Below are 109,737 nucleotides of genomic sequence, written 5' to 3' on the forward strand. Positions count from 1 at the left end.
GTGGCATCTCAACACTCACACCGACCCTGGAAACAGAAACCAGGAGCTGCAGGACGAGGGACCGGGACAGGGCGTCGAAACGTCCTGATTGTCCTAAAAGAGACCAAACAAAATGAAGGCAACAAAATCCAACTGATTTAACCACACTGCAAAAACACACAGCTTTACCAAGTAGCATCAGATTGTGGCTGTGGTAACAAAACAATCGAACTGTGAGTATTGTTCTCGAACTTTTACAAAGCAAACTAGCCAAGTCCTTAAAATATTACAATTAAATGTTAAACAATTTAAAATCTTTTAATTTATGTATGCTGAAACCATTAAATCAAATTTAGCAGCATTGATAATTCCAATAAACAAATGTTACATTTATGTATCTGTATTAAAATAGTGGCATTTATTGGCCCCTGAAGCCCTGGGGGCCCTTATGGAGCTGCTGACTTAATTTGGATTAAACAGAAGTGCAAATAACTGATATTCATTCTAATTGTATTCTTGGTTAGTTGTTTCTAAGACTAGTTGTGGGTTTAAATAGTGTTTCACTGGCAATGTTTTCCTGCAACATAAAATAACCCAGTAATATTTTTACATTTCCTGTCAACTTAACACAGGGGTGTGAAACTCCAGTCCTCCAGTCGCTGTCCTGCAGTTTTTAAATGTGCCACAGGTACAAAACACTGGAATGAAATGATTTAATTACCTCCTCCTTGTGTAGATCAGTTCTCCGAGCCTTAATGACCTAATTATTCTATTCAGGTGGTGCAGCAGAGGCACATCTAAAAGTTGCAGGGCAGCGGCCCTGGAGGGCTGGAGTTTGATACCCCTGACTTAACATCTTTTAATACAAAAACACGGTGGGCCGCTGCTGGACCGCCTCGGCGCCCCGACCACCGGGCTTAGAGACCCTGTACTAAAATATTTCCACTGAATACTTGGAAAGATTTTATGTTTTTGCAGTATTGTTGTTCAGTTTTGAAATTAAAATACTGTATTTTCAGAAATATTTTTTTGTGCTACTTGAAAACTAAAGTGACTCTTGGATGAAATGACGGCAGATCTCGGCCCATTCGAGTTTGACACGTTTGAGCGTTGCGTACCTGCTCCCTGCTCCGAAGCTGATTTAGCTTTAATTCTCTGTGGAAACGCACTTCCACCTCCTGACTCCTCCTCCTCCCCTCTGCGATAAAGAACTGCCTGTCCTGGCCTCGTGAATCTGTTCAGTGTGTGAATGATAGACTAACCCTTTTTTGAATGATAGACTCCCAGGGGTCACACTGCAGCCCTGAGGGCCCATTGTTGCTGCCCCTCTGCAGCCCCTCTCAGCTGCACTTGACGGCGCTTTGCTGCGATGTGTGTTTGCTCTCAGGTAGAAAAGCAGCCGATCGCTCGTTGCCCTCCACTTCGCCTCACTGCTTCTTTTATAGCGGCTCAAATTGGGCCTCAAAAGAGGCTGGATACTCAAACCCAACGGCAACAAACTCCCACTAGATGTGGGATGAGAGCAAAAATATTTGCAAATTCAAGCAGAAACTTTACCGCTTGAAATAAAAGCACCTGAAGAAAAAACGTCAATTTATTTGTAGAGAGAACATTTTTAGATCAAGAAAAAAAACTAAACCAGAAAAATTTTAAATAAAAAAAATGGGGAAATCTAAATGCATTTAAAATAAGTTAAAAAAAAAAAAAAAAAGCTTAAGAATAAATAAATGTTTCAGAAAACATGTTGCTAAAAAGAAAAAAATAAAATCTCAAGAGCATTTCTAGCACATAAACAGCAACAAAAATGCAAAAAAGTAACATTTTGTCACGTCAAACAAATTAAAAATAACATTTCAAAACACAAATAAGTGAAAAAGACGGAAAACCTCAATATTTTACAAAAATACACAAAAAGCACAATAAAAAACTGAGCCATGCAGATCAAATAAAATCAAGAGACAATATTTAGAAATATATATTTTAGAAGAGAAATAAAAAATGAATGTGAAAAACTATAAAACAGAACAACTACTAAAGATAATTTTAAAACGGTTAGAAAATAAAAACAGAAAAAATATTGTTGAAAATCGAAACCATAAAATAAGGGATAGAAAAAAAACTATAAACAAAATGAAATGGAAAAATATTTTTGCTTCGTTCTTTTAGAAATTAATACCAAAATAACAACAAACAAAAGAAAAACAGGAATAAAACATTTTAATGCAACCAAAAAACAAACAAACCCAACAGCAACTATTAAATGTAATTTTATTTAACATTTTGGCTGTAATATTTAATTTCTGCTGCCCAGCTACTGAATGTAATTCTCTGCATTCATTAATGACATTTCCTCTTTTTTCTCTGTTTTCTTCCTTAAGAGGCAAAAATTAAGACAAATTCAATCTGAACTTGTTCATATCATCATTTACTCTTTTTTTTTGTCAAAATATTTTTATTAGAGCCAATCAAACAAATTACTATATAAAATTCTTATTTTACATATACATTTATTGATACACTTAATATAATACCGACACAATAGCGCATAAAATACAGTTTCAGCCTTTTTCTGTTGCTTTTACTCTTAAATCATTTTATTTTACTTTCTCATAGGTCATTTTGTGTACATCTTTTAAAATCTTTCCTATCTATATCAGTTATTTTCTCCCTAACAGTCCTGCACAGACAAAATGCAAAATAAAACCTATTTTTTTTTAGCACCGTTGTCTTGTCAAGCCAATCTAATTTTCTAAAGAAGGACATTAAGTTCCTGCAGCAAAGCAACAGTTTGAAAAAGGCTGACCCCTCTCAGCGGAGCTTTAACCAGGAGTTAATTATCCTTTTTATTCTCCATGAATGAGTTAATTGATTAATGAGGACTGTTAATGGATTTATCTGTAAACAGCCTCTCTGCGGCTCCGCGGTTTTCCAGCTCTGCGCTGCGACTCGGAGACGAGAGCCTCGTTCAGATCCTTCTGTTCGCTTTAATTAAAAACTCAAGATTCGGCCTCTCAGAGGGATCGGCCTTCGCAGCTCCTCTGTGCTTCGGGTCTCCCACAGTAACACCCATTAAATACGACGAGGAAGAAAGACGGCGCAGTAATTTAAATCCCCTCCTCTGCCACTTTACATCATCGGGTTTGAGCTGCGAGCGGGACGCAGACGCCGATGGAGGAGAAAGAGGCGGATGAATGCGGAGCTTCAAAGCGCGGCGGCCCTTCAGGGAATAATCAGCCGGCTCAGGGCGGCTTAGCGCGGCTAACAACGCTTTCTACAAAAACCTTCATCAAACCAGAGGCGAGAGCAGAAAGTACAGAGATGGAGACGTGGGTTTGAATCTTCCGCCTTCATTCAGCTTTGAAAGAAGCGGCTTCGCCGTCTGAGGCTTATGTTCAGTTTACCACAGAGTTGCACAAATTGAAATTATGAAGATATTATATATTTGTTTAATGAAAAGACAGCAAAAAAACTAATGTTCTAAGATTAAAAAATGGTTTTTCAGCCATAGTATCACAGGAGTCACATGATCAACAGCTGGATGTTACTACTGGTGAAAACAACAAAGAAACAGGAAGTGGTAGTGGGATGGGTTTTGTGCAGTTGTGTGTAATGTTGAACATGTTGAATAAATTGGTTTTCTGTAAAATGGCCGTCTACAGCTTCCCCAAAATGCTCAATACAAGGCATGGCTCCTTCCCTGATTGGCTGATAGATAATTAGCATTAGCTAATGGCTAATTGGCTGAATTATGAAGGATCTCATATAACTGTTTACATCCTTTGTTGCTGTGGTTTTTAATGAGTGATAGTGTGAGCTAGCTTATTGAAGTGTGATTTTAATAAAATTTCTTATTTTACGGGAACACCACAGTTGCATAAATGTTTTTTTTATTAACGTTATCAGAGATTTGCACACATTTGTAATTGAAAAACACAATTTTGCAATTGCATTGTTTAAATAAATGCAATTAAAGTCACACATGAATAAGTTTGTTTACATTAGAAGTCATTAAAAACACAATCATCTTACCACTTCCTGTCATGTTCTTCGTCTTTTCTGACAGTAGTAACATCCGGTTGTTGATCACGTGACTCATGTGATGCGGACAAAGCGTTTCCATTGCAGTTTCGCAAAATACACAAATTTTGATTCAGCCAGAAAACCGCCTCATCCTAGCACAATACTGTTTAGCTAAAAACGCTAAATAAATACCCCCATCGAAGGGGCAGTATTATGTATTTTGAAGGCAGAAAGTGCCATTTTATTGGGCAACCAAGTAACTGTTACTTTCTGTTGTTATAAAAATGTATATGACTTAAAAGAAATTTGACTTCATAACTCAACACCTTGAAATTGGGCCGCTGTTTCTTTAAGAAGCTCCTGCTCTCTCTAAAACTCTGCCTTCATGAAGTCATCACAACACGGCTCCTCTATTAACCCGTCAACATTTTATCAGTGTTGCTTTGAGAAGTAGCTCCTATAATGAGCTCAGCTGATGTGCAGTTCCACCAGGTGCTTGCTAATTCCTGCTGGCTAGTCTGAAGGAGCTGAGTGGGGGAGGGTGGAAACATTTATCTATCATTTTAAAGATATTAATAAAGGGTCATCGGAGGTCAACCAACCAGCCCACAACGAAAACTGGTGTCAATCAGTTGCTCTTCATTTGTGCCGCTTTAATTTGTAAGATTTAAAAAAGAAAATCTGAGCTTAACTTAATCTTAAATGTTCTCTAATTTTTTTAAAATAAAATGTTTTACTGCCAATAAACTGAAGGGATGAGATGCATCACACCTGTTCTGGTATTTTTATTTTTACATTTACCAAAAACTTCATACTTTGAATAAAAAGTCACATGACCAGTCTAAACATGAAATTCTAAGTAAAAGAAGTTTTCCCAGCACTTCTGTGCTACATGTTGATTCCAGTTTTAGGTTCCAGAGAGGAAAACCTTTGCCGAAGGAACACCAACAGATGGCCTTTCTTGATTAACAGCTCACAATGTGGCTAATGAAACTTTTAACATGACGTTTAATGTTTAACAAAACTCACTTGACATCGCTGGGTTTAGGCTCTCCGGGGAAAATGGGGATAAGGATGTTAAAGACGCTGCTGGTCACGTACGATTGCTTTCCCTCGTTTTCTGTTGTTTTCATGAGAAAAGCAGCAATTACAAGAACACAAAAAGAACCTGAATGAAGGGAGAAACGGCGCTTAAAGAAACGATGTGAGTGATAATCTGGGGAGAAAGCAGCTCTATCGGACATATGGCCGAGTGCCGCAGGATGGAGGGTTTTTCATGGTCTTCACTCTATTTCGAGGATTAGAGATGCAGGGAGGCCGACGCACACACACACACACACACACACACACACACACACACACATCGAGGTGGATAGAACATTTTTTCATTTTACTTTAAAGACGAACCTGAAATATGTATGTGACGATGAAAACGTTGAGTCCGATTAAAGTTTAGTTCATTTTAATTTATTTAAATAGCACTAATTAAAGTTGCAGCATGTAAATTTTGTAAACGAATATTATTTAAAACGTATTTGTTAAACTATCACTATGCCGAAATAGTTTAACATGAGATAATCTGTGGGGAAAAAATCAAGCTTCTCTGCATCTGTCTGCAGAAATGCACTGCTTCATTTCTGAAACAACCAAACAGAGCCAGGGGGAGGGTCTTAACGCTGTCAATCAGGCTCGTGTTCGCATCTATACAGATGTCTGAGCAACACAAACTTGAAGTTGAGATCATCAGCAAACACAAGATGAAGTTGAACAAAACTAAACCTGCAACTAAAAGAAATACTGCAAAAGCTGAAAATGGACCCAAATCATGGATTTACGTCCGTCTCACCGAGGACGCTGACCTACTGCAGCAGAAATGATAAAAGCATCTCCGCCTGGCTACAGAAATGTTCCGCATCCTTCAAAATTTTAAATTCCACAGTGTTGATGAACTCCTGAAGATCTCATCTAGACCCTCCAAAGACTTTTCACACTCCCAAGTTCTTGAAAAAAACCTAATCAAACAGTTTTTTGGCAGCAAGTAAATGTTTTTTTTTTTGGTGTTTGGAAAATGAGCATTTTAAAAAGCCTCCAGATTGTAACGTCAAAATTCAGCAGGCACTTCCCGTTACCTAGCAACCCCAGCAGCATTCTATCGTTACCTAGCAACCTAAACGGAGCTCCAGTATGTTTGATCAGGTGGTTGTACCGCTGTATGCACTGTACAATGGCTGTTGGAAAAGACAAGTGTTGTTGTTGACTTACCATCCAGAAACCACTTGCTGCACTCTTGTTGGTTGCGCAGGAGGCTCCTCTTCTGCTTTTCAAAGGTACGCGTTTGTATCATTGCGCGTCTGTTTGCAGCCATTTTCACATGCAAGTGTAAATGTTGAGTTGGGTGGCGCAGCCAGAAGCAGCTTATTTGGATTTAAAGTGACAAGACGCTCTAACACAGCTCAAAGATTGGCAGAACTAACCAGAGTAAAATCTGATTATCTAAGAATGATTTTGTGCAAAAAAAATGTAATAAATATCCAACCTGTTCAATGAAGCATAATAGGTCACCTTTAATAATGACCCATCATCTGGCAGCAGTAGATGATTAAAAAATGTATTCTGAAGAGCGAGTTTGTGGGATATCATGTCATTATGCGATTAATAATGTCTAACCTGTAACAAACAGGTTGGACATTATTGTCTGCAGTGTGGGCAGAGCGCTGGCTGCTAATCCACAGCATCTAAACAAGTAAATGTTTGAAATGAAACTTGAAGAATCTGCAGATTTATTTGCTTCTGTTCGTCTGTCGGCGGAGAGACGTTTCTGGAATCGGTGTGATAACAACAAACAGGTGGAAGGTCAGAAATAAAAACCCTGAGGTTGGACTTTGATGAGCGGTGGAGCGAAGAAGCACCTGGACCTGGGAGGGAGGCAGGGATTTCCACATTAGCTTCCCCTCTTTCTCCGGACGGACCCCCATGAAATCACCCCTTAAGTAAAGGATCACTCACCATGAGCGTGCGGCCATGCTGGTAAAGCCCATGGTAAATCGAAACCATTACTGTCTGGTGCTGAAAAGGCAGAACTAAAGACCGTCCTGTGTCCCACCACTCGCTGTTGGCTTTCTAATACGACAGCTGTGTGTGTGTGTGTGTGCGTGTCCAAGTGTGTGTTCACACTGCGACAGTGTGGACCTCCTTCCATTAAAAATGTAACACTTTAAAGTGAAGAAAAGGAATCAGATAAAGTAAAATAAATGCAACCTTCGAGGAAAATCTTTGAGAAAACACATTTCCTTGCAGGTTAAGGTCAAATATTAGACTTTTATCTTGAAGGGAAGAAATTGTATCAGTGACAAACACTTTAAACTCTGTAGTTGATTTAAAAATGAATGAAACATGTTTAGGAACTACATAATGAATGGAAAATACTTTATTAATTCCTAAGTGGAAATTTGTTATATGCTGTCAGCTACTCCATTCAAAGTGTCAAATATTGGTAAATACAAATATAACCATGAGAAATATAAAGTTTATGAATATATATATATAAATATATATTCATATATATATATACAGTATATACATATATATATATACTGTATATATATATATATATATATATATATATATATATATATATATATATATATATATGACGCATATATATATTCTGAGTGATTTAAATTTAAATATGTCTAAATAAAAAATAAATATTTTTTATGTATTTAAATATTATTAAATACATAAATAAATAAAATATCAGTAATGTACATTAATCCATAAATAAATCTGTAAATAAGTGAGCCCAGAGATCACTGCTTAATATGTTCTTTTGTCAAAGTTTGAGCAGAGAAACAAATAAAAAGGAAGAACTGTCCCAAACAAGTTCTCTTTTAATATACAGAATTTTAATTAAAAAAAAAACTTAATTAGGTTTTACAGTGCAGTTAAGTTACTCAAAATTATCAACTCATAATTGTGTAAAGTTAACAGCTTGCACTTAATAACATTTTAAGTTTTTAAAATTTGATTTTTTTTTTATTTCTGAGGCATTGAGTTTGCATATTTTTTTAAAGTAAAGTCTACTTATTCTGTTTTACAGTGCGGTTGCTGACCAGCGTCATACCTGCTGGGAAAGGCCATGGTAACTGGAGGAGCTGCAGAGATCCACAACTCAGGTGGGAGAATCTGCATAAAGATTTCAGAGTAAACCCAAAACCAGAACTACAATGTAATATTTTAAATCAGAGAATATGCATTTGATACAATGGCCTAATCAAAGCCCAGACCTAAATCCAGCTGAAAATCTGTGTTAGAATTGAAAATTGCTGTTCACAGTTGAACTTTGTTTAATCTGGCTGAGATTAAGGTATTTTGCAAGAGAGAATGTGCAAACAAAAAAACAATTTATGGTGATTCAGGTCAGTTTTTTAGTGAAAGATGCTTAAGTTAAAATTTATTTTTCTGGCCATTTTCAGCAACATGTTCCGGGTTAGTGTTGATTTATCCATCCATCCATCCATCCATCCATCCATCCATCCATCCATCTTCTTCCGCTTATCCGAGGTCGGGTCGCGGGGGTAGCAGCTTCAGAAGGGAGGCCCAGACTTCCCTCTCCCCAGCCACTTCTTCTAGCTCCTCCGGGGGAATCCCGAGGCGTTCCCAGGCCAGCCGAGAGACATAGTCCCTCCAGCGTGTCCTGGGTCTTCCCCGGGGCCTCCTCCCGGTGGGACGTGCCCGGAACACCTCACCAGGGAGGCGTCCAGGAGGCATCCTGACCAGATGCCCGAGCCACCTCAACTGGCTCCTCTCGATGTGAAGGAGCAGCGGCTCTACTCTGAGTCCCTCCCGGATGACTGAGCTTCTCACCCTATCTCTAAGGGAGAGCCCAGACACCCTACGGAGAAAACCCATTTCGGCCGCTTGTATCCGCGATCTCGTTCTTTCGGTCATGACCCAAAGCTCATGACCATAGATGAGGGTGGGAACGTAGATCGACCGGTAAATCGAGAGCTTCGCTTTTTGGCTCAGCTCTCTCTTCACCACGACGGACCGGTACAGCGCCCGCTTGACAGCAGACGCTGCGCCAATCCGCCTGTCGATCTCCCGCTCCCTTCTTCCCCCATTCGTGAACAAGATCCCGAGATACTTAAACTCCTCCACTTGGGGCAGGACACCCCCCCTGACCCGGAGAAGGCACTCTACCCTTTTCCGGCTCAAGACCATGGCCTCGGATTTGGAGGCACTGATCCCCATCCCGGCCGCTTCACACTCGGCTGCGAACCGCTCCAGCGAGAGCTACAGATCATGACCTGATGAAGCCAAAAGGACCACATCGTCTGCGAAAAGCAGAGATGAGATCCTAAGGCCACCAAATCGGATCCCCTCAACACCTTGGCTGCGCCTAGAAATTCTGTCCATGAAAGTGATGAACAGAATCGGTGACAAAGGGCAGCCCTGGCGGAGTCCAACTCTCACCGGAAACGAGCCCGACTTACTGCCGGCAATGCGGACCAGACTCTGACACCGGTCATACAGGGACCTGACAGCCCGTATCAAAGGGCCCGGTACCCCATACTCCCGGAGAACCCCCCACAGGGCTCCCCGAGGGACACGGTTGAACGCCTTCTCCAAGTCCACAAAACACATGTAGACTGGTTGGGCGAACTGTTGATTTATGCCACTCTTTTTCAGTGTTTTCTCTTTTTTTTGTCATATTTTTGCGCCACTGACATCAAATCCCAATAAAAACCAGAGAGCAGCGAAAAATTATAATCAAGTAAGTTTAGCACTACCTTACTCAGGAGAAAGTAAAAACATGTTTGGTAAAAAGTCAACTAAAGAACTGAGTAACTGATCAAATTATCATTTAATATTAAAAAATTACATCATCAGATGGACCAAAATATAAAGTTAAGTGGAATTTTTGGTATTTTATGGACAAAATTCATCTGAGTAACAGAAAAATAGCAAAATCAGGCTAAAAATATGTTTTAAATTCAGTTTTTTTCAAGAAAAAACTAATGAAACTTTAATAAAAGCTGCAGGTGTGTGTCTGTGTCTGGCGAACGTTTGGTTAAAACATGTTTGTTTATAATTCAGTGGGCAGAAAATCCAGACATTTTACTCAATAGTAAAAAATACTCCATAGTAAAGTACCTTTTTAGTCGTATTTTTACTGAAGTAAAAATGAAAAGAACAGCGTAGTAAAAATACTCCTAAAAGTTCTTTTTTTCAAAAAAGTTACTCAAGTAAATGTAATTGAGTAAATTACTAGCCGACTCTGATAAAAACCCATTAAAGTTTTGTGGCTTTGACCCGTTTTTAGCACCTGGCCGCGCGCTCTGTTTTATTCTCTCCTTCATGTCTTCACCAACAAACTGAGGCCTTTCTCCCGCCCTCTGCCCTCCTGTCCGGTCTCTCCGGCCCAGCCATGTATGACAGATATGGTTGATTGTGAGCAGATCATTGAGGTGAATGGATTCAGTGGAACCTCCTATTCAGTTCATAGTCGAAGCTTTCAAAGGAGCCCTGATATGGAAAAAATTGGGAAATCCTCCTGGCTGCTCCTTTATACTGCGGCTGTGTGTGAGCTGCTGACTTTAGTCCATCTGAAATGATCAAGTAAAGCTGAAGTAGGAAGTAGCATGAATGTCCCTCCTGGTGGGCACCATGACCGTAATCTGTTGGGTCCATGCACGCTCGCTGGGGGTTCAAACATCTGAAAACAGGAAATGAAAATGTCCTTTTGACTCTTTCTTCAATGATAATGAAGTTTGTAGCATCAGTGCTGATTTTCTCCAAAGACTGTCGGCCTCCTTGTAATATGAAAAGTGTTCAGTTTTCTATGAATGGAGATTTAAATGAGTCATTGGAGAGATTTGAATATCGTCTGTAAAGTTCTGCCCTCAGCTGTCAGTGTTGGAAACTGTCACAGTGGGACTCCATGTCGACTTTATGTTTGGCACTTTCAAACATGATGTCAGGAGGATCTTGACATGTTGTTGTTTACATCTGGGAATTTCTACGCTGGAGGGTAGAAAAAGACGATTCTTTTACTTGTTATCCATAGCCACGTTGAAAACCGGAGATGCAGTAATAATCCAGGTACTAATACCGCAGTATTAATACCTGGAGACCATACGTGCTGGAACTCAGCCTGGGTTACTAGGTAACGGGCAGAATTCCACTGGGGTTACTAGGTAACGGGCAGAGTTCCGCTGGGGTTGTTGCTAGGTAACAACACAGTGCCCATTGAATGCAATGGGAGGTTTTTGAAACGGCTAATTTTCCAGACACCAAAAAACATTAACTTATTGCCAAAAAACGGTTTGGTGAGCTTTCTTTAAGCGCTTTAGCTGTTTTTAGAAGCAGTAAAAACTAAAATGGAAGAATAAAAATGTGCAAACTGTGAATTTTTTATATTAAATCCCCTTTAAAATATAGAAGATAGGGCACGCCGTGGTGATGTAGTGGTTAGAGCGACCCGCATTTGGAGGCCTTGAGTCCTCGACGCTGCCGTCGCGGGTTCGACTCCCGGACCCGACGACATTTGCCGCATGTCTTCCCCCCTCTCCTTCCCCGTTTCCTGTCAGCCTACTATCATATAAGGGACACTAGAGCCCACAAAAGACCCCCTGTAGGGGTAAAAAAAAAAAATATATATATATATAGAAGATAGCCATAAAAAGTACAGATGCCTGATCTATGTCTGTGAGGTTTGAATAAAATGAGAAATATTACGTAAAAGGTTTACCAAACTGGGTATTGGCCCCAACATTAAAAACAGACATTATTACACCAGATTTAGTTGAGTTTATGTCCCGTCCACGTGAATCGGTCTCCTCTACACCGAATCACAGGAGTCAAACGGCTCTCGGACAGTTGAATTTCCCTCGTTCTCGTTTCTTCATCCTCCTGAGAACGGTGACAGAAGCAGATGCCGGCGATCTGACGGATAGATTTCTGTTTCCCACAGCGGAGCTCCTGCCTGTCAGACTATATGAGCACCAGATCCCTGGCTGGGTTGGATCTGACTGGATTAGCTGTTTCCTGCCCAGACACAATAGAGTACAGCAGGAACCCAGATCAAACCCCACACACGCAGCTACATGTGCAAGGCCGTGCATATCATAACATGTGCATGTGCGCATTGGTGTGTGCGCACATCGGGAGCAAAGAGCCGGGCTAAAGGGCCGAAAGCCAACAAAGAACAAGGAGAGGGAAGCAGCAGGAAGCTGACTAGTCACTTTATCCGCCCCGCGCTCTCCGTGCTCGTGCAGACAGCAGGATCAAGAGGCAGAGATGAAGTTAAAATCAAAGGTTGCAGCTTGGGTTTAATCCAGAGCGAGAGAGGCAAGGGGGAGAGGGCAGGAGGTCGGTTCAGGTTTAAAGAGAAGCAAAATAAGAGAAGCGATAATTTTCAATACTTAGATTAGATAGCCTGTCTCCTTCCAAGTCCTTGCATTTCAGACGGACAAAATACCATCTTAAGACTTTTTTAAAGTATCAAATTAACAAATGTATCAAGTGGAGGCACATCAATTCATCAGTTATTTTTTCAGCTAACAGATCTCTGCACACTGCAAAAACTCAAATTCTTACCAAGTATTTTGGGTCAGGTTTCTACTGCAAATACCTTATTACACTTAAAATGAGACAAAATTAAAAAGTAACCTTTTGTCAAATATATAGCAACTTGTTTTAAGTCAATAATTCCTTAATATTGATGAAAAAGTGCTAGTTCCTCTGGCAGATAACTCTTTCCACAAGTACAATAGTCTGCCAGTGAACTTTTTCATCAGTGTTAATGAATCATATACTTAAAACAAGTTTAGTTTTGTCTTGTTTTAAATAGTTACTTTAAATTGTAGAGTAACTGAAAAGTTACTTGTAAGTCAGTTAAGATATTTGCGATGGAAACTAGACCAAAAACTCTTGGCAAGATTTTTGGAACCTTCTCAAGGCCAAACTTACCAACTTTCACTGTAAATGTCGAGTTTCATTGAGATCCAGACTGTTTGCTGAAGAAAATGGGGTTGGAACAATTAATCGTGATTAATTGATTAATTGTCAGCTAATTTAGTAATCAAATAATCGTTAACATGCAGACTCTAAAACACGACATTTCTGAAAGAACACTCTCAGAGGTTTTAGCTAAACCTGATTCAAATTCTCTAAAAAAATTTAATATATATATTAATCACCTTTTATGGTCCAATTGTTAATCAGTTAATCCAAAAACTACAGTGACTTGATGTCAAGCAGAAAGGGCTGAGCTTTTCACATGTTGATGTTACAAGTTTTTATTTAACTGCAGATGCATCTTTTGCTACGAATGATCAAACATTCAATAAATGAATGCTGTTGTTGCATCTTAGTCTATAAAATTATTATTTTCTTATTTCAAACATGAATTTAGTTATTTGCATTTTCTTATGTATTTCTAATATTGTATAGAAAAGGCTTCAGTGCTTAAATGAAAAATCTGCAGAATGTGTCTGTTTTTAATCCAGTTAATCATCAAAATAATCAATAGAATCAATTACTGAAATAACTGTTAGTTGCAGCAATAGAAGAAAACCTGGATCACTCTTTGCTTCATGGATAGACTCATCTTTATCCTAATAAATAATCTTTTTTATTTTTGGTCTGGTTTTTAGTGCTAATGTCTTGGTACACTTGAAAAAAGACAAATTTAACTCACAAGTAACGTTTTCATTGAGATATTGAATCTTGTTTGAAGTCAATAATTCCTGAATATTGATGAAACAGTTCTAGTTCCTCTGGCAGATTATTCCACTTCCAACGTGGGAAAAATGTCTTTTTATAAGTGAAATAATCTGCCAGTACAACTAGCACTTTTTCATCAATATTAAGATATTATTTACTTAAAACCAGCTCCTGTCTTGCTGAAAAGTGACTTGAAAAATATCTTGTTATGAGTGAATTTATCTACAGATGGAACTAGAGCTTTTAGATTTTTCCCTCGTCTTGAATTAAATGGCTAAACTGGCTCACCACTCCCCAGGGAAAACATTTTCCAACTTCTTTATTATTTGCTATCATTTTTAACAATACTGAAAAAAAATCAAAGTAATATAAATAAAATAGTGATGGGACTTGATTAAACTTAATTAATGAAGTTAATTGCAGGGTATGTGATTAATTAATCAATTTAATCATCAAGGTAAGCAAAATGTTAAATTCAAAAACTCTGTGCTGCTAAAATATTGAATAAAAATATATTTATTGTTTTTAATCTGATATTTTGGTTCTTCAACCATCAGATTTGTGCAAAGTTCTGCTCTGTCCACTCAGGAACCTCTGATTATTTGTGGATCTTTATAAATGTGGGTTGTCAGCGTCTGTGCTGGAGCTACATGTTTAACATTGAGATGCTAATTTAGGCTTGAATATCTTCACTGATAGGCTAACTCCTTTTAGCACAGCTTGAACACAGTCCAAGCTTTTTCCAGCATCAAATCAGATCGATTTGTGAAGCAGAAATTAGTCTCAAGTGGAAGAAAAACTTATTTGTCGTCCGTCGTCGTCATTTGTGAATTGTACAATTGTGCGTCAGATTTACGGATGTACCAGAAACTCGTGAATACAAAAGTTCCGCCCATAATCCTTGTTTATACAAAAAAAATAAATGAATAAAAAATGCGATTGATTGCCTTAAAAGCTATTGTAACTAATTAATCGAAATAAACATGTTAAAGTCCTGTTGGTTTTAAGACTTACATACATTGAAGACACTTTTTTCTTGAGATTTGTCTATTTTTATGAGTTCTGTTTTTATGATACAAACCCTTTAAACTGCCTTGTTGCTGAAATCAAATGAACTTGACTGATTTATTTCACATTTATACGTTATGGTAAGAGAGCTAGAGGGACTTTAACGGGGGAACTGCTTGGCCATTTCACACACTACCAATATACAGTACAGACATTGAATTCAATGAGAAGGTGTGTCCAAACTTTTGGTCTGAACTGTATGTGCAAAATTTTATGAGTTTTTGTTTATGTTTAGGTGCCTGAAATGAAATTAATTTGACAGGAGGATAATTCAAAGTGCTTAAAATTTTGCAGGTTTGTTATGAATGCAGATTTTGAGCTTTAATCTTCAGGGTAGAACATCTGCAGGAGGACCAGTTCTCCTGGTTCTGACTCATTTGGGTCCTCACAGGTGGACAGAGAGGTGCCTGATTCTAAGGTTACATATTTTTCAGGCTTTTGTTCCTCCGTTGGGGATTTGAACCCCAGACGCCTCCCATCCTAATCTCCGTCCGGTTGGTGTCTCTGACTCACTGTTTCTCTGAAGATTATCACCTCACATTAAATGTTTTGCATCTATTTAGATGTTGTTGTTTTTTTGCTGTTTTTTTTTTTTTTTTTTTCTTTTTCTCCGAAGAGTTTTTGCGGCGCTAGTGGCTCGTATTTTTTGTACAGTAGGCAGACAGGAAGGAGGGTGAGGAGAGGGGGGAAGACATGCGGTAAAGGTCGTCAGGACCGGGAGTCGAACCCGCGACGTCCGCGTCGAGGACTAAGGCCTCCAAACGTGGGGCGTGCTAAGCCCCTGCGCCACCACAGCACGCCCCGTTTTTTTGCTGTTTTAATATAAATTTTTAGAAGGGTTGAAAGTTTATTTCAGCCGCAGGATTTTGGGGCTGTGAAAGACTTTCTGAGTCAGAGCAGGTTTTTATTTGTTCTTTGTCTAACTGCTGCGTCACGCTGTGTGGAAATGCCATCACAGAAGTGATCTAACGTGTGGAAAAACGGCTCCAGAATCCCTCAGTTGGCTGATCCGTGTGAGAACGCTTGTCCCTCAGCGTATGCATATATAAGCCTACCAAACACTTTCAATTACAACACTGTTCCTGTTCCTTCTCTCACACACAGGCGCCCTGAAAAGGCAGAGTCCCTTTTTCCCTGTTATGCAAATAACAGCAGCGTTAAAACGATTTGAGTGAGAATTAAACGTGAATTAAATGAGGCTTGGGTCTTTTCTCTCCTTTCTGTCTGAATAGGGCAAAGTCCCGTCACCATGGGAGATCCCCACGCCGCCGCAATGCCTGTTATGGGATTGACAAGACGAGAAGTGACATAAATACCATGGCCAGCGTTCAATCCAATTATGTGGCGTGGCCCGCCTCAATACCTGCTGGCCACGCAGCGCTGCGCTGGCGTCCTTGCATTCAGAAATGAGACGAGCTGCATTCATCTCCACGCCTCGCACTAACCTTGGGCTCCTAACCTCAGTGAGATCTGAGTCTGCCTCCCATCCTACACTCAGCCCATCAGCCCGGCTTAATACGGGCCTTTGGACAAGGTGCTTTAACACCCCTCCCCAGAGTAAATCACAATCCGCTCTGAAATCCCCAAAGGGCCACAAACAACTTTTTATATAATAATATGCAGGCAACTCTGCAACAGGAAGCATTCTTTTAAACAGGAATAGTTAAAAAAAACAAAACATCAATAAAGACTGTTGCAGAGTTGACACTTTAAAACAAATTACATAAAGAGGAAGAGGCCAGAAATGTTATGAAAATCCAGTTAAATTGGTCCTGACTGCTGTGGAGATATTTACCTGAGAGGTTTTATTTAAAGTTTTATTGTGAGTCATGTTTGGTTTCCTAATGAAGCTGCAGGCATCAGAAATAATTCTGTCTGAAATAAATCATTTAATGGCCAAATACAACTCAAACATTTTAGCACATAAAGATCTGAAAACTCCATGGATGGATGGATGATGGATGGATGAATGAATGAATGAATGAATGAATGAATGAATGAATGAATGAATGAATGAAGGATAGATAGATGGATGGATGGATGGTTGGTTGGTTGGTTGGTTGGTTGGTTGGATGGATGGATGGATGGATGGATGGATGGATGGATGATGGTTGGTTGGATGGATGGATGGATGGATGGTTGGTTGGTTGGTTGGTTGGTTGGTTGGTTGGTTGGTTGGTTGGTTGGTTGGTTGGTTGGATGGATGGATTGATGGATTGAAGAATGATTGGATGGATGGATGGATGGATGGATGGTTGGTTGGATGAATTTATGCATAGTTGGATGGATTGAAGGTTGGTTGGTTAATTGGTTAATTGGTTGATGGTTGGATTTCTCCAGAACCAGTTAGACGCTCTGTCACATAGATGTTGCCAAGCTAACCTCTAACCTTTGACCTCTGGTTCCTGTTTCTGCTTGCTGTTGGTTCTGGAGTCCCAGGTCTGTGAAACGACCTAGTCCGTCTTTGCTTCCCCTCTCCTCTGACAACCCAGAGATCTAAACTGGGCCTGACAACCGCATCCCCCCAGTTCCCTTGGTTCCTCCCGGCTCCCCTGGTTCTGGGCTTGGCTTGTGTTCGGACCCATTTTAACCACAGGCATTTACAAGCTTCCCTCTAACCAACCTGCCAGGTGCTTTAAGCCTCCTGCTGCAGGCCGCAGAACGTCATGAGCCTCCAATAAGATTAGCGCAGAATGGGCCATGAATGGTATAATGGAGGAGCACATAAAGGGAGAGACTGTTAGCACAGCGATGTGCCGCTCTGAGCTCCCATGACCAATCTCCAGCTAATGAGCATTCAGCGAGCGTGCTCTGTGTCACCGGAGTCCTGAGGCTGCGATGGGGACACCGAGACGAGCCATTTCTCATATTTGTCAGCGACACGGGCTAATCGCTTCGGTCAAGTTTTACTTTTATTGTATGGATTCAAAACGCCGAGGACGTTCTCACACTCTGGCTCTGCTTGATGAAAATTCATGGGGCGCCACGCTGCCGACAGAGCATTTCATCCTGAGCAGCTCATTCTGGAGGCCAGAGTGAAAATACGCTAACTTTCCATTTACACTCAATAGAATCATTCAAAAAAAATTAGCACTTAAAGATATTAAAACTCCAACTTTGTAAATGGATAAACTGACATTTATAAATTAATTCCTTCGAGGTGAATATTTACTGAGATGATTTTGATGGAAAGATTAGAGAATCAAGTTCATCAAGACAACAGAAAAATGGATGGTTGGAGGGTTGGGAGGATGGATGGATGGATGGATGGATAGATGGATGGATGGATGAGTGGATGGATGGATGGTTTGTTGGTTGGATGGATGGACGGATGGTTTGTTGGTTGGATGGATGGATGGATGGTTTGTTGGTTGGATGGATGGATGGATGGTTTGTTGGTTGGATGGATGGACGGATGGTTTGTTGGTTGGATGGATGGATGGTTTGTTGGTTGGATGGATGGATGGTTTGTTGGTTGGATGGATGGATGGATGGATGGATGGATGGTTTGTTGGTTGGATGGTTTGTTGGATGGATGGATGAATGGATGGATGGATGGTTTGTTGGTTGGATGGATGGATGGATGGTTTGTTGGATGGATGGATGGATGGATGGATGAATGGATGGACGGATGGGTGGATGGATGGATGAATGGATGGATGGAGCATATTGGTGAAACAAATCCCGATTTTCCAGAAATGGACTTCAAAAACCAAAACCAGATCAAATCGAATCATCGCTTCAGCCGTTTGCATTAAGACCCATAAAGCCCATCGACCTTCAGAAGGCGAGTGGACATGGCAGAGAACAACCTCAACGGGATAGCTAAGCAAGTACACACACACACACCCCTACACACACACACACACACATTCAGCGTAAGCTGCTTTCCGTCTGCCTGCACAGAATGAGCCGATGTTTAATAGAAAGTTAATATGACTTTAATGCTGGTCGCTGCACTGCAGCACTGAAAGGCCGCGCTAATCCGCTCCGTTCCACCGACTTTCAGACCCTCACAGACCCTCACTATTACTCACCATTACACAGATGAAAATAAGTTCAGTTATTTAAATAAAATATCACCACATGTACCTTAATTCAGGACAGGTCATGGAAAATCATGCATCTCACAATGTTAGCATCTCCTTTTAAAAAGAAGCACTGAAATTTAAATATATTTTCTGCGATTCCAGTCCTGCAGCTTTTTACTTTTTTCTTTTTCAACACACCTGAATCACACGAGTAGTTAATGACAAAATCTTTGCAGAAATGGCTGGCCATTAGATTTTTACTACAAAAACTGCAATAACTGAAGAAAACACATGCAGAAGTTGAAATATGAAGAGATTTTTTTTAGTTTGTGTTTAGTTTTATTTATTTCCAGGAGCAGACCAAGTGGTGACCTCTCTAAATTCACCTGTTAAACTGAAAAACCAAATTTCTTCTTTTAATGACTAGTCGCTAGCTGCAGGTGCAGAGTCAACCCAAAAGTGTATTTTTGGAGTAAGCAAAGGCAGGCGGCCATATTTTTACTGAAGCAACAGTCTACGCTGAAATCAAACTAAAATAAACAAAAGTAAACTAACTTAAACTAAACCAAAACACAAAATAACATTTCTTGCAATCATTGAGGTCGAAGATAATAATACGATTGTAATAATACGATTACAATTTTTTTAAAATGAATTTTAACTATTGATCTTTTAATAGAAAAAGTTAGAAAAAAATTCAAATATCACCACCATTACTTTGCACCATAATGGCAGTGAAATTAAATAAAAAGTGTTTTAATGGAAATGTATGGAGCACTTTTTGCCTCACAAGTCAGTGTTGCTGCTAACCTTTGACTATAATGTTTTAAAAACCTAAAAAAAATCATAACATTTTTGGTTCTGAGAAAGATTAAATGTTTTATTCAAGCAGAAAAACGATTCATAAATGCTCTTTTAAAAGCAGATTTTTATGTACATTTTCCCCACGATGATGCAAAATGCAAAGAGATGAAAGAGTTTCGACTCTGAATACTGAAAAAACTGAAAACAAAGAATTCCTGGTAAACTTCAGACAAAAACAATCACTGCAGTGGACAACTTTCTAAAAGCCATTTTCTTGTGTTTCTTGTGAATTTTTATGTTATAAATGCACACAGACCGTTCAAGTGGACAATAGTGCATCATACAATACACTGCCAACTACAGGCCATTCACTGCAAGTGCAAGAAAATTTTTTTGCTAAATCCAATATGGCCGACAGATGGAAAACCAACTCAGGAATATCCAGTCCCTCCTTCTTCTGTAGAGGACTCTTACAGGTAACCCCTACAGATTAAACTACTGATACATTTTACAAATAACAACTTTGTATTTGGAGAAAATTACAACTAATCACCTACAAAAAATAATCCTTTTTTAATGTCTTAAGAAAAGCAAACACACTGGATAAAAAATCCTGCCATAAAGGATCATAATTCATGCATGAAGGCGTTAATTTCTGTGAGCCAAGAAGTTTTCATTGACAGAGTGAACATGAAATGGTTAAAGACGATAAAAAGTAAAACTTTAATGCAGTGGTGTTCATAAGAAATGGAAACACTTTGCAAATAACAGCAGCAATGTAAACATTTATTGCAATTTTTAATGCAAAATTCAAGGGTAAAAGACACTGGATGCTGAAAAACTGTAAACAAAGATTCAACTAATCCCCAAATATAACAAAGAAAATAATCAGGAATAAATTTCTCCCTTCATGTCGGAGGATTTTTCTGCTCCTTTGTGACATAAATGCGTCTGTTTGTTCAGATTCAGAGAGTTAACAGGAGAATTAACTAGTTATGGCCGCAGACAGCTTGTTTGCATGTGTAATGGGCGCAGCCTCTAATAATGGAGGCGGGTCGGTGTTGTAAGACTTTGCCGGGCTAATGGCCTTAAAATGAGTCTTAACTGGTGTTAAAATCACCAACAGCTGCTATTCTGGTTAAGAATCGGAGCAGCAGGTCGGAGAGTCTGTCGGACCAGGAGGACAAATTAGTTCTGCTGATGCTCATCAACCATCTGCTCCACTTCAGCACAATGGAGGGATTTTCTGAACGAATAAAATGCTCTGAATGCAACACTTTCTTTTTTTTTTTTTTTTTGGTTAAGGTGTCAAATGTCTGAGCGGAGCAGATTTAATGATCTCTTCCTTTTTGTGGAGCAGCAGATCGTTTTGTCGTTATGCCTTTAAACGAGGCGTTCATGGGATTAAAATGCTGCGCAGATTCACACAGATTGGCTTGATAAAAGCAGCAATTTCTTTTAGAGAATCATCAAAGAAAGTTTCTAGATTTTCTTTGGTTTCGTCCCAAAACTTTTGGGTTTGTTTGAAGATTTCAGCCAGTGGTGAATATTTATGTTTCACTAATAAAAGCTAAAAGGAAACAAAACAAAGCTGGAAAATGAAGTATTCATTTCTAAAGCACAGAAGAATTTTTTTTTATTTGAGTCGGATGGATGGATGGATGGATGGATGGATGGATGGATGGATGGAAGGATGGAAGGAAGGAAGGAAGGAAGGAAGAAAGGAAGGAAGGAAGGAAGGAAGGAAGACATGAATTATGTCTCTGTGGAATCGTCCACAGAGACATAATTCATGCAGGTGAATCTGGACACAATTTGTTAATCCAGAAATGTTGAGATTAATCTCAGAAATCTTCTAGAAAAAAATACAAAATTTTGAGTATAAAAAGTAAAATAATTTTGTCTTTTGGCATTAACTTCTGGAGTTTCAAAAGTTCATTTTTTGACTTCTGACACTTAAAGATTTTTATTTTTTAGCACATTTTCGACTTTTCAAACTCAGACCTTTTTTTGTTTGTCCTTGAAAATTTCTGAGATTAATATCAAAATTACCGAGTTACTTGCCATAAAATCTGCATTTTCCCTAAAACCTGTAAGAAACCAACTGGTGAACCAGTTCCCTTATCCAGTCCTGTCACGCACCTCAGCGCTCTGAACTGGTTTAAAACTTTCAGCTCTTAATGGGAGGTGAGGGTGGACCTTCTGACGCGTACTGGTGTGTGGGAGTAACTCCAGTATAAAACCAGTTACAGCAGCTTCAGAGACCAGAGGGGCAGTTTTTTTTTTTTTAAATTTGCCCCCGTTTGGAGCACCATGATGTTCCCGTGCAGCGCGCTGCCGCCGCCTCTCTACCCGGGCTTCCTGCGCCCTCCCGCGGCTCTCTCCTCGCCCCTCGGCCGCTCGCTGCCCTCCGGCTTCCTGGTGGAGGATCTGCTGCGGCTGAGCCAGCCTGTCGGCTACATCCACCGGGCCTTCTCCTCCGGGAGCCCCGGGGAGCTTATCCAACTCGGCCCGGGGCTGGGAGCTTCTGCTCGCCCGGAACCACCGAACCGAACCGGGTCGCCGCACACGGGCTGCTCGGACTCGGGATACCTGAAGTTCGGCGTCAGTACCATCCTGGCCCCGTCCACACGGAGCGGTGAGTTCCTGTTGCTTTAGCAACTAATAATTAACATAAACTATAATAATATTATTCTTTGGTAAAATTACTAATAACATTTAGTTATTAGTAACTTAATTATTATATTTTTTCTCTGACATTTTACTTGTTTGAAAAAAAAACCCGACTTAATTTCGTTACTGTTAGTTTTAAAAATTTTAAGTAGACGTAACTGCTTTTAAATTTGAAATAAATGGTTTTAATTTTTTAAATAAAATGAATGAAAATGTATTAAAAAATTATATTTGCGTGCATATATATTACAATATTTAAACTAGGTATTAATTAAATATTAATTTAAATTAATTACAAAATCAAACTTTCTTGATTTTGGAATCAAGAAAGTTTGTTTATTTACTTATCTTTATTTATAGACTGTCTCGTTGAGATTTCAGACCTGTTGTGATGAAATAAACACAAATATTAATTTAATAAAATCTATTAAGAGATTTCAAATGTTTTGATATAAAAAGCATTAACATTTCAAATGAACTCAGTGACTTGCAAACAAAATATGGTTTTTAAATCATTTCAGGAGCAATGATATAACTACTGCTTATTAATTAATAATATCCCATTTTTGCAACAAATTAAGAGGAAAATCTTTAAAATGTCTTTAAAAGATGCAATAATAAGACGTATTTATTGTTTTTTTTCAATGTTTGGCATATATTTTATATTTAAGATGCTTATTTTATGAGTTTATATACATTTATATCAAAATCTGTTTTTAAAAATGCCAAATTGAATCAAACAGTGAGTAGAAAGGGGATCCAGATGCTGATTGGATGATTTTAATCCTTTCCATGTGACTGAGTGGGACTCCTCTTCCTCCTCTTCCTCAGTTCAGAGTCTTCAGACGAAGTCGCTGCCGTTCTTTGACGGAAACCTTCATCCTCTCATCAGAGCCTCGTACTTCTCAGGTAGGCCGCCGACATCTGGTCGGCTGAAATCAACGTTGAGTTTATTCAAGGCTTAGATCTGAGGGTCGTATTTAACTCTCCGCTAATCCACTCTAATCTGTTCACACATTTCTACACTAAATCTGAGTTTAATTATTTCTTATGAGTTTCTTCCTCAAAAACCTCAAGATTCTGGTAAACAGACAAATAAAACTATTATTATTTGACTTATCCATCACAGTTTTTGCAGAGTTGGGTAGTAACTAGTTACATTTACTCAATTACATTTACCTGAGTATCTTTTTTTTCCCCTAATGTACTTTTAGAAGTATTTTTTACTGTGTTTTGCGCTTTACTTTTACTTGAGTAATTTTGTTAAGTATTTTTACTCTTACTTGAGTATTTCTGGATTTTTTTACTCACTAAAAGAAAAGTAAACATGTTTTAACCAAAGATCCACCAGACACAGACACACACCTGCAGTCTTTGTTTAAGTTTCATAAGTTTTATATGGAAAGAAACTGATTTGGAAACATTTTTCTTTTATCTGAGTTTCTTATTTTTTGTTACTCGTATGAATTGATGTCATTTTGGTCCTTAAGATACCAAAATACACTTCTTTTTTTCTTTTACTTGAGTAATTTCTTTTTATTTGTTTTACTTTTACTGGCATAAATGTATGTTGAAGTAGTGATACTCTTTAGTATAATTTTGGATACTCTGCTCACCTCTGACATTTTATTTGACGACACAAAATATTGAAGGTTTCTTGTTTTAATTGCGAGAAAATTTTAATTATTGGATTAAACTTGGAAAGAAATGAATTATTTCTGCAAAATAATTCACTGAATATTACAGATTAAACCAATAATGTTTTGTTTCACTTATTTTATTCACCTCTGCAGTAACAAAGATTAGTACAAAACACAGAATAAATGAATGAAAAATAAGTTAGAAACCCTGTTAACTGTTACATTTAAACCCTATTCTGTTAATGATCTTTCCTCAACTTCAAACATTTCTAGGAAATATTTTAATGCATGTTGTTTATTTCAGGTAATTTCTCCCTGAAAACACAAAGCAAAATAAATCGAGAGTAGCTCCACATTCATAAGGTCGAAATGAAAATTTCTGGCACATTTGCAAAGTAAAACTTTAAAGAATATTTTTCAAGTTGAACCACTTTGGTTACTGTTACGATGCCCGAGTTATTTTTGATCAATCTTATGCTATCTGAACATTTTTGTAACCCATGTGTGCCTGAAGGCCTCATCCTGTAAAAAGACACATTTATGATGTGAAACTGCATCACCAATTTAATTTATGTTGAAACCAAATTAATAAGCTACAGTAAATTAAAAGGTGCAGCCAGAGTTTTATCAGATCTGCAGTTTTCCTGAAGTTTATTTAAAGTTTTTGGAGCATCTGGAAGCTCAAATGATGATTTAATTTTCAGCTGGAAAGTAAATTTGTTATAGTATATTAAGAAAATGTTAAAAATTTAAGCTTTGCACAGATTTTAAAGTGAAACCTCAGACAGACTAAAAAGGTTTGTGATAGAACTAATTTCTCAGTGAATCCTGCTCTCCATGGAAACACCAATATGTCTTCAGTTAATGTTTCTTTTTTAAGCAAATGTATGTTTATTTTCGTCAACTGCTGTGGAAATATTTATACATTTATGTTACATCCTGAATGAAATGGTGGTTTTGCCACCAGGAGTCAAAAAGTTTCCGAGTCGCAGATTTACCTGCAGAAAACTTTAATTTTAAATAAGTTTCTTTTTTATCTTCACCTTTTGATTATAAGAACATTCAAGGTGAATTAAAACTTTAGAGCTGGAAGATGGAAAATAAAAAAGTTTACATTCATTCATTCATTCATTAGATTTTCTCAGCCCCTCATATCTTCAGTTTCTTTCCCCAGTTCAGAATACACAAGATTTTCACCAGCTGATGGATGGATGGATGAAAGAACGGATGGATGGTTGATGGATGGATGGATGGATGGATGAAAGAATGGATGGATGGATGGATGGATGGATGGATGGATGGATGGATGAAAGAACAGATGGATGGATGGATGGATGGATGAAGGGATGAATGGATGAAAGAACAGATGGATGGATGGATGGATGGGTGGATGGATGAAAGAACAGATGGATGGATGAAAGAACGGATGAATGGATGAAAGAACTGATGGATGATTGGATGGATGGATGGATGGATGAAGGGATGGATGGATGAAAGAACAGATAGATGGATGGATGGATGGATGGATGAAAGAACGGATGAAAGAACTGATGGATGATTGGATGGATGGATGGATGGATGAAGGGATGGATGGATGAAAGAACAGATAGATGGATGGATGGATGGATGGATGGATGAAGGGATGGATGGATGAAAGAACTGATGGATGGTTGGATTGATGGATGAAGGACAAAAAAATGGATGGATGGATGGATGGATGGATGGATGGATGGATGAAGGGATGGATGGATGGATGAACAAACAGATGGATGAATCATTCACTCCTTTTCAAACCAGTTTAAAGTTACTAGCAGATCTTCTGTCCCGGTTTTCCCAGTTCTCCCAGTTCTCCCAGTCTGTTTGTGTTTCAATCTTTCATCCAATAACTAAAGTTTTCTGACTGTTTTGGTTTCATCTTGTCGCCGAAGCTCTGATTGGTTGTTCAGCGATGGCGGACATTTTCTGTCTAAGGCATTAAAACATAAAGTGTCAATATGAGGAAATGAACACTTATTTCATCAAACACAGACAACGAGTCTAAATATGATTATCATCCCATTGAGAAACATTAATCTGCCTGTTGGGAATCCATGGATCTGAATCGGCTTGTTTGGTCTGAACGCCTCTTTAGCCACAACACTGACTGCTGACATTAGCACCAGTTCTCCTAATCTACAAATTAGTCCAGTTTGTTCCGCTCTGAACATATCAGTGGCGTTTGTCATGCCTCTAAATGTGTGGCAGGTATCTTCCCAGCTCAGGATCGCCGCCGTTTTCCCACCAAACCCCCTCCGCCGGCCCACAAAGCATCCGGCTCCGTGACCAATTGGAGGCAGAGCCACACACACAGATACAGACACACACTTTTACATACAAGCACAAGAACAGCTCTGGGATTCCAGTGAATTAAGTCTAAAATCCAAGTTCAGCTATTTTTTTATCTATCAGTTCTGACTCTTTATATTTTTAGATTATTTACAATTTCTCATCTGAATAATTCCTGCCTAAATATGTACATAATCTTATTTTAGCGCTCCAAGTTAAACGTTTGCACTGCTGTCTCAGTGTCAGAAGTAAGGAATCGTGTATTTGGTTGTTTCCCTTTAAAGATTGATCCTCTCTGAACTATTGCCGTCTGAAGAAATACCTGTAAAATGTTGTCCATAATAATTTTACCTTGATTAAAAACAAAAATTTTAATGAATAAATCTGTATCATTCTTTAATTGCAGTTGGGGCCCAGAATAAATCACTCCAAGGGCCACAGATGGCCCACTGGCCACATTTTGACCACAAGTATCTCAGTTTCTCAGGCTGAATTTTCTTTCAAATATTTTTGATTCAAAATGGTCGACCCACAAATGCATTTTACCTACAATTGAAGCAACAATTATGGGGAATAAACAAGTTTTCCAACAGCGTAAGATTTAATGCCATGAAGAATTAAAAATAATAATAATCAACCAAACAAACTGCTACATTTTACCCAAGTTTTATTTGGAATATGCAAGGGTATAAAAGTTCACTTTTATTCAACTCAATTTGATTTATGACATACCAAATTAAAGCTAGTAACTTAAAGTGGAATGGGCCGTAAAATTGCTAGCATAACTTCCATTTTAGCATTTCCTATGTTTTAGCATCACGTCTCTTCTAGCATAAATTCTGTTTTAGCATCACTTCCTTTTTAGAATAATATGGAATTCATGATAAACATGCTAGCATAACTTCCATTTTGGCATATCTTTTGTTTTAGCATCACCTCTGTTTTAGAATAAATTCAGTTTTGGCATAAGTTATGTCTTAGCAACTCTTCCGTTTATATAAATTCCATTTTTAGCATAATATGGAATTTATGATGAACTTCCTAGCATAACTTCAATTTTAGCCTATCTTCTGTTTTAGCATCACTCCTGTTTTTACATAAATATGCTAGCATAACTTCCATTTTAGCATTTCTTCTGTTTTAGAACAAATTTTGTTTTAGCGTAATATGAAATTTATGATAAACGTGCTAGCATAACTTCCATTTTAGCAAATATTCTGTTTTAGCGTCACTTCCGTTTTTATATAAACGTGCTAGCATAACTTCCATTTTAGCATATATCCTGTTTTAACATACAGCGGAACAGGTCTAATTATCTTCCATTTATATCAATTTGAATCGATTCAATCAATTAATTTCTAATCCATCAATGCAGAGTGTCTGGGAAAAAATTAAAAAGAATCATTTAAAGGAATCAAAAAGTTTCTTCCGGCGTTTTCTCTGATTTATTTGCTGCTAACGTGTGATGATACGCACATGCGGGTTTGCGAAGCAGCAAAGACTCTCTGACAGCTCTGCCTTTAATGTGCCTGTAATATACCGGCCTGTCGACGGCCTTTTCCACTCAATTCATTACAACACAATCAGCTTTCTCTGTGCATTTGCAGCCTATACAAGCTGCACTCCCCCCTCTTCATGCTTCATTAGAGGCTGTGTGAGCCGCTCTTTGGAGGGCCCGTCTCATTAGCATCGGCTGTGTTTCCAGCGCCGGACAAATTGGGCTCTTCAAGCGTCAGATTTGAGGCAGAACGGGGATATTATGAGGAGCATCGGGGAGCCTGTGTGCTCATTACGGAGACAAGAAGAGGCTCACAACGCCGACAAACGTGGAGGATAATCACGCGACAAAGTTCACAAGACCTCACGCTAAATCTGCATCTCTGTTTCTCACGTACGGGCAGAATCGACTAATAATATTTACTCATTTACATTTACTTGAGTAAAGTGTTTTTACTACGCTGTGATTTTTACTTTTACTTAAGTCAATTTATGATGTATTTCTATCCTTAATTGAGTAAAAATTTCCGACTTTTCTACCCACTAAATGAGAAACAAACATGTTTTAAACTAAAATTCAACAGAATCAGACACACACCTGCACTTTTTGTTAAAGTTTCCTAAGTTTTTATTGAGAGAAACTGATTTGGAAACTTTTTTCTTTTGCCTGATTTTGATATTTTTTATGAATTATTGTCATGTTGGTCCTAAAAATACCAACATTTCTACTTAACTTTACATTTTAGTTGATCTGATGATGTAATTTTTATAGATTAAATGATTGATAATTTGATTGGTTATCAATACTTGAGTATACTTTTTAAGAAATACTTTTTCACTCTTCTTGGGTCGCTACTTTTTACTTTTACTTGAATAAAAATATGTTGAAGTAGTGCTATTGTTACTCGAGTACAATTTCTGGGCACCAAAATGAAAATAATTTATATATATTTTCACATATTTTAAATATATCCTACCATATATTGCTTTCGTCTCTCTCTCTCCCCACAATTGTACAATATATATTATAATGCATTTTTTTCAACATACATGCAACACTATATCTTTTTCTATATTACAAATATGTTTTTCCATATAAATCTGAATACATGATGGTGGATATTCATAAATATAAAATTACATATATTTTGGGATATATAAACACATACATTATATATTCATGTTTAATATATTGCAATATATGGAAAGTGTCAATTATTAGCATATATTGCAATATATTACATGAATATATAATATATTGTATAATATATAATTTTATATATTTACAACATATTGAAAAATTATTGGGAAAATAATATATTAGGACATACTTCATAGGTGAGTGCATATTCCTTTGATAAGGGATCTTGTTTTTCTTCCCTGCAGCCTCCTCCTCCTCTTCTTCTGTGGTTCCAGTCCCAGGAACGTTTTCTTGGCCCCTGGCCCCCCGGGGGAAGCCCAGGAGGGGCATGCTGCGGCGGGCCGTGTTCTCGGACCTCCAGAGGAAGGCGCTGGAGAGAACCTTCCAGAAACAGAAGTACATCAGCAAACCAGACAGGAAGAAACTGGCCAGTAAACTGGGACTGAAGGACTCGCAGGTACGACTGGGACCAGTTCAGGAAGTGATTAATAATCTGCCGCAGTCAGTGAGGGCGAAGTGCAGGTTTGCTGCCCTCTACTGGATCATCTATGTAATGCAGGGCTTTTTCTTCTTTTTTTATTTAGATTTTGACATATTTATGGGACGGAAAACCTAATAGTATAATAATAGTTTTTTCCAGGTCTAATATAAGTGGATTGTTTAAAATATCCAAATTAATCAGTTAAAGTTTGTAATTCAGTCGTTATTTAACAACGAAGAAAAATTTATCATCGTTTTCTGGTTAAAACTTTGTGATTCTAGTCAGAAGATTCTCAAAAGGAACATATCTGAAAGACAACAAATCCATCCATCTTTTCATCCATACATTCATCTTTTCATCCATTCATCCATCCTTGTAGGTTTTTGGTAATTTTTCTGATCATTGTCTCTTTGACCTCGGGGTTAATTAGCCAACCTTTTCCCTTTCTGGGAAATGTTGCGTCCACCTTAAATATTTCCCCAGATTCACGGTCAGCAAACAACCCAAAGTCTGGTTAATTAATACCTTTGATCAGAAGCACCTTTTATTAAATAATGTGTAGAATTTAAAGATGGCGTCCTTTCTAACCAACTCTGCCTCCCTGTTTGCGCTCTTCGCAGGTGAAGATCTGGTTTCAGAACCGCAGGATGAAGTGGAGGAACTCCAAGGAGCGCGAGTTGCTTTCGACGGGTGGCTGCCGCCAGCAGACCCTCCCCACCAAAACCAATCCCCACCCGGATCTGACCGACGTGGGCAGCACCTTCTGCAAGCGGCTGACCCGAAGTGCAGCCGACAGCCAGGAGTCGCATCCCCACCACCATCATCATCATCACCAGATCCCATCCTTTCCATCAGATCTGAGCAAACAGTCAGAGTCCGACGGTGAAGAAATCACGGTTTCATAAAGAGGAGTGACGCCAGAAGCTCCAAAGTGCCTGAATCTGCTGTGTATATATTTGTATTTACTCACCGTGTTCCTGTACAGAGCTGTTTATTGGCAGCTAAATAAAGTTCACTGTGCTGCTCTAGATTTAATATTTGTAGATTGGAAAGTTTCAAACTTAAGGTTGCAAAATGTTTTGCATTTTTTCATATTTTTGTTAAAATAAATTTAAAAACTCTCCTTTGTGTGTTTATTGGTGTATGCAGCTGAGGTCACATTGGCTTTAGCTAATTAGATGCAAGTTATCAATAATGAATTAATATAAAGTTGATTGATCTTATCGATCATTAATTGATAAGCATGAATTTTCTTAAAAACTCGAGTTTTCTCTTAGGACTGTCTTTACATAAAGGGTTAAATTTTTCATAATATGTTTAATAAACATTCAATTTTAACATTATTTTTGCATCAGCTGTATTAAATACAGACTGGATAAACAGAAATTGTATTACACTTAGACATACAGATACAATATAACAAAACAGAAATATGCTGATAAATAGACAAAAAGATGGCAAGAATAAAATGTTAAACACTTCCACATTAACAGAGATATTCATAAGAATCGTTTGTTGTTGCTCTTGAAGGAATGTTAAAACTTAAAACTCACCACAGACCTCAAAATCAACCTTGCTTGTTTGCGTCATGTTTTTTAAAATCGTGTTATCGTTTTTCTGTTACGCAGTTTGATTTTCTGTCATTAGCTCCTCACCTTTGTGGCACATCAATAATTTTTAAGGAGAAGTTGTCATTCCTCCATCTCGTAGCTCGGCTGAATGCGCGATATTGAAGTCAAACTTAACGAGATTGACAAGCATTTATATTTCAAAACAACTTAAGGAAATTGTCGTTAGTTTATATTTCCAAGCAGAACCACATAAAGTCCATTTCCATCCCACTAGTGATGGGATTTTAGGCTCCTTTTCGAGATGCGGCTCTAATGGCTCTTCTTACTGTGGAGAGCCGGCTCTTTCGGCTCCCCATATATATTTTTGACATTATTAATTAATTAATAGCTTAAACCTAATTTTATAATATTTTGTTTCATTATTGACATTGTTAAGCACTTATGATGAGTAAAAATGCCGCATAACAATGCTATAGCAATACCGATGCGTGTGATGTCCGCATGTGCCTGTGCAGGTTGTTTGTCAGCCTGCACGATAGGAAATGCTGACTTTGCACAGTCTGCACTCTGCCCTGGAGTTGATGTAGCATTAAAATGAGTCCAAATCTTGCTCTGTTTTCTGTCACGTATTTATTTTCACCTATTCAGTTCTCACACTGACTCCCCTTCTTTCTGTGCTTCTTGACCGCTGAGTGAGAGTCTGTACATAAACACCTGCCGACGAACGCTATACAGCTTGGCCAATTGCCTGCCGTTTCCACAAAAAAAGTGGAGATAAACTTTTTTTTCAGTGTTTTCCCGCCACATTATTAATTGAAACTGTGTGTGATTGGTCAGATGTGTGGAGCACACGCTTGACATGAGGGCAGTGGACCGACCGAGGGAAAAAAGTCTCCGCTCTAGCACTGGCAGAAGAGCAAAACGCGCAAGGAGAGGGAGAAGGGGGAGGAGAGACAGCGAGGCACCGCAGGACAAAAAAAACGATGTGGGGAAAAACTATCGGCTCTGGCACTTGCAGAGCACAAGCACAACGACAGGGAGGCGGAGAGACAGCGATATACTGTAGAAAAAACCCCGGCTCCCAAATAGGATCCTAAAACGGCTCCCATTGTGGAGCCGGTTCCAATCGTTCACTTCAAAGAGCCGGCTCTTAGAGCCGGATCGTTCGCGACCGACACATCACTACATCCCACACCGGACTGTTTGGACCGTTTCTCTCTCCCGTTATGGCTCCGCCGCCATCTTTGTTTTTGTATCAACGGTTCTGCTTACGGATGACCAGCGGCGCCCCCTGCTGGATGGCGGCCAAACTGCAACACCAAAAGAAAGTTTAATCGGTTGGAACTAATTTTAATCTAATAAACCATTAATCGACCTCCCTAGTTTCCACTAATACTTCATTCCATCTATGATGCTCTGCGATAACAGCTTGAAAACCACATCGCAGACAGATGATCCCAAAATTGAGATGTTTGGAGAAAACCAAACTTATCATGTTAGAACCAAAACCTCATCAGCATTTAGGAGGAGGAGGCCTGATGATTTGTTTATGTTTTACAGACAAGATTATCTGGGAGTCAACTGTGAATTAGCCAATGGACAATGATTGTCCATTTGCTAAACACAATAACAGACACACAGAAAACTATCAAAGTGATGCACTGGCATAGTCAAAGTTCAAATTGAAGTAGCGGAGTAGAAGAAAGTTGTGGAGAAACAAAAATGTCAAAAATGATGATGTAGGGTCAGTTTCACCCAGATGCCGAGGGTGTAATTGATGATGTTCGCCACATGAGGTCGCACAAGGACCAGAAACAACAAACTTCCTCATTGAGCTAAACCAGGGATCTGCAACCTGCAGCTCTCTGGACCTTCCTCTTAATAAGCTCTGACAAAAAAAGAAAGAATGAATAAAGTATATAGCAGTTTTCTGTTTTGTTTTTTTAAATTGCATTTCCACAACAGAATTAGACTAAAAATTACCTTTATTTTTTTGTAGATACATTTTTCTTCTTGTTAGATTAGGAAATTTGTGCTTCTTTAAAATATTTTAATTTGTATCCATCCACCTTTTGCTATTTTTTTGTTTTCCCCTCTGTTAAAAACTAAAAGTTGTACAAGTATGGTAATACGTTTCCTACATAAGATATTCATCAACAGGTACAGTATTTTTCTGAAAGGTCGTGTAACATTTGTGGCTCTAAACAAGTTTTTATTTAGCTGAACTGAAGGCAAAAAGGACTATTTGGATTTTAAAGGTTGTATATTCCTGAGCTAAGAACACACTCTGAGTGTCAACACAAAGTTTTTTGATTTAAGGAATATTTTTATCCCAACCAACTTAATCAGTTTTTCTGAATTCTTAAATATTTTTGCTTTAATGTTGAAAGAAGAAAAAATATTTACAGACTGAGTATAAATAAAATAAACTGACTAAACATCAAACATCCTTTAATAAGGTACAAATAATTATTAAAAAGTTTATTCTGTCACTGAAGTCTCTAAAAAAACAACAAATGAAATCATTTTAGTTAAGAATAAAACTTTTGATGCTCCAGTTGTGTTTAAAGTATTAGTTAATCTATATATACCACCGGTCTCTCTGTTCCAGGTGACTTTGACTCGTGTCTTTGTGTCTCACTGTGTCCCATTTTGTCCATCAGAACCTTGGATTATGTCTCGGATTATCTGAGCGTCCCTCTGCAGCGCCTCATTGTGGGGCTCGATCTTCAGAGCTGCTTCATAGTCTTGCAGTCCTGAAAACAACAGATTGATCAGCTGATCACTTGTTTTCTGCATCGCCAGTAAAAAAAGAGAAACAGCATTCTGTCCTCAAATAATATTCACAGTGCCATCAAATGTATTGATATAGCTTAAAATGTGTCTTTTATTTGGATTTCATATGATAAACCAACCCAAAGTGGTGCATAATGGATGAAAATATTGATCAATAGAATCTGCCAATGGAACTAATAGTTTCTCATTAATATTAAGGAATTATTTACTTAAAACAAGCTCCTATATCTTGATGAAAACTAATTGGTAAGTTAGTTTTGTCTTATTTCAAGAGTACTGAGATATTTGCACTGGAAACTAGGCAAAAAAGATAGTTGGTAAGATTTTGTGTTTTTTCAGTATAATGTGGATGAAATTCACAGAAAATGGGTCATGAATACTTTTGTAAGGCACTGTGAAGGTGTTTAAACCCTTACGGAAACAGCAGACCTTCAGCGTAGAGCTCCAGCTGGCAGAATGCGGATCCTCGGCGGACTCTGGCTCGGACTCTGGCTGCAGCGTTGGCAGAAACGGCCGGGGTCAACAGGTCCAGAGCCTGCAGACATAATTCAGGGTTAAATTTGGCATCAGAAGCTGTACAAGTTTACAAAAAAAAATATATATATATATATTTCTAACATAAAAATGTGAAAAGATCAACATAGGACTGGACGATAAGGCTGAAAAATGCATTACTATATAAACGGTTGATATAGAAAATTATTGATTTGTTTCTTGTTTTAACTATTGGAATTACTGTCAAAGTGGCAAAGTGACATTTCCTGTTTTATCCACAGTTTTCACTCCATGTCATTGTTTTATTTTTTATTTTTAAGCAGTTATGATGCACGGTGGGGAAACCTTAAACTGATGCGCAAGTTCTCAACAAGTTGTTGCTAGGTAACCAAAGAGTGAGTGAGTTGCTAGGTAACCAAAGAGTGAGTGAGTTAGTTGATTCCACCAACCTAGCTTAGCTGTTCATGAAAGTTTTTTTCTTTGCCTACATCAATCAGAATGCTGTGCGGTTCTGGATCAAAGTTCAGTTAAAGTATTGAATTTTCTATCACATGTATTAACTATTAATATTGATCGCGTGCCTATGGGGATAAGCACTGTTATTGATTTATTGTCCAGCCCTACGTAGAGGTCTAAAAAAACCCCGTCATGATCCTCATCAAACGAACCTTGGAGGAGTCCTCGACGGCTTTGTGCAGATTCCTGAGCTTCAGGTGACACGCCGCTCTGTTTGAGTAGAGAGCAGGCAACTTCCTGTTGAGGCGGATCCCCAGAGTGTACGCATTCACCGCTCCCACGTAGTCTCCGTTTGAGAAACACTTGCTGAAGAGGAGAGAGTTTGTTTACTAGATTTAATTTGATTTCACTAGTTGCGTTTCCATTGACCTTATGATTGTGCAAACTGAAAATGAATTTGTTTAGAGGGAACATTTCAATGTCGAAAAAAACTCATGTTTTTGCGCCAGCATGTGGTGATTTTTTTGGTCGTATCAAAATTAGCACATTTTGCAAAACTGCAATGGAAACACTTTTTCGCATCACACGAGTCATGTGGTCAACAACCGGCTGTTACTACTGCCAGAAATGATGAAAAAGACGACAGGAAGTGGTAGGAGGATGATGTTTTTTGATGACTTATCATGTGAACAAACTTATTCACGTGATTTTAATTGCGTTTCTTATTTAATGGAAACAGCGCAATGGCAAAATTGTGTTTTTTCAATGTGAGTGGAAAATTGACAAAGTTTTGCGCTCATTTGTAAGGCTTCTACTCACTCGCCCTTCTGCTTCAGCCAGTCGGGGTTCCTCTCCTCCTCCGTCAGGTCCTCCAGCTCCTCCAGCTCCGCACTCATCGCTCGCCTTGCCTCAGCCTGCTTCTTCAGCCACTGTTTAGAAGCAAAACTTAATTGCTTTTTTTGCTCCAGACAATCACAAAAGGTTAAAGCTCCTAAAAGCTGAGGCAGAGATTGAGGAAAGCTTTTTTATGATCAATATTAAGAAATTATTGACTTAAAACAAGCCTCTATGTCTTGCTGAAAAGTTACTTGCCAGTTAGTTTTGTCTTACTTCAAGTGAACTAAGATATTTGCATTAGAAACTAAACCAAAAATATTTGGTCATATGTTGTGTTTTTCCAGTGAAAGACATTTCACTGCTGGCCTGTTTTAAGTGTTGGGAGAACAAGTGGGAACATCACAAAGTGGGAAACAAACAACATTTTGTGGAAAATGTAGAAGGAATGTTTGGATTCTAACAGTTTTCCAGGGAAATGTCGAGCATCACAGACTCACCTCTTCCTCTTCGGGAACCCGTGACTCTCGGAGAGCTGTCGGGAAAACTCGAGGGGTGAACGTAACCGGAATGTTTCCGCAGGTTCTGGGAGGAGGCAGCTGGGCTCGGATCTTCTTCTTCTTCTTCTCTGAATCGCTGTGAACTACAAGCAGGAAGATTTTCATTGAATCTGACTTTATGAATCAGGAGGAGGCGTTTGATCAGCAGGAAGGGTCTCACCTTGTTTGTTCTTCCTGATATCCGTTTGTCTGCTTCCGGGTGTCTTTGTGTCTGGGTTCTGTTGGATCTGTTGGTTCTGGTTCTGTTGGGCTTTCTCTGCTTCCTGTTTCTGCCTCAGCTGCCACGCTGCCAGCTCTGCCGTCGTTTTCTCTCGCTCTGCGTCCTTCATCTGCTGGATTCTGTCTCTTTCCACCTTCTCTAGCTGATTTAAAGTCATTTTAAGTCACTAAACATTACACTGTAAAAAAGAGAATGCAGCTCAAACTTTAAAATATTAGTTCTTCCCAGAAAATCAAATCAAGGTTATCCAAGTTAATTTATTAAGTTATCAAGGTAAACAAATGTAAATAAAGTAAGTTTGATAAATTAAATTAAATTACTTGTGACCCAGTTAAGTCTTTTTTTTTAGTTTGAGCTGCATTCTCGTTTTAAGTGCAGGTTTCCAGTAAATCAACACAATTCCTGATGTTTTTGATGCCCTAAATGTGTTTGTTTACCTTCATCATCGTCTCCAGAGCATATTTCTTCTCTGCTTGCCGTTTCTCAGCTTTTTGTTTCAACTCTGCAGAAAGTTTCTGCTCCTGTGTCAGTAAAGCTCTCTCTCTGATCTCCTTCTTTGTTTCTTTATCATCTAAAACACATGATAAACTTTATTTATTACACAGCATTTACACCTCTGCCGGTGAATAAAACACATTCAATTCTGATCTTTTATTCCAGTTTAGGAATAATTTGGAAAAATCTGACCTGTGGTTATCATCAGATGCTCCCAGACTTTGTGAGTCTTTTTTGGTAAAGTGAAAACAGCGACGCCGTTTCCGACTTTCGCCGAGCTTCGGTCATCATCGATGGGTTCGAACAGGAAGGCCTCAAACAGGAAGGGAGGAAAATGGACCTGAGGAGGATGAGAACAAGGAGCCAGATGGATGAATTCGTATTTACAGGTACAAAACAGGAAACATGTTGCCATGTCTTCATTTATCAAACTGATCAAATATTTCAACAAAAAGCCAGATGAAAAATTGCAACATCGTTAAATTTGAAAAATGTTTCCTTCAACAGAACATTTCGTCTCCTCACCACTAATCTTTAATCTTTGTGTAAAATATGTCTTGAATTTCTAAACACTTTTCTAAATGCATTTTCCTGTAGATGTACTGAGTTACTATATATATTCTTAACTTCTGGAGATTTAAGAGATGATTTAAGTCAGATTTATAACTTCTGAACAGCAAGGTATAACTTAAAGTGTCTTGTGAAATAACCATGATTAGGTATTGAGAACACTGGGATTTATGGTTTTTCCCCTATACTTGGTCTAAGGTGATTTATAGAGAACGAGCCACAAAATGTTTTAAAAACTCTTTTTCTGTATAATACATAAACATTTTACATGTATTCATGTCCCATCTAAGAAATTACTCAAATAAGAGTGAAAAAGTAAACATCAGTCATTTAATATTTAAAAATTACATCATAGGACAGACCAAAAATTTAAAGTTATGTGGAAATTTTAGCGTTATAAAGGACCAAAATGAAAATAATTAATGTAACATGATTAGAAAATTACAAAATCAGGACAAGCAGAATTTTCCACATCAATTTCTTTCAATATGAAACTTCTGAAATGTTAAAAACTGCAGCTTCTGGTGAACTTTTGGTCAAAACAAGCATGTTCTTCATTCAGTGAAGTTACTCACAGTGAGTAGTGTATCATACTTGAGATATTGAAGTATAGCTCAAATACAATTAATACAGTTAATCAAGTAAAAAATCCTCAATGTCCCCTAGGGGCCTCCGTAATATCAATAAACTAAATTGAATTAAGTTTATATACACCAAAAAACTGTACTTATCGTTATTAATATTTTTGTTAATATATACAGTACATAGCTTATTCTGCTATAGTTTTCTTTTGGTAACTCTTCTCCCTACACATTTTGGTTTCCACGATTACAATCTCTGTTTGTTTACATTAAATCTCTGTTATTACCAATCCAAAAAAATATCAATAAACCATTATTATTACTTTTATTTATTTATTTATTTATTTATTTATTTATTTATTTATTATTACTACTACTACCAGGAGTAGTAGTTCTAGTAGTTGTAGTTGTAGTAGTATGAGCCCCCTGACCCTTCACCTTTAGATACTCCTCCGTTGACACGATGTCCACTCCAGCAGCCGTCGCTCCCTTTAAAGGCACGCTGATGTGGACCGTGGAGTCCGTCTGGGTCCACGTGTAGTCGGTCACGTGCAGTGGCATGTCAGCTTAACCGCGTGTTAGTGCTGCCGATAAAAACACAAATGTTGTTATCAAATTTCACCTTTCCATAAAATTCTGGGCTACCCAGTTTCCCTGCGTTTCCCTGTGTCCTGTTGCTATAGCGACAAAAGAAAAACAGCGTGTTGCGTTCGCGAGTGTCGGAAATTTAATCGTTTTACTTATTTATAACACCGGTTATCTAGACGCCATAACGTTGAAAACTATAAAAACAGGGATTGTTTAAGGTGTCGGCCTTTGGTGTTTAATACAAAACCTAAAATAATCTTTAATGGATATCTAAAATTACCTCTAGCAAGAATTTGTCTGTTAAAATACATTTTTCCAGCTCTTTTTGATCATTTTTATTAACATCTTTCGTCAAAATGCTTCTGATCTTTTTTTTAATATTCGTCAGAGAGCCAATAAATGAAAAAAAACTCAGAGGCCTGCGAGAAAATGATATTTAATTGGTGGAAAACAATACTACATAAAGAGGTAAATGTCTAGGAATTACAGAGAGAAGTGGATAAAGAGAAGAGACTACAGAGAAATAAATAAATAAATAAGCAGAAGTCAAATTGAAATATAGTATTTTTGATGTTTAAAGGGTAAGCCAAAGATATTAAAATAAATATACATTAATGGATATCTAAAATTTTAACTCAAAATTCTTTGGCAGATTTGATGTGATGCATAATGAGCTTAAGATAAAACATTTTGCATTTTTTCTGGCATCTATGTTGTTGAGATGAAAGTACACCCTATAATAAATTTCTGTCCTTACTTATGGTTTCTGCAGAATTAGATCAGTGTGTTCAAACAGTTGAGAAATGAAACTGGTGTGAGTTTGGGGATTTGTTCTGGGTTCATGCCCTTTTTATCCAATTCACCATCACTTTTTTATCTTTATTGACTCCTCTTGGAGTAAAGAGCACTGTGTATGCTTATCAGGATGGTGTGACGTTTAAAACACTGCGAAACTCAGAAGTCATAAACTTCTGGCCTTAAGTGTCTAAATACGGTTTGTAAATGAAAACTAAGAGTCAAATACAGACATAAAGATAATAAATTAAACTTACCAACTTTCAGCCTACACCTCAGTAATTAAAGTATTCTTATGATATTGTAACAGTTTGCGTATGAATGTGCCCCGTTGGTATCCTGCAAGTCATTTCAATTGTTGACTATGTCCTTCATGACTTTGTATTTTTTGTGTTTTTATGATGTATAGCACTTTGAACTGCCTTGCTGCTGAAATGTGCTATAAAAATAAACTTGATTGATCGATTGATTGATTGATTGATTGCGTAACCCTTCTGTTTGTCTCAGTTCCAGTAAGTTGACTTCACAACAGACACACTCAGGTTCACTGTATTTATCCTAACAAAAGAGGAAATCAAGTCGGTGGTTAACATCAGTCCAGCAGCTTCTGCCCCTATACTTTAAATAAAATGCAATAAATAACCCTAAACAAACTCCCAATTATCAGGTGACAGCAGAAAACAGTTGTAAAATTAAACATGGGTAACATACACAACATTAATAATAACAGTTAAAAACATATACCAAACATGGCAAAAATTACTCATGAAAGGCTGCATATGATTAAATTTGTCTAAAATATATACTAAAATATAGCACTTGTAAAGAAAACACAGAGTTGATCCCAATACAGACGGCAACAGAAGATGGGGAGCAAAGTGTCAGTTACTGGTTGCTACGGTAACCACCAACTGTTAAGAGCAGCGTAACAAAACTTAATACACGAATAAATGTCTGGAGAAACAACTTCTTGACTAAACAAACTGAATTTGAAGAACAAATAAACACATTTTGACAAACTTCACATCTATAATTCTGTTAAAATAAAACCCTGTGTCGAAAAATTACTCACCAAATATGTTGTGGATCACCTAAAAATACACCACATATGAAACAACGGAGTTGGTGTCCTGCAAGTACCCAAAAGGTTTCTGGAACACCCTGCAGGCATGCTCATTTGCCTGAGAATACAAGTACCATTAAAAAAAATACAGTTGATATCCTGCAAGCATTAACAATACTGTGGCGTAGGGTAGGAAGGTTGCGTGTTCAGGTCACGTCGGGGTCACCAATGTGGAAGTCAGCAGAAAAAGACGAAAATATAATTTGAGTCTTGTTTTATTCTCAATGTCTTCCAATCCAAACCAAAAATAAAATGTAGTACAACCGTTGGTGTCTTCTCACCTCCCCTTCTCCCCTTCACAATAAGAGTACAGATTCGGGTGTGAAATATATACATTGTATACATCACAATGCAAACAAAATGGTTTTTGTTTGGATCACGTTGTTACTTCTTTCTACCTTTTGGAGTGTCACCAAGCTGAAGCATATTTTGGTATATTTACTTTTAAAATATTGAGCTAAAAAAGCTAAATAAATCCTGCTATTACTGCAAAAACTGACACTTTCCTTGTTGCAAATTTGAACTATGTACTTTATTTTTCCTTCAAATAACAAACACTTATTTATCTAATAATCTGAACTTATGACTATACGCAATCTCAGGTCTTTCATCTTTGGCTTGGGCTGGTAATGAGTCATAAAAACGTTCATAAGAGATAAAGCAAGATATAAGCAGCAACATAATCACATTAACAGTCGCTTGTGAAACCTCTGCATTCAGACTCGCTCACTGACATTTATCGTCATCATAACTGAACAATATTCAACCTTGGTTTCCAATAAATACATGGAAATCGAGCATGTTATGCTTTATATGACCTCATAATTTTCCCTGAAAGGAGAGTTTTTCTCACGTGACGTGAGAAAAACCTCACGTGAGAACATTTAGGGTTTGCTCTGACTTTAGAGCAAACTCTAAAGTTAGTTATTATCCAGTTGGGAATGTTAAGGAGAGCGCCGTATTGATGACATTAAAGGTATTTAAAAGAGGTGGAAATTTGTTAAAACTGGAATATACTGTATATAGGGAAGTGTGATAAAATATTTGCTGTAGTTAAGTTTAGGGGACATTTTGTTTGTTATTATCTTTAGTTTTAACAAGATGTCCTTAATGTCACGTCCAGGTTTTTCAGTCCAGGTTATTAAGTTTTCTATATTTTTTCTGTCACAAAAAAATCAGGAACAATCTGACTGAAACATTAACAGAATATTTCACAAACTTCTAAAAGCAGATATTTTGGAGTGTTAAGTTGCACAAAATTCGAGACCAAACTTCAGCTTTAGGAGAGAACAAACACAGCTTTAATTAACATTTGCAAATGGAGAAAACATACAAAGTCACATCTCAGTGAGAATCGGACGAGTTCTGACTTGGGGCTGAACGTCCCCTCATCTACAGAATAGGATAGAATAGGATACATCACACATTACGTAGTCACTGGCTCAAGTGTCAGGCAAAAATCTATAAGTTACTTATTTGTAAGTTTCAGTTGAGCAGGGTTTCATACACATTCACAGCTCAACTCTAGGCGTTTATCCAAAAAGGCCTCTGCTGATGGCTAAACAGATACTAGAAACTGAACTTCTACAAAACGAGCTCATCACCTTAGAATGTCTCACATCTCTAACCGCTGAACACCCTGTTCTTCACTTATTAGAGGAGGGTCAGAAGGACATACTGTATGTCCTGTTGAGCTGCAACTGAGTGCAAACCTTTAATAAAAACATCATAAAGTGTACATTCAATTTTATTTAAACATTGTTAATAAATTTTTCCTTCACAGGAGCAATATCTTCACAAAATAATATAGTTTACAACATCTTTTTTAAGTTGATGTCACCATAAAGTGGTTGTAAGGATCAAAATATATTTGCACAGACCATCATTTTGTTAAACGTAATATTAGGCTTGGTGTACCTCAAGCTTGTGTGTTTGGCTTTAGCTTGTTATTCCCAAAGTTTGTCCAATTTAAGGTAACCTGATGTTTACTAGTGATATGATTGTATGTTGTTATGTAAGGAAAAATCAAGCAGCAGAATTCAAAGTTAATAGCAAGAAGTCAAAACTAATGAATTATGGATGCTGATTTGATCATTCAGTTCATCAAAGGTTTAGTAAAACAAGCACTGGAGAACCTCAAGGTTGTTTGTTTGGTCCCCTAATTTTCTTTGTGTTTTCTGTCTTTGTTCTCTTCAAGCACAAAGAACAAAGATCTTGAAATGTTGTAGAAAACAAGAATTAAACTGAATAAATTACAAACTTAAATTAATGTTTAGATAAAATGAAATATTTTTTACTAAGCAACTAATGACCTTTCACTGTTATCATTGAAAACAATAAACAGAACAGAATTAAACTGCAACAAATGGTCAAGCTGGATGAAAAACCCAGTTATCATTGAGGGTTTTTTCTTTCCAAACAAGAAAACAAAATAAAATGTATATTTTATATTTGTGGACTTTCTTTCCCTCCTTCTGTTGAGTAAATTTGGATTCCTTTGCCTAATTAATATTTCAAACATTCTTTATTCATGCAGTTTCTTGATTCTAAAAATCTGGAGCTAATCTGACGTGTATTTAGTACCTAGAATTAAAACATGAAGCCAAAAATTCAGAAAGGTGTTTACTATTTGGTTTGCATACCTTTCCCCTTATTAAATAAAATTATTTCAAAACTGCTTTTTATTATGTTCATTCAGTGTTAAATATTGCTTGATTATGTCAAATTTGTGAAGAAGAAAATTCTGAATCCTACTGTTTCATTATTGCACAGTAATTTAATTGGTTTGTAACATGCATAAACATAAATAATTAAACTAAACCCTTGAAGGGAGATAATTCCCTTTACATCCTGGTTCTTCTGCAGAGATTATTGGCCATAGGATGACTGGAGATACGTATCCTAAGTAAAAGGATTAAGGACTGAAGCTGAATCTGATGTTTCATAACCTTTCTACTACCTACTCATCGTGACTCTGCTTTACTGCTTCAAAACCATAAAATGATATTCATAAAATAAAATGATGATGGAAAATTGCCACCTATTAAAGTCCAACCCATGAGATAAAATCTGATATACAAACTGGTGGAAATGTACTCATTAACAAATAGAAAAGTTTAAAACTGTGTTTCACGTCCTCAGTTTCACATTCACTTCTTTTGAAATACTGATGCTGTAAACTCAAAATGAAAAGTAGATTTCTTCTACTGATTATCTAGCTCTTTTTGTTGCTTTTATTGTTTTATGAAAACACAAAACCCAGAATGAGTTCCTATCAGAAACAATTTCCAGAAACAAATTCTGTTAGCCTCCAAGCCACGTTTTCTTTTCATTAGCTCAGTAACATGTTGTTGGTAGTTTAGTTAAGTTTACCGTAAATTAACACGTTTTGTATTGCTAACATCATTTTAGCTTCGGTCATCTCAGCTGGGTTTAATCTTAGCTTTGTTTCAGTTTACCAGCTAAGTTTAGTACTACTTCTTTCACATTAGCTTAGTTTAAACGAGTTTAGCCTAGTTTCATTTTGCATATCTTAACTAGATTTTGTAAGAAAAGCCTGGCTTACCTTAGTTTAGAATATAATTTTCCATTCTACATTAATTAATCTTTGCTGAGTTTAGTTTAGCTCTGCTTATCTAAACAAGCTAGCTTAGCTTAGCTTAGCTTGTGTAGGTTTTCCCATTCTAGCTGCATTTTGTGTAGTTTTGCTTAGCTTACCTTAGTTTAGTAGAGTTAATTTCCTTTTAGTTTGGCATAGTTCATGTTAGTTTAGAATATCATACTTGCATTTTGTTTAGCTTAGCTTAATTTAGAACAACTTACCTCACTTTAGCTTAGCTTATTTATTTATTTATTTTAGATGCACTTAAATTAATTTAAATTAGCAACATTTTGTGTATATTAGCTTACCTTACTCTATACACTTTAGTTTAGAGTAATATACTTTACTTAGCCTGCTTTAGATATCTTTTGCCTAGCTGCATTTTGTTTAGATTAGCTTACCTTGGTTTTGATTATTGGTCTTTGTCTCCTGAATTGATATTTCTCACTGTTTTATCAAGCTAGCTGTTTTTGTGTGTGTTTTTCTACTGTGGTTCTGAAATTTGGTGCTGTAATGTAGATAACATCAGTGGGTCCTGATGCAATCATGAACCACTTATCAACAGCCACTGTGGATTTGGATCATTGATTGATTTATTTTTTATTTAACCTTTATTTCTCCAGGGGAAAACCCCACTGAGATTAAAAATATTTTGCAAGACTATCCTGGTCAAGACTGGCAGCAGCACACAGAGACTGCAGAACGTTAATAAATAAAGAAATTAAAAAATCCTGTTGAAACATTTACAAACAGATTATTCCTTCTAAAAATCAGTAAGAACAGCCTAAAATATGTATTTCTGCAACTGTCCAAGAAGAGGGAGCAAAATCTGAAAAGAAGATATTATCTTTAGCTTATCATAATTCAATTAAATGGCAAGAATGTTTAATGAGAATTAATTCAAATTAAATGTGGGGTTTCTAAAGTTTCTCATTTCAGGGAGTCACCACTCAGGTAGGTGTTCCGGTCTCTGTTAATATGTCACCTGTTGCTGTGACTGGGAGGGGCAGATGCTTAATGGTTACAAATAAAGGTTCAACAGGCATCACTTCTTAGAGTCTCAGTGCAGGCAGACTGACACCATGGCGAAAGGCATCTTCATTAGTAAATATCTTGCAGTCGCAGGGATCATAGTAGGAGTGGCTGCCCTGTCCACCATCATCGCTTTGTCTGTCGTTTACTCTCAGGAAAGAGCCAAGAACAACGAGGCATCACCAACTCAGGAAGGAGGAACGACTTCTAAACCCACTACAACTCCTTCTCCTTCCAACAAACCATGGGACAAATATCGGCTTCCAAAAACCCTGGTGCCGCACCACTACAGCGTGACTCTGTGGCCTCGACTGAAACCAGATCCGGTGACTGGGCTTTACATCTTCACAGGTAAAGCTGGACGGTGGAAACCTTCCGTCTAGATCACAGTTAAGGTCTAAATCTGCCTTTCTTCAGCCACAACGACTGAGCCCAGCATCATTTTTAAAAATAAAACCAAATAGTGTAGGAAAACTAAAATGGATGCAGACTGAAAGTTTCAAACCTACAAACAGCTTGAGTCAAAAGTGGAAAAAACATGTGCAACATCTGCAGCGATCTACTGCTTTTCAGTTAAATTACAAAACAAAACAGATTAAGTAACATTTATAATTTACCTCAACACAGTTTGGAATTTTACAAGATTTTTAAAAGGAATAATTACATTTATATTTAAATATAAAATTCTTAGAAATAATTTTTTCACTTTCATTGATGTAAAACAACCTAAAAAGGCTAAAGCGTGTGGGAAAACACAAATTTAATTTGCCATGGCTAATGAAGGAAGATAGTTTAGTTCATTTAGTTGGTATCAAGAGAGTCATCTCAAAACTGAAGCTCATCGTTATGAAAGTTCCAGAATTTTTTAAACAAATCTCTGGAGGTTTCAAACTCAGAAATGGTCAAAGATCGTCTGATGGCGCGTGCTGTGGTGGCGCAGGGGGTTAGCACACCCCATGTTTGGAGGCCTTAGTCCTCGACGTGGACGTCGCGGGTTCGACTCCCAGTCCTGACGACCTTTGCCGTATGTCGAAAAAATACGAGCCACTAGCACCGCAAAAACAATAAAAGATCCTCTGATAATCTGAGATTACTGTAGTTTAAAAACTATTTATTTGATATTAGTCCCGTTAAAACAACTAGAAAAAGTTCCCTGAGTTCTGGAAAACTGAATGATCAGGACTAGTTTGATTATTGGGTCCAGAAGCACGTTTTAGTTTCAACTCAACACAGTGGGAAACATATGTGCAAAAATCTGCAACTGAAAGATGTTTGGATGAGGTGCTAAATTTGTCTTCATGCAGTCAGAAGTTGAAACATTTCTGACGGCCTTCTTGTGTTTCAGGAAACTCATTTGTGGAGTTTGAGTGTGTGGAGGAGACGGATCTCATTCTTATCCACTCTAACAAGCTGAACTACACACTGGATTCAAATGAGAAGCATGCAACGCTCTCAGCCGTCAGCAGTGGCAGCGCACCAGCCATCAAGAACTCCTGGCTGAAGACAGAGACTCAGTACCTGGTTCTGGAGCTGGACGGTAAACTGGTGAAAGGACAAACGTACCGCCTCGACACCGAGTTCACTGGAGAGCTGGCCGACGATCTGGGAGGTTTTTACAGGAGCGAGTACATAGAGGATGAAGTCAATAAGTAAGAATATTCTCTGTTTGTGTTTCAAACGTTGCTCTTCTCCACCTTGAGCTGAAATGCTGCTGTTAAATGTTCTGCGCATATATGTTGCTCTCTTTTGATTATTAATCAAAATTCCTTATTCAAGACTCAGCTGAAAGCTGTGTTGATCATTCAGAGGAGAACATTTTTAGCTTAATTTTCACAGAACAAATCATTCGCTATCAATCAGGGATCTTCAAATGTTCTTACAGAGGTTATCTTTCTTGTCTTGTCTCTGTCAACTTAATGGACTTTTTCCATTATCACTGGAACCCAGAGAACTTTGCCCTTCTGTTATATAACAGAGTCTAATGGATGGATGTAACCACGGCAACATGAGCCATAAACAGACATCTTTAAAACCTCTTGTTGGGAATTTGAGTGTTGCTCACAGCAAAGGAGGGAGGGAAAAAAGGAGGGAGGAAGGAATGGCTTTTTTGTTTGGTTGGATGGTTGGTTGGATTGGTTGGTTTAGTTGGTTAGTTTGTAAGTTGGTTGTTTGGATGTATGGTTGATTGGTTTAGTTGGTTGGATGTATGGTTGATTGGTTGGTTGGTTTAGTTGGTTAGTTTGTTGGTTGGTTGGTTGGATGTATGGTTGATTGGTTGGTTTAGTTGGTTAGTCTGTTGGTTGGTTGGTTTAGTTGGTTGGTTGGATGGATGGTTGATTGGTTTAGTTGGTTGGTTGGATGGATGGTTGGATGTCTGACCCCAGCTGCTCTGTTCCCTCCAGGGTCATTGCGACCACCCAGATGCAGGCGACCGATGCCAGGAAGTCGTTCCCCTGCTTTGATGAGCCGGCGCTGAAAGCTTACTTCAACATCACTTTGATCCACGAGAGTGGAACTGTGGCTCTGTCCAACGGCGCTGAAAAAGGTCAGTTTCATATCTCTGACCGCTGGACAACTTTAAACAAGGAACCTCTGGTCTACAGTATCCAGAACACTGTAGAATAAAACAAAGAGAATAGGAAATGATTGAAAGTCTGTTGGGTCTAGTTAAAATTAGGAAACCAGGAATTGCTTCTCAAAGCTGATGGATCCTCTTCAAACATCATCATAAATAAATGTAGATTTGATTTTTGCTGTCGTACAGAAACCACATTGATCACCATGGATGATCAAGAGGTGCTGCAGACGGTCTTTGAGCGCACTGAGAAGATGTCCACCTATCTGCTGGCCTTCATTGTCAGCGACTACGACTACATCCAGAACACCATTGACGGGGTTCAGGTACTTCACCGCCTTCAGTCTCTTTAACCTTACTGAATTTGTTTGGATCTTTTATGTGGATCACTGTAACACTAACACTTTCCGGGTCTGACATCAGGTCTAAAATCTGTGGGTTTATGGGTTAGAACTGTATTTTTGTGTCCGTTTCAGATCCGGATCTATGCTCGGAAGCCCGCCATCGCTGCTGGCCAAGGAGACTACGCCCTCAATATCACCGGACCCATCCTGAAGTTCTTTGAGGAGTATTACAACTCCACGTACCCACTGCCCAAATCGGGTCAGTTCAACACCCTGAGACTGGCTTTAGGACACATCCATCCATCCATCCATCCATCCATCCATACATACATACATACATACATACATACATACATACATACATACATACATACAGATTAACATATTCAGTTGCCACAAGTGGCCCCCGCCCCACACTTTACCCACCACTGCTTTAATGAGACTGTACCAGGAGAGAACCGCTGGCATGCTGTGCTTTAGCCTCTGGCTTGTTGTTCTGTCTCAGTGAGGGATTATTTGTTTTCAAAATAACATGAAACATACAAGAAATGAGGAATTAAATGTCTGAAACAGCTGAAAAACATGCCTGTATTCTTGCCGGTTTATGAGGCGTCACAAAGAGCATAATTACCTTGTTTTTCAGTCATCATTTGTTCTGAGGATTTATAGCGTTTTTACAGCCAACTCTCTGAATGATTTACCTTTATGATGATGACTCAATGAAGACAGTGAAGCTGCTTCATCAGCTTTTCTCAGATTAATTAAAAAAATATATATCTTCATCATCTGTTCTCACTGTTTCAATGTCAGGCCGGAAGTCAGAGCAGAGCTTTTATTTGTTGGCTGGGAGTTTTTTTTATGATGCATTCTGTGAAGATATGATAACAACATCAGGGTTGAGCAGATAAAGTCTGATCCTGTGATTTACAGTTGATCGTCCAGTAAATACATTTTATGGCAGTAATCACATCTGAAAAGAACAACGCTTTACTTTCCTTCTGTCACCTGACAAGGCCGGATCTAAAAATAGAAACAGTCGTCGCTTCAACCTGAGCGATCCAGCTCACACAGAAACAGCTGCTTCTTCCTTCTGCTCTTTCAGGTTCAGTGAAGAATTTACGGAAGGCCAAAAGAGTCAAAATTAAATGAATAATTCAGCACATCTTTAAATTATCAGTTAAATGTACCAATAGATAAATAAATGTCAATTTAAATGTTTGAATCATTTGTTTAATAGACAACTATTTTATAAAATATGTCAATATTATTAAAATGCAAACACTCAAAAGCTTATTTAAATAATTAGCCCTGCTCATTAGTGAATTTGACAGATAAAATTATTTTATGTTGACGTTACAGAACCCATGAGATACTTAAATACCCATTTAATTAATGATATGCATCAGCTGTCATGTTGCCATCTTTAAAATGTAAACATATAGGGTGACCTGTCCAGGGTTTACCACTTTTGTCAAAAAAGTTCATAACAGAAATGTGAGGATTTGCAGGTTGTGTCCACTGGAAACTTGCCTGACTCTTTAAAACCTCCTCTGTCCTGCAGATCAGATCGCCATCCCTGATTTTAACGCGGGAGCCATGGAGAACTGGGGTCTGATCACGTACAGAGAGACGGCGCTGCTGTATGACGAGGCCTTCGCCTCCAACTCCAACAAGGAGAGGATAGCCACCGTCATCGCTCACGAACTGGCCCACATGGTGAGCTCAGAGAAATGCTAAGATGCAGAGACATTCACAGATTGTTATGAGTTATGAGGAAAATAAACTAAAAATAAAAACTGGAAGCAAAATACACCAAAGCTTCTCTTATTACAAACCAGACTTCTGAGAACAGGTTGTCAGTACGGCTCTACGGAGCCCCCCAGTGGACATGGAGGATTTATTTTCTTTGCACAAACTAAATGCGCAAAGAAAAATGGAAAAACAACTTCTATTATTTTTATAGTTACACAAATCTTAGATTGATCTATTCCTGTTGTTGGCTGTTTCCTCTGTTTCCTCTATTTGGGGAAATAGAAGACATCAAACTTATTGTTTACCATAAATTCAGTGTTTATCAGCTGAAGTTACTTTACATATTTAAAATAATATGGCACAAAAATACCAACAGTCATCAACAGCCATAACACCTAATATTATAACGTTATAATCTTTATATTTCTATTATGAGAATAAAGTCACAATGTTATGACTTTATTCTCGTAATATAACTTCATTCTCATCATTATATTTTATTTTTTTCTCAATATGGCTCCATCATACTTTGGTGAGGTAACAAATTTCTCCCATGTCCTATACGGGGCTCTGTAGGACCCAGACTGCTCGGTTATTATTTATTTTAGTTTTTATAGATGTAATTTTCTCATCTTGTCCCTGCAGTGGTTCGGTAACCTGGTCACTCTGCGCTGGTGGAACGACTTGTGGCTGAACGAAGGCTTTGCTTCATACGTGGAGTTCCTGGGAGCGGACAAAGCCGAACCCGAATGGAACGTGGTACGAATTTTCTCTACGTTTGATGCTAATAATCGTTTCAGATGTTCGATGACACTCTTAATGGAGTCACCTTCCTCTTGTTTCTTGGCAGAAAGACCTGATAGTCCTCAATGATGTACACAGAGTGTTTGCCGTTGACGCTCTGGCGTCGTCTCATCCGCTGTCCTCCCTTGAAGACGACATCCAGAAACCTGCTCAGATCAGCGAGCTCTTCGATGCCATCTCATACAGCAAGGTCAGGAAGAGCACGCAAGCGTATGGGATGCCATTTGTGAAGTAACACCGAATAAAATGAACAGCTATACTTTTGGTTTATTTAGCCTTCCATAGAGAAAAAAAGTGGGCGTTCATTTTTCACATTTATAAACGTCAGCATTCCAAACTAAATATTTAATTCACAAACTAAATATTTAGTTGTCCACCTCAGCTTTTTAGCAAGCAAATGAGCTAAACATTTAGCTTGGACCTAAGTATGTAGTTGTCAGCTAAATGTGTGGCTAACAAATTAATTAGTTACGAGTTAAATATTTAGCTAGCAACCTAAATATTTAATTACGAGCCAAATATCTAGTTAGCAACCTAAAACTTTAGTTTTAGAACTAAATATTAAGTTTAAGATCTAATTTAGCTTGCGTGCTAAATATTTAGCTAGCATTAGCTGGCAACCTAAGAAATTAGCTAAGAACTAAATATTTAGTTTGGAAATGAAATGTTTAGTTTAGAAAATAAATATTTTGTTTGGAAAATAAATATTTAGCTCAGACCTAAATATTTAGTTTACAAGCTAATTATTTCACAAACTAAATATTTAGCATGCAAGCTAAGCTATATATATGAAACTTAATATTTAATTTGCAACTACATTTTCAGTTTGATGTGTGAATTAAAGATTTAGTTTGTAAGCTAAATATTTAGCTCATAACTTAATATTTAGGTTGTTATTACAGCTCACTTATAGAAATTGTAAACAAAGAAGGATAAAAATGACTCACTGTGCATGTAGCATCTTGACATTATTCCTCTGCCGCATTTCTAATATCTGAGCCAGGGTGTGTAATAAGATCTATCTAAATGAATATTGTTCTTATCTTCAGGGAGCCTCTGTCCTCAGGATGCTGTCAGACTTCCTGACTGAACCGGTCTTCACCAAAGGACTCCAGGTGACTTCCCGAAAATATAATCAAACATTAGTTTTTGGATTTACTGCTGTTAAAATATATTTATTAAAACATGGAGATTTAACATCTTTCCCTGTTCTGCAGAGCTACCTGAGGGAGTTCGCCTTTGACAACACCGTTTACACAGACCTCTGGTCGCATCTGCAGGCGGTATGTTGTCTTCACACACTTTGAACATTCAGGTTATGTTTTTCTGTTAAAGCTCATGCTTTTTCAATTAGAAAAACAACTGGTGATCTATATCAATAGATAACACATCTAATAAAAATATTCACTAAACTCTGATCCAGAACCACACAGCATTCTGGGAGATGTAGGCAGAGGAAAGAGTTTAGCCTTTCAATCTCTCACAGCGAGCTAAGCTATGTGGGTGGAATCAACTAATTCCCTCTCTTTGGTTGCCTAGCAACAACTTGCTGAGTAACTTGCACAGGAGCAGTTTAAGGTTTTGCCAATGTGTGTCATAAATGCTTAAAAATAATCAACAACAGTGTGGAGTGAAAACTGTGGATGCAGGCAGAAACGTCAGGCAGCATTTCAGATATTTAAAACAAAAAACGAATCAATAATTATCTATTTCGACTGATATGAGATGCTTATATTGTGATACGTTTTAATAGCCATATTGTTTAGTCATGATGCCTACCAAACTATTCTTGATTCAAATGTGAGACAATTAGTCCAGAATGAGTGCAAATTGGATCATCAACAGAAAAACAACAGAAATTAGTTTTGGGAGAGAAGAATCAATATGTTGTAATGAGAGGTATTTCTGGTAAAGGTGGTTTTATAAATGGTTCATTAAATTTTTCCCCTGATTGGGTGTGCAAAATACTTATAAACACAAAAACACAACAATTTAAGAAAGCACAAAAACCCAAATGTCTCTTCACCAACAGCATAGAAAAAAACATTTTTCATAGAATTTGTCAAAAAAAAAAAATCCACATCTTTATTTCATTTGTGTTCCAGAATGTTTTCACACTGAACTTGTTTTATGTTTTCTGATACTCTACAGGCTGTAGATGATGCTAAAGTCGAGCTTCCTAAAAGTGTCCAGGACATCATGAACACCTGGGTGCTGCAGATGGGCTTCCCTGTGGTCACCATAGATACCGCCTCCGGCAGCGTTTCCCAGAAGCACTTCCTCCTGGATCCAGACTCCATAGTTACCGCTCCATCTCCCTACAAGTACGTAAACAGCTCTCTGATATTTTTACAAGAATGCCTATGCTATCACAAACTGTTTTCCCCCCAAAATCATTTTACTGTCCATAAAAAAGTGGGTCTAAAAGTATTAACAGAGCGGTTTCTGCTCCAGTTATGAGTGGAGCGTTCCAATCAAATGGAGGAAGAGTGGAACCGACCAGGACCTCATGTGGCTGACGGAAAAATCAGGTATGAAAATATCAATGACCATGTGATTTACTAATTTCTGTTCTCACAGAGTAGCCAGTTAGTAGCTGGTTTGTTTTTCTTTTTAATGTTTTTGGAATAGATAAAAGTTAGACTTTAGACGTCAAATTACAACGGCATAGTTAAAGAGCAAATTTCCAAGAAAAAATTCAGAAATTTCTGAGATTTAAAGGTGGAAAATTTGCAACAAAAAAAATCTCAGAATTTTCTTGCAATAAAAATTTGAAAAGTTAAAAATTTGTGGGAAAATTTTCTCAAATTTATTTCTCCTTTTTTCCTGTCTACAGTAACTACAGTAATTACACCAATTATAGATAAAAAATAGGGTAAATATAATCAGCAACCACACTAACAAAATAAATAGTGAAGATTAAAAAAAAGCTTATTTGAGATTTCTTTGCATTTTTTTTATCTTCTAAAAAGCTCAGACATGTTGCTATTAATTTTCAGGCAAACATTTAATGAAGTAATTTCAGCCTAATTAGAGCAGAGGTGATATAACAGGTTAAGCATAAGATTAATTGATCTCTAAAGTTATGTAATATATTTAATAGAGAAAGAAAGAAAAGCCCAGAGCTAGTCTGACCCAAAAAGCAAATCTGTTCTTTCACAGAACAATTATTCTGACCCTGTAATGGCTAACCTGGCAACCCCAACAAAGCCCGTTACCTAGCAACCCCAGTAAAGCCCAGCCTGTCCCCTAGCAACCCAAGCGGAGCTCTAGCATTCAAATTCAAAAATACTTAAGGGATCCCAAAGGGAAGTTAAATCTTAGTGAAACTCATATTAATTAAATGTTAGGTCAGCAGATTTTACCTCTGTACAATGTACGCTGGAAAAGACAAGTGTTTTTCTGTATACATACATACATTTTTTACATTGATAACAACGTGAATGCTGCTCGCTGCTTCCATGTAGCTGTAAAAAAGCACCACTGCACCAACTTTTATTTAAAGCCCCAATAAACAAGCAGTTTTTGCTTTCTACTTAAACTAACCAGTTTTAGCTGCATCCAAATCTGGTTTTAATCAGTTTGTCAAACTTGGTTTAGTACATCAGATTTTTATAGAAAGAGTGACCCAGATACTGTACTTATTTCTGAGGCGACTATACAGTTCTCAGGCAAGAAAAAGAGAGTGCAGATGACCCCAAAAGACTTTCATGTGACAAAAAAGCTTTGACATTGCTTCTTTAAATCAAAGCTGCATATTTAACACTTGAAGTGGCAGAAAATTGCAGATATTCAGCAAACTGACACAAGAATGAAACAAAATCAAATTGCCCGCTTAACGTAAAAAATAATTTCTCCTGAAGTTACAAATAACGACATGAAGGTGACGGGGGCTTCTGACTGGGTGCTGGCCAACCTTGATGTGGTTGGATACTACAGAGTCAACTATGATGCTGCCAACTGGGAGAAACTACTAACCGCTCTGAGCAACAACCACGAGGTAGGAACAGCTTCCTGAAGGCTTTTCTGTCTGTGTGGTTCAACTGAACCTGACATGTTGCTGTTTGTATTTAAGAGCATTCCAAAGATCAACAGAGCTCAGCTGGTGGACGACGCCTTCAACCTGGCCAGGTAAGTCTGGAGCTAACAGACAGAAACAGGGATGAACAGTCTGTGTTGCATTCAGGAATAATTTGATAAATGCTCATAGTGTTGTTAGAAACTGGTGAATTAGAGCCATTGTAGATAGAAAAAAAACAGAATTTTTTTTATTGAGAAATTTTCTAGAAAAAACATGGACATTTCTGAGTGTCAAACGTCTAAAATATTCAACTTTTGTAACTCAGAAAATTTCAAAAAGTAGAAAATGTTCAACTTTTGTAACTCAGAAATGTCCGTGTTTTATCAAGAAAATTTCTGAGTTTTTTATAGCATTTTTTTTTTACTTTTCAAACTCAGAAAATTATTTGTTTTTTCTAGTACATTTCTAAGATGAATCTCAAAATTTTAGAGTTTTTCAGAGTAAAATTTGAGTATTTGAACTCAGAAATTTCCTTGTTTTTTTTAGTAAATTATGAGATTAATTATAAAATTTCAGAGTTTTTTCAAGTAATTTGACTTTTTGAACTCAGAAATTTCTGTTTTTCTATAGTTAATTTCTGAGATTAATCTCAAAGTGTTAGAGAAATTTGCTGTTTTTTTCTATCTATAACAACGCTAATTCAAATTTTATTCAAATTTCGAATTTGAAAACATCGTCGCAGAGACGTACGGCTTTGAGCTTGTTAAAACACAGATTCAGAAACAAATATTTCCTAAATTGACCTTTTTTGTCATCTGAGCGAGTATGTATAAATCCCACTGCCTGTTGTTCCCCAAAGAGCTAAGATCATCCCAACAGTCCAGGCCCTAAAAACCACGCTGTACCTGAAGAAAGAGAGGGAATATATGCCGTGGAAATCTGCTCTGGACAACCTGGACTTCTTCTTCTTGATGTTCGATCGCAGCGAGGTTTACGGAGCCATCCAGGTGCTCGTCTTTCCTACGTTAACCTATGAACGTTTCTTTGCGTTTCCCAACCTTTGTTTAATATTTATTACCTATTACTGTGGATCTCATGTTTGCAGGAATATCTGAGGAATCAGGTCACCCCGTTGTTCCAGCACTACAAAGAGTTAACAAGTAACTGGACCAACGTACCAGATGGTCACATGGACCAGTGAGTACATAATAATATGATATAATAATATTGATGAAGAAATACTAGTTCCATTGGCAGATAGATTAACTTACAACAAGACATTTTTCCCATGCTATAAGTTAATCTATCTGGAACTAGTACTTCTTCATCAATATTAAGGAAATATTTACTTAAAACAAGCCTGTATTACTTACTGAAAAGTTACTTTTAAGTTAGTCGTACTTCAAATGTACTAAGATATTGTGTTTTTCCAGTGAATTTATGCACACAGGCTCAGCATATTTTGTTTAAGTGCAGCTGGTAGTTTCTTTTTGCTTTGCAAATATAATTTGTTTAACCACACAGTCTGGATTGACCAGCTTTCAGGACAACTCAAGGAACTCATGGCAGATCTATGGATAAATTTAGATTTCCAAAAGGAAACAGTCTTTTATTGCATTTTCTAAACAGTTGCAGATTCTGAGAACACAGGCTCAAACAACTGAGTCCAAAAAAATTCAAACGTTGGGAAGGTTAATGCAGTACTTCTCAAATAGTGGGGTGTGTCTTGCATCAAGACGGTTTTCATTAATAAAATAGGAAAATTATGCCTCCACTTGGATCTTTACTGCTTCTAAAAACAGCTCAAGCTCTTAAAGAAACATCCAGAAGGTTTTTGGCAATGTTTTTGGTGTGTGAACTGTTTCAAAAACCTTCAGAATTTAATGTTACAAATCAGCAGGCACTGCCCCGTTACCTAGCAACCCCAGCTAGGCCCGACCCGTTACCTAGCAACCCCAGCGAAGCGTTGAGTTGTGGGGGCGTGGCCAGCAGCAGCTTCTTTGGATTTAAAGTGACAGAGGCAATACAAAAGCTCATTCTAAAAGCAGCTCAACATATTATCTAAGAATGATTTTGTGCAAAAAAATGTAATGAACATGTTTTTTATTGTCCATAGACATATCCTAATCTGTCCAAGAAGGCATAATAGATCCGCTTTAAGGTTTTTTTGTCATGGGTTTACCACCAAACCAGCATCGTCTTATTTGACAGTCTGTAACTTTTAAAGTTGTGTTTAGGAGCCAGTAAATAAAACATAGATTTCTGATTGTCACCACCAACTGGCTTGTCCTCAGTTTAAACTCCAAGTCTTCTGTAATCTTCCTGCAGGTATAATCAGGTGAATGCCATCAGCCTGGCCTGTAAGACCGGTCTGAAGGAATGCCAGGATCTGGTCCAGTCGTGGTTCAAAGAGTGGATGGACACAGACAAAAACCCGTGAGTGGCAGAACATTAAGTCAGTCCTCTTGAAGGCCGTGCTTTAAGGCTGCTTCGTCATCATGGTGACGTTGTCTCTCTCCAGAATCCCTCCCAACCTGCGCTCCACCGTGTACTGTAATGCCATCGCAGCAGGGGGCGTCAAAGAGTGGGACTTTGCCTGGGAGAAGTTCAACACCTCCACCATCGCTATTGAAGCTGATAAACTGCGTGCAGCGATGGCCTGCACCACAACACCGTGGCTGCTCAACAGGTTGGTTCAGATGATGCTAATGACAGGAGATATTTCACAACCATTAGATCAGGAACGATGAAGCATCTCATGTAGACATGTTACAAATCTGCTTAGGGCCCCAAAGGTCTTGGGCCAACCATGGTCTGGGAGTTTGATTCAACAATCACAGATTTTTAAACTAACAGAAGTATTTTAAAGTCTGTTCTCTGTCTCACGCTGATTTTGCTCCTCAGGTATCTGGAGTACACTCTGGATCCAGGCCTGATCCGGAAGCAGGACGCCACCTCCACCATCGTCTACATCGCCCAGAACGTGGACGGTCAGTCTCTGGCGTGGTACTTCATCAGGTCTAACTGGAATTACATCTTCACTCAGTAAGTGGGACACTGATGCCATGTGAAAGTCACATGCAGACATGACCTGTTCGGTAACATCTGTCAACTTAAAAACCATAAAGTCCGCCTTTATGAAGGGAGATGGGCATTTTTATGAGGCGGTTTACCATCAATGAAAGGTTTTATTGATCAAGACGGTCCTCATCTGATCTTTGATCCTCATAAAACCATCTGTAGTAACGTTTGGTATTTCCTTTAGACTTGTGATTTGTACAACTACTGCATAAAAGCTTGAGCTTCAATGGCAGAGTGAAATTACAGAGAGATTTATTGTGTGATACAGCCGTCAGATTTATTGACTAATGTACGTAAGAGGAGTATTAGGTTAACTGATGCTGGAGGTATGTGAAAGAAGTCTGAATATTTTTTCTTACAGACTTTTGCTTCATTTTGTTTTTTTGTCCCTCTCATATCTGGTGATGTTTCTTCTCGTAGGTACGGCGGTGGATCCTTCTCCTTCGCCAACCTCATCAATGGAGTCACAAAACGCTTCTCCACAGAGTTTGAGCTTAAGCAGGTTAGAGAACATTTTGAAATGATAAAGATTTTTGCGGACATATTGTAATTTGTATAATCAGCTGATTGATGAGGTGTTTTAATTCGTGGTGACCGAGTATTAGCCGTTTGTGCTCCTTACAGGACAAAATCTCAAGGATTTCTGAGGATACTGATCATGTGTTCTTTGTCTCTTAGAGATAAAGAGCCGTAGCTCGAATGATGAAAGGATTCAGGTGTTGCACAATGATGATAGCTAAGATATAAAGAGGACATATTATGCAAAATTCTCATCTTGCACATTTTTTTACTTCCATTTGGGTTTCTGCTGCTTCCAAAATCAGTCAAAGCGCTAAAAAACAAACCCCCACCAGCCAGTTTTTGGCAGTAAATTTATGTTTTTTGGTGTCTGGAAAATGACCCGTTTAAGAAAACCTTCCTAGAAAACTTTCCTAAATCAGCAGGCGCTGCCTCTCATCTTATGACACCATCGAAGCCCAGCCCGTTACCTAGCAACCACAACAGAGTTCTGCCCGTCACCTAGCAACCCAAGTAAATCTCCAAGATGTTTGGTCAGCTGGTTTTACTGCTTTAAATTCTAGAGCTCTGATTTACTTGCCCGATTTGTGAACATTCAGCTGAATAAAGTTCAACATCGGAGTCAAAGTTTTGGTCGTCGGCTGTTAAGAATTCCTCAAATAGTTTAACGTTTATATTCATGCTCTTATTTTGAAGTTGTTGAAGGTTGAAAGCGCAGCAGTTAACATAAAACATAAATGCAATATCTAAGGGTATTGTAGGACATGTAAATTATAATATCAAATTAAATTGGTACTCGAAGGTTGAAGGTTTCCAGAGGCAGATATAATTTAAAGTGACGTTAGCAGTTTAGCATTAGCTTATGTTTGTGTTAGCAAACCTAATGTTTATTATTAGTGCTTTAGGGTTAGCAAAACTAACTTTTTAATTAGCTGGTTAAGATTGCCTGCTTTCAGAAAATCTGAATCAGAACCTTTAATTGGAGAGTTTGTGCACTCAAAAAATTTGACTTCAATTCCACTTTGCTCTCAATGAAGACAAACACACACAAGGATTTTACAAAAGTAGAAGACACTCAAATGTAGATTTAGGCTCTCTAGACATGAGAAATACAAACACACAAGACCACAAGAGAACATTTACGCTGTTAAAGGTTTTAAAGTCAGAAAATCTGTAGAAAAGGTAGCAGAAGTATGTTTTATCAAAAATCAGGCCTGTTTTGCCAAAAGCAGGTTGGATGTCCATATGTGGTCTGTTAAATAACTTAAATTCAATTTATAAGCCATAAATAGAGCAAACCTAACCAATTATGTTCTGTTTTGTTTCAGCTGAATCAGTTCAAGGAGGAAAATGCTGAAGTGGGTTTCGGATCCGGGACTCTGGCAGTGGACCAGTCCATCGAGAGAACACAAGCCAACATCAAATGGATCAAAGAGAACAAAGAAAGTGTTCTGGAATGGTTCAAGAATCCAGTTTAGATCACGACAAACATAAAATCTTATTCTATTTATTTAATTAGGAATGCCTTTTTCATAAAAATAACCCGTTTTTTCAAGAAGTTCATGCTTTCTTATGGTCCAACGATTATTTTTACATCTTGAAGTAGCATTTAGGTGCTATTCATCGATAACTTCACCACTAAAGTTGTTCAACTTGTTTCACATTGAGAGAAAAAAAAACATATTTTATTTCAAGAAAACTGAGAAGTGCCTAGATAAACATAAAACTAAAACAAATGTGAGATTAGAGAAAAGTTGTTTTTGTTCCTTCAAATTTTTCTAAATGTTTTAAAACAATTAAGGGAATAAACTTTTAGTCAACAGAAAGTGGAATATTATAAAAAGCAGATTTTTTTATTTATTAGGTTTGTTTTGGTAATGAAAGCTGTCTTCAAACGTCATATCAGCCTGAACCAGCAGTTTTCTTTTACCTGTTGTTGACTATATGGAGACAGGGAATAAATCTTAGTGTATTTTATGATATCTTGTGTCTAAATTTAAAAAATTATGTACTGAGTTCATGTGTTTACCGTCCTTTGATTTTATCCAAGATGTTTCAAATTGAATTCCATGTAATTTATCATGAAGAGTTTTTTGTAAATTCTTTTGGACATTTCATGAATCAACAGATAATTAAATTGTTTGTACAGAAATCAAACTGGGTGTGTAAACCCCCCAGCATGTTTGGTAAGTTGAACCAAAAATCCTCCCTTTTCAGTTCTTTAGAAAAGAAACTACTTCTAATTTTTATTAAAAAGCTGAAAGTGAGTGTATTTAAACATCTTAAAGCAACAATTTGACTCTGTTTTGAAAAAAAACCCAAACAATAAACTATTTAAGTCGCTGTTTGTCTTGTTTCTTTCTGCAGCACATCTACTATTATCCACTGTGGCTTTTATAAAACCATTTAAGAAGTCATTTTAATGAAAACAATAAGAAAATCTGGTCTTAGCAGTTCTTCTGTTTTTGCATTGAATACTTATTACTTAAGCCCACCAGTGGGAATCTGTAATGTTTTATATTTTGAAGTGGGCTTCAAATCTTTCACCATGTCCCATATTTTTGCAAAAAGCTCAATATGTTGCTTTATTGTATAAAATAAAGAGTTTTCTTTTCCTTTGTAAAAGTTAAGATGAATCATTTTCTATGATCTAAAAATAGAAAAATATGTAATTATTTTTCTGGCTTTCAAAATAAACCGTATGTACATGTGTAAGCTCTCTGAATCCACAAACAGCATCATTGCTACACTGAGCTCTGCACAATACGTTTCTACTTTATGGACTCAGTGTCTAGCTTTATATTAAAAATAGATTTTTTTCTATCCTCCCAGAAAAGTTGGTCAAAAGAATAAGTGGAAAAGAATAACATGACATTTTAAAGCTATCAATATAAGATATTGAAAGAAATAAGAATGCATTTAAAAGTGAATTTTGAATAAAATTCATAATAAACATAGTAAAACAATTTCACCCCAAAATCAATAATCTGGGCAAACTTGATTCCATTTGCATCAACACACCCAAAGTTCTGTAACACGACAAATGAAGAATCAGAAATAAATGTCCAGAAAGGCGGTAGAAACGTTTCATCCAGGCAGGTCTGTGTGTCTGTGCTTACTTTCTGAAGTGCACTGAAAAAAATGAACTTAGGGGGTTATTACATTAACAAAAGAATATTTCATGTTTCAAACAAAAACGTCATACAATCATGTTGGATAAACAAGAAATTCAACAAGTTAATGTTTATGAAATGTAATCATGTTGAGATAACATGATTCATTATAGTCAGTCTGATCTTGTGCTGAAGACGACGAGCGAGATCACGGGACATCACGCATGTTCACGCGAGAGCATGGGAAATCACGGGATATCACACGAGACAATTGTTTCTTGTCTCAACTTGAATAAAATGTATTCAAGTTGAGACAACGTGATTCAATTTAGTCAGATTGATCTCCCTCAGAGGAGGGTGTAGCGAGATCAGGGGATCACATGAGATTATGGACGATCACGCGACATAACTGTTTTGCCTGGGAAAACTTCAAAGCAGTTTTAGTTACACATTAAACTATAGATATTTGTTTTTCTCTGCAGGGCACTATTGGCATTTACGAACTGCACTGTAACAAATTTCTGTAAAAGCTACGGCATTAAAATACAGTAAGGTGGCTGGGTTTTGAAAATACAGTTCTGTTGTACCTTTTCTAATTGTTGAGTTTTCTTTCTACCCAGTCCTGTCTTAAAACACTTAATGTAATGTAACTTAAAAAAATGTCTTTGAATTAATGTAATTAAATCATGGAAAGGATTTCCACATGATTAATGCTTTCTTTCAGCATGAAGCATGTTTGTTGAGCTAACTTAACTTTCATGAGTTGGATCGACTTCATTAAGTAGTGTGAAGGTACCACTGTAACATAAGTTAGTTTCTCGGTGCTGTGGTGAAGCAGGGGGTTAGCACGCCCCACGCTTGGAGGCCTTAGTCCTCGAAGCAGACGTCGCTGGTTCGACTCCCGGCGACCTTTGCCGCATGTCCTCCCCCCTCTCCTTGCCCTCTTTCCTGTCTGCCTACTGTTGCAAAAAAATACGAGCCACTAGCGCCGCAAAAACTCTTCGGAGAAAAAAAAGGAAAAAAATTAAAAAGTTGGTTTCAACTAATGCAATTTTCTAAATTTGCATTAATTTTAATCAAGTAAAGTAAATTATTTGGTCCAAAACATTGCAAATTAGTTGGGCTGGCTCTTTTAAATTACATTGGGTCCAACTATAATATAGTAAACGAGTTGAATCAACTGTAATAAATTAAATTGAGCCAACTCATTTTATTTAAATTAGAATAACCATAATAACATCAGTTAAGCCAACACAATTGCTTTACATTGGAATAACATTGGAATAACCTTAATAAATTAAGTTGACCTAACACATTTGCTTTAAATAGGAGTAACAGAATCACATGGTGCTGAAATAAAGCAAAGTAATCAGGTGGAAATCCTTTCCATAATTTTTTTATGTTCATCCAAAGTTATTTTTTTCAGTGTGTTTGACCAATTTGCTCCCACAAAAAGACAATAAAATAACTGCATCACAAGTGTTCACGTGTGTGAACTCTTGGCAGAAATGCAGAGTTTTACGACTGGAGGAACATCATACACTAACTTTCTGAGTAGTTTATCAGTGATTATCAGCATGCATAGTTCCCACCAAAGCTACCCTGACCTAATATATAATCCATTCATTCCTCAAGAGTGACAGCTCCTTGTGGAGGAGGAGAGGGGGAGCTAAACTGCTGACAGGCACTTCTGTTTTTCATTCCTGCATGGACTCATTTAACCAGACAAGCTCAGGTTTGTTAGGCGTCTGCAGCAAAGCAGGGGTTGAGCTTGAAGCTGTGCTTTAATCTGCATTAGCAGATCGGAGCACCATGGGGGAAAGATGCAAAGTCAGCTGGCTGTATGTTCTCTGCATCGTCTTGGCCCTGGTTTCTGTGGCAACCATTGTTACGTTGTGGACTATCGCTATCACAGGAGGGAGAGGAGGTGACGTCACAGCTCCTTGGGACAGGTACGATATCAACGACACTATGACACAACAGGATGTTTGGACGAAAGACGCAGAGGTTGCTGGATATCCAGAGTCACATCACAAAGCAACATGAGAGTTTCTCTTCTTTCAAGGAAACGTTACCTGGGCATCAACAAAACCTGTCAGCTGACTCGTATTTGATTTTGTGCAGATTCAGAAAAATGCATCTGAATTACAATAATGAAAAGTAGAATGCTTCCTTTTTTCACAAATTATAACAGCAATACATCCAGGAAGCAGAGCTGAAGGTCTGAGAGTGGCAACAAACACTTCAAAGAAATTCATTCAAAATCTGGAGAAGTTTTACCAACAAAGACAAAATGAAAACTTTAATCTGATCTGCATTTAGGTTGCAGCTCTACCATCACACTCAATGTCTTTTTACTTCATTTTTTATGCTTCTCGCTTCAGGGATCGTCTTCCTGGATATTTAGTCCCTGAGTTTTACAACATCACTCTGCGGCCTCGACTCAAGCCCAACCCAAACTCCAACCTCTACATTTTCACTGGTGAGTAAAAGTTGCAATGTGAGCCGAATCCCAGGCGAGGGTGGGAGGCTATGAATGCTGGCTCCTGGAGTCATAATCTGGCTCTAGGAGCATGAAATGCCTCCTTACTGCAAGGATAGGAGCCTGGCCTGTCATGTGAGGCTGGGCCACCCAGACATAGCTGGAATCCCCTCCACAGCCTGCTCATCTCCCCAAGAGGCCATGGATCCACTCAGAAATTTGAGTGTCCCAGAGAGAGGAAGGCACCAGACAGATGGTATATATTTTATGTGATAAACAAACAATGAGAATACTCAGCCCTCCTGGAGTCTCTAGAGCAGTGGTCTCAAACTGCAATCGTCAAGGGCCTGAGTCTCACAACTTTTAGATCTGTCTCCTCTGCTACACCCTTGATTAAATGACGAAACTACGTCACTAGAATGCAGTCAAGCTCTTCGGGTAGATAACCAAAAGTTACAGGAAGCCAGCCCTTAAAGGACTGGAGTTTAAGTACACTGATCTAGATGATGTGCTGGGCGGAGTGCCATCTCAAGATTCCCTTGTGCTCCTTCAGGACTTTAAGACCCTGCAGGCAATGATAGAGTAATGCAGAGGGCTGTGAGAGGGAGGTATGGTCTCCCTGTGGTGTTAGGTTATTAATAATCATCATGTGGACGCAAATGATGAAATGAAATGACATCAGGTATATATTGAGCTTTTCTGTACACCCAAAGATGCTTCACAATGAAATCAGTTACTCCCATATAAGCACCAATTCACATTCACTGACGGTGGCAAGCTGTGGGATTGAAGCTACTCAATATTGTATCCATGCCGGGCCATCAGTCCTTCTGACCACCACCAGCAGGCAATGTGGGTGAAGCGTTTTGTCTTGCCTAAGGACACAACGAAAGACATGGACAGAGCAGGAGCTCGAAACGGCTACCTACTGATTACAGGATGAACTCCTACCATCATTGACGCCACTTTGCTAATTGCAACCATTGCCATGCATAGGGTGACCCAGATGTCTGCCAGGTACCAGGCTAGCTTGGGTCAATTGTCTATTTTGCGATCATGCCACCAAGCATAAGGCCATATCTGTCAGACACTTGGGGAAAGAAAGAGGGAGAATTGTCACCTGATCACCACCTGTCCTGTCCAATGGGGTAGGCTTAGAGGGGAAACCTCATTAATGCAGACCCTGACACTTAATATCCTAGCTTTGTGTGCGTATGTGCTGCTGAAAGAAATTTGACTTTTAAAACAAGATTGTTTTCACTTACTCACAGCCCATCTTAAATAACCTAGAGGGTACATAGCCTTATCAGACCTGCTATTAGACATTTCCATAATCCTACAGTCATGCACCAGCTAACTGACAAATTGTTTCTTGATTAGATTCAACAGGTGATCAGCAGATCAAATACAGAAAAATGTTTGGATGTTGTCCTGTCTATTGTGTTGGTAGGATCAGTTTAAACGTTGTTGACCTTGCATGTCTCCATTTTCTCAGGTTGGTCCGCCGTTCAATTTGAATGTCTGGAAGCAACAGATCTGATTCTGATTCACTCTAACAAGCTAAACTATACAGAGATGAAAGATGAACATTTCGTCAACCTGACCTCTGAAGGTACAGAAAACATTCATGAAAAACACGTTTCTCTCGATAAGCTCAATTCAGTTTGTCCATAACATGCTGATTTACAACAATAAATGTGATGTCAAGGCTCTTTAAAAGAATAACAATCAAATAGTGAAATGCCAATACAAGTGTGTGCCCCATCCACCAAGGCTGGGGTTTCCAGGGGTTCAATTCCCAAACACTTCCTGTCTGAATTCTGCAAAATAAAGGCCACTAGTGCTACAAAAACCTTTTGAGAAACTTTTCTATCTAAATACTGAAATTTAAAAAAAAAAATCATTACAGTTTTGTTGTAATGGTTGGGTTTCAATCTGACTGGATAGAAATGCTGCTGTAGGAACTTCAGAGTGCAAAGCCCAAAACAGATGTCTGGTGTCTGGTGACGACATGTTGGATCTTGCTGGAGCAAATTTCTCACATATACACTGAAGATGACAAACCCCCTTACACAACAGTCTGCTATTGCTAACGTCAGTCTTAGAAAGTAAAGTAGGACAAAGTACCTCTAAATTAATGTCAGAGACCAATAAAGTGAGACAGAAAACAACTACTGATGCTTTTTGCCCTAAAGGTGGTTCTTCCAGCTGTCGGATCGTTACTTTAAACATATTTCACAGCTTTCTTCTCACTCTAAATGTCTTTTCCAGACGGTGTATCTGTCCCCAACATCAAGTCAACTTGGTTGCAGCTTCAAACGCAGTATCTGGTCATCCAGTTGATGGGTAAATTAACTCCAGGACAGAAGTACCAGCTGCATGCCCAGTTCACAGGAGAGCTTGCTGATGATCTGGCTGGATTTTACCGAAGCGAATATAAAGAAGATGGAGTCACAAAGTAAGATTTTCTACCCTGTTTAAGTATCTTTGTTAGACTTTTTAAACAGTTGAAACTCTTCACAGGATTGTTGCAACCTCCCAGATGCATCCCACTAATGCCAGGAAAACATTTCCTTGTTTTGATGAGCCGGCCATGAAAGCCGTTTTCCACATAACCCTCATCCACCCAACAGGAACTATCGCCCTGTCCAACGGCATGGAAATGGGTAAGAAAGAGTATGACTGCACAAACTTGCAGCTTTAGTCCTAAAATGGCTCCCAGAGGACAAAAATATTATTGTGTTATGAGCTTGACTAGAAAGAGTACATCTGTGTATTAGTTTACAAAAGCCAGTCTGGAGCAAACCAACTATAATGCTATATTTAACCAATCTCTTTCAGCCTTGATGAGAAATCTTAAATGTCCTTTAAGTAACTTTCTGTCTGTGGTCAGAGACCCACACCAGAAAATCCCAGCAAAGGAAAATGTGAGAATCAGGGACTTGAGAGCAAAAATTTGCATTTGATTCGGGAACAAGCCATAAAAAGCTAGAAAGCATCTGTCCTTCCTTTTTATTGACCCTTGAGAATTAATTTATTGCTGCTAACGTCAGTCAGGTTTTACAACAATAAATTAAGTACTTTAATAAACCACAGAGTGAAAAAAACTCTGTTTATTCTAGACAACAAGTGCAACTTCCTGAATTCTGCATCTGCCACAGGATCGCCGCCTAGTGGGACAGTCAAAGGAAAAACAATGGAGAGTTTTCAGGAAGAATTCACTTCAGACCCAACTCAGTTGGCTCATTTTGGTGATGCAGCTCTATTTGGAGCAGCTCCCAATGTCAACCTTTCCATCCTGTTGAGGATTCTCTTTTAAGTTTCTAGTAACTAAAACCTCATGACCATATGTGAGGGTTGCAATGTAGATCAACTAGTCCAAGAAGTTGTAGCTTAGCTTCTTGATCATCAAGGCGTGGTGTGGTGGCGCAGGGGGTTAGCACGCCCCACATTTGGAGGCCTTAGACCCGCGGACGTTGTAGGTTCGACTCCCGGTCTCGACGACCTTTGCCGCATGTCCTCCTTCAAAAATGGCGCCGGCTCAGCTGGCTGCCTGCAGACGCAGCTCCTGTTGTGTGTGTGTTAATCTGTGTATAAAAAATTCTTGCTGTAACTGCGAAATAATTTCCCTGCTGGGATGAATAAAGTAATTCTTCTTCTTCAAAGCAGTTTCCAAATTACTGTAGATACTGTCTAAACAAGCATATCCGTCTCCTGCTCCATCACTTTCCTTTGCTCAACACTCGAATGTGATGTGGTCCAGTGCACACTAAAGTGGGGTGTTTGGTCTAAAGCATTGATTGTTAAGGCTCTGTGGGGTCCAGCCCATAAAAGCAACAAGAAGTCCCCTCTAGATACGCCCATCAGTTTATCATAAATATTAAAGTCGGAATTTTCAGTTCAAGTATTATGATCGTAATGATGCTGTCGGATATATGCTCTGGTTTGTGCAAACTAATCCATAATACCTTTTCTTTTACATTTGATTGCAACATCATAACAATGTAATTTGCACCCACTTTTGTAATTTAAACCTCAACTGTTTCCACTGTTTAGAAAACACAACCATCACTATTGATGGAGAAACGTTGCTGAAGACAACGTTTGAAGCCACCGAAAAAATGTCCACCTACCTGTTGGCCATCATCGTGTCTGACTACGCTCACCTGAGCACAACCCAAGGAAACATTCAAGTTTGACATTTTATTCTGTCGTCTCATATAGTCCTATCTCAAGGAGTGTCAGGGAATCAAATTGTTCATTGGTTTCACGCTGCTTAGTTTAGCTTTAACCAGTGTTAATTCTGTTATGTTTGTAGTTTTTCCTGATTGTTCACTGAAATTTGCTTTTGTGTCTGCAGATTCGAATCTGGGCTCGCAAAAAGGCCATCGAGGAGGGACAGGGGAACTACGCTCTCAATGTAACTGGACCCATACTGGACTTTTTCCAGTCCTACTATAACATCTCGTATCCCCTGAGAAAGTCAGGTGAGTGTTCTTCATGGTGAAGCTCAGAAAACTCATCCCTTAAACACAGACAAATCCCAAAGGTTGTCCTGAATCCTTCAACTCTGATTCACAGACCAAATCGCTCTGCCAGACTTTTATTTTGGGGCGATGGAGAACTGGGGACTGGTCACCTATAGAGAAACCAACCTCCTCTATGATCCTGAGACCTCTTCTAACAGCAATAAAGAAACCACAGTCACCATCATTGCTCATGAACTGGCACACATGGTAACTTTTTTCCATTTTAAACTGAACACTTCACAGATTAGTGGGCCAACAAACTTTCCCCTGGTGTGCTGCAGTGGTTTGGTAACCTGGTGACGCTGCGCTGGTGGAATGAGGTTTGGCTAAATGAAGGCTTTGCTTCATACGTATCCTACCTGGGAGCTGACTATGCAGAACCAGACTGGAATGTGGTAAGGAGACAGTAAGGGGCTCAGGACATACAGTGATGTGAAAATATTTTTCCATTTTTGCCTTGAAGGTAGATAAAGTTAGCATAAGTAAATACAAAAATAAGTTTTCAAATGATTTCATTCACTAAGGGAAAAAAAATAACTGTCCAAAAACCACCTTCCCAGATGACCAGAGGGCAAAGTAAGTGCCTGAATATCACCTGAGCTGTAAAATTTATTTAAACAGAGCCTTTCTGACAGCTAAAATGTCTGAAAAAGCAACACATTACCTAAAACAAAATCCAAAAATGGTAGAAAAACTAAGTAATTGGCAATTATCATTGTAGAAAGCAGTATGAAACCATTTGGTATACTAGTGAACCAAAGGGAGAGTCATAAACCACAACTGGAGAAAACAAAAAGCACTACTGAGCCTTTCCAGGAGACACAACATCAGTCTAAAGACACTGATAATTAAACCAGGAAGTCACAAAACAACACAGAATAATGTCTAAAGCTTGACTCAGTTAAGGTCAGAGTTCAAGAGTTAGCAATAAGATTGAAAGGCTGCATGGGAAATTGTCTTAGTCCAAAACCAGCAGAAGAACACAAAGGCCCATTTCACATTTACCAAAACATTTGGGGAAAATACTTTTAAGACTGAAGAGATAAAAGTTAACCTTTTTGGAAGGTGAGTTCCATCTGATCTAGAACCAACCAATCAAACACGCTGAAGGTGGTGTTACTGGGCTGTTCTGCTTCCTGAAGGCCTGGACGACTTTCTATAACTGAATCATTAATTCTGCTCTCTACCAGAAAATCCTGCAGAACAACCAGCCTTTGGTGCTGGAGCTTTCGCCAGATCACACCTTGGTTCTGTAGCAGAATAATGATCCAAAGTACAGTAGCAATGCTGCCTCTGAATGATTAAAAAATAGTTTTGGAGTCATCTAGTCAAAGTCTGGACTTAAATCCAATACAGATAGTGTATTGGTATACACTATCTGTATACCAATACAGATAGTTATTGAATGACACACCATTCAATAACATTCCAGTTTGGCTGAAGAAAAACATTTCTGCCAAGCAGAATGGTCCAAATTCCTCTGGCAATGTTGATGTCAGTTGTTGTTGCTAAGGTAGGCATTTCTATTTATTAGAAATAAATAAATGGATCTTTCACACATAGATCCAGGTTTGTTTCCCTTAATTAATGAAATTCTAATTTGAAAACTGCTCTTTGTATTTACTCCGGTTATCTCTATCTAACTGCTACCTTAAGTGACTTTATGTTTGATTCAGAAAGATTTGATCGTATTGGACGACGTGCAGAAAGTCTTTGCAGTCGACGCCTTGGTATCTTCTCATCCTTTGACTTCTAAGGAAGACAGTATCAACCTGCCAGGACAGATCATGGAGCAATTTGACACCATTTCCTACAGCAAGGTACACACAGCCAACCTAACCAGCAAACGGTAACATGGCAGTTTAAATTTGCTCAAACACAGTCAACTCCTTAACTAGTTAATTAAACCGTACAAGGTAAAACCCCTAACCTGTAAAAATTTGAAATCTTTCTTGACTTTTTCGTGACAGTCAATACAGTTTATGTGTTTAGCACATTTCAGCAACATTTCAGTTTTTAGTGCTTTACATTGTGCTAATATTTAAAAAAAAATCACAAACACATAATGCAGTCAACAGTTGTGAAAACTAAAAACATTCAGCATTTTGTCAAGTGCGACTGTTAAAATCATCAATACATTTCAAATATGTTGGTCAACGTTTCATTTATTATGTTTCAAAAGCAACTCTGACCAGATGGGCTTTGAGTCTTGATTTAAAGGAACTCAGTGTTTCAGCTGTTTTGCAGTTTTCTGGAAGTTTGTTCCAGATTTGAGGTACACAAACTGAATGCTGCTTCTCTGTGTTTGGTTCTGGTTCTTGAGATTCAGTGGGTCTAAAACTAGGACATTTAGTTTCTTAGTTCATAATCTTACATTTTTTAGTTAAAAGTCACCCCTTTTTGTTTTTCAGGATGCAACATATTCCTAAAAACATGTTTTATTGAGGTGTTTTTTTATGTTTAGGTTCCCTCTTCCTACACTTAACACCATTCTGACATAAGACCACTAATGCTTTGATCTATCTATCTATCTATCTATCTATCTATCTATCTATCTATCTATCTATCTATCTATCTATCTATCTATCTATCTATCTATCTATCTATCTATCTATCTATCTATCTATCTATCTATCTATCTATCTATCTATCTATCTATCTATCTATCTAATCTTCAAGGTTTCTGTGCCTCTAGTTGTGGAACCTGATCCAAGTCCATCGTTCTTCCTTTATTGTTCAACAAGCCGGATTATAAAAACATGCCATTTTTAATTTATTGGCAGACATTTTCTTAAGTGCAACTTCAAAACACAGTCAGGTAAACTTTAGTCTTTAGCTGATGAATAGGTGACCTGATTCCTTTTCTCCGTTTGTGTCTCAGGGAGCCGCGGTGTTGAGGATGCTGTCAGACTTCCTGTCAGAGTCGGTCTTCAAACAAGGACTCAGCGTATGAGTTTGTTCTTTCCAAGCAAAAACAGTAGATTAGTTTATCTTATTGTGGTTAAAACTATTTGACCAAAAGCAACTTTTTCCCCTTTGTCCACAGAGTTATCTCAGACATTTTTCCTATGGTAACACAACTGGGAGTGACTTGTGGAAACATCTGCAAATGGTGAGATGAGGACTTCTGACTTCTACATCTCCAATATCTGTATTAGGTTTCCTGTGATCGATCGCATTAACATCCTTCATTTAGACATAGTTTGTGAATCTATTCACAGTAACTTGATTTCTGCAGGCAGTGCAAGACAACAACGTGTCTCTTCCTCGTCAAGTTGACGCCATCATGAACCGCTGGGTGCATCAGATGGGCTTCCCGGTGGTTACCATAGACACAAGCACAGGCATTGTTTCCCAGAATCACTTCCTGCTGGTTCCAGAATCGAATGTCACTGTGGAATCGCCATACAAGTACGCAAACATGAGAGAATTTAAAACACAACTTCTGGCAAAGCTGATTGGCGATGAATTGTAAGAAAAAATTATAGTTCTTCCAAAAGAAATGGTCACATATTGATTTTCATTCTTTTTGTTATTTCTCTGTAGAGGCAATTGCTTGTCAAACCAACTATTCTATGAAACATTCAGTCGTTGGAGAAATCAAAGAATAAAAATGAATAAAATAAGAAACCATTAACCTACAAATAAACCTCATAAATAACCCACAAAATATAAAGTAAACTAAGAATACATTTTAACAAAATTTAGAGTGATAAAAATGAATAAATAGCTCAAACACTCTCAAAAAATGGGATTTAATTACAAGTATATGGTTTGAATCCTGTGTAAAGTGAAGCATCTTGTTGGACCAGGGCAAAATTAAATCATCAGTAAAGAAAACTTCAAGTACAATGGTCTGAAACTAGAAAAAGACACTTAAAGAAAAGAAATGAAGGTTCTGTGAGATAAAACGGAAGAGTCACTGACTTTGATGAATTGGTAATATAAAAATAAAAAAATATTGGAATAAACACCTAAATCGGAGTTTGTAGAAAAAAGCAGCAGATGTTGCTTGAAGAAGCAGAGGAGATGGTAATGAGGAGTTCTGCAGGAAATGCACATTTTTCTCATTCCATTAATGGAATGTTGATCAGCATTTTTAAGATTCCAACATATAGATGTACTATATTGAAAAATCACAAAATCATTTAATTCTTATGCCTTACTTTTGTCTAGTTTCTGGTGCAAATAATTCAGTACACTTGAAATAAGACAAAACTAACTTACTAAGTAACTTTTCAGCAAGACATATGAGTTTGTTTTAAGTAAATAATTTCTTAATGTTGATGAAAACGTTCTAGTTCCACTGGCAGATTATTTCACATATATCATGGGAAAAATGTCTTTCTATAAGTAAAAAAATCTCCCAGTTGAACTTGTACTTTTTCATCAATATAAAGGAATTATTTACTAAAAACAACCTCCTATATCTTGCAAAAAATATTACTTGTAAGTTAGTTTTGTCTTATTGCCAGTGCACTAGGATATTTACCGTAGAAACTAGACCAAAAACACTTAGTAAGATTTTGTGTTTTTGCAGTGTACCATCTTCAGACAGTGTTGATTTTGTGTTTTTGCCAGTAGTTGTGCATCAGCAACACTTTTCCCACTGCAGCTCTGCAGACTAAGCTCTAACAGCTTTGGGTTTTTCAGGTACGAGTGGATGATCCCTGTGCGCTGGATGAAAGACGGAGCCACCAAAAACATTTGGTGGCTCTTGGAAAAGAAAGGTGTGCAATTATAGTGTATTAAATGTGCAGAAAGCGTATGCTGAATATAATAAAATGTCTTCAAAATGTGTTTGTCAGATCTGAATGTGGACATGAGGACTGGGCCTTCCTGGGTTTTGGCTAACATCAATGTGACGGGGTATTATCGGGTGAACTACGACCTGGGGAACTGGGAGCGGCTCTTTTCTCAGCTCAATACAGACCACCAGGTTACCAAACACACTTTACCTGATGGAGCTAGCAGAGCATCTGCCAGCTGATAGATTTATTTTGTATTCTCCAGAAGTATTTCAACCTCTGCAGACTGACTTTGTAACCCGATTTAGGTGATCCCACTGATCAACAGAGCCCAACTGGTGGACGATGCGTTCAACCTGGCCAGGTAGGACCAGTCAAGTCAGTTGTATTTATTTTAGTGCAAATTATAAATACTTGCTCTGTTTACAAATACAGATCAGGAAACAAGTCTTGGTTCATTTTACCTTTATGTTTACCAGATCATTTTAAAGAAACCAATGTCAAATGTGATCTTTAAGATCTGTGTGAACAGATACCTGTAAATGTTGCCTTTGTAGTCTGAGGAAACTTTAAAGATGTCATATCTTGACTGACAGAAAATCATGTTAATGCTGAAACAATGTGATTCCTATAGAACTACCAGCTTAAAACTTTGTAAAGATCAAATCATCATATGAAGTCCACTGCAAAAATACAAAATATTAGTAACTATCTGCAAATATCTTAGTAACAGCTGAAATAAGAAAAAACTAACTTATAAGTAACTTTTTGCAAGATAATGGAGCTTGTTTTAAGTCAATAATTCATTAATAATGATGGAAAAGTACTAGTTCCACAAACTGATGTAAAAATGTTTGTTTAGCCACATAAAGTATCATGCTCAGCAGCAAACACACCCAACCACAGCTCAGAGTAACTCATTGATATGTTAATGCAGTACCCGTGTAGTCTGATATAAAAACATTTTAGACAATGTCAAACATTGAGAAGTTTTAATTATAGTTATTAAACATCATGAAGCAAAAAAAATAAAAAATACAAATACAATCAACTCATTTCCTTCTTTCTTTTCTCCGTCCCTGAAGCATAAGTCCTTTTTTGCGACATTGTTTACATCGCACGGCAGCTCACATTACCGGTGAACTGTGACCTAACGCGCCCACCAGGGGGCTCCCAAGAGCAATGAATTTTTTACTTTTGCCTGAACCTGTTTGAGAGCCACTTGCCAGTTCGGATAACTACGAAGCCGTCCGTGGCTGTACTCTAATAATCAGACCAAAGTGAAACTTGCGTGGACAAAAACCCAACGGAAGAAAACCCGCATCTGCATCCGAAGCAACTGAGTCAAAGAAGTAGCTAACTATGCTAGCGCAGGTTATTTGCAACCACTTCTTTAAGTCATCATGTCACCCCTCAATAGCTGTAAGTAGCAGTAAAACAATACTGTCACAATATTGTCACATCCTACATATTTTATCGCCTAAAACTTCTGACGAAAGCCGGGCAGAGAGTTGCTAAGATGTAAACAAATGGTGGTTCCGGTTTGCGGCGGAAGTCGCGCCCATAATTCACGCAAAGCATCATGGGGTCTAGGAATGAAGTGGATAACGAATGGTTTCTACATGATCAAATATATATTATTGTAAAAAAAAAAAATCACAACTTTATAATGAAAACTGTGTGTTTTTGTTAATATGATCACATAGAAATCAATACTAAAAAAAATCTGTACCACTTAGGCCCTGATTAAACGCATTGAATATGACTGCTTAATAATTGTGGGAGGTTTCAACATCCATGTTGAAGAGCCTGAAGAACGAGAGGCAAAAAAGCTGTATGATATTCATGATCATTCTGGTCTAATTCAGCATGTTGACAAAGCAACACAAGTCATCTCCAGTTTGGATGTATTATGTATCTCTGCAGAGCTCAGCTGCTCTCCACCACTCTGGCTCTGAGGACGACTTCCTACCTGTCCAAGGAAACCGAGTACATGCCCTGGCAGTCTGCACTCAACAACCTGAACTACTTCAACCTCATGCTGGACCAAACCGAAGTCTATGAGCCCATGCAGGTGAAGACTTCTCAGATGTTAGCTGTTTGGATGCTATGAGCGTTTTAACAGGTAAACCTCCATCTTTTCCTGTTTCTGTGATTCATCAGGAATACATCAGGAAACAGGTGACTCCACTCTTCTTGTACTTCAGGAGTATAACGTCAAACTGGACCAAAGTTCCTGAGAAGCACACTGACCAGTGAGTTTATTCACATAAGTGGAAACAACAGTATTTGATCCTTTTCACCCAGTTATTTCTCATTAATCTGTACATGTTCAGTACAGAAATGTGATTGTGGTGATTATGGCACTCAAACAAAATCAGCAACATGTTGCAGAAACTGCATTAGCCAGCACTAGTTTTTTCTAATAACCAGAACGCGCTCTTTCTGAAAAGCAAAAGTGGTTCCATGCAAAGTAATCCGCAATGTCATTATTTACTAAATTATCATCATTACTGAATACAGAGTTCTAGAAAAGGTTTACACATCTGAAATGATGTGTTTATCTTCTGATGAGAAGGTTTTGAATACAAGTATAGAAGATACAAGATAGAAATAGTTCTTATTGTCCAAATGTGGGGAAATTCAGGAAGTAAAGGGAAAATGGAAGTTTGCACATTCAAACTAAGGTTAAACATATATTAAAACAGAAACGAGAATAAGTAAGTGTATGGTAAGATCAAATAATCTATTGAATACAGCATGCCCAGACTGAAAGAAAGTAGGTAAATTAGAAAAAAATTATGTGATAAAGATTTGTATATTTGTGTATATGAAACAACATTTATAAGAAATTAAAACAACTGTGCAAATATTTACAAGGATGTTATTTGAAATGAGAAATCCACATACGTTAGATACTTTTATTGCCATATGTAATTCTGAGGCTAAAAGATACGAGTATTAGGGCCATACTAAATAAAATAAAGAAAAAAAATTTAAATTACGAGAATAAAGTCAAAATAATACAAGAATAAAGTAATAATATTATGAGAATAAAGTTGTATGAGAATAAATTCAAAATATGATGACTTTATTCTTGTAATTAAAATTGTTTTATTTTCTTTGTGTGGCACTAAAACTGTCATAAAGACGGAACTACTCTTTACACAAATCCACATCTTTATGGGTTATAGCGCCCCCTTTGGTCACAGAACTTCTTGCTCTAACAGGTTTTGTCTCCCCCTGCAGGTATAATCAGGTAAATGCACTCAGCACAGCCTGCAGAACCGGACTACCGGAGTGCCAGGACCTGATCCGCATGTGGTTCCGGCAGTGGATGGACAACCCTGAACGCAACCTGTGGGTCTGATTTATGCAACATTTCATCATGTTTATTTCAATGTGTGTGAAAATAAGATCCGTCCGTCCATCCATCCATCCATCCATCCATCCATCCATTTAACCAATCAAGTTTATTTGTATGGCATATTTCAGCAACAAGGAGTTCAAATTGCTTTACATCATAAACACAAATACAGTCAGTAAACATTTCATGTTTCCAAATTCCATCGTTACACATCAAAATGTTGGTCAATGTTTCATTTACTATCATTCAAAATCAGCTCTAACCTGGAGGGTTTTTAGTCTGGATTTAAGGAAACTCAGTGTTTCAGCTGTTTTGCAGTTTTCTGGAAGTTTGTTCCAGAACAAGTGAAACTAATCTGCAGCTCGTTCCTTCCTTCAGCATCCACCCGAACCTTCGCTCGGCGGTGTACTGCAGCGCCGTGGCGGCCGGCGGCGAGGCTGAGTGGAACTTCACATGGTCGCAGCTTCAGGACGCTACGGTGGCCAGCGAGGCCAATAAACTCATGTTGGCTCTGGCCTGCAGCAACAACACGCAGCTGCTGGAGAGGTGAGCCTCGCCTTCACTGCCTCGTGGTTCAGGCCTCCGATGGTCCAGCAGCTCAAACCAAACGGAAACCAGTCTGGTGTCCAAACTGGCAACTTTAAACTACTGGTGGACCATAAAATTCATTATATTAAAAATGAAAAAACTAGTGTGATTTTTATTATTATTATATTAATATTGGAATAGAATAGAATTAACATTGTAAAAAATAATAATAATAAAAATAACACGTCTTTGATTTACAGTAATCTACCGGCAACTTTGGTTGCCAGAATTTTACCGTATAATTGCAGGTTTTACCGTGTAGGAAAACATATGATATGGTTGAAATAGTTTATGCTAAGGTATTTTCTCATGTCTTTTTGAAATGTTTGCAAGTTGTTGAAGCAGTTGATTTGAATTTTGTGTTTAATTTAATTTTGTTTGTGTTTTCAGAAATACCTTTATGTCTATTTATGAATATTTGTAAAGGATCATTATAGTAATGTCTGATGTGAACCTCAGGAAGAATTGTCTCTGCTGTGGTAGAGGCTAATGTAGGCCCTTAAATAAACAAACATTATTTGTACCATAGTCAATTTTATGGTCATTAATAAAAACTCCAGTTTTAGATGTTTATATCTGTTAACCTTAGATAAACTGGTGAGGATCCACGATACAATTTCACATGTGAAAAACAGATTATCCAAATCCTCGGTTACTTTTTCACAGAATACGAACTCATCCACATCCATTTCAAACTGACTTGAAGGTATCTGGAGTTCACGTTGGACCCGGCAAAGATCCGGAAACAGGACGCCACCGCCGTCATCACCGCCGTAGCCAATAACAGAGCGGGACAAAATCTCACCTGGCAATTTGTCACGAAGAACTGGGAACACATGTTCACAGAGTGAGTGTCAAACGGTGTTGATTGTTTAAGCATTATGTATTTATTGGTTTATTTATTGTTCACCTTTCTAGTCCTGCTGACGTATATAAGTTTTTGATCGACAAGTTTCGTGTTTTTAACCATTTTAACCGTTCTGTCTTTTGTCAGAGCATTTCTTCTTCTTACAAACCTCCTACTGACGTCGCTTTAGTAATCTGAGATGTTTAATTGTTAAAAATTTGTGTGGGTTTTTGCCAGGTATGGTGTGGGCTCTTTCTCCTTTGCTTCTCTGATCAGTGGCGTCACAGCGAGGTTCTCCACACCTCAGGAGCTGCAACAGGTGTGTGATTTTGATTTTGCTAACAAATATAATTTGAGCTGATCCACAGTCAAAGCCACAGTCTGACCTGGTAGGTGAATAATTGCTGAATGTGTTTTATCAAAAGAAAGATAGATATAGTTGTTTTGTTAGAATTTAACAAGATGAATTGGCTGGAATTAACTAAAATGTTTTCATGTCCAACAATGCAAAAGAACCTCTAGAAGATGTGCTACAAATATAAGAAGTTGGGATTTCTGGGGTTTGTTTGATGAAGATGTGCAACATATGCAGATAATAATAATAGTAGATTTTATTTAGAAGCGTCTTTCACAGTGTCAGAGTACTTCTGTACGAATCAAACAGGAAACAAAGAAACGTTACACATTACAAATTGTGCTAATAAAGTTCCCAGTTTGGTCCGCAAAATTTTGAGTGTTTTGTGGTAATTGGATTTTTGTTTGTCACTGATTGATTCCTGACAAATTGGCGCCCAACGTGGGGCACCCACAACCCTTAAAGGTGCATTCACACCAGCCCTGTTTACTCTGCTTTAATCGAACTCTAGTCTGTTTGTCTAGAGAGTCCGTTACGTTTGGAGAGTTATGAATGCACAATCCAACTCTGACACGGACCAAAAACACAAACTCTAGTCCACCTGAAAACCTAGGTCTCGGTTCAGTTGATGTGAATTCTAGTTCAGTTTGAATGCATATGTGATTAACCTCTCTAAAAGCAGGAAGCAAACTACATGGCATTCTGGGTAAATAAAGCTAAAACAAACATGTAGCTCTAGCGCTAGCAGGAGAAATGGTTTGTGGCCTTTTACAAACGACAAAAGAGAAATCCTGCAAATCTGACGCTACTCCATTTTGGTTTACATTTCATGAAGAAGGAAGTTGCACTCAATGTCTTCAACTGAGGTTTGGTGTTGATTCTTTCAGTGGTTCTTGGCGATAGGGGAACAGATTTTTCAAAAGGTTTGGTTTGTTTGAGTGTGAAAGCGAACCTCAGCAGCTGAAAATGTTTGATTGATCCCAAATCAAACCGAATCTACCCAACTATCGAGTGTGAAAACTCCCAAAGAATCTCATATTCTACCAAACAATCTCATATTCTACCATAATCCGAACTTGAGTCTGACCTGTTGAAGTCTGAAGTCCTGTGATTCCTTTGATAGTTGCTGGATTTTGAGGAGGAGCACAAAGATGCAGGATTCGGTTCTGCGGCGCTCGCAGTGGATCAGGCCTTGGAGCGGACCCAGGCCAACATCAAGTGGGTGCAGAGGAACAAACAGGAGGTTCTGCAATGGTTCAGCAGCCAGACTGGTAACTAGCAGAGCTTACTGGGCGCTGTGAGTCTGGAAGGAGGTGGTGATGATGAAGAGCAGCCTCAAGGTGTACATGTGTTTATCAGAATCATAAAGAAAGAATAAATGTCCACAGAGAACAAAAAGGGAGGCTTAACAAATAATAATTCCTCTCAAAGCCAATGCAAAAGCCAAAACCAGTTTTATATATTATATATTCTTGTATATACAGTAAATTGAATGTGGTTGTTTTGAAAAGTGTTTCAGTACTGTGTTAATGATCTGGATTTAACTGAATTGAATTGGAGTCTATTCTTTTCTGTTTTACAGTGACATCAGAAAAGCAACACATGGAAATAAATGTCAAAAACTAATTAATTATGATAACGTTTTTCATTGTTTAGTAACTGTACTTGTATTATTGGAGTTGATATAAATTATAAAATACAGATAACTTTGTTTGGTTTCTTTCTGAAGACACAAATTCAACCATGTAAAGTAAAGATATCGGGTACAGTACAAGTACCGACACCCTAATAAATGTTTCAGCTTGTTACGTTACAACAAGAAGAAACAATTATTGATTTATTATTTCAATAATAAATCATTTTCCCATAAGTGAAATAATCTACCAGTAGAACTAGAACTTTTTCATCAATATTAAGGAATTACAGACTTTAAAAACAAGCTCCCATATCTTGCTGAAAAATTACTTAAAAGTTAAGTTCTATCTTATTTCAAGTGAACTAAGATATTTGCACTAGAAACTAGACAAAAAATACTGGGTAAGATTTCTGCTGATTTCCACTGACAATGCACAATTTGACATTTTTAAAATGAATTTTCTGATGGGAAACACCAATAGAAAAAAAATCTTTCCCAAGGTTGAGGTGCTTGTTTTATACCAGGGGTGTCGAACTCCGGTCCTCAAGGGCCGCTGTCCTGCAACTTTTAGATGTGCCTCTGCTGCACCACACCTGAATAGAATAATTAGGTCATTAAGGCTCTGGAGAACTGATCTACACAAGGAGGAGGTAATTCAGCAATTTCATTCCAGTGTTTTGTACTTGTGGCACATCTAAAAACTGCAGGACAGCGGCCCTCGAGGACTGGAGTTTGACACCTGTGTTTTATACTATATCAAAATTGGTTTGTTTCCAAAACTGACAGTAACATTTTCTTCGCATCACGCGAGTCACATGATCAACAACCAATTAACTTTTGACAAACCACGAAGAAGACAACAGGAAGTAGTTGGACATGTTTTTAATGACTTCTCGCGTGAACAAACTTATTCACGTGTGATTGGTATTGCCTTTCTTACTTAATGGAAACACCGAAATTGCGAAACGGTGTTTTGTCGACAATAGCGGAATATTAACGACGTTTTAGGTAGTTTTTCATCGGACTGAACCATTTTCTGCATCAGGAAGAACAAAAATAAGAGTTCCGGGCTGTGGTTTGGTGTCCCAGTGCTCATCTCTCCTTTTTATTGAGTAAAAACACAGATCACACTCAGACCACGTTACACTTACATATTATGTTGAAAACGCAGAGCCAAGAGAAAACACCAGACAGACATGCAGCCACCTACACAACCAGAACCAGAACCGAACAAGATAAATAAAACAAACGTGTGCCACAGAGTCAAAAACCCCAAGAGACACAAAAACAAACAACAGGCCGATGGGAAACTTTGATTTAAAAAAAATTCAAAAATGTCTCAGTCCTGGATGTGATTGTCTATTTTGTCCACTAGATGGCACTGTAACAACATTCAGATCGATTCCATTTTGAGTGAAAATGTGGGGGAGGGGGAAACAAAGATGGCGGTAACGCACATCTGCAGAAATCAGAAGAAAAAACAAGCTAGACGGTGAAAACAAAATCAACTCCGAGCACACAGAAACTGTTAAAGTTACACACAGATAGGTTTGTCTTTCTGAGAAGGTCCAGCACAGTCAGGACGGAGGTTCTCATGCAGGACACACAGGACAGGAAGACACACAGCTGGACTCTGGGACGGATAAACAGCTGTTTGATCAGAAGCTCCGGTTAGTTTCATGGGATGAGAGTTAAAATCCGTCTGTGGGATGTAGCAGCTGCAATTTGATATTAATACTTAGAAATTAACCTTATAATTTGAGAAAAATCACTAAAACTGCAATTAAATACGATTAAATTCAGCTGGTTGGTAACCACTGTTCTGGAATAAAAGATCCGGAATCACTCCTCCTGGAAGATGTTTTATTTACCCACTAATTATTCTGGTTTTCAAAACATAATCAGGGAATATTTATTAGGACTTAATGTGACTCTGTCATAGAAGACAGATAAAATCACATAAATCAGCAGGGAAAAATGTCTTAAATAAAATTATCTTCCAGTGTAGCTGGTAGTTTTTTAATCACTTTTAAGGAATTATTGACTCAAAGCAAGTTTTTATATCTGGATGAAAAGCTACTTGTAAGTCAAGTTTTTTGTATTTTAAATGTATGGAGATATTTGCACTAGAAACTAGACTAAAGTTACTTGGAAAGATTTTGTGTTTTTGCAGTGTAACATCATGACTAAAGAGTTACTTCAGTGACTAATAATCACACATTACCTGTTTATTAGGAGTGACTCCAGATCTGTTTTGAATCATTTCAAAGATCTTTAACGTCTAATCCAGGTTCCAGAGCATAAACTCTTTGTTGGCAGATTTTAGAGTAAATTAAATTTTAGAAACTGCTGCTTTTGAACTTCAGGGGTTGAAAACTTAAGCATCTTTCACAGCATCAACATACAAACAGGAAGTTTGTGAAACTGCTGGAAGGCGAAGTTCCTCCTCATGCATGGAGCTGCTGCTGACAGGAAGTAGAGGATGGATCGAGTCATGATCAGTCATCAGTAGCTACACCGCCGGGTGATGGACTGAGCCGAAAAAAAAAACTCCTCCTTCCTCCACTCTGTACAGATGGATGTGGCTCACGTGAAGAAACGAGCGCTTGGCGTTGGACCTGAACAGCTGCGGTGTTTCTGTTCTCGCCTTCTGCAGAGAGCAACATGAAGTCCGACAGCTTCCAACGTGAAGCGGACTCGCTTCTTCTGCCTCCGGACGCCGCGGCGGAAATCACTGCAGGATTTTCTGCCTCGTGTCGGGCAGCTTGAGGGCCACCAGGCCGCCGCACACCAGGGCGGCGAAGGACAGAAGGATAGGGATGGCTTTGGTGATCCCCACGAAGCTGGCGAAGATGGAGCTGCCGAGGACGGCGGCCAGCTTACAGAGCGCGTTCAGCACGCCAAACGCCGTCGCCCTGCGACAAAAACACAACCGGGTCGGTACGAGGTGCTGCAGGACCAAATCTGATGGCCAGCAGGACTTCTAGGCCCTGTTCACATGGGAACAAGCGTATTTTTGTAAACGATTAAGAAGAAATGTGCATCTACAAGACAGAAGATGGTGCAGTAAATCTGCTGGGCCAATTGGTGGCGCTGTAGCACAGCCAGAGAACGACACCGAAAACACTGAACTGCAGTCAGAGTTGGGTAGTAACTAGTTACTTTTACTCATTTACATTTACTTGAGTAACTTTTTTGAAAAATGTTAGTTTTAGGACTATTTTTGCTGCGCTCTACGTTTTTACTTTTACTTCAATAATTTTATTATGAAGTATTTCTACTCTTACCGCCATTAGCACATTTAGCAGCGACTACATAAAGGTGATTTACAGCGCTAAGACCCTCCTCCTGGCTCTGATTGGTTATTTTTGGTCAGTGGTGGTGCATTTTTTCAGTAACTCAGGGAGAAAATGGAGGAGGAGATTGCTCCTCTTCCATTTTCTAATGGAGGAGCAAACTAAGTATTTAGTTTGTAAGCTAAATAACTTAGTCACAAAATATATTTAATGTCGTCAGAAGCGTAGCCACTGACGAAGGCGGATAAACGGTTTTCCTGTAACGGTAAGTTGCTTCTCTGCCATTAGCACATTTCGCAGCAAGTACATGAGGTTGATTGACAGCGCTAAGACCAGATTCCTGGCTCTCATTGGTTGCTTTTGTGCATTTCTTTAGACAGCAAGAGTAACTCAGGGAGAAGGTGGAGGACAGACAATCTTTTCACCGATTGTCTCATAGCGATATGATGTTTTAACAAATAAGTAAAAAATACATTCGTTATAAAAGTTTTGTATTTTAGCTTTCCGATACTTTAGATGTAGAGAAGAAGTTACCTTTTCGAAGTCGGGTAGAGCTCCACGGTCACCACCTCGATGCCGTTCCACGCAGCGGCGCTGACGGCGCAGAACATGCACTGCAAGGCGATGATTGCTGATTGGCTGAAGCTCAGGAACAGGAAGAAGGAGCATCCGGCAGAAATGAGCATGGAGCCACCTGAGGAGGTCAGAGGTTAACAGAGCTGTAATCTGTGAATCCTCAGTGATGATCTCGTGGATTTCTGCCGTCACCTATGATCTTGACCCTGCCGATCTTCTCCACGAACAGCGCAGAGATGATGTTGCCCGGCAACACGGCCAGGCTGCCCAGGAAGCTGACCAGGTAGATTAACACGTCATTCTCCTCCACTGAATCCAGGTGGCAGCCATGTTTGTTGTGCTCAAAAGTGGTGTTCTCCATCCGGCAGTCGATGAACTTCTCCTCCCACAGGTCTGCAGAGAGGGAGGAGGTTCAGGGGAACAGCAAGCACACAAACTCAGCACCTTAGTAGCTACGATTACTTTAGAAATGTTATATTTCTATATTCCACTAATGTATTAAAAAAAAACATTAAATAAGAAACATTAAAATCACATGTAAATAAGGTTGTTATTGTTTGCAACTATTGTTTGCAGATGATTCAAGTTCCTATTTGCAGATTTAGTTTGAAGCAAAATAGTCAGGTTCAAGCTAAATATTTAGCTTTAGATTTAGGCTAAATATTTGGCTTGCTAACTAAATATTTAGTTGAGAGAAAAATATTTAACTTGAAGATTAATAAATATTTAAATTAATAAGTAGCAGTATTTAGCTACATATTTAGGAAAATATGTAGCTAAATACATGCTAAATACTTTAGCTAAATATTTAGCTTGCTAACAAAATAAGCAAAAACATTTATCTAGAAGCTAAATAATTAGCTTAGAGATAAATATTTAGCATGAATCTAAGTATTTAGCTAAATACGTAGATAAATATGTAGCAACTTTTAGCTGCATATTTAGCTAAATATGTAGCTAAATATTCAGCTAAAATAAAAACCAAATACTTTAGCTAACTAAATATTTAGTTTGGATTAAAATATTTAGTTTCAAGTCAAATAATTAGTTTTGAGTTAATTATTTAAGCTTAATATTTGTCTTCAAGTTAAACATTTAGCTTGCAAATTAAAGTTTTAGCTTGAAGTTAAATAATTAGTTAGAACATTAAATGAACCCACCTGTGTTGTAGAAGACGGTGGAGAGGATGGTGCAGTTCTCGAACACCGTGTTTGTGGACCGGATGTCCTCAAAGGTGCAATTATCGAACAGGGAGTCTTTGAACGTCACTGATTTCATCTCGATGCCGATGAACCTATGAGGATGGGATGGGACACACACCAGCAGACAGACACAGGGCCTTTCTCAGTGCACAGCTCCAACTCGTGCTTTTGGGATCTCAGGTGAAACAAAGCCTCCGGGAGCGAGAGTGGAAGAGTTTTAAGATAAGATAAGATTTATTTGTCATTGTCATCAACAGATTACAACGAGATTGAGATTTGCTCGACTCGAGTTAAGATGCAGGTTATGTGTATATACATAATATACCAAAATTTTGTTGTTTAAGGAAACAGAACTTCACCCTCTTCAAAATAAGAGCAAGAATATAAACACCTAACTACAAAACATTGAAGTAAATTAGCGTTTCAGCATTTTGCCAGAACAATTAAGTGCAATAAACGTTAGCTAAAGAGAAAAGAAAAGAAAAAAATTTGGTCCACCAATAGCAGATTAGCTAATCCAAAATATCCAACATACTGAGAGATTTAGCGGCTGTTGTCTTAAAAAGGTTCTGAGATACTGAATTCCTCAGTTCTTTTCTTTAACCACTCAAATCATCAGGAAACATTAGGAAAAGTCAGATCTGGATTATCTTAGTTAATATTTTAGGCATTCAATTTCAGATTTTAAAAATATGGCAGAGTATTAGGGCAATACTAAGAAAAAATAAAGTAAAATACAAAAATAAAGTCATAAAATTATAAGAATAAAGTCATATCATCAGAATGTAAACAAGAATATAGCTAAAATGAGAATAAAGTCTTAATATTTTGAGAAGAAAGTTGTAATATTACCAGAGTAAAGTCGAAATATTATCACTTTGTTTTTGTAATAGTACCAGACTATTTTTGTATAATATTATGACTTTATTTTCATATTATTGTGATGTTATTCTCAAAATATTGTGTCTTTATTCTCTTATGAGTTTATTCTCATAATATTATGATTTTATTCTTATAATTTTATGACTTTAGTCTTGGAATTTTATTTTTTTTAATTTTCTTAGCATAGTCATAATACTCTGTCGTAAAATAACTTCCCCTTTTATCAAGAACTGTATAGTAGAAGAAAAATGTCTGTTTTTATTTTTACCTTTTTTACTTACAATCGTGATAAAATAAATTGTCTGAACTACAGTAAACAGCGTTTTATAAATCCCAGAGAACACGAGTGGAGAGCGTAACGCAGGTTGAGAAAGGCCACCATTGACTTCTATTGCTGCAGAATGAACGAACAGGCCCAGCGTGGAAACGCCAACATGTTTCATGTTCCTGCAGCATGTTGGGCTGGGAATGGTGGATTACAGGAAGTTCTGCTGTAATCCCAGTAAAGGGCCCATTCGGTCTGTTGCATTCTGCTGGAAGCATAGAAGTTTCATAATATACAGCAGTGGTACGTACTGTATATCTGCAAAGTCTCTGATCCTTTGGTTAAAACAAACCATAGAAAAGCGGACATTACAGCAAAGGTCAAAGTTCACTATAAAAATATGAATGAGTCATGAATGTTTCAAATCAAACAGGAAGCAAAAAACAGAGCAGAAACAACAGACTGAAATTTGCTTTCAAGACATTTTAGATATGAAACTTTTCCCAGTCATCCGAGGTGACGACGTGTCAAAAATCATGTAAATTATCACAGAATAATCTGACTTCCACTCATTTAGTAACTGCTTAATCCAAACCACTACCCGGATATTCCTAACCTTAACCAACATTTAATCACATCATCTCTGTAAACCAGAGTTTCTCAGACTTTTTCCAAGGAAAACCCATTTAACACTCAGAGACCTCCTAACTTAACTCACATTAAAACGACGTCTTAATATAAACAGCCTGGAATAAAAATGTTAGTTTCTTATGGCATTTATTCAATAAGCTACTTTTTGGTCAGCCTTACCAAACAAAAGTTCAGCAATTCACCTGAAAAACTGAAAAATATTCCTGACATGAATTCATCCATTAATATAAGTCAGGTGTGTCAAAACTTTTTGGCATCGGGGCCAAAAATGTAAAGTGGAAAGAACTACAGGGGCCACAAAACCTTAATAGCAAACACTATTTTGTTTTGTCTTAGCTGTTAAATAAAAAGTAAACTGAACACACAACAAGCAGTCAGATTTCTGTAGACAAGGTATTTTAAAATAAATTTAATTTTGTCTGATTTGAACAACAGTGGGGGATGGTTGACCTTTCATGACCTCTAGAAACATTTAACAATATCTTTAAAACGACAGCGGCACAAACAGAAACTTTTGCTGTGCAAACATTTGGCACCGATTTGAAGATGCATTTATCTGCTGGCTGGTTAATGTTCACAGTGCAGGTCTGAAGGGAGAAATGAAATCAAATGAAGGACTTCCTGTCTGCCTGTGACTTACGTGTCCCGTTTGTATTCTCCCTCTTTGTGGATCTGGTTCTTCAAGGGAAAGTCGAATCTGACGTCCACCACTCGTTCTCTGTGGAACGTCTGGACAGAAAGAAAACATCATCAATCTGTGCAGAGGTTTCTTTAAAACAAAAAAAGTTTTCTAAGAAATATATTCAGATTTTAGGTCTTCACTGCAGCAGGAATTTTCTCTTTCAACCAAGAAGCTTCTGGAAATTAAACATTTGTTTTCTCTGTCAGGTTTATGATGGCTGCTTGCTCCATGTTGGGTTTTATCATGTATTTGTGTATAGAGTACATTCAGTGAATGTCTTAACTCATTGGTTTTACAGCCTGCTGTCATTTATTAAGATGTTTTGTTGATGCGGTTTGCACTTCAGGGCCTCAGCAGTTATGTAATTCATATTCAAAGTAAACCTGAAAGCTGCTGCAGGATTCTGTGATTTACTCAGATTTTGGGTCATTTTGTCAGGAGATAATGAAAACATGTTGGGGTTTCGGTGAAGAATATAAAAAAACATGTTTTTCATTAGGATAAGTTGCTCACCTTCACCTTGGTCTCGTACTCCTCGTACTGCAGGTGTTTGATCATGTCGGGGAACCACACAGACAGGCCGTAATAACTGGATAAAACACAACAGAGACGACCGCATGCGATTTAAAACAACACAAATTTAACTTATTTTGGGAAAATTTGGAGATAAACTAAAGGAAAACAGAATTAATTTTCTGTGTTTATAGCATAGATGCTTTTCCTTTCTTCATAAATGCGCAACTTGCAATTAAGAAAAATAATTTGCTAAGTGAAAAAAAAACGTTTTGTTGATAAAACGTGTTTTTTCACCTGTATTGAAATTTGTTTATTTTACAAAACTGCAATAGAAACACTTTTTTCGCTTCACACAAGTCATGTGATCAACAACTGGGTGTTACTACTGGTGGAAATGACGAAGAAGACGACAGGAAGTGGGAGGAGGAGGATGGCGGAGGATGATTTTTAATTACTATCAAGTGAACAAATTTATTCAGATGTGATTTTAATTGTGTTAATTCTTTAATCAAAACACTGCAACTGCAAAATTGTGTTTTTTCAACATCAAAACATCATAAAGTTTTGTGCTCATTTGTAAAGTAAGCTGCAGTCAGGCTGGATGTTGAATGTTGAACTCACCTGAAGGCCATGCAGAACCAGATGATGGCCATGAAGAGAGTGGCAAACCTCAGCTCTGCAGACAGCAGGGACGCAATGTTCCTCAGCACCTGCAGCACACATACCGGAGCCTGTTCATTTCACATTTACTCCACCTGGATGGTCGTCAGGTGTGAACACAGCCAAATACCAGAAGGAAGAAAAAATACAGCAAAGGTCTGAAGGGACCCAGCTTTGATCCAGTTTGCCCCATTTAAAATCGGGCAAGAAAAAAAATTTTTTATGTGTATTTACGCACCTGAAGGACTAGATTTGCAGGAAAGGATAAAGGCAACAAAAACAATTCAGAAAATTATGACTAATTATCAGAATTCAGACTTTTATGGTGCGTTCACACCAAAAGCGTTACGTGCGTCAAAAGGCGCTTCAAGTTCGACGTGTGTGCACTTTGAATGCAGACGCTTGACATTTGGCTCTACACCTATTGTTTTGTGCATCTGGTTTACATTCAAAGTCCATGTGGAGGCGCATCAGACGCGTCAGCTCTGGCTGTTGTTTTCCATTGGATGCTTCAAACACTCCAAACGGTTCAAATGTCGCCGCGCCAGATGCTTGAGACGCACCTCCACGCTCCTCGATGCGCCTCCACATAGACTTTAAATGCAAACCAGACGCGCCTGACGCTCAAAACGCTTTTGGTGTGAACGCATCATAATTCTCAGAGTTTAATCTCAGATTTCTGGCTTTAATTATCAGAATTCTGAATTTAATCTCATACTTTTAACCGTGTCAATCAATATCAAAATCCCAATAAATGACCAAATATTCTTAAAAGTATGTCAGTTATGTTGTTTGTACATGAAAATAACCACACAGCTGTTTCTTCCTTGTCTTAGGATTTGTAAACTTGCACTTTATTCACACTGAAAGCCTGTCAGTTAGATTTGGTGGATTTGAGTTTTAAGATTAGATTTCCTTCAAGGTGCAAGAAAAATGTAAACAATTCTGATTCTGAGAAAAAAAAAAAAGAAGCCAGAATTCAGATATTTTTCAAAATTTCTAAATTCTTTTTTTCCTCATCCTTTTCTGTAAGGGTGTAATTAATATATTAGTAATATCTAATCAAGTCTATTTTCCATGTCAAATAAAAGCAGATATTGAAAGATATTGTACAAATGTTAGATGAAATACTGGATCAGAGAGGTGGAAGAAGATGCTCAGCGCTCTATCAAGAGTGTTTCCTCTGTGAAATCAGTTGAAACCAGACCAGTCTGAACCAGTTTGTGTTTCTGGCGTACCAGTTTGCACAGTGTAAGCGAGCGAACGGCCCAGCGCTGCACCGGTGTTCCAGTGCCGCTCTGAATCTCGATGAGTTCGTCTTCGGCCATCTTGGGTGCCTTAATGTGAGTCACCTGGGAAACAGGAGAAAAGTAATGGGTTCACTGGAGCCTCAGACCAGAATTGAACTGGTTTAACTGGTTTCTCCTTCACCACCTGAAACGTGATTTGATGGAACATCTTCTGTTAAAGGTAAGATTAAGGAGTAAAAAATTATTTTCTGAATCCAACTAATCCAAAAGTTCATTTTAATAATGCAAAAACTGTCTTTTATTCAATAAAATAGCTTTTTGTGAAAATAAAAAGCACCATAAGAAGAATGTTTTACTTTTTATTACCATGAATGATTATTTGTCAAGTTAAACATGGTTAAAAACTAATTTTACTGTACAGTTAAATAAAAAAACGAATTTTGTCAAATTTTCTAAAATTCTAACTGAAAAGAAGAAAATGAAAGTGTACAATAAATATTGAATAAGTGAATATTATTTTTGCTTTAAAATTACAATGAAAACCATATAAGCACAAGAATGGCTATGCATTTAAATGCATAAATGCAAAGCTCTTATTAACTTCACCTGCATGTGCAGATCCACTCAAACACAAATACAGAAAATGCACCTCTTTCTTTTTAAGCCAGAAGAAAAAAGCATCTAAATCCTAAAAACACATCACGTTGATGTACGAACGTGTCAGGAACGACGAGCCGCTCCTCGCCTCGCTGTTCCTTTTATTTGTCAGGTAAAAACTGGGACAGCAGGAATCTGCATGAATCTATTTTGAGTCGGAAACATGTGGTTTGTTTTAAAAAAACAAAACAGCTATATCTTTTGGTTCCTAATATTTGTAAAACAATCTCCTGATTATCTGATTCTGCACCTGCTTGTGATTTTCTGTTGATGATTTTAATGAACTCACAGTGAAGACTTTCTCCGGTTTCCCTTTGGCTCTCCAGTTGGTGTCATGAACCTGCTTCAGGATCATCCACGCCTCGTCGTGTTTGGCATGCTGCTCCACACGCACACACACCCACACACACACACACACACACGCATACACACCGTCTATCAGTATATCAGGAAAATTTCAGGACGATGTTTAATCCACCAAACTACGACAGACACATTATTTCATCAAAAATCTGAATGAATTGTTTTACATTTTTACAACACACTTCAGAAACACAAAATCTTACCAAATGTTTGTTTTGTCTATTTTCCAGTGTAAATATCTTAGTACACTTGAAATAAGACAAAACTAACTTACAAGTAAATTTTCAGAATGATGTAGGAGTTTGTTTTAAGCCAATAATTTCTTAATATTGATGAAAAAGTACTGGTTCTGAAAATGTCTTGCTATATTTTATATTTTTTGGGGCTCTAGGTTGAGGTTGTTTATAACAATGATTTATAACAATGTATTAGGCCATTGTAAAAAAAAAAAAAAAAAAGCAGGAGTAAATTTTTGCCTAAATAAATAAAAATATTAAATTATCTTTAAAAAAAAAACAGATTTTTTTCAAGAAAAGATTTGGAAACTTCTAAGTTCCAAATGTCCAACAGTTTTGACTTTTGAAAAAAAAAATGTCCATGTTTCTTCTCAAAAGTTCTGAGATTAATCTAAAAATGTCTGAGTTTTTTTCCAGCCAATTTGTAACTTTTACAAACTCAGGAATTTTCAGATTTCAGAGATTAATGTAAATTTCTGAGATTTGTGGTGGAAACTTACTCTTTTTTTAATCTACGGTGGCCTTAATATGTCATCATACTGTCCACCCGGAAAGAAGTGCAGTATATTTTTGTAAACAATTAAAAAATATATACATATCTCCACAGGTTGAACTGAAATGAAACTCTTACATTTCCATAATTATTTTTAAATCTGAGATTTTTAGTGGAAATTTACTCAGTTTATTAGAAGCAGAGTAGTATTTTTTCAAAACATGTTGCTTCATATTAGCATTGTCTGCCAGGTTCGCAGTTTCGTGGTGCAATTTAAGTTCAGTTTTGTTAAGTTTTGTTTGTGAAGTAAGACTTTCTGTTTATTAATACTTCAAATTTATTAAAGCTGATCGAGTCTAACAAAATTTTGTAAAAATGTAAAACTAGAGCGCACTTTGCTGTCAAAACATAGTGATTGGTGTCAACAGCAAACGTCTGTAGGTATAAAGTCTAAAAGCAAACAGAAAAAAGCAAACTCTTCATGAACTGTGGAGGAAATGACATTAAAACCCAGCAGAAACTCTTCACAGAATCCACAGAAACATTCATTAAAAACTACTTTGAGAGTTTTAATGCAGCTCCTATTAAAGCAACATCCATCAAAGCTGCCTGAAGGCAGCAGCTGCAGTAAAGTCATATACATAATAAGCTCCCAGCAGGTGCAACCGCGGGGTCTCACCTCCAGCAGGAAGCGGGGACTCTCAGGCATGAAGGTGAGTCCAACCAGAGACGTGACGGCCGGAAGAGCTGCGATGATGACGAAGACCCGCCAGCTGTGGAACTGGAGCTCTGTGCCCATACTGAACCCCCACCCTGCTCAAACACACAACGATGTTGATGATGACGGCCAATCAGAGAACACCTCTACACTGCAAAAACACAAACTCTTACCAAGTATTTCTGGTCCAGTTTCTAGTGCAAATATCTTAGTTTTTGCAGTTGTTTTTTAGCTGAACAGAAACACGTTTTTCGCATCACATCATGTGATCGTCATGAATTGGATGTTACTACTGGCAGAAATGACAAAGACGACGACAGGAAGTAAAATACTGTTTGTTAACGACTTGTCGTGTGAACAAACTTATTCACATGTGATTTGAATTGAGTTTCTTATTCAATGGAAACACAGCAATTGTGAAATAAAACAAGATAAAATGGAAAACACAGCTGAAAAACAACTGCAAACACTTTTTAATGGAAAATGTGAGTTTTTTAAAATCGTCAATGGAAACGCAGCTCATGGCAAAATATCTCACTTAGAGCATGGGAAAGTGCTCTAAGTAAAATAATCTGACATTGAAACTGATGTTTTGGTTTTTTTACCAATATTAACAAATTATTGACATAAAACAATCTCTATCTTGCTGAAAAGCTACTTGTAAGTTAGTTTTGTCTTATTTCAAGTATAATGAGAGAGAAATGAGACGGAAAATACTTGGTAAGAGTTTGTGTTTTTGCAATGTATACACACAATACAGATAATTTAATAGTAACAGAGTAAGTCATGGTCATCTTATCATAAAGTCCTGAGCATGGATTCGTACCGTATCTCGGGATGATTCCCCAGGCGGTGAATGAGGCGTAAATCCCACCGAACATCCAGAACATGCACAGCCAGGACAGATGCTCCCCTCTCTTATCCGTCTGCAGGAACTCGGAGAAGTAAGAGTAGACGATGGGCACCGTGCCGCCGATGCTGACAGCATCAACAGAAAACACAGAAAATAAAATACTGTCAGGAAAGGGATTTAACTGGAGAAATGCAGTACTGGTAGCAGGAAGGAAAACAGAAAGAAATTAGGTATAAATCAAGTTAGATGTAAAAAAAGAAAGACAAATTCAAGGTGAGGATGCTGTAATTGTTTTCTTTAAGATATTCTATGTAACCAAGATAGTGTAAAGATGTGTTTCTGACTCTTCTGTGTCAGAACCTTATGCTATCTGTCAGATTCAGCAGGCAACCTGTGCATGCCTCAGTGGCTCTGCAGACGGTTTTTACTCTTCAGCTCAGTTTGTGACCTTGTTTTTCAGTCCCAGCGGATCACAGTTATTCTGAGAGCAACTCTGCTGCGTCACTGCAACCCAACACCGACTCGGCTGCAGCTGCATGCACAAAGCTCAGCTCTCATTGCTTTCACAAAAGAACAGAAAATTCTTTACATTTTGTATCTTTTTCAACTATGCACTGCAAAAACACAAAATCTTACCAAGTATTTTTGTCTAGTTTCAAATGCAAATAGCTTAGTACACTTGAAATTAGACAAAACTAACTTAAAAGTAACTTTTTCAGCAAGATGTAGAAGCTTGCCTTATGTCAATAATTCTTCAATATTTATGAAAAGTACTAGTTACATTGAAAAAGTACTGGTTACATTGGCAGATTATTTCATTAACAAAACATTTTTTCCATCTGTCATTGGAGCAAAAACGTTTAAACCAATATTAAGTGATTATTGACTCTAAACATCTCCTGAAAAGTTACTTATGAGCAGGGGTGGAAATTAAAAACTGTCTCTACCAGCCACAGTGGCTGGTTTTACCGGCCACTCAGACATTTCGCCAGCCACTGATTTTTCTATTTCGATTACAAACCACACCTGTACAAGAAAATTATAAAATATAAGATTTATTCTTAACTATCAACACCGATTTACTGACAATAAGTTTGCCATACATATGTACGTATGCAGATTAATTTAACATAGCAAAGCATGGACACCTTAACAGAGGTGTAAAGCAATAAGTTCACTTGAAGTAATTCAGTGATTCCTGAGAAGAGGGACAAAACAGGTCCTATGGATAAAGCACAAAATTTGAATAAAATATACACAAAATATAATTTTTTCTAATATCTGACTAAACTAATCTGGGCCATGTGAGCAACAACAATGTTTGCTGAATATTTTGTACTTTAAACACTGTAGCAGGTGGATGGTGTCTAAAATCCCTTGTCCTGGAGCAGAACTCAATACATTATAATTGTTTAAAACAATTAAAGGAATACTAAGATAATATATTATGACAATTAAGTATAAGTATTCAAATAAATAATTATAAAAGTATCAATAAATTGAATCAAAAATTATTTTTATATATTTTACAACTCCATTGAAATTTGTCCCAAGTTTTTGGGACCTCCACTGGGGTTGCTAGGTAACGGGCTGAGCTCCACTGGGGTTGCTAGGTAACAGGTAGTGGCTGCTAATTTGTGACGTTACTTTCAGAAGGTTTTTGAAACGGCTCATTTTCCAGACACCAGAAAACATTAGCTTATTGCCATAAAACCTCTGGGTGGTTTTTTAAAGCGTTTTGTCTGTTTTTAGAAGAAGTAGAGACATAAATGGAAGCACTAAAACGATACGTCTTCTTTAAATAAAGGTGATAGAGACATTAAACGTAACATAATGATAGTTTAGTTACCCAATCCCAGAAAGCAGCCTGAAGAAGAGGAAGAAGCCGTAGCCACCAGCAAACGATGACAGGAAGGCAAAGATGCAGTTTATGCCTAAAGCTAAAATCAGACAGCGCCGACGGCCGGTTTTATCAGCCAGACCGCCCCAGAGGAACGCTCCGACCATCATGCTCAGGAAGACCACCAGACCTGCACAGAAACACACACATTAAAGGCAGTTAAATGTAGTTATTTTTGTTTTGTTTTATGTCTGATCATCTGGTGCAGAAACTGATGCTTTGCTTCAAATTGCCTCAGAAAAACCAGCCTGAAATAACTCTATCCATTAAAAACAGAGTAGGGTAATAACTAGTTACATTTACTCAATTACATTTATTTGAGTAACGTTTTTGAAAGAAAACAAAAACTTAGGTAAGGTACATATGTGGGACATTTTCATCAACAAGACAGTTCAAAGTGCTGTACATGAATTAGAAGGAAATACAAACAAAACAAAAAAGAAAGACAAAAAGCTAAAGTACAAAATTAAATATTGGTTCCCCATGTTTAATAAAAATAAGAATAAGTAGTTGATCATTTATATACTAATACAGGTTTTCCTGGATTCAAGATGTATAAAACTAAATGTTGGTTCTCTATGAGTTTTGTTCTGGGTGGGTGAGTAAAGTAACAGGAGTTTAGGAATATTTTACTACACTGTATTTTTCACTTTTACTTTAGTCATTTTATTATGAAGTATTTCTTGTCTTACTTGAGTAAAATTTCTGGATTTTCTACCCACTGAATGAAGAACAAACATGCTTTAGCCAAAAACTTGCCAGACACAGACACACCTGCAGTTTCTGCTAAGAAACTGATTTGGAAAAATTTTATTTTGCCTGAATTTGTTACTTATATGGATTATTATTTTTGTCTTTAAAATCCCAACATTTCCACTTAACTTTATATTTTAATCTGTCTGATTATGTAATTTTTAAATATTAAATGATTGATAATTTAATCTGTTGCTCAGTATGCTTTCCACCAAATACTTTCTTGAATAATTTGTTGGATGGCTACTTTTTACTTTTACTTGAGTAAAAACATGTTGAAGCAGTAATATTCTTACTTACATAAAAGAGTCCTTCTCTGCCCCCTCTGGTTAAACACAAAGTGCTCTGACAGAACTTACAAATGAACTCGACCCAGTTCAATACCATTATTCATCTCGTCAGACGGTGAGGCTGATTCGACCCATCAAGTCTGAGTCACGTTTGCTCGCTCAGCTCTTTCTGAAATCTCCAGACCTGTCTGCCAAGAATAAACCCGATCGATGCCAGAAACCAGCTGGTGGACGACGTTTCGCCAGATGGTGGCGCAACAGGGGGCAACAGACGCTGTGACTCAGCGCGCGGATCCCAGGTTATGAAACCCCGTTCTTTATGTATTTGTTTTTTAGGAGACTCTGCACGGCTCCTTTCAAGGTCACCATCGATCGGTCCGCTGCTGAGTCAGAGCAGAAGGAGGTGGAATCGGCTCTGGATCGAAGCGCTGGAAGGTGGGCGGACGGAGGAGGCATGGGACAGACGAGCAAGAAGGAGATCAGAGTTTCAGAACAGAGTTTGATCCCTGCAGGGTTCCTATCTGATAGATGAAGAGGAGGAGGAAGAGGCAAGACTTAACTCTGAGTTGTTTAGAGAAGATGCTGGAAATACAATTTCTTCCTAAAGAAAGATATACAATAAAAGTCAAATGACAAATTTGACTTTTATTGTAGCAAACTGGCACAGAGAAAGTGTTTCAAAGGTGACCTATTGTGCTTTCATGAACAAGTTCAGATAGGTTTATGTCCTACACAAAACCTGTTTCTCATTATTTTCAACAAAATTATTCTTAGATAATCAGATTTCAGTCTGATCAGTTCTGACTGGATGTTTTTCGGCGTCTTGTCACTTTAAATCCAAATAAGCTGCTGGCCCCCAACTCAACATTTACACTTGCATGTAAAAATGGCTGCAAACAAATGCAAAATTATACAACCACAGGTCTTTACAGAGCAGAAGTGGAGCCTTCTGCACATTCAACAAGAATGCAGCAAGTGGTTTCTGGATTGAATCAACAACAAAACACTTCTCTTTTCCAGCAGCCATTGTACAGCGCATACAGCGGTAAAACAAGCTGACCAAATGTGCTGAAGCTCAGCTGGGGTTGCTAGGTAACGGGCGGAACTCTGCTCTGGTTGCTAGGTAACGGCACAGTACCTGTAAAATGTGACTTAACATTCAATTCAAAAATCAAACAATTTTTTAAAATTCTTTCCAGACACCAAAAACATGAACTTATTGCCCCAAAAAACAGCCGGATGTTTTTAGTTGAGACTTAAATGGAAGTATAAAAACAAGCAAAATGTGAATTTTGCATAATATTGATAAAATACTGATATCCACGCATTGTCCACATTGCTACACTTGTAAACTCCAAAATTCAAAAGGATGTAAGTCCTTTATGGCTCAACATACAATCTTCAGAATCACAAATTTGCCCATAAGGCGACTGAAGTTTATTTATTGCCATATAAATACGTAAAATAGTAAGTTATAGTAATATTACACTGCAAAATAAAGAACTCTGAACTTAAATTTATTCGAAAACCCTCTTGAATAATTCTCCAAAGAAGAGTGGGTCAACATTGTTCACTACCAGTTATTGCAAATGCCTTTTTTTAAATAAATGAAACGATTACCATGGGTGGACGCTCAAAGATTCGCCACAGCAGCATTAAATAAAAACTCTCTCAGTGAGCAGGGTAAGCAGTCGAAGACGGCTGCTGCATTTCTTTTTCTGCACCATCCGTCCGGCTGAGTCACTGCTGCTCATTAGCTAATTAAGCTGCAGGAGCAAATGAACAGCTCCCTCTGAAAAGCTTTCAGGGCGTCAATCACATCAGAGCCACTCTGTTTTCAGACTTTATTAGATCTACTCACAATTTTCAAGTAAATTTGTTTGTGTTTGTGTCAGTAAAGCAAATTAAGCTCCATATGAAGGACGACTTCTGACTCTCAGATCATTCACCCTTCAATCAACTTCCTCTTGTCTGAGGAAATGTTTGCTAGTTAACGACTTTAGAGAAATAAAAATCCTATTTTCCAGGTTCTACTGAGAAACTGGAAAATCAGAAGTCCAGAGAGTTCTGGGTCTGCCCAGAACCCCCAACCTGAGGTCCAAAATGAGGCTCTGTTACTCGGTACCTTTATAAGGGGAGCCATTTGTAAAGTCAGACAATCAAAGATGAACAGCAATAATTGGCATTAGTTAGCCTGTGATAAGAGATAAAAATGTAAGTTTATGTTAAGTCATATTTTCACCATGTTATTCATTAATTTACAATGATTTGCTCATTAAAATAAGTATTTAATTAGCAAGCTAAATATTGATTGAGAGACTAAATATTTAGTTTCTCAACTGAAAAATATATTTAATTGATAAATAAACTCCAAACTAAATATTTAGTTAAAAACTAAATATTGAGCTTCCAACCAAATATTTAACTTAACTAAATAGTCAGCTCCAAACTAAAGAACTAAATATTTACTTTGTGAAATTACATTTTTAGCTTGCTAATAAAATATTTAGCTCTGAGCTAAGCATTTAGTTACTAAACAAAATAGTGTGCTTGCTAAATAAATATTTAGATTGAAGCTACATATTATTTTGGATCGAAATATTTAATTTGCTATAATATTTAGTTTGTTAACTAAATAATTAGTAAACAAGCTAAATATTTCTGATATAAATATTAAATTTGCTAACAAAATATTTACGTCTGACCTAATAATTTGTTTGCAAACTAAATTTTAGTTTGTAAACTAAACTAAATATTTTGTTAGCAAGCTAAATATTTGGCTGACAGACTGAAAATTTAGCTCGTTAACCAAATATCTATTAGACAAATACTGATATGAATATTTATCTTACTAACAAATTGTTTATCAGAATATTTAGTTTGCGAACTAAATATTTAACTTGCTAATTAAATATTTAGATTGAAACTATCATTTATGAGAATATAGCAACATAGTGAAAACCATTCCCTATTTATAATAACTCACATTACTGCTGTTAATCTTTGACTGTCTAACTTTGCAAAGGCCACTCTCTACCTTTATGTAGAAGTTTCCACGTAAAATCAAATAAAACACCACAAAGATGTACATAAAACACTGACTTACTCAAACATTGAGGTTGGATGTGGATCCTTTGAGAATGTAATAAAATATAAATAAATTAAGTGGGAAAAGTGGCTCCAGAATCTAAGAACAAGAGAGGAAAATGTCCTGCAGTTTAATTAAAACCTGTTCAGGAACTAAATCACAGCCTGTGACTGGAAAAGCACCACAGAGACTCATTCAGGAGGCGTCAGGATGTCGTTCTTTCAGTCACAAAACTTGATTTAAACAGAAAAGAGGAGCTGCAAGTAAATCAATTCAGTGGGATTTATGATCTCAGCTCTTACCCAGCATCCCTTTCTCCGCATTGGACAGACAAAGATCCTTTTCGGCTGACGGCAGAGCGAACGCCACCACGTAGCATTCGACTCCGTCGGCCATGAGAGCCAGACCCAGCACCATGAAGAGCATCCACTGGAACTTCCCGTGGCCGCAGTCCTGCATGATGTCCTCATACTGCTCCGATAAGTCCTCCAGCTCGGACGCGGCGCTGCCGCCTTCTCTGGACTTTGCCCTGACACAGAAAACATTTGGACTCTATTGTTAGTAAGATGGGATCTGAGAATAATCTCATAATGCCCTGTATTATCACAGAAAGCTCTACTAAAATGTGCTCTGTATCGTCTGCGTGTTTAACATTTCGGCCTTATTTTTCTGATTCTCACGGATTCTCTTTAGGAGTTTTCTTAATTTTGTGAGATCTGTGATCGACAGATACTTACATATGAAGCCGATCGTATCTCCTGATCTTATCTACCTTACCAAACCTCTAAAAATCAACCACTGTCCTCTTCTGCTTTGCCGTGAGAGGTTTGACTGAGACCGGCCCACCAGGTCATGCCTGCTGAAGTTACTAATAGTCTCTCCTCTGTTTCCAACTTAGCGACTTCCTTGCGATATTTAGCAACATTTCAGACCAAAAAACATCCGTATCGGCCAAAACCGGAATCGGCAGGTCAGGCTTTTAAAAGATCAGTAATTAGTGATCGGCCAGAACCGGTGCACCCGTAGTCCTCTGCTGTCCTGAAGCATTGTTTCCATAAACAACGCAATTACTCTGCCTCATCCTCGTCTTCATCTCATTCAGGCCAAATCCAGACGCTGCCAAACATATTTTAAAACTTAATAAAAAATATGTTTGTTACATATTTATTGCCATAAATATGACAACAAATATCTTTTTTCACAGACGATATATGAAAAAGTCCCATAAGCTCCCAGTACTAATTCCTGAAAAACAGTCAGAAACAACCAGTTAGAGCCAGGAGGAGCATCTTAGTGCTGACAATCATCCTCGAGTACAATCGCCTCACACCCTTCCCCTTTCCATCCGCTATGCTGCAGCTGGTTCATCACAACAGAAACTGATATTTAGTTTGATGCAAAATGTTTATAAACTTATTAATATTAGCTAATATTAATAGCTAATATAAATTATTATTATTTATATAATATACATAATGTATTATGTATATTATATTTAAATAATATAAATATAAATAAAATATTTATATTATTTTATTTATATTTATTTATATAAATATAAATAAAATATTTATATTATTTAAATATAAATAATATTTTTATATTATTTATAAATAAATAATATTATAATAAGCTAAATATTATTTTGCTTATTTAGCTAAATATTTGTAAACTAGATATTTAGTTTACAAATATTTAGTTTGGAAACTAAATGGCTTTTCATTTATTTAGGCCATGTTTTCCTGTAATAGCAAAATGTTTCTATGCCGTTATGAGATTGATTGACAGCACTAAGACCCTCCTCCGGTCTCTGATTGGTTGTTTTTGTGTATTTCTTTAGACGGCCATAGCAGCTCAAGGAGGAAGTGGAGCATATCGATCTTTTCACAGATTATCTGTGTCAAATATAGAATAACACATTTTGCTGGACTATAATTTGTCCCAGACATTTTCGCAATAAACGATAATATTGTTGTTTTGAGACCATTTTCAATAATGTAATGGTATAATAATGCAAGAACACATTCTCAAAGATTAATGTTAAATTCTAATGAATATTTAACACTGGAACTGGAAGACATTTAAAATATACAAAATAAACAAAACAACAGAAACAACAAATTAATTATGAAGACCAAATTGCAAAAAGAGAAAACTATTTGAGACAGAGCAGCAGACTGAAGACTTTTATCATCCAGGTTTTGGTGGAAAGAGAAAAACAATAAAGAATGGAAATGGAAATTATCAAATTTGTTTTAATTTATCATTGGACTAATTGATTTATTTCTCATTTCAACAGTCCTACTCATAACATACTGTCACGACATGGTGACAGTTTTAACAAATATGTTAAAAAAAACATTTTTTGGTCAAGTTTCATACTGTAGCTTTAGAGCGAAGAGTAGTGCCTCACCGTGCGGCTCTCTGTGCGGCCTTCACCTCATCGGGATGTGGAATCCCCTGGTATTCTCCTTCGTACATCTGATCTTCATCATCGTGTCCCTCCGTCACGTCGCTCGCTGCGTCCTCTTCCTGAGGAGGATAATCCGCCTGGTAACCGTAGCCATCAGGACCGCCGCCTTCTCCGTAACTCCCATAGCTGTCCCCGCCTCCCTGGTGGTACACGTTGTTCTGGTAATGGTCCGCCATTGCAGCTATTTCAGCATTTAATAATGCGGGAACTAAAAGGCGTGCTTGCTGTCTCTTCTGATGTTCTAGCAGAAAGGTAACACAATGGACGTCCTTGTTTGCACTTTTTGGTGACCAAAAACTAACAGAGATCTCTCATCATTTGCTTGTTTTTTTATTTGGTTGAAAGTAGAAAGTCAAAGTTGCTGCAGTCACGTATTGTTGGAGGAAAGTCAAAAATCCAGTCTGGAGTCTTTATCAGTTTGACCCTGGAAACAGAAAAATACCCATTAGTTAATTCTCCCTTAACAGCAATGCCTAAAGCAAAAGATCAATTTGAGAAAAGGTCAGAAATTTTCATTTTATTCTAGAAAATGTCTGAGTTTGAAAAGTCAAAAAATTTGCTAGAAAACAATCTGACATTTTTAGATGAAGCTCAGACATTAAAAAAAAATTGTGGATATTTCTGAGTTTGAAAAGTGACAAATTTGTTAGAAACAAACGTGGAAATTTTTTGATTAATCTCAGAAATTTTCTGTACAATTTAAATTTATACAAAATTCAGATTTTGAAAAGTTGAAAAATTGCAAGAAAAAAATCTGACATTTTTAGACGAAGCTCAAAAATTCAATCAAAAAACAACAAAAAAAAAGTCCAACATTTTCATTTTTTTCTGGAAAATGTCTCAGACTTTCTCAAGTTTTCTAGTTTTTTGTGTTAATTTACTCCTTTTCTTTTTGCAGTGTCCCTACTAGACCATCATACAAACATGATGACATTCAGTGGATTATGTTGTGTTTAGCTCCACTCTAACTGTACATATTATTATTGTTTAATGGACCTAAAACTAAATGGCCAGGAAAGATGCAAAAATAGTGTATCTCAGTGGAAACAAGACATAAGGCTCAAACCATGTTATAAATAAACTTCCTTCTCATCCCAATTTAATGAAATGGGGCAATGAATATGGGATATTTTGTTTCACGTTATCTGGAAGCAATATCAGATTACATCAAACTCTGAGGCTGTTGTTCTTCAACAAACGCACAGAATAAATCTAATGTTTTCCAGGGTGAGAGTTAAGATGATACACTGAGCAGTTTTCCACTTCGTTCATCTCCCATATAACAGATGACCATAAGAACAATAAGCTTCTGCGGTTTCTTTTCTTCCCTCCCAAAGCTGCTGGTGATCAAACAGCTTTATGCCATTAGGTTAACAGCAGAGAACCATTAGTGGTCAGAAGTGCTGCAGTTACTGCGGCACTTTGTTCCTCACAAACCAGCATTGTTTATCCGCCCACCGAGGTTTGTTGGGTTAATTCGACGGAGTGTTGCCCTCAGGGTTTACCTCCATAATCTGGTTCTGCTCCCCAGATTAGGAATGCAACATCGGTATCGGCCGATGTTAGTCATTTTTTCACATATCACTACCAAGCATTTTTGTCTATTTTCTAGTGCAAATATTTTAGTATACTTGAAAGACAAAACAAACTTATAAGTAACTTTTCAACAAAATACAGGAGCTTGTTTTAAATCAGTAATTTCTTGATATTGAATAAATAAAGTACTGGGTCCACTAGCAGATTATTTAATTTATAACAAGACATTTTTCCAGTGTAATAAGTGAAATAATCTGCCAGTGGAACTGATACTTTTTCATCAATATTAAGACATTTTTTACTTAAAACAAGCTGTTTCTTGCTGAAAAGTTACTTGTAAGTTAGTTTTGTCTTATTTCAAGTGAACAAATATATTTGAACTAGAAACTAAATCAATGCTTAGTAAAAAGAAATTGAGGTGTGCTATTTGTTTGCTTGAAGGCAAACAAAAATATGTCTTAATGCGCATAGGGTTGCATTTTAATTATTAATTATTTACCTGCTCTGGCTTGTTTGAATCTAATTCACAAATACAGAATATATTATATAATTTTAGGTGTTAATTACTTAATAATAAATTTCAGGTCTTTGGAAACTTATTGCATTTAAAAGTGACAATAATGAGGATTTGGTTATTTTTATACTTACAGTGCTAACCATGAGGCTTACTAAAACGAATATGTTTCTACAGCTGAAAGCTTCAATAATCAAAGGAGAAGATGAACCAAAGGAGGACGAACATTGTCATAATATTAAATTCATAAAAGGCATCACAGAACACAAGTAAATAAACAAATAATGTAGGTAGATGGAGATAAAGGAAGTCTGTAGTGAAACCATCTGATAACAATGGCACAGCCACAGGTTGTTCAGCAGGAAATTAAAACAGACTTATTCATCCTGAATGTATCACATGATTGAACAGTTTCAGTCAGACTGTTTCTCAAGAAAAATGCATAATTTGACATATTTATATTTATACACAATATCTATATCTCTTGCTATAACCCGTTATAGTCCATACATACATAGTCTTGTACATCTGTAAATAAATATCTATATCTCGTAGAGCACTTCTGGATAGATGCAAACTACATCTCGTTGCTTGTACTTGTGACAGTGCAATGACAATAAAGTTGAATTCTATTCTATTCTATTCTATTTTGTTGCTAATAGCTTCAGGAATTAACAGCTCTACACGATCTAGGAAAAGTAGCAATAGAGTTCTGCTGATCAAATATTGACTAGTTAAGGGGTCTGTAACATTGCAATATCGCTTACAAAAATCATTTAAATTTTATTTTCCACCGGCAAACACAACTTTTAATTTGTTTGGCTTAGAGTTGCAGGCGGTACACATAATGTTGATTTTAGATGCACTCTTAATTGCATGTTTCACATCTCCTCAAATCAGATTTTGTAGTCAAACCAGAGTTTGAGTAAAGTGGACTGAAGAGGGTGTGAATGCATCTTAACATGAATCTAACTGTGACAAAGAACAACTAAACACAGGAAATAAACATGATCCGACACCGAAAGAATTAAACTACTAAGAAGAACTGATCAAAAGTAAAAACAGAAACTAAGAATAAACATGAAAAAAGTAGTAAAGCAAACAAAAGAAAGAAAAGAAAAAGAAACAAAAGAAGCAAACAAATCCCAAACATTTTTAACGATGTTTACTGAAGAGATCACTGCAAAAACACAAAATCTTACCAAGTATTTATGTCTAATTTCTAGTCCAAATATCTCAGTACACTTGAATTAAGATATAAGAGCTTGTTTTAAGTAAATAATTCTTGAATATGGATTAAAAAGTACAAAGTAAGCTGACATCATTCATTTGTATAAGACATTAGGGATTTCCACAGGGGAAACCCCACATGATCCTCATGCAGGTCCAGTGTTTCATTACATTCAGCGGTTTATAAACAAGAGACGGGGTGCCACTGTAAAATTTAGCTGACAAACATATTTCGCAGATCAGATGGCTGAACAATTCCTACTGTCTGTTCTTTATACGCCACAATCGTTAGCCCTTACAGTTCATGACGGCTTTGTGATCCAAGGTTTCCCCCAAAAAACTTGCTAAGCCCGGTGATTGGGTGTGAGTGCAGTCATTCAGCCAGCGCCCCGTCGTGTTTTTGAGTTAAAAAATGTTTAAAGTTGACAGGAAATTTGAAAAATATCACTTGATAATCATGTGAAAATATTGGAAGATTAATATGTGAACACCAAAATGTTAAAAAATGCTAACATTTTAAAAAGCATTAAGTAAATAAGCAATGCTTAGCCTGGTGGGAGCACAAGTAAAGCCTGGTGGCCCGCCAGGCTTATAATACACTGGGGGAAACCCTGAAATCAACGGCATAATGCTGTTTAACTCTGGAGTCAAATGCGAGGCCATCTGCCTGTCAGCTGAAGAGTGGCCCAAATGGGTCATCAAAAGGACAGGGATCCCAAACACAGCAGATTGGCTGAAAAACAACAGAATCAAGTCAAAGTCCAAACCTCAGCCTGATTGAAGTGCTGCTGTGGGACCTTTGGAGAGATGTTCAGAAACAAATGCCTGAAAACCTCAAAGAACCAAATCAATACTGGAAGGAAGAGAGGATGAAAAATCTTCTGCAACAACGTGAGAGACGGATACAGTCTAAGGGAAAGGAGAAGGAATAGGGTGTAGAGAGCAGAGTCTTAGGGTTCATTCACACCAGACCTGTTCAGTCCTCTTCAATCAAACTCTGGTTCGTTTGTCTAGAAAGTGCACTTTATTTGTGAAGGTGTGAATGCAGAATCAAACTCTGATGCGAACCAAACGAGTGAACTCTGATGCATCTACAAACCTCAGTCTCGGTTCGGTTGAAGTGAACCCTGATGTGAATGCATACGTGAACACCAAGTGGACTGGAAACTGCTCCAAAAGCAGGAAGTGGAGTGCAGCGCAGGGCATTCTGGGTACATACAACTAAAACAAATATGCGAGGCTAGTGCTACTGGGAGAAATGCCTTGTGGTCTTTTATCGAACACAAAAGAGAAATCCTACAGTTGCTAAAACCTAAACTACTCCATTTGTTGACATTTTGTGAAGAAGGAAGTTGTGCTCAGTGTCTCCTTCAGAGGTTTTCATGCGTTTCCTTCAGCGGTTCTTGGTGCAGCGCCCCAACAGGTGAAGAGGGGAACAAGTTTTTCAAAGCGTTTGGTTTGATTGACACAGTTCAGTGTGAAAGCGAACCACAGCAGCTGAAAATGTAACAAATGTTGCAAGTTTGGTCCCAATTTATAGTCTACCAGATTATCAGGTGTGAAAACTCCCTATAACTCTGCACAAGAGTATGACATGGAAATGCTTCAACACCAAAACAATGTTTTATACCAATAAGGAAGAGTTTTAGTCCAAGATCAGGACTGAAACAGGGTTCAGACTGAATGCGAAGCACTCCACCATCAGCAAAGAAGAGCCGTCTCATTCTGGGAGATAAAAGTAACACCTGCACCAAAACACCTGGCCCTGTTTCCCGCTCCAGAAACAGCACAGCGAAGCTGAGGCAGCTGCATAGAGCAGCATCAGCCCCGTCATTTAGAGCAGATTAATAATGCATCGAGTTTCTTTCTACACGGACTGAAGGCGCTTTTCTGCTTCAAAGTGGAGCAGAAGGAAAGCAGCTGCTTTAAACGGACGGAGGATGGATTTTCTTCAACGTTTTTCACATGACCTCGTTTAGAAGACCATCTAGTTGTTGATGAAAGCAGGCTAAATCCGACCGAGAAACTTACAGCTTGGCAAAGAGCTTCACCAAGCTAACCCAAAACAGGAGAAAATAAAATAAATGTAGCTAAAAGAAGCTAGGTTTATATGTAGAGAAACAAAATAGATTAAAATAAGCGAAAATGGGATAAGCTTAGTCATGTCAGCCCCCCTTCCCTCCCAATTACCTCGGTGCACACCAAGCTAGTGCTAGCTAAAGTATACCAAGCTAATTAATGGCAGGATAAAAACAAAGAAATGTTTAGCTAGAAGTTAAGATATAAGTAGATCAAATAAGCTACATTAAGACAAGTAAAGGTAACATAAGTTCAAATGAAAACAGTTAAGCTAGGATAATGTAAGCTAAGGGAAATAAGCTAAACCACACACTAATCTAAGAAAAGCTAAAAGTGTCCCGTGTTGAAATACAATTTAATATAATACAAAAGGCAATTTAATTTAATGAAAGTGGAAAATATGGGATTCTATAATAACATAGCATGTGGTAAGCTATCATAACCAAATAAAAGAAATTATGCAGGGCTAACCTTAGGCAATAAAAAATAAGACAAATTTATGTAAACAAATTAAACTATGTTATTGTTGGCTTAAAAAAAAGCTAAACAAAAATAGAATAAGCTCCGCTAATGTTAGCTTCAGTAAATTAAGGTACACCAAGCTTAAGTTCATGCACGAATTTTATCTAGACCAGAGGTGTGTAAAGTGCGGCCCGGGACCTTGTATGGTTCTTGGACTTAATTTGGTGGCCCCAAACTGCAATCCAAGAATGATTCAAATCGGTCCCGTCCAGGATCGGTGGTGGATGCAGGTGAAGACTTTTTATTTGAAATTGTGGTAAAACTATCACAGATTTTAAAAAATTTACAATAAAAAATATTTAGTGAATCACAAAGTATTTGTCTTTTCATAACTAAGCCACGTAGCGCAGCCAGGCTTATCCAGAGACACATTTTTAAAAAGTATTTAGAAATGTATTTTTTCCTCTTATTATTGTTTAATAATATAGGAACAGTACTGTTTAGTACTGTTTAGTTTGCGTTACTTGAACTGTAGTTTGTTTGCCTAGAAAGCCCGGTTATTTTGAGGAGCTGTGAATCAGTCATCAAACTCTGACGTAGATCAAAAAAGGTAACTGTAGTCCACCTCAGTCTCAATCCGGTTGAAGTGAACTGTGGTGTGGAACATGTGAACGCCAAGCGGATCAGAGACCTCTCCAAAACCAGGAAGTGAACTACCCAGAAAGCACAGTGCATTCTGGGTAAATACAACCAAAACAAACATGTAAGTCTAGCACTAGCGGGGAAATGACTTGGGATTTTTGACCAAAGACAAAAGAGAAATACTGCAACCGCTAAAATCAGACGCCGCTCCATTTTTGTTTACATTTTGTGAAAAAGGAAGTTGCGCTCATTGTCTTCTTCAGAGGTTTTTGATTCTGGTCTGCTCTGCATCCACAGAATCAGAACCAAAGATGGAGAATCAGCATTCAGCTTCTATGCTCTTCTAATGGAGCAAACTTCCAGAAAACTGCAAAACTGCCAAAACACAGTTTCTGTAAATCAAGGCCTGTTTAGAATTCCCTTTGACTAATAATAACTGGAACTTTGATCAATACACTTGATGTGTATTTGATTGATGCATTTGATGATGTTATTTGACAAATGTAATGTTTACTGTTTGTTTCATAACTGGTTACTGTGTGATGTTTTTGTGACAAGCCTGAACTCATTTTAAAGTCTCTGTGAACTTTCTGGGAGTTTAAATTGTAGATGTCATTAAAATCTCTGAATTTCTAACAGCGACTAGAAATTCAGAGATTTTCTCTGGGTCACCAGTGGAGAGTAAAACCGGGGAATCCTGCTTCTAATGAAAAAGATGCCCTGGCTTACCCAGAAAGGTTTTTGTTCTCTGCTCTGCAAACAGCAGATGAGTGAACAGTAGCTGTTTCTTTCAGAGTTGGCATGGAGCATGAAAAGGATTTCTGAAACGTGAGAATAGTGTTTGCTTTGGTGTGTGATTACATAAGGCTGTCGGCACTAAATCCCTGCTGAACGGATGCTTCAAAGCTTCCAGCGGCTCATCAGAAACACAACCATGTTCTGATTAGATCTGAGATATAAAACTGAGAGTCCAAGAGGAAAAAGTTCTGATGCAGATCTCATATGCTTCAAATATCAGAATAAAATCAAAGCCAGACAGAATTTAAAACCTCCAACTGACACAATGAAGAACAACAAAGCACTTCTCTTACCAGGACAAATAATCTTGAAGTATATCCGTTTGTTTTTTGGTGGCGTTGTTTTCAGGAAATTAAAAATCTGCCGTGGACTTTAAAGAGAGAGCATCCCACGCTGAGGCAGGACTGAAGGATTACTAAAGGAGGAAGATGCCAGCCTTTCCCAGTTTCACTGCAGCGCTCCTCCCTGCTAGCGACGACCCCCCACCCCTCCACCCTGCCACGCCCTCAGTGGTTCAGTCCTCCTCAGAGAACCGAGATGAGCTGGAGCGTGCTATGTTCCTGCCAGGAGGGGGGAGGAGAGGCCTGAGGAGGCAGATGGTTGGCTGGTGGGAGGGGATGGAGGGATGACAGATGTGTTGACTTACAGTAGAGATGCTCTAGATTCAATAAAAGCATCACCGCTTTGATTTTTTCCCCCCTCTTTTCTTGATTGAGTGATTGATTTTACTGATTCGTTCCAGACATGTCACAACCATTGTGTCGAGCATATCCACATCAACACTAGGCTACGTTCACATTGCAGCC

General features: G+C 37.7%; 5 protein-coding genes and 1 long non-coding RNA gene across 8 annotated transcripts; 3 read left to right on the plus strand and 3 right to left on the minus strand.

Moving 5' to 3' along the window:
• The first annotated feature begins 21,706 nt into the window (after window positions 1-21,706).
• LOC116729612 (homeobox protein DBX1-B-like) lies at window positions 21,707-30,511 on the plus strand. Its single transcript, XM_032578285.1, has 4 exons — window positions 21,707-22,269; window positions 23,136-23,213; window positions 29,153-29,364; window positions 30,009-30,511. The coding sequence occupies exons 1-4, from the start codon at window positions 21,945-21,947 to the stop codon at window positions 30,291-30,293; spliced, it is 900 nt and encodes a 299-aa protein (XP_032434176.1). The 5' UTR covers window positions 21,707-21,944; the 3' UTR covers window positions 30,294-30,511.
• Window positions 23,069-31,141, minus strand: LOC116729622 (uncharacterized). The gene is made up of 3 exons (XR_004341181.1): window positions 31,044-31,141; window positions 29,098-29,288; window positions 23,069-23,236 (listed from the first exon to the last, which is right to left on the minus strand). It is a non-coding gene; the product is annotated as an uncharacterized LOC116729622 (long non-coding RNA).
• Window positions 31,142-33,393: 2,252 nt separating this feature from the next.
• dnaaf4 (dynein axonemal assembly factor 4) lies at window positions 33,394-38,640 on the minus strand. 2 transcript variants are annotated; one of them, XM_032579115.1, is made up of 9 exons: window positions 38,405-38,640; window positions 37,008-37,155; window positions 36,758-36,891; window positions 36,261-36,462; window positions 36,041-36,183; window positions 35,526-35,635; window positions 34,919-35,072; window positions 34,185-34,290; window positions 33,394-33,715 (listed from the first exon to the last, which is right to left on the minus strand). In XM_032579115.1, exons 1-9 carry the CDS (start codon window positions 38,525-38,527, stop codon window positions 33,597-33,599), a joined length of 1,239 nt encoding a protein of 412 aa, XP_032435006.1. In that variant the 5' UTR covers window positions 38,528-38,640; the 3' UTR covers window positions 33,394-33,596. The 2 variants fall into 2 exon arrangements, with proteins under 2 accessions (XP_032435006.1, XP_032435013.1); XM_032579122.1 differs by having other exon boundaries at window positions 33,598-33,715; window positions 34,172-34,290.
• A 6,490-nt stretch (window positions 38,641-45,130) lies between these two features.
• On the plus strand, window positions 45,131-60,544 carry LOC116711890 (aminopeptidase N). The gene is made up of 21 exons (XM_032551496.1): window positions 45,131-45,456; window positions 46,451-46,754; window positions 47,508-47,650; window positions 47,870-48,006; window positions 48,157-48,283; window positions 49,586-49,740; window positions 50,422-50,535; window positions 50,627-50,770; window positions 51,630-51,695; window positions 51,798-51,863; window positions 52,732-52,904; window positions 53,035-53,111; window positions 54,444-54,580; window positions 54,656-54,711; window positions 55,461-55,608; window positions 55,707-55,798; window positions 56,930-57,037; window positions 57,123-57,290; window positions 57,506-57,646; window positions 58,103-58,184; window positions 59,530-60,544. The coding sequence occupies exons 1-21, from the start codon at window positions 45,156-45,158 to the stop codon at window positions 59,677-59,679; spliced, it is 2,889 nt and encodes a 962-aa protein (XP_032407387.1). The 5' UTR covers window positions 45,131-45,155; the 3' UTR covers window positions 59,680-60,544.
• Window positions 60,545-62,978: 2,434 nt separating this feature from the next.
• Window positions 62,979-79,940, plus strand: LOC116711896 (aminopeptidase Ey-like). Its single transcript, XM_032551508.1, has 23 exons — window positions 62,979-63,266; window positions 63,699-63,796; window positions 65,292-65,408; window positions 66,068-66,254; window positions 66,320-66,462; window positions 67,853-67,989; window positions 68,157-68,283; window positions 68,378-68,532; window positions 68,607-68,720; window positions 70,002-70,145; window positions 71,207-71,272; window positions 71,372-71,437; window positions 71,564-71,736; window positions 72,979-73,055; window positions 73,134-73,264; window positions 73,382-73,437; window positions 75,000-75,147; window positions 75,237-75,328; window positions 76,323-76,433; window positions 76,819-76,986; window positions 77,735-77,875; window positions 78,113-78,194; window positions 79,354-79,940. Exons 1-23 carry the CDS (start codon window positions 63,127-63,129, stop codon window positions 79,507-79,509), a joined length of 2,829 nt encoding a protein of 942 aa, XP_032407399.1. The 5' UTR covers window positions 62,979-63,126; the 3' UTR covers window positions 79,510-79,940.
• Window positions 79,941-80,791: 851 nt separating this feature from the next.
• On the minus strand, window positions 80,792-109,398 carry LOC116707693 (synaptic vesicle glycoprotein 2B-like). 2 transcript variants are annotated; one of them, XM_032545143.1, is made up of 15 exons: window positions 109,225-109,398; window positions 101,611-102,094; window positions 99,500-99,726; window positions 95,016-95,196; window positions 93,140-93,291; window positions 92,275-92,408; window positions 90,793-90,882; window positions 89,835-89,948; window positions 88,558-88,646; window positions 87,934-88,009; window positions 87,379-87,467; window positions 84,899-85,032; window positions 83,931-84,131; window positions 83,697-83,856; window positions 80,792-82,781 (listed from the first exon to the last, which is right to left on the minus strand). In XM_032545143.1, the coding sequence occupies exons 2-15, from the start codon at window positions 101,844-101,846 to the stop codon at window positions 82,598-82,600; spliced, it is 2,067 nt and encodes a 688-aa protein (XP_032401034.1). In that variant the 5' UTR covers window positions 101,847-102,094; window positions 109,225-109,398; the 3' UTR covers window positions 80,792-82,597. The 2 variants fall into 2 exon arrangements, with proteins under 2 accessions (XP_032401034.1, XP_032401042.1); XM_032545151.1 differs by lacking the exons at window positions 87,934-88,009; window positions 88,558-88,646; window positions 89,835-89,948; ... (5 more) ...; window positions 101,611-102,094; window positions 109,225-109,398 and adding an exon at window positions 86,399-86,477 and having other exon boundaries at window positions 87,379-87,466.
• Between the last annotated feature and the right edge of the window lie 339 nt (window positions 109,399-109,737).

The sequence above is a fragment of the Xiphophorus hellerii genome, chromosome 2 (assembly GCF_003331165.1).
Source record: "Xiphophorus hellerii strain 12219 chromosome 2, Xiphophorus_hellerii-4.1, whole genome shotgun sequence".
Lineage (NCBI taxonomy): Eukaryota > Metazoa > Chordata > Actinopteri > Cyprinodontiformes > Poeciliidae > Xiphophorus > Xiphophorus hellerii.

Bases quoted from the DNA above. Each gene is read 5' to 3' on its own strand.
- LOC116729612 (XM_032578285.1), top strand. From the start codon at position 21,945: ATGATGTTCCCGTGCAGCGCGCTGCCGCCGCCTCTCTACCCGGGCTTC. The intron at 22,270-23,135 runs GTGAGTTCCTGT...CCTCTTCCTCAG, and splicing joins GGCCCCGTCCACACGGAGCG to TTCAGAGTCTTCAGACGAAG. The intron at 29,365-30,008 runs GTACGACTGGGA...CGCTCTTCGCAG, and splicing joins TGGGACTGAAGGACTCGCAG to GTGAAGATCTGGTTTCAGAA.
- dnaaf4 (XM_032579115.1), bottom strand. From the start codon at position 38,527: ATGCCACTGCACGTGACCGACTACACGTGGACCCAGACGGACTCCACG. The intron at 36,892-37,007 runs GTCAGATTTTTC...CATGTGTTTTAG, and splicing joins GCATCTGATGATAACCACAG to ATGATAAAGAAACAAAGAAG. The intron at 36,184-36,260 runs GTGAGACCCTTC...TCCTGCTTGTAG, and splicing joins TATCAGGAAGAACAAACAAG to TTCACAGCGATTCAGAGAAG.
- LOC116711890 (XM_032551496.1), top strand. From the start codon at position 45,156: ATGGCGAAAGGCATCTTCATTAGTAAATATCTTGCAGTCGCAGGGATC. The intron at 46,755-47,507 runs GTAAGAATATTC...TGTTCCCTCCAG, and splicing joins ATAGAGGATGAAGTCAATAA to GGTCATTGCGACCACCCAGA. The intron at 57,647-58,102 runs GTAAGTGGGACA...TTCTTCTCGTAG, and splicing joins TGGAATTACATCTTCACTCA to GTACGGCGGTGGATCCTTCT.
- LOC116711896 (XM_032551508.1), top strand. From the start codon at position 63,127: ATGGGGGAAAGATGCAAAGTCAGCTGGCTGTATGTTCTCTGCATCGTC. The intron at 66,463-67,852 runs GTAAGAAAGAGT...TCCACTGTTTAG, and splicing joins GTCCAACGGCATGGAAATGG to AAAACACAACCATCACTATT. The intron at 68,533-68,606 runs GTAACTTTTTTC...GGTGTGCTGCAG, and splicing joins CTCATGAACTGGCACACATG to TGGTTTGGTAACCTGGTGAC.
- LOC116707693 (XM_032545143.1), bottom strand. From the start codon at position 101,846: ATGGCGGACCATTACCAGAACAACGTGTACCACCAGGGAGGCGGGGAC. The intron at 93,292-95,015 runs GTAACTAAACTA...TGATGCTGTCAG, and splicing joins AGGCTGCTTTCTGGGATTGG to CATCGGCGGCACGGTGCCCA. The intron at 89,949-90,792 runs GTGAGTTCATTA...CCTGTTTCCCAG, and splicing joins AACCGGAGAAAGTCTTCACT to GTGACTCACATTAAGGCACC.